Below are 121,896 nucleotides of genomic sequence, written 5' to 3'. Positions count from 1 at the left end.
TCTGAGCCGTCAGCACAGAGCCCGACATGGGGCTTGAACTCACAGACCAGGGGGATCATGACCGGACCTGAAGTCAGATGTTTAACCGACTGAGCTACCTAGGTGCCCCTCCTGGGGTTATTTTGAATCACTTTTGCAGAAATTTAAAATTTTTAATCATTTTTGCAGAAAGTTTAAAGTTGGGCCTTTTCTCAGCTGCTGCTAAGGTGCTCTGTCCTTCCGAGGAAGCTAAGGCTGCTTTGGGGTGAGGCCCTCACTTCATTCAGCGACTAGCACTGTGCCAGCTCAGCACAGTGGCCTCTGTCCATGGCCTCTGTCTAGGAATTCACCTGCATCTGCTCAGCCCTCATCCAGCATGATGATGAGGTGACAGTCATGGAGGATAAGATCAATGCCCTCATTCAAGCAGCAGGTATAAATGTTGAACCTTTCTGACTAAGCTTGTTTGCAAAGGCCCTGGTCAATGTCAACATCGGGTGCCTCATTGCAATGTAAGGGCTGGTGGATCTGCCCCAGCAGGAGGACCTGCTTCTTCTACCACTGCTGCTCCAGCTGAGGAGAAGAAAGTAGAAGCAAAGAAAGAAGAATCTGAGGAGTCTGATGATGACATGGGCTTTGGTCTTTTTAGTTAAACCTCCTCTGTAACCTGTTCAATAAAAAGCTCTTAAAAAAAAAAGTTGGTCCCTAGGTTATAACTGACCCAAGGATTGTCTTTAGTATGTTCTTGACATGATGAGACCAGTTATCTGCTTTTAGAATTTTATAGAAGCTGGTGGCATGTATTTCTCCTGCCCTGGCTCCCTTTTCCTAGCGCTGGAAAAACATCATGCATAATTCACAAGAGTCTTTTGGGCTAAAACAAAAATTCTCTTCCTTTGTTCCAAAGTTGGTTAATGGATTTTTGTGGCTAAAATTTTTAAACCTACAAAATAGGATTCAGATTTGGAAGGGGCTCAAGGCAGAGTGAGCTTTTTATTTTTATTTCTGGTTATGTGCAGCTCAGGACTATAACACCATGGTGCTGGAATTCAGATTTTATGGAAAAATGATGGGTGCTTGACAAGATTCTATATTGAGGGGCACCTGGGTGGCTCAGTCGGTTAAGTGTCTGACTCTTGATTTCAGCTCAGTTCTTGATCTCAGGGGCATGAGTTCAAGTTCTGCATTGGGGTCTGTGTTGGGCATGAAGCCTACTTAAAATTTTTTCTAAAAAATGAAGAATCTATATTGTGGACGTTGACTAGCCTTTTTTTTAAGAAGGGATAACATGAGTGGGGTAGAGGGACTGAAGGAGAGAGAATCCTAAGCAGGCTCCACAATTAGCATAGAGCCCAATGTGGGGCTCAATCCCATGACCCTGGGATCATGACCCAAGTCAAAACCAAGAGTCAGACACTTAACCAACTGAGCCACCCACGTGCCTCTAGACTTATTTTTGCAATATATATGAATGCAGAATCATGTTGAACACCTGAAACTAATATGTGTCAAATATACCTTAATAAAAAAAGAATCTATATTGTATGAGATTACATGATATTTAGCACGCTTGTCTGTACCTACATCAATGCCAAGCCAGAACACAGAATGGAGATGTTACTTCTTACACCTACAATGGTACAATCAGCTCATGAGATTGACATATGTTGACTTTGCTAATGATTGCATGTTCAGATTTTTGGCTTCTCAGGACCCTTCAGGATAATATACCAGTTACATGTTTCTTGTACTCTTATTCTGGGACATATATCAATTTTTGGGCTTCTGTCCTCTAGCAACTCTATCCCATAATATGCAACCCCCAGAAATTTTTTCAAATGTGACTTTCAAATTGAATTGTTGTTATAGTTGGTCTAATAGTACTATCATGTAGATTTGCATCATATCTTAGAAATTTCCTCATTTTACACTAAATGGATTTTAGCATTTTCTGCTTTTTCATAATTGGGTTCTCCAAAAATGTTGCTGGGCAGAAATTTCATTCTGAGCTTCTGTGGAACAGAAGAGAAATTAAAGATTTACACAGTCATATGCTATAGAAGTCATCAGATTTTGCAAAAAGATTTTGAAACAAGACAGGAATGGAAGTGCAAATCTCAGTGGGTCTTAGTGTTTCATCACAAAGTTTTGTGGTAAAACCAAGATGAAACCACAAGTTTCACTGTTAGCCAGACCAGCACTGGAAGAATGATCGATTTCAAGGTTAGCCAAGGTCAGGCGGAAACTTGGCTTGTTTTATTCATATGTTCAAACCCCAGACCTACTGAATTTTGTATGATTTGGGGTTTCCAAAACAGAAAGCATTTTGGGGCCCAGTCCAAAGCTGAGGCCTACAGACTAAGGGTAAAGAAAGTTGTTCTGTCTTGGTTTGCACTTTAGCGCAATTACTAGCTAATTACTACCCAATTACTAGCTGAACCTTATTTACTTAAACTGTTCTTTGGAAGTTTAAAAAACCAAAGTATGTATTTTCTCCCTATCTTCTGTCTAATAAGAATACCAGGATTCTTCTCCCAGAGTCTCCAGATGTTTCTACAGGCCACAAGAAGATTTATTTCTTGAAAGATTTCATGGCTGCACTTACCAGCACTCATAGACTGCATTCTATTCTTCAGCTCAATATTTGGATAATTCTCTAGGGGTAAAAATAGCAAGGTTGCCTACTCTTAAAGAGTCTGGCCCAACCCAATAATTTGAAAAAAATCATGTACTTTCAGAATAAGAATTCAAAGAAAAGAACAGAAAAGAAAAGAAAAGAAAAAAAAAAAAAGTCAAGCTCAGAGCCTCAGACGTGTCCCCCATTACAGTGGGGAAAATGTGACACATGAAAGACAACCTGTGGCAGCCCAAGTTCTGATTAGGGCATCATCAGTGAGGAATATGAGGCTGGGAGTGACTCCAATTATGCCAGGACCAAATCTACTAGGAGGTGGCAAATCCATCAGGTCAATTGGACATGCTTTTGGCTTCACATTATGGAAAATCCTTCTACAAGGTTTCAGTCTTACAGGGTGTTATTTGTTGAGACTGGTTGGTGGTTCACTGATGCCATCAGGAACCTAGACTTTTTTCTTCTTTCCATTCCACATTCTTATTATGGTAACCTTAGGATCTTAAGATGGCTGCTGTGGTTCCAGACATCATTCATGTTTGTATTCCATTCAGGCAGAAGGAAAAAAGGAGCTAAGGCTTAGGGGCAAAGTGGTGAAAAGGCCCATTTTATGCAGAAAACAAGAACTTATCCAGAAGAACATATTTTCACATGTGCTGACTGGGTCATCCAGTCAACAATATCTACCTTAACTAACTGAAGACAGGTGGTCAACAATAAGAGGATACCCTGTAACTGCACAAAAGAGCAGATGTGAAATACTCTGGCTAAGGCAGAGCTCATCTACAAACCAGACCCATGGAGTAATTAGCTGTAGAGAGCCTTGCAGCTAAACTTTGGACGACTCTGAAAGAGAAGGTTCTTTGTGAAAGTTCATGGAGAAGTCCAGGGAAGGTAGTATCAGATGATCATAAAGGGATTGTGTAAACTACAATAACTGGACATGGGATGGTTAAAATGTAATGTTATGAGCTATTATTGACCATTAAAGTTTCCAGAATGATCAAACCAGCTAAACCCACATCTTTCAGGGTCTTAAGGAAGACTTGCTTCCTTCCTTCCTTCCCCCACCCGCTTCTCTTTCTTTCCATTTTTCTTTTTTTCTATTCATATTTTTAAGTTTTTAATCATGAAAAATCTCAGCATACAGAAAAAGAGAAAGAATAATACCTCACAACTCCCCCATTAAGTTTCAATAAATTATTTACATGTTTTGCCTTATCTTTCATTCTATATACAAAACCATTAAATACATGTTAATAGGTATATACACACATGTATATATATATATAAATTCCTATATACACATATACATATACACATACACATATCTATCTATCTATCTATCTATCTATCTATCTATCTAGATATCTATCTCTGAGCTATTTAAGTAGGTTGTAGACACTTTACCCCTAAATACTTTTTAAAAATTTATTATTATTATTATTTTTTAATGTTTATTTATTTTTGAGAGAGAGACAGAGCATGAGCAGGGGAGGGGCAGAGAGAAAGGGAGACACAGAATCTGAATCAGGCTCCAGGCTCCGAGGTGTCAGCACAGAGCCTGGTGCCAAGCTCGAACTCACGAACCGTGAGATCATGACCTGAGCTGAAATCAAGAGTCAGACACTTAACCAACTGAGCCACCCAGGCACCCCTGTACATCACTTTCTAAACCACCTTGTTTTAAGGATGAGGTTTTTAAGCTGTCTGAAGGACAAGCAAAATTGTTTTGTTTTCATTCTTCTTGAATTTTCCTTTGTTACATGTATTTTTCCCTGGTTACCTCACTGTGTCTGCTTTTGCTACTGTTGATTTTATCACACCTCCACTGTCACAGGCAGCATGTTTTCAGCCTGCTGGGCTAAAAGTGGTGGAAAAGGTTTCCTCACTGGCACTGACTCTCTCTGGTTTCTTTTTAGGGCCAATATACTCTTGTTTTAATTATTCTATTTCTCCTGACATTCAAAATCTCCTCTCTTTTTAATTAGCTTAAACCAACCTCAGGCCTTTATTGATGGGAGAGAGTTTTCAAAAGCAATATGCAGAGGGTTTGCTTGCCAGAAAGGTTAGCCAGCAAGCACCTACCTCTTGTACAAGGCCATATGTTCTCTAAGGAATAGGAGTTCATTAACAGACTTTGTTGTCTGAGAGTTTCTTTTTTATTCTTTCCTCTCTTTCAGACTTAGAAGGATGTCTAAAGTGTTTATTATTAGCCTAAACTGAGAGCAAGTGAATGTTCTTATCATTCAAAAACAAATACACCTGTCTGGCAACAGGAACTCTGCCTGGCTTTATGAACCAGGAAAATCAACACTGTATTCTGAGCTCAGCCAGTAAATCTAAGGGGCCTGTAAAGTCATGTTGGAGAAGGGGTTCTTTGTGGAAGGATCTAAACTTCCACAAGCTCAAGAATTCTCACTGGAAGACCAGACTTGCTAGTCATTTGTCTGCACAGACTCTGTATCCTACTTATGTGTCCTATACTACTAAATATAAAATAAAAGAACTCTGAAGGTTGGGAACACACTGAAAAATTGGTAGGGAAGAAATCTAAGGGATAAAGAACCAATATCCTGTGACTGCTGTCAGATTGGCACTTCTTCCTGATATCTCCTAAGGGCCCCCTTCACTACTTTCCTTTTTGCTAAAAATGAAGCTAGTTTAGTTCCAAAAGTTAGCCATTGTCCTGATTTCCCTCTCCTAGAATTAAAAATGAAATTTAAAAGCAACTTTACTTTTCAAAAGGAAAAGGGTGTCTTGACACTGCCCAAATGCACAAAGCTAAAACACCCAATATTCATTTAGTTATTTGACTACTCTTTGAGTAACTGTGGATTTTAAGGACAAATAAAGGTGCAGTATATGAGAACTTGCTCTCCAGAAACTTATGATCTAATGGGGATATAAGATGCATCACACCCACACCAGATCCACACTCTCTAATCCTTAGCATCAAGGATGTTTTCATATTGGAGACAGTTTCAGTGTCCTGCTGGCCCTGACCCTTTCCCTCTGTAATTTTAAGCCTTCTTAGATTGGACTCAATGGAATTAAAACAAAACGAAACAGCTTTAGAGTCACCTGAACAGGTGCAGGTAGTGCTGTCTCCTTTTACCTTAGCTGTTTGGATATAATTAGATGGTTTATCTCTGAGGGGAGAGATTTCTACATCAAATGTAGGAGTTTGAGTGAGTTGTAAAGGATAATATTTTTGACGAAATAAAAATGTTCAGGATCTGTTTCAAGAAATGATCCCAAATTAGGGAGCAATTGAACACATAGCTATTACTACTAATGAATGTGTTCAACCAAATTTAGAAGTCGTATTTGTCATACTTTCAAACCCAAGATAGCCTGTGAGACAATGTATGTTTTGAAATGAGCAGAATGGTGTTCAAATTCTGCTCCACCATTTTCTATCTGTATAGCTTTAGACAAATAACTTAAAAGTCTAAGCCTCTACTTTTACCTCTGCAAAATGGTTATTACCAACATTCACTCTTCACAACGGTGTGAAGATTGAGACAATATGTGCAAAAGCTTTTAACTCGGTGCCTGCCCCCCGTCCCCACCCCGCCAGTGCTAATTCTGTCCTTGTCTTTTCCTACACTTCTCTTTGGAGGATTATGCCTGTATTTTATTTTAGTTCATCCTTTTTTATTTTTTTTTCCTGTTCTTGGCTTTTCTCATTGTTTTTGTTCTTATTTTTTCTGGCTGATCTTGTCTTTTTGGTTTCCCTCTCTCTCCTCTCTGTGGATGTTTGTTTTGCCTGTGTTTATTTTTCCATCGTGAACTTTCCTTGAGTTCCTTTCTCATTTGCCTTTTTGCAGGCGTCTTTTGTTTTACCTGGGGCTCTAGCCCTTTGCACATTGATGTCAACACTGACTGCTGATTTTGGACTTTGCTGAGGAAAGGGGGGTGGAAGGTGTGGGAAAACCGCTCTTATGGGGCCTAGAGAAAGGATATTGGGATGTTGAAGCAGTTAGTTACTTGGCTATACATATTTTGCAGACATACACTTCAGTTCCTGGCCAGAAGTCTGACGCTTTTTCCCGCAGATCTTCAGAATTTTTGAATCTGCCCTGATTTCACTCCCTTTCTCTTTCCTCCCTGTTTCTCTACCCAGTTGCAGAGCTCAGCTTTCCCCTCCCCAACTTCCTGCTGTCTTGCTTTCTCTGAAACATGTTTTACCTATTACTGCTCCTCTCCAACATTTCACTTATGTGGAACACTCACTTGGAAGGGGAGTTGTTTTTGGAGAGGAGGAGGTCATTATTGATGATAGCAATAAGAGTAAGAGTTGCATATGAGGCACCAATGCTCATACAAGGCCAAAAACAAGACAGCAGGAACTCATGACCCTGTTCCATTGGGCACAGATTCTAATAGAATCCAGAGAGTCCAAAGGATAGAAACAAGCTAAGGGAGTGGTGGGTGGTGACAGGAAGGAGAAGCCAGAGAATATTTCTTGCATCTTAATTTCCACATTTATTCATCACCTATGCTGGGCCAACCAGTGTGCTAGGCTCTGGGTATCATTTGATGAACAATATACAGAAAAGTTTTGTCTTTAGTAGTGTTTGATAGTTCTAGTTGTGTTCTAAAGAGTTAGACTCTCCCCAAAATTCCTATCTAGTATTTTAAATTTGGACATAATTTTCTACCTTGAGAAACACCATGGAAGGGAGCCTGTGGCTCCAGTGGCAGCAATAGATCTGGCAGTGCTTGGGGGCAATGGTTGGTGGCACACCACGATTACCCATTACATGTCCTTAAATATTTTTATTATGGAGTTTTAAGCAAATGTGGAGAGAATAGCAGAATGAATGTTTATGACCTACCACTCAGCTTTAATAATTATCAACATTTTTTGGATCTTGTTATAATTCTTCCCTCCTCTACTATTTTCCTGAAATAGTTTCATGCAAATTCCAGACATCATGTCATTTCACCTTTATCTTAGTCTGCATCTCAAGCAGGCAAGACTTTTTTTTTTACATAGCCATGATGCTATTATCACATGTAACAAAACCAATAATAATGACATAATTTCCTCTACTATTCATTCCACATGCAAAATTTTCCCCAGTTATCTCAAAGATGCTTTTTTATGGTTGGTTTGTGTGCATGAAGATCAAAGCAAAGCCCACACATTACATTTAGTCATTCTGCCTTTTAAATCTCTTACTCTATAATAGGCTCCCTCCATTTCCCCCCATATCATTGCTTTTTGTAGAAATTTGATGTAATGGATGCTGTGGTGTGCTGCCTAGATCCCTTCCTCATGACCAGAGCACTCATCCCTGTAACTTCCAGACCCACAGCATGTATCTAATGACTACAGTATGGAGGTTCTTCAAACAATTAAAAATAGAACTACCCTATGATCTAGCAACTGCACTACTAAGAATTTATCCAAAGGATACAAAAATACTGATTCCAAGGGGCACATGCACCCCAATGTTTATAGCAGCACTATCAATAATAGCCAAATTATGGAAAGGGCCCAAATGTCCACTGACTGATGAATGGATAAAGAACATGTGGTATATATGTGTACACACACACACACACACACACACACACACACACACACACACTGGAATACTATTCAGCAATGAAAAAGAATGAAATCTTGACATTTGCAACAACATGGATGGAACTAGAGTGTATTATGCTAAATGAAATGAGTCAATGAGAGAAAGACAAATACCATATGATTTCACTCATATGTAGAATTTAAGAAACAAAACAGATGAACAGAGGGAAAGGGAAGCAAAAATAAGACAAATACAGAGAGGGAGGCAAACCATAAGAGACTCTTAAATACAGAGAACAAACAGGGTTGCTGGAGGGGAAGTGGGTAGGGGGATAGGTTGAATGGGTGATGGGCATTAAGGAGGTCACTTGTTGGGATGAGCGCTGGGTGTCATGAAAGAAATGAATCACTGAGTTCTACTCCTGAAGCCAAGACTACACTGTATGTAAATGAACTTGAATTTAAATAAATGAATAAATAAAAATTGTTTAGAGAGTAGAAAGGCCTGACTCTCTTGCTTCAGTTTAGGGCAACTCTGAAGGACTATCTCAACTCCAGAGCTTCCTGTGGGACTAAGACCTCAGTTGTGACTATATCACAGATCAATTTCTTCCTCTGCCTGAACTTTTTCCCCTCACTCCCTTCAGGTATGTTCCTGAGGCTACTCCCAGTAAAATGCCTTGCACGAATCACCATGTCAGAGTCTATTTCCTAGGAAACCTAACCTAGACAGTTGATACTATGAACACTCTAATCAAGCAGAGTGTAAAATGGGATTTTAGAACTGGATCACCTGCCTATCAGCTGGCAATACAAACACCATTACTGGTGGTAGATGAATACTGATAACATTCATATGGTGTAGAGTCATAATTTGTAAACAAGAATTTCATACTCCACTCTTTAATCATCAACACCCTTTCCCCTTCCTGCCCTCTAACTTCTCAAGGTATAATTATTGGCATGGCCTCAATCTCTCTTTTTATTGAAAAAATTTTTTTTCTTTTAGTAAGCTCTTTATTTTGAGATAAATTTAGATTTATATACAATTATAGGAAATAATTCTGAGAGGTCCCATATACCTTTTACCCAGTTTCTTTCGATGGTAGCATCCTGCAAAACTATAGTACCAGAATGCAATCAAGGTACAGAACATTTCCATTACCAACAGGATTTATCATGCTTTCCTTTAAAAACCACACTCTCTTTCCTTCAGTGCTCCCCTGCCTGGCAACCACCAATCTGTTCTTCATCTCTATAATTTTTCATTTCAAGAATGTTGCATGAACGGAACCATACAGTATGTAAACTTCTGAGATTACTTTTTTTTCACTTAGCAAAATTCTCTGGAGAGTCATTCAGGTTGTTCTATCAATAATTTATTCTTTTTTTAATAGTTTGTTCTTTTTAAAATTGCTAAATAATATTCCATACTATGGATTTACAACCATTTGTTTAACCATTCATCCATTGAAGGATATCTACATTATTTCTGGGTTTTGGCTATTATGAATACAGCTGCTATCAACTTTTGTATATAGGTTTTGTGTTAGCATAAGTTTTTATTTCTCTGCAATAAATGCTCAGGAGTGTAATTGCTGGGTAGTATGATAGTTTTATGTTTAGTTTTTAGAATAAACTGCCGAACTGCTTTCTAGAGTGGCTATACCATTTTACATTCTTACCAGCAATGAATGCATGGATGATCCAGTTTTTCCACATTTTTGCCAGCTCTTGTGGTTGTCACCTTTTGTTTCTTTTTTCTTTTACTTTTCCAGCTTTTTTGAGTTATAATTAACAACTTAAAATGTATATATTTAAGGTGTACAACACGATGATTTAATATATATATCCATTGAGAAATAATTATGCCAAGAAAGTTAATTCACGCATCTGTCACCTCACATAGTTATTATTTGTGTGTGTGGTGAGAACACTTAAGATTTACTTTCTTAGCAGATTTCAAGTATACAGTACAGTATTATTTTTTTTAAATACGCTTTTTCACTTTTTAAATGCTTATTTATTTTTGAGAGAGAGAGCGTGCGAGTGAGCACGATTGGGGGAGGGGCAGAGAGAGAGGGAGACACAGAATCCAAAACAGGCTTCAGGCTCTGAGCTGTCAGCACAGACAGAGCCTGATGTGGGGCTCGAGCTCACAAACCATGAGATCATGACCTGAGCTGAAGTTGGAAGCTTACCCAACTGAGACACCCAGTGCCCCTACAGTACAGTGCTATTAGCTATAACCCTCATTCTGTACAGTAGATCTCACTTCATCTTATAACTGAAAGTTTGTACCCTTTGACCAACATCACCTCATTTCTCCCCACCCCCAGCCCCTGGCAACCACCTTCCTACTTTCTGGTTCCAAGAGATAGAGTTTTTTTTTGTATTCCCATATATAAGTGAGAACCTACGGTATTTGTATTTTTGTGTCTGGCTTATTTTACTTAGCTAATTGTCCTACAGTTTCATTCATGTTGATGCAAATGGCAGGATTGTTTTCTTTGTTGTGGCTGAATAATATTCCTGTGTGTGTGTGTGTGTGTGTGTGTGTGTGTGTGTGTGTGTAAAACATTTTCATTATCCATTCATCTGTTGATAGACTGTTAGGTTTTTTCCTATGTCTTGAATATTGTGAATAATGCTATGATAAACATGGGGATACAGATATCTCTTCGAGATACTGATTTCATTTCCTTTGGGTATATACCCAAAAGTAGAATTACTGAAACATTATGAAAATTTTTAATTTTTAAAGAAACCTCCATACTGTTTTCCAGAGTGACTGCACCAATTTACATTCCCACCAACAGTATACAAAGATTCCCTTTTCTCCACATTCTTACCAACACTTTTTATCCTTTCATAAGAGCCATCCTAACAGGCATAAATATCTCATTGTGGTTTTGATTTGCACTTCCCTGATGATTAGTGATGTTGGACACTAATCTCATGTACCTTTTATTGAAATTTGATGTCAGTTTGCTAAGTTGATAAATTATTCAGGTATGTTAAATGAAAGGAAAGGGGGAAGGTCTACGGTCCTCCTTTTAGTATCCCACTTCCTCTGTATGGTAATGCATATCTGACATCTGAAGATAATGCTTTAATCTTTATTGTTCCATAAAAAGAATGACTGTAGGGATGGGAATTCATAGCGGGAAGGGAAACACCTTGGCAAGCTAGGGTGGCAGCTTTTTGGTAGGGATGGTGTTGAATGTAGTAACTATCAATTAACTCAGTGGGCTGCAGCTTACTAAATTTACACACAGGCCTGGCTGAAAGGCTTACGTTCAAAAGCATTAAAAAAGTGTTCACCTAAAATAAAAGACATTATTTGTCGATGACATCTGATCTTTCTCACACACTGGATCACAGTCAATGTTGTAAGGTTCTTTTGATTGCCAGTAACAGAAAATAACTGGGAGTAGCTTAGCCAAAAAAGGAAAGGGGAAAAAAACACAGAGATAGACTATGAAATCCAAAAAGAAGTTGATCATTAAATAAGGTTATATGGAAAGGAAGTGACCAGAAGTTAGAAATCTGTCAGAACCCACGCCACTATTCTCACTTGCAGTGTCTCTCTGCTTACCATTCTCAAGAGCGATTGTGATTGGCTATGTCCGGTCAGGTGTCCATTCCTCATTCAACCATGTATGGTCAAGGGGACAGGCCATTTACTACAAATTTGTGGGGAGGGCCAGTTCTCACCAAAGGGGACTTGAGTTATGGCCTGGAAAGATAGCCCCCAAATCAGGCAACATCTAATAAGTATGAGAAATAGATAAAAGATGTGTGTATGTGATTTTACACATGTACATGCAAATATACAAATACATATATTTATATGTATGATTTAAACATAAAATTCATATTAAACAGTGAACACTAACATTAAAAAGAATCTGTAGATCAAATATTAAAATGATAAGATATGGAAGCTTCATGAAGGCAGGGACCTTGCTATTATATTTACTTCTTTATGCCCAAGCCTGGAAATATATCTGGCTCATGCTAGGTATTTGGTAAACATTTGTTGAATTTATCAATCTTCATTAATAATGATAAAAATAAAATGATACTTAGTATCATTAAAATTGGGACAGTGAGGGGGCTCCTGGGTGGCTCAGTCAGTTAAGCATCCAACTTTGGCTCAGGTCATGATCTCATAGTTTGTGGGTTCGAGCCCTGCATCGGGTTCTGTGCTGATAGCTCAAAGCCTGGAGCCTACTTCAGATTCTGTGTCTCCCTCTCTCTCTGCCCCTCCCCTGCTTGCATTCTGTCTCTCTCAAAAAATAAATAAAACATTAAAGAAAATTAAAAGTGAGACAGTGAGCCCTGTGAGTTTCTTAATAAGATGCAATTTGAAGCACACAGCTCTACCTATAAAACATTCTTGCTAAAAACTTGAACCTTGGTCTAAGCAAGGCTTTAGAACTAATTTACAGTTTATAAGAAGAGGGGAGAGAGGAACAGGTTAAATGGTATCACAGGGAATAAGATAAATCCAGAATATGGGACATTATACAGGACAATTGACCTGGTTTCTGTAATAAGCCAATGACACAGGGGAGAAAAAGGGAGATATTTGAGACATAATAAGTAAATATAATATGTGGACCTTGTTTAGATCATGATTCAAACACAGTAAATGAATGATAAAAAGAGATTTTTGAGACAATTGTGGAAATGTGATCATAGACTGGATATTAAATGATACCAAAAAACTATTGTTAATTTTGTTAATTATAAGAATAGCCTTATGGTTACATAAGAAAGTGTCCATATTTTTTTAGATAACTAAAAAATGGGTAGAATGATATGTCATCTTAGATTTTATTAAAAATGCTTCATCAAAGAAAAGCAAAAAGGAATAGATGATATAATGGCAAATGTTTACAATTCTTGAGTGTGGGGGATATGCATACGGAGGGTTATTGTCTATTTTGTTTTCAATGCATTTGAAATTTTACATTAGAAAAGAAACTGAATAGAGCATACTTTCAGCTTTTTCTAAAAATATTGGGTATGTTTGAGTTTTGTCATTAGAATGTCTAAATTTACATAGAGAAACACTTCTTGTTGGACAAGATGAAATGGCAGAAAGTACACTAGCTTAGAAGTCAGACAAGTCAGTGGTTTGATTATTATCTGCACTGCAAGCTCCTGAGGAAGGAGAAACATGGCTGAGCACAGATGGCAAGAGCATAGATAAGGCTGGTTTATAACATGTATGTGCATGTTTTTTGGGGTGGGGATGGTGTTGGGGTGCTTGAGGCTGGCTGTGTCAAGTTTAGAGCAAGCATATACTTTCTCTGTTTGCCTTTTTGTCTTGTTTTTGCCGTAATTATGTCATCAGTCACAATGACTGCCTTGTCAACAAATTATCTCAAAGAAAATTGTTGGAAAGTTGTCACTCTTGGAGATTATGCCCTGGAAGCAAGTCTACTTCCCTTCCTCTCTCCCTAGTAAGACAGAGTGCAGTCTGAATAGAAGCTGGTGAGGTAGGTAGAGATGAGATCATGCAGAGCATTGTAGATGGCTCTAAGGAGTTTGGTCCTGATCCCAAGAGCAACAGGGAGACATCTGAAGATTTTTAAACAGGATATGCATTGTGACATGATTGGTTTTGTATTCTGAAATGATGCCTCTGGCTAAAGTATGAAGAACAGATTGGTAGGGGCCAGAGTAGATGTATAAAAAACAGAGTGGGTGCTTGGAGGCCAGGGCTGTTGTCCATGTGAGAGTGGGTTGGGGGGGTAGTGGTGTTGGAGATGAAGGGGAGCAGATGTTTTGAGGGACACTGAAGAGGTAAAATGGGCAGGACTTGGTGATATATCGAAATAGTAGAGTAAGAAGATGCTGTCACTCTTGATAGGTTTCTGAGTGGTAGAACTGGATGGATGGTGGACTGATTCACTTGGGGATTTCTGGAAGCAGACCAAATTTTGAGGAGTGAAGGAAATAATGATTTTGCTTTTGGGCACATTGAGTTTGAATTTAAGGTGCCTTTGAGACATATAAGAAGTGATGTCAAGAATGTAGTTCAATACGACAGGGATGCCCACTCTCACCGCTGTTGTTTACAATAGTGCTGGAAGTTCTAGCATCAGCAATCAGACAGCAAAAGGAAATCAAAGGCATAAAAATTGGCAAAGATGAAGTCAAGCTTTCGCTTTTTGCAGATGACATGATATTATATATGGAAAATCTGATAGACTCCACCAAAAGTCTGCTAGAACTGATACATGAATTCAGCAAAGTTGCAGGATACAAAATCAATGTACAGAAATCAGCTGCATTCTTATACACTAACAATGAAGCAACAGAAAGACAAATAAAGAAACTGATCCCATTCACAATTGCACCAAGAAGCATAAAATACCTAGGAATAAATCTAACCAAAGATGTAAAAGATCTGTATGCTGAAAACTATAGAAAGCTTATGAAGGTAATTGAAGAAGATTTAAAGAAATGGAAAGACATTCCCTGCTCATGGATTGGAAGAATAAATATTGTCAAAATGTCAATACTACCCAAAGCTATCTACACATTCAATGCAATCCCAATCAAAATTGCACCAGCATTCTTCTCAAAACTAGAACAAGCAATCCTAAAATTCATATGGAACCACAAAAGGCCCCGAATAGCCAAAGTAATTTTGAAGAAGAAGACCAAAGCAGGAGGCATCACAATCCCAGACTTTAGCCTCTACTACAAAGCTGTCATCATCAAGACAGCATGGTACTGGCACAAAAACAGACACATAGACCAATGGAATAGAATAGAATCCCCAGAACTAGACCCACAAACGTATGGCCAACTCATCTTTGACAAAGCAGGAAAGAACATCCAATGGAAAAAAGACAGTCTCTTTAACAAATGGTGCTGGGAGAACTGGACAGCAACATGCAGAAGGTTGAAACTAGACCACTTTCTCACACCATTTACAAAAATAAACTCAAAATGGATAAAGGACCTGAATGTGAGACAGGAAACCATCAAAACCTTAGAGGAGAAAGCAGGAAAAGACCTCTCTGACCTCAGCCGTAGCAATCTCTTACTCGACACATCCCCAAAGGCAAGGGAATTAAAAGCAAAAGTGAACTACTGGGACCTTATGAAGATAAAAAGCTTCTGCACAGCAAAGGAAACAACCAACAAAACTAAAAGGCAACCAACGGAATGGGAAAAGATATTTGCAAATGACATATCGGACAAAGGGCTAGTATCCAAAATCTATAAAGAGCTCACCAAACTCCACACCCGAAAAACAAATAACCCAGTGAAGAAATGGGCAGAAAACATGAATAGACACTTCTCTAAAGAAGACATCCGGATGGCCAACAGGCACATGAAAAGATGTTCAACGTCGCTCCTTATCAGGGAAATACAAATCAAAACCACACTCAGGTATCACCTCACGCCAGTGAGAGTGGCCAAAATGAACAAATCGGGAGACTATAGATGCTGGAGAGGATGTGGAGAAACGGGAACCCTCTTGCACTGTTGGTGGGAATGCAAATTGGTGCAGCCGCTCTGGAAAGCAGTGTGGAGGTTCCTCAGAAAATTAAAAATAGACCTACCCTATGACCCAGCAATAGCACTGCTAGGAATTTATCCAAGGGATACAGGAGTACTGATGCATAGGGGCACTTGTACCCCAATGTTTATAGCAGCACTCTCAACAATAGCCAAATTATGGAAAGAGCCTAAATGTCCATCAATTGATGAATGGATAAAGAAATTGTGGTTTATATACACAATGGAATACTATGTGGCAATGAGAAAAAATGAAATATGGCCTTTTGTAGCAACGTGGATGGAACTGGAGAGTGTGATGCTAAGTGAAATAAGCCATACAGAGAAAGACAGATACCATATGGTTTCACTCTTATGTGGATCCTGAGAAACGTAACAGAAACCCATGGGGGAGGGGAAGGAAAAAAAAAAAAAGAGGTTAGAGTGGGAGAGAGTCAAAGCATAAGAGACTGTTAAAAACTGAGAACAAACTGAGGGTTGATGGGGGGTGGGAGGGAGGGGAGGGTGGGTGATGGGTATTGAGGAGGGCACCTTTTGGGATGAGCACTGGGTGTTGTATGGAAACCAATTTGACAATAAATTTCATATATTAAAAAAATATATATATAAAAAAATAAGAATGCAGTTCAATATTAAAGTCTGGAGCTCTGATGAGACACCAGTGTACATCTATAAGTTTGATAGAGAAAGGAGCTTACCCTTTGGACTTTTCTATATAATTGTGTTACTGCTACAGCATATACAAAGATTTAACACCTATAATATCTGTGAGAAGCAAGGACTCATATAAACCAAAGTTTTGTTTTGTTTCACAAACGAGCAGGTTTATTTTTACAGGAAAGCATTTACCTTTCCCCTGCTTTTAATTTTTTTATTGCATATACTGAGTGATTCTGGCTAAGACTTCTGAGCCAAGCATGCCTTAGTTTTCTCCTCTTATTACCATTTCTCTTTTTCATGATGTGTATTTGCCAATTACTAGTTAGGTCAACTTTCCATTGAAGGATTCCATAGAAATCTGGAATTGCAATGTAGCAATTTCTAAGCAGGGACACACCTCTCCACCTCATTAGAAAAAAAAAAACTGTTAGAGAACTGTTAATATTATCTGAAGAGTCAGATCCCAAATATATTTTATATGTAGAACAGAATGAGAAAAGCTGGAGGGGAGGGAGTGGTGGTGGTGGAGGGGCTATTTCTAATCCTATTTTAAGCAAAGTTGAAAAATGCTGTTTCTGTAAATAATTTGGTTTTTCAAAGGGCTATAGTCCTTCAGAGCCTTTGGTAAAGTCAGACATATGCTGAGATCAATTGTCCAATTTGGGGTTAGTTTTGCTTAGCTTTCCATAGAATGTTTTGAGTAATCATATATATACATACATATATATATATGTATATATACACATATATATTTAATGCTACATAATATATATGTATATATATGTATATATGTATATACATATATATTTAATGCTACATAATGCTATTTAATGCTATGTGTGTGTGTGTGTGTGTGTGTGTGTATATAAATGTTTGTTTATTTATTTATTTATTTAGAGAGTAAAAGAGAGAGAGAGAGAGAGAGTGCATGCACAAGTACACGAATCAGGGAAGGGCAGAGAGAGAAGGAGAGAGAGAAACCCAAGAAGGCTGGGCATTGTCAGCATGGAGCCTGACTAGGGGCCCCATCCCATGAACCATGAAATCATGACCTGAGCTGAAATAGTCAACGACTGAGCCACTCAGGTGCCCTGAGTAATGCTATATTTTTAACTAGGAAAGGAAAACAAGTTGATGGGGCACTAATGGGTCCTTGGACACCCCTTGGAGAGTTTGTCACCCTTCCCTTGCTGCACCTATTTACTCATTTCTAGGTTTTCCTAATTGTTTCTTAATTTTGTAGACAAGTCTATGGTTTAGTGAGTAGATAAAAATTATCAAAACAATACCTTTGATTTATCTAATTCCTTTCTCTTGATTGATATCCCATGTGTGATTTCACTAGAATTTATGTGATATTTCTGTCAGTGAGTTAGAGAAGGATAGGTGCTATTATTCCCTTTTTTGATAGGGTAATATTTACCCTATTATACCTTATTTTGATAGGGTAAAATATCAGTGACCCACAGAGTTAGCATCTGAACCAGGGCTGGAACACAGGTGTTTTGATTTCTATTCTAACAAGAGAAAAAAAAAAAGAAGGAAGATAAAGGAAAAAAGGAGGGGACAGGAGAAAAGGCAGGATGTAAAATGGAAAATAAGTTTATTTATTCCTTCAAGAAAAGTCTTTTCCATATGGAAAGAGCACAAATGTCATGAATGGATACAGAATACGTGGCATATATATACAATGGATGCAAATACGTGGCAAATTTTTGGCAAATACGTGCCAAAAATACGTGGCAAAGAATGAAATCTTGCCATTTGCAATGTGGTGGAGCTAGAGAGTATTATGCTAAGTGAAATAAATCAGTCAGAGAAAGGCAAATACCATATGATTTCATGCATATGTGGAATTTAAGAAAACAAACAGATGAACATAGAGGGAAAAAAAGAAGATAGAAGCAAACCAGGAAACAGACTCTTAACTATAGAGAAGAAACTGAGGGCTCCTGGAGGAGAGGTAAGCAGGGAGATGGGTTAAATGGGTGACGGGTATTAAGGAGGGCACTTGTGACGAGCACTGGGTGTTTACGTAAGTGATGAATCACTACATTCTATACCTGAAACTAATATTATACAGTATGTTAACTAACTGGAATTTAAATAAACGTTTGGAGAAAGAAAAAAATAAACATATGTAGAAGCATTAAAAAAAAAAATAAAGTCTTCCAAATTAGAAAAACACAAAGGAGAGGAGTGATGAAGAGCTGGGACATACCCTGTAGGAATATTATAAATGGTGTTAGGGCGCAAAATCTAAGGTGTATCATGGGTGTTAAAGGCAGAACTTGTAGTCCAATTGCTAGCTCTCAAATTATTAACTATATATATTTCCTAACTTTTTATCTGGGCCTCTGAGTCCTCTTCTATACAATACAGATAACAATACACACCTTGAGTGGTTACTACAAAGATCGGTCATAAATTTGTTATACCACATGGCATACAGCAGCAACTAAATAATGAATAGCCATCACCATCACCATTGTCATCATCATATGAGAATGCAAACCAAGGCTCAAAAATGCTGTTAACTAATTTTCCTAAAATCTCACAGAGAATTAATTGGGATTAAAGCCTAGAGTTTGTTTGCTTGTTTGTTTGCTTGTTTTGTTTGTTTTGAACTAAACATCCTTATATAAAAAGGTACAGAGAAAAATCTGAAAAAACAGAAAAGTTTTAAAATTTATTATTATTTATTTTTAAGAAAAAACATTTTTTAAAGACTTCAATGTTCCCATTCCCGAGAATACAATGATGTATGATTCATGGTTACATGAGAGGAGCTAAAACCCAAGGTGGGGGGATGAACTCATAAATGTTATAATACAGAGGAAGAATTAAAGGAGGGCCATGGAAGATGTATTGCAGAAAATGAATTATAACACAAAGTAATTTTTGTCAGTGGTCTCAGTTTCTCAATCCAAATATCTAATATCTTCCCATTTGTTTATTCTGAAGTGGATTTGTTTGTCATGTATTATATATTACTTCTCATTCACACACTTTTGTGTCTTTACACTATTTTGCCCACATTTTGACATAAGATTCCTTGATTTTCTCAAATGTGTATCCTTTCTTAGTCACATTTTGCCCATTGAAGTTGTTGTAAACTCCCATTTTCAATTTTATGCTCCCAGAATTACTAGTTTGGAGCAGGGGAGAACTGCAGGAGATCTTCGAATCTTGATTCCTGGCCTCTCTCCTTGTATCACCTTCACAAACCTTGATGGAGCACCATGTCGTATTCCTGGACTTCCAAACACTGTCCATTTCCCCCATCACAACCCAGGGATAACCAGTGGGCTAGATGCTATACCATATGCTTACTTAGTTTTTAAAATATATCATTTCAGAAGATCTTGTTACAGAATTAAAAAATAGTAACCAGGCAGGGGTAGGGGAGGGAAAAGATGGTCAAATCTACAAATGTTCAGTTACAAGATAAATGAGTATTAGGGATGTAATTACAACATGATGACTATTGCTAACACTGCTGTATGATATACAGGAAAGTTGTTAAGAGAGTAAATCCTAATAGCTCTGATCACAAGGAGACAATTATTTTTCTTTTATCCTTTCTTGTCTTTTTACTGTATCTATATAAGAAGACACATGTTAGCAGAACTTATTATGGTAATCATTTCATGGTATATGTAAACCATACCATCACGTTGTACTCCTTTGACCTACACAGTGGTATACGTTCATTATTTCTCAATAAATATGGAAAAGAAAGTGGAATTGGGTTTGAGTGAAGGAAAGGTATGGTAACTGATGTGACTCATTTAATAAAATGTAATTAACTGTTTTTATCTTAACGCATCATGCTTTGTGTTGGTGCATGTGCACACGTGCGTGCGCGCGCGCGTGTGTATGTGTGTGTGAGAATTATCAAGAAACAAACCACTACTACTTCCTTACATTTCAGATGTGAGGGCTAACCTATTCTTGTGGTCAGTTTTGAAGAGGGAACTTTGCTTACATATGTATTTATTCAAAAAGCATTTATTGAATACCTTCTATAGTCAAGTCACCTTCAGATACCTGGGAGATACAGAGGTGCCTGGCTCCCAGGGTGGTGGCAGGGTTCAAATAAATTAATAAGATAATATGTTCATATGAAACCTGCTTTAAAAACAAACATTTTAGTGTTGTTACAAAGAACAAAACAAAATCAATTCATCTTTTCCTATTGCTTGTTTGGCACAGAGGTGAAATCATTTCAATGTTGCACCTTTGTAACCCTGGGCTTATGGAACCGCGGTAAATCTGGCTTGGACTTGGTTCACATTCGTAGATCTCAGAAACTGTGGGGACTGTGGTAGTGGCAGCACCATTCATCTTGTCCTTTGTAAGCCCCCAGAGTTATAATCTTCACTCCAATTTGTGTAGAAGAGGAATCTGAGACCAGTTTTGCCTTTTGAGTCATGTAGACCTTGAGTGACTTAGATTTTCATCCTCACTAATTTCTTTTGCAAAATGTCCTTGCATAGCAGGTGTGGGCAGAGAAACTATGGTAGACTCCCTCCTCTTGCAAAGCAAAGTGGAGTGTTACCGTCACAACAAATGCAGCTTTTCTTTTCCTCTAGTTTTCATAAATGCCCAGGTGCATAAACAAATGTCCTAGGACTATCTGTGGCTTGCTCAAGATTGTAATAATTTTTATATTTTCTATGTTGAGGTCTTTTTTTCTCCTTTCCTAAATTCTGTTATCTGGCCTACCAAGGAAACATGCTTATTCTCAAAATATGGATAAAGAAAAATAAGGCTCTACATAGTGAAATCAGTGACAACTCAAATTGTTTGGCCTTTGTTCACAAGATAAGAATTGTATATCTTGGTTATGGTCTATTAGTTGCTCTGAAATCTTTGGTACAAATTAGTAATGACCTTAGTTGTATTTGGGATTGAAAACAGCAGAGAGTAATACACATTTTATTCTATAGAGTAGTTCCAGCTGGTGCTGACTGGAGCCACCTGACTCTTAAATAGTGTTTATTGCAGAGGTCATTTTACATCATTGCTTTATTGTCCAAGGTTAATTGCCAATTTGCTTTTAAATATTATGCAAAAGCATTGGCTGAGATGTAGAAAACTTAGAGAATTTGACTGTCTTAGGAATGAATAATGTCTTGTGAAGTCACACACGTGAAAGAGAATTCTAAAGTTCACCTTGACCATTCTTCTTCCTTCTTCCTAACTGTATCCTATTTTTAAAAATTCCTGGAAACCACTCTATGTTAAAAAAGAAATAAAAATGTAAAAGCAAACATGCTGAGAAAGTATTCACAAAACATATGATAGACAAAAGATTGCTAATTTTATTATATAAATTTATAAGAAAATCATAGAATAGATTAGGTGAATGAAGAAAGGGTCTGAACAGTCTACAAAAGAGGGTTTACCTAACAAACATGGAAAATTGGTCAGTCTCACAAGTGTCACAGGTATATGATAACAGATGCTTTTTTTCCCCTGGCCAAATTAGCTTTGGGAAGATTATAATACTGGTGAGAGTGTGGTGAAATAGGCACTGTCTTACATAATTTCTGAGTGCACAAATTGATAAGACTGTTTTGCAAAGTGGGAAAACTGTATGAAGATTCTTAAAAATACTGCTACGCTTCGTTTTCAGTGATTACACCCCTAGGAATCTATTCTACAGATATAATGTCACATAAAACATATAATGCATAAATACGCTAATCTAAAGTGAAACATAAGAACCGCAACAGACATATTCAGCAATAGGAAAAGAGTCAGTAAATTCTGTTTACTGTTGACCATTGAACACTAGGGGTTTGCACTAGGCTGGTTCACTTATACACAGATTGTTTTTACAGTACAGTGCTGTAAATGTATTTTCTCTTCCTCATGGTTTTCTTGATAACGATATGAATATGGTTTTCTTTTCTCTAATTTACTTTATTGTAAGAATACAGTATAAAATATGCATAACATACAAAATATGTATTAACTGAGTGTTTATGTTATCAATCAACAGGAGGCAGTTCAGTTTTGGGGGAGTGAAAAGTTATACGTGGATTTTTAGCTGCATGGTAGTTGGCACCCTTAACCCTTCAAGGGTCAACTGTATTTAATATTATGTCCTAACTGAATAATATTGTAATGTTAAATTGCAAGGTCAAAAGGACAAATATTGCATGATTCCACGTATATGAGGTACCCAGATAGTCAAATTTATAGAGACAAAGAGCAGAATGGTGGTTGCCGGGGGTGGTGAATGGGGTAGGAAATAGGGAGTTGTTGTTTAATGGGTATGGTGTTTCAGTTTGGGAGGATGAAAAGTTCTGGAGACAGAGTGATGATAGTTGCACAGCCATGTGACTGTACTTACTATCACTGAAATGTATACCTAAAAATGGTTAAAATGGTAAATTTTATGTTATGTATATTTTATCACAATAAAATTGCAAGTTTCTTATAATAGTATGAGGAATGCTTCTTATATGAGTTCAGTTTAAAAAAGCAATATACATGCTCTGCAAAAGACACTGTCAAGAGAATGAGAAGACAAGCCATAGACTAAAAGAAAATATTTGTAAAAGACACGTGTGATAGAGGACTGTTATCCAAAATATATGAAGAGCTCTTAAAACTCATCAATAAGAGGGGTGCCTGGGTAGCTCAGTTGGTTAAGCATCCAACTTTGGCTCAGGTCATGATCTCATGATTCATGAGTTCGAACCCTGCATTGGGTTCTGTGTTGACAACTCAGAGACTTTGGATTCTTGTCTCCCTCTCTCTCTGCCCCTCCTCCGCTCACTCTCTCTCTCTGTCTCTCTCTCAACAATAAATAAACATTAAAAAAATTTTTTTAAAAACCCTCAAGAATAAGAAAAAAACCACTTGGTTAAAAAAATGGGCCAAAGATCTGAACAGACACCTCACAAAAGAAGAGATACAGATGGCAAATAAGCATATGAAAAAATGCTGAACGTCATATGTCATTAGAGAATTGCAAAGTAAAACAGCAACAAAGTACAACTGCATACTTATTAACATGGCCCAAATCTAAAACACTGACAACACCAAATGCTGGTGAGGATGAGGAGCAACAGGAGCTCTTATAATTTGCTGGTGGGAGTGCAAAGTGGTATAGCCACTTTGGAAGACAGTTAGCAGTTTCTTACAAAACGAAACAGACTCTTACTATATGATCCAGCAATTGAACTTCTTGGTATTCTCCCAAAGGAAACGAAAACTTATATGTACACAAAAATCTGCACTCGGTTGTTTATAGTAATTTTTTTTATGATTGTCCAAACTTAGTCCAATTTCATTCTTTTGCATATGGATATCTGGTTTTCCTAGCATCATTTGTTGAAGAGACTATCCTTTCCTCATTGGGTTTTCTTGGCTCATTTGTCAAAGTATTAGTTGACTGTATATGTCTGGGTTTATTTTTGGGCTCTTGGTTCTGTTCCATTGGTCAATGTGTCTGTTTTTATGCCAGTACCATATCGGTTTGATTACGACATCTGGGTAGTACAGTTTGAAATCAGGAAGTGTGATGCTTTCAGCTTTGTTCTTTCTCAAGGTTGCTTTGGCTATTTGGGGTCTTTTGTGGTTCCATACAAATTTTAGAATTTTTTTCTATTTAATTTAATTGTTTTTTTCTATTCCACAGTTTGCCTTTTCATACTTTTGATTTTCAAAAGCTGTGAAGAAACTTTTTAGTTTGATGCAGTCCTAGGAAGCCCTCATACTTTTATCAGCTTCACCTCTAGGAATTCTACCAGTTTTTAATTTTTTTAATTTTTAATTTTTTAATTTAAATTCAAGTTAGTTAACATATAGTATAATAATGATTTCAGGAGTAGAATTTAGTGATTTATCACTTACATATAACACCAAGGGCTCATCCCAACAAGTGACCTCCTTAACGCCCATTACCCATTTTGTCCATTCCCCCACCTAACACCCCTCCAGCAACCCTCAGTTTGTTCTCTCTGTATTTAAGAGTGTCTTATGGTTTGCCTCCCTCTCTGTTTTTATCTTATTTTTGCTTCCCTTCCCCTCTGTTCATCTATTTTGTTTATTAAATTCTATATATGAGTGAAATCATATATTTGTCTTTCTCTGACTGACTTATTTCACTTAGCATAATACACAGTAGTTCCAACCACGTTTTTGCAAATAGCAAGATTTCATTATTTTTCACTGCCGAGTACTATTCTGTTGTATATATATAACACATCTTATTTATCCATTTGTCAGTCAACAGACATTTGGGCTCTTTCTGTAATTTGGCTATTGTCAATAGTGCTGCTATAAACATTGGGGTGCATGTGCCCCTTCGAATCACCATTTTTGTATCCTTTGGATAAATACCTAGTAGGGCAATTGCTGGATCACAGGGTAGTTCTATTTTTAGTTTTTTAAGGAACCTCCATATTGTTTTCCAGAGTGGCTGTACAAGTTTGCATTCCCACCAGCAGTGCAAAAGGGTTCCCCTTTCTCTGCAACCTCACTAACATCTGTTGTTTCCTGAGTTGTTAATTTTAGCCATTCTGACAGGTGTGAGGTGATATTCATTGTGGTTTTGATTTGTATTTCCCTGATGATGAGTGATGTTGAGCATTTTTTCACATGTCTGTTAGCCATCTGGATGTCTTCTTTGGAGAAGTGTCTATTCATGTCTTTTGCCCATTTCTTCACTGGATTATTTGTTTTTTGGGTGTTGAGTTTGATAAGTTCTTTATAGATTTTGGATTCTAACCCTTTATCTGATATGTCATTTGCATCATTTGCAAATATCGTCTCCCATTCCATCAGTTGCCTTTCAGTTTTGCTGATTCTACCAGTTTCTTAGAGTGAAGAGGCAAGATAAACCTTCATGTTTCTGCTAGTGGGAGGGGAAAAGCAACCCTTTTGAAACACATCTAGTGTATTCTCCTTAACAAAGGCATACTTAGCAACAGAAAAGATTACCAGAGCTTTATCTGAAGTTGGGGAAGGAAAATTACCCAACTCCAGCCTCTTCTAGCCTTTCTGTCTCACCTATGGGAAAAAACAAGATCTCAGCCCAGAAATACAGGCTCACTGAAAAACTGAGACAATCATGGGATTACAGTATGCTCCCCCTTCATTATAGTTGGAGACTTCAAGTCCTTTCTTTCAGTAATTGGTAGATCATGCAGGCAGAAAACCAGTAAGGATATAGTTGAACTGAATAGCACCACCAATTATCTTGATCTAATATTGACACTTATAAAGTACTTCATCCAAAAAAAAAAAAAAAGCAGAATACACATTCTTTTCAAGTTCACACGGAACATTCATCAAAATAGACCATATTCTAGACCAGAAAACACACCTGAACAAACTTAGAATACAAATCCTATAAAGTATGTTAGTGTGTTCCTCAGACCACAATAGAATTAAACTAGAAAAAAAAAAAAAACAAAAAACAAAACAGAGAGTCACCTGGACGGCTCAGTCAGTTAAACCTTGGATTCTTGATCTCAGCTCAGGTCTTGCTCTCAGGGTCATGAGTTCAAGCCCTGTGTTGGGCTCTGTGCTGGTCATGAAGCCTACTTAAAAAAAAATTAAAAAATAAAATGAAAAAACCAGAAAGCTAGAAAATTCCAATATATTTGGAAAATAAGCCACACACTACTAAATAACCTGTGTATCAGGGAGGCTGGGTGGCTCAGTCAGTTAAGCATCCAACTTCGGAGCAGGTCATGATCTTGCGGTTTGTGGGTTCAAGCCCTGCGTTGGACTGTCTGCTGACAGCCCAAAGCCTGGAGCCTGCTTCAGATTCTGTGTCTGCCTCTCTCTCTGCCCCTCCCCCACTCATGCTCTGTCTCTCTCTCTCTCTCTCTCTTTCAAAAAATGAATAAACATTAAAAAAAAATAATAACCCATGTTTCAAAGAAGAAGTCTTGAGAAAGTAGAAGCTTTATTTTTTTGTCTTTCACATTTAGGTTTACAATCCACCTAAAATCAACTTTATGTGTGATGTGAGGCAGGGATCAAGTTTTACTCTTTTTAATATGAGTATCTGTCAAGCACACACAAGACAAGGTAAGGCCAATTCCTAACTGATTTAGTCATAAAGATACAATGAGCCACTTCTGGATTGGGGTAGTTTTTTACTGTACAGACAGTGAAAGCATAAAAGCTTCCTATGATCTTTGTCCCCACACCAAGGACAATACCAAAACAAAAGGGGCTAGATGATGGCAATTAGGTTTGTGGGATACCCCCTTATGGAGGAGCCAACTCTAAACTGCATGGCTAAGTGGTTTTATATTCTGCTGCATTATTCTTAGAGGGATGGAGGAGAATGTCATCAGAACCCAGGAGGCAGTGAGAAATTGTTTCACAACAGCCTTTCAGGAGAAGCAAATGGGACGTGGCTTTGGAGTAGCTCTTCACAGGCCTTCTATCCTCTCATGCCCTGGAAGGATCACAAAGTATTCTACCAAGACTCTAATTAGATGTGGTTCAAGCATTTTCCTGCATGGCCTATGTAAATACATAAAAGTTACCAGGGTGTAGCTATTTCTCTACAATTTCTAACTGATCCGGGATTTCATTTTAGTTTCAGTTTAGCTTAGTTTAGTTTTTAAGTAGTCCCCATGCCCAGCATGGAGCTCATTGCGGGGCTTGAACTCACAATCCGGAGATCAAGACCTGAACTGAGATCAAGAGTCAGACACTTCACTGGGTTGTTTTTCGGGTGTGGAGTTTGGTGAGTTCTTTATAGATTTTGGATACTAGCCCTTTGTCCGATATGTCATTTGCAAATATCTTGTCCCATTCCGTTGGTTGCCTTTTAGTTTTGTTGGTTGTTTCCTTTGCTGTGCAGAAGCTTTTTATCTTCATAAGGTCCCAGTAGTTCATTTTTGCTTTTAATTCCCTTGCCTTTGGGGATGTGTCGAGTAGGAGATTGCTACGGCTGAGGTCAGAGAGGTCTTTTCCTGCTTTCTCCTCTAGGGTTTTGATGGTTTCCTGTCTCACATTCAGGTCCTTTATCCATTTTGAGTTTATTTTTGTGAATGGTGTGAGAAAGTGGTCTAGTTTCAACCTTCTGCATGTTGCTGTCCAGTTCTCCCAGCACCATTTGTTAAAGAGACTGTCTTTTTTCCATTGGATATTCTTTCCTGCTTTGTCAAAGATTAGTTGGCCATATTTTTGTGGGTCTAGTTCTGGGGATTCTATTCTATTCCATTGGTCTATGTATCTGTTTTTGTGCCATGGGCCACCAGTTTTCTTAAGTGCATGGGCAGATTTTTTTTAATGTTTATTTTTGAGAGAGAGGGAGAGAGAGCGTGAGAGAGAGAGAGAGCATGGGGGAAGGGCAGAGAGCAAGGGGAACAGAGGATCTGAAGTGGGCTCTGTGCTCGCAGCAGAGATGCGGGGCTCAAAGACCCTAACCATGAGATCATGACCTGAGCCAAAGTCGGATGCTTAACCAACTGAACCACCCAGTGCCCCTGGACAAACCTTTTATTAGCAAAAGAGAACTTCCAGTACTTGTTAAGGAATATAACCTGAAACTCTGCTGCCTAACACTTATCAAATATCTGTTGAATAAAATAGTGTTTATGGGGTATTGCCTGGAGAGTGTGCAAGCCATCTATTCCTCTATGTCTTAGGTCAGGTTGCCTGGGAAACTGACTCAGAGGGATGTTTACTGAGGAATATCCAGGATCAACATGGTGAGGGAGTAGGAAACAGGAATAAGAAGAGAAGCTTAACTGTGAGTAAATTTTTTTCTTCTTGAATTAATGAGATTTTCAGAGAGCTATAAAACAGGAGAGTGTGATTTTGGCCCCACTCATTCATTAGTTTATTCAACAAATATTTTTTGAGTACTTACTATGCATTTTGTGTTAGATTCTGGCAATAGTGAACAAGACAGACTCAGTCCCTGATGTGATGGAGTTTATAATCTCAAAAGAGAGAAAGAGATTTCAATTCAGTGGTTAATACCTAAGATTTTTTTAACTAGATAGGCAAATTCTAAAGTTACTAGTTAAAATATAATATGTAAGTCTAGTTAAAGTATTAAATAAGAGTCATAAGTGATGGCAGGGGGAAACTAGCCCCAATAGATATTTAAAACATATTATAAAATTATACTAATTAACACCATTGGTACTAGTAAAGAGATCAGTGGAGCAAAAGCAAGCATCAGAAATCAATCCAAATAAGGAGGCTGAAAGATGGTTTATTTGATGAATGAAATACTTTAAGGCAATTGGTTGGTTATTTGAAAAAAATAATCTCTGCGATGAATTTCACTCTTTATACCAAAATAATTTCTAAATGGATCTACTATTTAAAAATAGAAATTAAATCATAAAAGCATGAGACAAAAGCATGGAAGATTTTTTTAATGAGTTGGCATGGAGAAGGACTTTTAAAAGCAATATCTGAAATTTAGAATCCATAATGTAAAAACTTGTTAGGTCTGACTATATATTGATTAAAAATAGCTGCACTATAAAAGATAACATGAAGTCAAAAGAAAAATTGATAAATTTTTAAAATATATTTTCAAAGACTAACAATGGCAAATCTTTTCTTAGCATACAGAATCTCTTAAAAATTAATAAATACCACAAACCAATAGGTTATGTTCAGGCACATATAGAAAATAAATGCAAATGAGTTTTCAAGATATGAAAAAATGAATGAAACATGGTAAAAAAACATCAATTAATTAAATAACCATACCTAATTTGGGAGTAAAAATATCAATTACTAAGGATAGGATGAGAAGATCCAATATCCATCTAGTTGTGGAGTCCCAGAGGGCAGGAATAGAAAGAATGGGAGAGACATTCTTCAAAAGATCCTATCTAATGATTTTCCAGAAATATGAAGACATACGTTTTCAGATTCAGGTACACAATGAATCCCAATTTCTCAATAAGTAATTCACAATTGGATACTTCTTGGATCAATTGTGGAGCACTAAAGACAAAAAGTTTACAAAAGCAAGCAGAGAGAAAAAGACAACCTACTTACAAAGAGTATGACAATTACACTTAGAGCAGACTTCTCATCTCTGACATGGAAACCAGAATACAATGGAATGATATCTTCAGAGTGCTGAGAGAAAAAAACTGTCAATTTAGCTAAGCTACCATTAAGTAAATACACCGTCTGACAAAAACTGAGATTTTTTTGCCTTCAACAGATGCTAACGCACATCTAACAGGATTACATCAGGATCAAGGAAAATGTTCTCCAAAGGAAGGTATGAAATACAATAAAGAATTGTGAGCAAAGCAAAAATACTGAATAGAAATACTAGGAGTAACATGTAAGATATGAGGAGGTAATCTTAATTCAAGAGTTCCAGGTTAAATAAAGCATAGTCTTCAAGAGCACAGTTATGGAACCAGACTGCCTGGTTTGAATTCCAGTATCGTGATTTATTATCTGTGTAGCCATAGGCAAATTACTTAACCTCTTAGGTCTTTTTTTTTTTTTATTTTTTTATGTTTTTATTTTTTTTATTTTTATTTTTTTATTTTTATTTTTATTTATTTATTTTTTTTTAATATATGAAATTTACTGTCAAATTGGTTTCCATACAACACCCAGTGCTCATCCCAAAAGGTGCCCTCCTCAATACCCATCACCCACCCTGCCCTCCCTCCCACCCCCCATCAACCCTCGGTTTGTTCTCAGTTTTTTGTTTTTTGTTTTTTGTTTTTTTTATTGATTTATTTTTTTAACGTTTGTTTATTTATTTATTTTTTATTTTTTTTAATATATGAAATTTACTGTCAAATTGGTTTCCATACAACACCCAGTGCTCATCCCAAAAGGTGCCCTCCTCAATACCCATCACCCACCCTCCCCTCCCTCCCACCCCCCATCAACCCTCAGTTTGTTCTCAGTTTTTTTTTTGTTTTGTTTTGTTTTGTTTTTATTTTTATTGATTTATTTTTTTAACGTTTGTTTATTTTTTTTTATTTTTTTATTTTTTTATTTTTTTTAATATATGAAATTTACTGTCAAATTGGTTTCCATACAACACCCAGTGCTCATCCCAAAAGGTGCCCTCCTCAATACCCATCACCCACCCTGCCCTCCCTCCCACCCCCCATCAACCCTCAGTTTGTTCTCAGTTTTTAACAGTCTCTTATGCTTTGGCTCTCTCCCACTCTAACCTCTTTTTTTTTTTTTTTTTTTTTTCTTCCCCTCCCCCATGGGTTTCTGTTACGTTTCTCAGGATCCACATAAGAGTGAAACCATATGGTATCTGTCTTTCTCTGTATGGCTTATTTCACTTAGCATCACACTCTCCAGTTCCATCCACGTTGCTACAAAAGGCCATATTTCATTTTTTCTCATTGCCACGTAGTATTCCATTGTGTATATAAACCACAATTTCTTTATCCATTCATCAGTTGATGGACATTTAGGCTCTTTCCATAATTTGGCTATTGTTGAGAGTGCCGCTATAAACATTGGGGTACAGGTGCCCCTATGCATCAGTACTCCTGTATCCCTTGGATAAATTCCTAGCAGTGCTATTGCTGGGTCATAGGGTAGGTCTATTTTTAATTTTCTGAGGAACCTCCACACTGCTTTCCAGAGCGGCTGCACCAATTTGCATTCCCACCAACAGTGCAAGAGGGTTCCTGTTTCTCCACATCCTCTCCAGCATCTATAGTCTCCTGATTTCTTCATTTTGGCCACTCTGACTGGCGTGAGGTGGTATCTGAGTGTGGTTTTGATTTGTATTTCCCTGATAAGGAGCGACGTTGAACATCTTTTCATGTGCCTGTTGGCCATCCGGATGTCTTCTTTAGAGAAGTGTCTATTCATGTTTTCTGCCCATTTCTTCACTGGGTTATTTGTTTTTCGGGTGTGGAGTTTGATGAGCTCTTTATAGATTTTGGATACTAGCCCTTTGTCCGATGTGTCATTTGCAAATATCTTTTCCCATTCCGTTGGTTGCCTTTTAGTTTTGTTGGTTGTTTCCTTTGCTGTGCAGAAGCTTTTTATCTTCATAAGGTCCCAGTAATTCACTTTTGCTTTTAATTCCCTTGCCTTTGGGGATGTGCCGAGTAAGAGATTGCTACGGCTGAGGTCAGAGAGGTCTTTTCCTGCTTTCTCCTCTAAGGTTTTGATGGTTTCCTGTCTCACATTCAGGTCCTTTATCCATTTTGAGTTTATTTTTGTGAATGGTGTGAGAAAGTGGTCTAGTTTCAACCTTCTGCATGTTGCTGTCCAGTTCTCCCAGCACCATTTGTTAAAGAGACTGTCTTTTTTCCATTGGATGTTCTTTCCTGCTTTGTCAAAGATGAGTTGGCCATACGTTTGTGGGTCTAGTTCTGGGGTTTCTATTCTATTCCATTGGTCTATGTGTCTGTTTTTATGCCAGTACCATGCTGTCTTGATGATGACAGCTTTGTAGTAGAGGCTAAAGTCTGGGATTGTGATGCCTCCTGCTTTGGTCTTCTTCTTCAAAATTACTTTGGCTATTCGGGGCCTTTTGTGGTTCCATATGAATTTTAGGATTGCTTGTTCTAGTTTCGAGAAGAATGCTGGTGCAATTTTGATTGGGATTGCACTGAATGTGTAGATAGCTTTGGGTAGTATTGACATTTTGACAATATTTATTCTTCCAATCCATGAGCAGGGAATGTCTTTCCATTTCTTTATATCTTCTTCAATTACCTGCATAAGCTTTCTATAGTTTTCAGCATACAGATCTTTTACATCTTTGGTTAGATTTATTCCTAGGTATTTTATGCTTCTTGGTGCAATTGTGAATGGGATCAGTTTCTTCATTTGTCTTTCTGTTGCTTCATTGTTAGTGTATAAGAATGCAACTGATTTCTGCACATTGATTTTGTATCCTGCAACTTTGCTGAATTCATGTATCAGTTCTAGCAGACTTTTGGTGGAGTCTATCGGATTTTCCATGTATAATATCATGTCATCTGCAAAAAGCGAAAGCTTGACTTCATCTTTGCCAATTTTGATGCCTTTGATTTCCTTTTGTTGTCTGATTGCTGATGCTAGAACTTCCAGCACTATATTAAACAACAGCGGTGACAGTGGGCATCCCTGTCGTGTTCCTGATCTCAGGGAAAAAGCTCTCAGTTTTTCCCCGTTGAGGATGATGTTAGCTGTGGGCTTTTCATAAATGGCCTTTATGATCTTTAAGTATGTTCCTTCTATCCCGACTTTCTCAAGGGTTTTTATTAAGAAAGGGTGCTGGATTTTGTCAAAGGCCTTTTCTGCATCGATTGACAGGATCATATGGTTCTTCTCCTTTTTTTTGTTAATGTGATGTATCACGTTGATCGATTTGCGAATGTTGAACCAGCCCTGCATCCCAGGAATGAATCCCACTTGATCATGGTGAATAATTCTTTTTATATGCTGTTGAATTCGATTTGCTAGTATCTTATTAAGAATTTTTGCATCCATATTCATCAGGGATATTGGCCTGTAGTTCTCTTTTTTTACTGGGTCTCTGTCTGGTTTAGGAATCAAAGTAATACTGGCTTCATAGAATGAGTCTGGAAGTTTTCCTTCCCTTTCTATTTCTTGGAATAGCTTGAGAAGGATAGGTATTATCTCTGCTTTAAATGTCTGGTAGAACTCCCCTGGGAAGCCATCTGGTCCTGGACTCTTATTTGTTGGGAGATTTTTGATAACCGATTCAATTTCTTCGCTGGTTATGGGTCTGTTCAAGCTTTCTATTTCCTCCTGATTGAGTTTTGGAAGAGTGTGGGTGTTTAGAAATTTGTCCATTTCTTCCAGGTTGTCCAATTTGCTGGCATATAATTTTTCATAGTATTCCCTGATAATTGTTTGTATCTCTGAGGGATTGGTTGTAATCATTCCATTTTCATTCATGATTTTATCTATTTGGGTCATCTCCCTTTTCTTTTTGAGAAGCCTGGCTAGAGGTTTGTCAATTTTGTTTATTTTTTCAAAAAACCAACTCTTGGTTTCGTTGATCTGCTCTACAGTTTTTTTAGATTCTATATTATTTATTTCTGCTCTGATCTTTATTATTTCTCTTCTTCTGCTGGGTTTAGGCTGCCTTTGCTGTTCTGCTTCTATTTCCTTTAGGTGTGCTGTTAGATTTTGTATTTGGGATTTTTCTTGTTTCTTGAGATAGGCCTGGATTGCAATGTATTTTCCTCTCAGGACTGCCTTCGCTGCATCCCAAAGCATTTGGATTGTTGTATTTTCATTTTCGTTTGTTTCCATATTTTTTTTAATTTCTTCTCTAATTGCCTGGTTGACCCACTCATTCGTTAGTAGGGTGTTCTTTAACCTCCATGCTTTTGGAGGTTTTCCAGACTTTTTCCTGTGGTTGATTTCAAGCTTCATAGCATTGTGGTCTGAAAGTATGCATGGTATAATTTCAATTCTTGTAAACTTATGAAGGGCTGTTTTGTGACCCAGTATATGATCTATCTTGGAGAATGTTCCATGTGCACTCGAGAAGAAAGTATATTCTGTTGCTTTGGGATGCAGAGTTCTAAATATATCTGTCAAGTCCATCTGATCCAATGTATCATTCAGGGCCCTTGTTTCTTTATTGACTGTGTGTCTAGATGATCTATCCATTTCTGTAAGTGGGGTGTTAAAGTCCCCTGCAATGACCACATTCTTATCAATAAGGTTGCTTATGTTTATGAGTAATTGTTTTATATATCTGGGGGCTCGGGTATTTGGCGCATAGACATTTATAATAGTTAGCTCTTCCTGGTGGATAGACCCTGTGATTATTATATAATGCCCTTCTTCATCTCTTGTTACAGCCTTTAATTTAAAGTCTAGTTTGTCTGATATAAGTATGGCTACTCCAGCTTTCTTTTGGCTTCCAGGAGCATGATAAATAGTTCTCCATCCCCTCACTCTCAATCTAAAGGTGTCCTCAGATCTAAAATGAGTCTCTTGTAGACAGCAAATAGATGGGTCTTGTTTTTTTATCCATTCTGATACCCTATGTCTTTTAGTTGGCGCATTTAATCCATTTACATTCAGTGTTATTATAGAAAGATATGGGTTTAGAGTCATTGTGATGTCTGTATGTTTTATGCTTGTAGTGATGTCTCTGGTACTTTGTCTCACAGGATCCCCCTTAGGATCTCTTGTAGGGCTGGTTTCGTGGTGACAAATTCCTTCAGTTTTTGTTTGTTTGGGAAGACCTTTATCTCTCCTTCTATTCTAAATGACAGACTTGCTGGATAAAGGATTCTCGGCTGCATATTTTTTCTGTTTAGCACACTGTAGATATCGTGCCAAGCCTTTCTGGCCTGCCAAGTTTCAAAGGAGAGATCAGTCATGAGTCTTATAGGTCTCCCTTTATATGTGAGGGCACGTTTATCCCTTGCTGCTTTCAGAATTTTCTCTTTATCCTTGTATTTTGCCAGTTTCACTATGATATGTCGTGCAGAAGATCGATTCAAGTTACGTCTGAAGGGAGTTCTCTGTGCCTCTTGGATTTCAATGCCTTTTTCCTTCCCCAGTTCAGGGAAGTTCTCAGCTATAATTTGTTCAAGTACCCCTTCAGCACCTTTTCCTCTCTCTTCCTCCTCTGGGATACCAATTATGCGTATATTATTTTTTTTTAGTGTATCACTTAGTTCTCTAATTTTCCCCTCAAACTCCTGGATTTTTTTTATCTCTCTTTCTTTCAGCTTCCTCTTTCTCCATAACTTTATCTTCTAGTTCACCTATTCTCTCCTCTGCCTCTTCAAGCCGAGCTATCGTGGTTTCCATTTTGTTTTGCATTTCGTTTAAAGCGTTTTTCAGCTCCTCGTGACTGTTCCTTAGTCCCTCGATCTTTGTGGCAAGAGATTCTCTGCTGTCCTGTATACTGTTTTCAAGCCCAGCGATTAATTTTATGACTATTATTCTAAATTCACTTTCTGTTATATTATTTAAATCCTTTTTGATCAGTTCATTAGCTGTTGTTATTTCCTGGAGATTCTTCTGAGGGGAATTCTTCCGTTTGGTCATTTTGGAGAGTCCCTGGCGTGGTGAGGACCTGCAGGGCACTTCCCCTGTGCTGTGGTGTATAACTGGAGTTAGTGGGCGGGGCCGCAGTCCGACCCGATGTCTGCCCCCAGCCCACTGCTGGGGCCACAGTCAGACTGGTGTGTGCCTTCTCTTCCCCTCTCCTAGGGGCGGGATTCACTGTGGGGTGGCGTGTCCCGTCTGGGCTACTTGCACACTGCCAGGCTTGTGTTGCTGGGGATCTGGCGTATTAGCTGGGGTGGGTAGGCAAGGTGCACGGGGGCTGGAGGGGCAGGCTTAGCTCGCTTCTCCTTAGGTGATCCACTTCAGGAGGAGCCCTGTGGCAGCGGGAGGGAGTCAGATCCGCTGCCGGAGGTTTGGCTCCGCAGAAGCACCGAGTTGGGTGTTTGTGCGGAGCGAGCAAGTTCCCTGGCAGGAACTGGTTCCCTTTGGGATTTTGGCTGGGGGATGGGCGGGGGAGATGGCGCTGGCGCCTTTGTTCCCCGCCAAGCTGAGCTCTGCCGTCCGGGGGCTCAGCAGCTCTCCTTCCCTTTGTCCTCCAGCCTTCCCGCTTTCCGAGCAGAGCTGTTAACTTATGACCTCCCAGACGCTAAGTCGCGCTGGCTGTCGGAACACAGTCTGTCCGGCCCCTCCGCTTTTGCCAGCCAGACTCGGGGGCTCTGCTTGGCCGGCGAGCCGCCCCTCCGCCCCGGCTCCCTCCCGCCAGTCCGTGGAGCGCGCACCGCCTCGCCGCCCTTCCTACCCTCTTCCGTGGGCCTCTAGTCTGCGCTTGACTCCGGAGACTCCCTTCTGCTAATCCTCTGGCGGTTTTCTGGGTTCTTTAGGCAGGTGTAGGTGGAATCTAAGTGATCAGCAGGACGCGCTGTGAGCCCCGCGTCCTCCTACGCCGCCATCTTCCGGAACCAAGCTATATACATTTTCAACCTCTTAGGTCTTAAATGACTTGTAAGTAAAGTGCTCACAACAGTTCCTAATAAACAGCAGCCACTGAATAAACATTACTCTTATGATTATAAAGGTTCTGAGATTGTTTAGAGAAAAACTGGCACACTGATTACCTTTAGATATTAACAAATACGTGAGTTCAAATTTTAAGGATTAGTAAAAGTATAGAAATCAAGGTTATACTTTTCTCATCACCGTGAGAGGGGAAAAACCCTTAGTTAACTCAAAATGAGACAGTAAAAGCAATGAAAAATAAGCTTAGAAAAATAGAACATTTAAGATTCTCCTATTGATAATGCAGATGACAGTTGGTTTTCTCCCACTTGCCAGTGATTCCTCGTAATTAGGATATTGTTAAGGCTAGACATAAAACAAAGAAGGCTTCTTGATGGTTTTATTCCTTAACCATATTTGTCCTAGAAGCTGCCTCTATTGATGAAAATTGCAAATAGAGACTTTAGCCAAGCATACAGTGATCACCCTTACCTAAACCAAACATGCTGTCACCTACAAATTCAAAAGGTGGCCCTTTAAAACCTAATGGCCCTTGATATCCTGACTGCAGCTCAAGGAGGAACATATGCTTTATTAAAACAGAGTGTTATGTATACACTCCAGATTACCACAAAAATGTGACAGGGTTACTAAAAGACATGAATAATCAAACTGGCACTTTAAACAATCCCTCTCTTTCCTTTAGGGATTGGTTAAATTCCTGGACTGGAGGAAGATTTTGGTCAACTATCAAAGGTCTTTTATTCAGACTTCTCTTTCTAATAATAATAAAAAGATTATTATTTTGTTGTCTTTTCAAAAAAATTTTTAATGTTTATTTACTTATTTTGAGAGGGCGCAAGTGGGGGTGGGGCAGAGAGGGAGAGAGAGAGAGAATCCCAAGCAGGCTCCATGCTGCCATGCAGGGCTGACGTGGGGCTGACGTGGGACTCGAGCCCACAGACCATAAGATCATGACCTGAGCTGAAACTGATAGTCGTATGCTTAACTGACTAAGCCACCCAGGCACCCCATATTTTGTTGTCTTTTCCTATGTCTTTCTACCTGGTGTTGAGACTCTCACTGACATAACTTCAAGTTGACAGAGGATCCTTTGTACTCAAGGAGATTCATTTATGTTGTCTACTTTGGATTAGGCTGCCTCTGCCTTTGGTAATTCCTATATGTAAGTTACCCAACAGACTAATGTTGACCCCTAGATAGGGACAGCTCTACGCCCCTATTGAGCAAGAAGAAGTTACAGAAGATAAGACTGTGTACCCTCAGCAACCTTAAAGATTTAAGGGTCAAAATTGTTCAGGGGGGAATGATGGGGAGAGCAAAAGCAAAAGGAAATGTAAAATTAAATTTCCTTACAACTGGCAGCCCATTGACAAATATTTGAGACAGGCAGAGTAAGTCATTCCTCCAGGAACTCCCAACTGTCTTAACGTTAATGCTTTGCTAGAGGAGAAAACAACCTTAGCTTGACAATAGCCAGGCCTCTAGGATCCTGTAAGTCTTCTTTAACATATGAAAATCTTTTGGAAATTTGCTTTGTTTCTACCCCTCCCAACTTAAAAGTACATAATCAATCCCAGTGCAGCTCTTTCTACCCACAGGTCCTATCCCTGTGCTTTTATAAAACCATCTTTTTTGTACCAAAAACATCTCAAGAATTCTTTCTTGACCGTTTGCTCCTGGACCCCACATCAAATTATATCAGTAGTACATGCCTCTTGTGTTACTATTTTATTTTTTTTAAGTTGATTTTTATTCTGAGAGAGAGAGAGAGAGAGGCAGAGAGAGAGAGAGGCAGAGAGAAAGGGAGAGGGAGAATCCCAAGCAGGCTCCGCATTGTCAGTGCAGAACCCGATACGGAGCTCAATCTCACCAACTGTGAGATCATGACCTGAGATGAAACCGAATCAGACACTCAACTGACTGAACCACCCAGGCGTCCCTCACATTTAGGCCTTTAGTCCATTGACTAATTGAATTTATTTTCGTGTATGGTGTGAGAAAACTGTCCAGATTCATTCTTTTGCATATGGCTGTCCAGTTTTCCCAACACCCTTTGTTGAAGAGACATTTTCCCATTGGATATTCCTTCCTGCATTATCAAAGATTAATTGACCACATAATTGTAGGTTCATTTCTGGGTTTTCTATTCTGTTCTATTGATCTGATCTATGTGTCTATTTTTGTACCAGTATCACACTGTTTTGATTACTACAGGTTTGTAATACAACTTGGAACTCTGGAATTGTGATGACTCCAGCTTTGGTTTTCTTTTTCAGTGTTGCTTTGGCTTTTTGGGGTCTTTTGTGGTTCTATACACATTTTAGGATTATTTGTTCTAGCTCTGTAAAAAATGCTGTGGGGTATTTCAATAGGGAATGCATTAAATATGTAGATTTCTTTGGATGGTATGGAAATTTTAATAATATTTGTTCTTCCAATCCATGAGCATAGAATGTCTTTCCATTTCTTTGTGTTGTCTTCAATTTCTTTAGTGTTTTATAGTTTTCAGACTATAAATCTTTCAACTCTTTAATTAGGTTTATTCTTAGGTATCCTATTGTTTTTGGTGTAATTATAAATAGGAGTATTTCCTTACTTTCTCTTTCTGCTGCTTCATTATTGGCATATAGAAATGCAACAGATTTCTGTATCTTGATTTTATATCCTGCGACTTTACTGAATTCCTTTATCAGTTCTAGCAGTTTTTGGTGAAGTATTTTGGGTCTTCTACATATAGTATCATATCATCTGCAAATAGTGAAAGTTTTACTTTTCCTTTCTGAATTGGATGCCTTTTATTTCTTTTTGTTTTCTAATTGTTGCGGCTAGGACTTCCAGTACTATGTTGAATAAAAGTGGTGAGAGTGGACATCCCTGTCTTGTTCCTGATCATAGAGGAAAAGCTGTCAGTTTTTCCCCACTGAAGATATTAGCTGTGGGTTTTTCATATATGATCTTTATTATGTTGAGGTATGTTCCCTCTAAACCTACTTTGTTGAGGGTTTTTGTCATGAACTGATATTGAACATTGTCAAATGCTTTTTCTGCATCCTTTGAAAGGATCATACGGTTCTTATCCTTTCTTTTTTTAATGTGATGTGTCACAATGATTGATTTGCAAATACTGAACCACACTTGCAACCCAGGAATAAACTCCACTTGATTGTGATGAATGATTTTTTAATGTATTGTTGGATTTGGTTTGCTAGTATTTTATTGAGAATTTTTGCATCTATGTTCATCAGGGATATTGGCCTGTAGTTCTCTTTTTTGTGGTATCTTTATCTGGTTTTTGTATCAGGGTGATGCTGGCCTCATAAGATGAATTTGAGAATTTTCCTTCTTTTTCTATTTTTTGGAATAGTTTGAGAAGAATAGGAATTAACTTTTCTTTAAATGTTTGGTACAATTCACCTGTGAAGCCATCTGGTCCTGGACTTTTGTTTTTTAGGAGTGTTTTGATTACTGATTCAATTTTTCTGCTGGTTATCCATCTGTTCAAGTTTTCTATTTCTTCCTGTTTCAGTTTTAGTAATTTATATGTTTCTAGGAATTTATCCATTTCTTCTAGGTTGTTAAAATTTTTGGCATATAGTTTTTCATAATACAGAATGCACATTTCTCAAGCACTGAGAAGCCTCTGAAAAATTGAACATCAAGGAATCTCAATGAACTTTAAAGAATCCATAGTCTACCAATCATATTTTCTGACCATAATGTACTTCAGTTAGAAGTCAAGTACAAAAAATAACCAGCCCTGTTGGTAGGGGTATAGATTGGTCCAACCACTTTGAAAAACTATTTGGCCACATCAGTTAAAGCTGAATATACACATAGCTATGGCCCAACAATTCTTTTCCTCTAATAGAAATACATACATACATTCATTACTAAGTGAAAGAAGGTAACCTAAAAATGCTATAGATTGTAATGATTCCAACTACATGAAATTCTGAAAAAGGCAAAACTATGGAGACAGTAAAGAGATCAGTGGTTGCCAGGAGTTAGGGGGCAGGGAGGGAAGAATAGGTGGAGCACATAGGATTTTCAGAGTAGTGAAACTATTCTGTATATTATAACAGAATATGGAATGTATTGGATACATATGTGGCTATCCACAAATGTGGATACATTTGTCCAAATCCATTGAATGTATAATGTCAAGAGTGAATCCTAATGAAAACAATGGACTCTGGGCAATAATGATGTGTCAGCGTACTTTCGTTGATTGTAATGAATATACCACTCTGGTAGGGGAGGTTGATGGTGGAGGGAGTCTGTACTAGTTGGGAGGGTATGGGGTAGCTTTCTCTACCTTCCTTACAATTTCGCTAGACCCTAAAACTGCTCTAAAAATAAAGTCTATTTTTAAAGCATAAAAAAAGAAATACATACATACATTCAAAAAAAAAAACTGTACTAGAATGTTCACAGCAGCACTATTCACAACAGCCCTAAACTAGAAACTACTCAAATGTCCATCAGTTGTAGAATGGATAAAAAAATCATGGTATATTCTTACAATGAGGTATTCTGCAGCAAGGACTATTAACAAACTACAGTTAAATGCAACAATATGGATGATCTCACAAATATAAGGTTGAATGAAAGAAGACAAAACAACCTACATATTGTATGATTTTATTTACATTAAATACAAAAGCAGGCAGATCTATGCTGTTAGAAGTTAGGATAGCGTTTATTCTTGGGGAAGGGGTAGCAATGGGAAGGGAGCATAAGGGTGGCTTCCAGGATACTGACAAAATTCTGTTTCTTGATTTTGGGGTTGGTGACATGGCTGTATTTAGTTTGTAAAAATTTACTGAGCTGTGCATTTATAACATGTACTTTGTGTATGCATATTATTCTTCAATGAAAAGTTAAAATTAAACCCATATGACTTCCTTATATTTAGAAATTAGAAGTATTTACTAAGTAACTTATGAATAAGAGTATAGTCAAAATGGAAATTTATACATGCCTAGAACAACCATAAGGAAAATACTAAACCAAAATTAATTAAATATAGCCAAAGCAGAGGGAAATGTCTATTTTTGAATGTTTATATTATCAAGGAGAGAAGGCTGAAAATTTAATAAGCTAAGCATCCAACTTAAGATAGCAAAAGATCAGCAGAGCAAGCCCAAAGAAAATAGAAGGAAAGAAAAATAAGAGCAGACAATAATGAAATAGAAAAAATAAAGATAAAATAGAGAGGATCAACAAAGCCAGAAGTTGGTTCTTTGGAAAGACTAACACAGTAGAAAAATCTTTGGCAGGACTGATGATGAGGAAAAAGAGAAGATGAATAAATAAACAGTATTAATAATGAAACAGATATCTAGTACACATTCCACAGAAATCAAAAAGATAATAAAAGAAAGCTCAGAATGTCTTTAAGACAATAATTGAAATTTGCTAAGAAAGTAGAACTTAAGTGCTCTCACACACACACAGAAAAAGATATATGAGGTGATGGGTATGTTAAATTTTTTTCATTTTATTGAGAAATAATTGACATACATCACTGTGTAAGTTTAAGGTAGATTGCATGATGGTTTTATTGACATATATTCTGAAATGATTACCACACTAGAGTTAGTTAACATCCATTCTCTCATATAGATACAATAAAACAAATGAAAATTTTTTCTATTTGTGATAAGAACTCCTAGGATCTTTGTACCTTTTGAATGCCTTCCTCCAATTCCCTCTCTCTGTTCTCCATCTCTGGTAACCACAAATCTGATCTCTTTTTCTATGAGTTTGATGGGGTTTTTTGGGTTTTGTTTTTAGATTCCACATATAAATGAAATAATACAGTAATTTGTCTTTCTTTGTCTGACTTATTTCACTTAGCATAATGCCTTCAAGATCCATCCATATTGTCACAAATTATAGGATTTCCTCATTTTTCCTGGATGAATAATATTCCAGTGTGTGTGTGTGTGTGTGTGTGTGTGTGTGTGTGTGTGTGTATTACAACTTCTTTATCTATTAACCCATTGATGGACACGTAGGTTGTTTCCATGCCATAGCTATTATAAATAATGCTGCTATGAACATAGGGGTGGATATTTTTTTCAAGTTAGTGTTTTTTGTTTCCTTTGGATATATTTCCAGAAGTGGCACTGCTGGGTCATTTGGAAGTTCTATTTTTAATTTTTTGAGGATACTTCATACTGTTTTCCATAGTGGCTGCACTGATTTAAAATCCCACCAACACAAGGTTTCCTTTTCTACACATCCACGCCAGCATTTATCTCTTGTCTTTTTGATGATAGCCGTTCAAATAGGCATGAGGTGATATCTCATTGTGGTTTTAATTTACATTTCCCTTATGATAGTGATGTGCAGCAATTTTTCATGTACTTGTTAGCCATTCATATATCTTCTTTGGAAAAATGTCTATTCAGGTTGTTTGCACATTTTCAAGGGAAACAGAAGCAAAAATGAACTATTTGGACCATATCAAAATAAAAACCTTCTGCACAGCAAAGGAAACAATCAATAAAACTAAAAGATGACCTGTTGAATGGGAAAAGATATTTGCTAATGACTTAGCTGATAAAGGGTTAGTATTGAAAATATATAAAGAACTTATAAATCTCAACACCCAAAAACCAAATACAGGCAGATGACATGAACAGACATTTCTCCAAAGAAGACATATGGATGGCCAACAAACACATAAAAAGATTCTCAACATCACTGATCATCAGAGAAATGCAAAACAAAACTACAATGAGATATCACCCCACACCTGTCAGAATGGCTAAAATAAAAAACATAAGAAACAACAGGTGTTTGCAAGGATGTGGAGAAAAATGGACCATAGCATACTATTGGTGGGAATGCAATTGTTAGTAGTGCAGGTACTATGGAAAACAATAAAGAAGCTCCTCAAAAAGTTAAAAATAGAACTACCCTACGATCTAATAATTGTACTACTGAGTATTTACCCAAAATATACAAAAACAGTAATTCAAAGAGATACATGCACCCAATGTTTATAGCAGCATTATTTACAATAGCCAAATTATGGAAATAGCCCAAGTGTCCATCAACTGATGAATGGACAAAGAATATGTGGTGTATATATATGTACAATGGAATATTACTCAGCCATAAAAAGAATGAAATCTTGCCATTTACAATGATGTGGATGGAGTTAGAGTGTATTATGCTAAGTGAAATAAGTCAGTCAGAGAAAGATAAATACCATATGATTTCATTCATATGCAGAATTTAAGAAACAAAACAAAGAAAAAAAGAGAGACAAACCAAGAAACAGACTCTTAACTATATAGGTTGTTTGCTCATTTTAATTGGACTATCTGTTTTGTTTTGTTTTGCTATTGAGTTGTATGAATTCTTTATATATTTTGGATATTAACTCCTTAGGAGATATATGATTTGCAAATATTTCTAATGGATACGCTAATTAATTTGATGGTGAGAATCCTTTCACAATATATACATATATCAAATGTTGTACACTTCAAATTTACTTTGTCGATTATGCCTCAATAAAGCTGAAAAAGAAAAGAAAAGGGAAAAAACAAAAGAATACTGACATTTGTTTTTTGTTTAAAATTTTTTTGTAATGTTTATTTATTTTTGAGAGAGAGAGAGAGAGAGAGAGTGAGGGTGGGAGGAGCAGTGAGAGAGGGAGACACAGAAACCAAAGAGGCTTCAAGCTCTGAGCTGTCAGCACAGAGCCTGACACGGGGCTCTAACTCACTAAACAGGAGATCATCACCTGAGCCGAAGTCAGAGGTTCATCTGACTGAGCCACTGAGGCACCCCAAGAATACTGCCATTTGAATCACTTGCTATGTCAAAGAAATACAGATATATTGTTTATAAGAGACACATCTAAAATAAAGACACACAAAGCAAAAGGATGGAAAAACATATTGGGCAAAAGCCACAAGAAAACTAGTGTGGCTATATTATTATCAGGTAGAATGGACTTTAAGACAAAAAATATTTTTAGAGATGGAAAGGGTGACAGTCTAGTGAATAATGATTTTATACATATATGTACTGAATAAACTAGGCTCAATATACATGAAACAAATGCACAGGAAGAAATGGATGCACAAATCTATCATTCCTGGGGGGATTTCAAGCAATTGTGCTTAGTGTTGTTAGAACAAACAGACAAAAAGCAGCGAAGATACAGAAAAAGTGGCAGCACAACTAATATGCTTAACATAATGTACAGATGTAGAGGTCTGTATCCAACAATAAGAGAATACCTATTTTATCAATTACTTTGGCAATATTTTCAAAAATTATTATGTACTAGGTCATTAAGAAAGCCTCAATAGGGGCACCTGGGTGGATCAGTTGGTTGGGACTCTCTTGATTTTGGCTCAGGTCATGATCTCACAGTTGGTGGAATTGAGCCTGGAAGTGGGCTCCCCACTGTCAGCACTTGGAATTCTCTTTTTCCCTCTTTCTGCCCCTCCCCAACTCACACTTGTGTCCCTGCATTCTCTCTCAAAATAAATAAAACATTTAAAAAAATAAAAAAAGAAAGCTTCAATAAGTTTCAAAGACTAATTATCATATATACAATAATCTTTCAACACAATGCAATTAAACTAGAAATTAATTACAAAAACATAAAAAAATTTAAGTTCCTGAATATTTTAAAATCTATAAAATATTTTACTAAATAACTCATTTTTTTAAAGTAGAAATTTAAAGAATACCTGGAAGCAAATAATAACTACTACATAGAAAACCTGTGGGATGCAAGAAAAATTGTGCTTCTAGGCAAGTTAGCAAAGCCTACAAATTAATGAGACAAGTATCAATTTTAAGATATTGGTAAAAGAATAAATATATATACATAAATGAAAATAAAATAGAAATGAAATAGAAATGAAAGATTCAATATAGGCCAACAAAGCCAAAGTTGATTTTTCAAAACAACTAACAACACAAGCAAACTGCTGACAAGATTTATCAAGAGCAAAAGGGAGAAAATACAATTTTATGAGTGAAAGGAGAACATAACTAAGACAAAGTAGAGATTAACAAACAAGAAAACACTACTAACAACTCTATGCCAACAATTTTGTAAATAGAGGTGAGGACAAAACGCCAGGAAAAAAAGTTTAACAGAAGAAATAAAAGGTTTGAATAGTCTTATACTATTACAGTAATTGAAGTAATTGTAACAATAGTTAAAATCTTCCCATAGAGAAAGCACTGATATTTTTATGGAAAAGTTTTGTTAAATTTTTAAAAAACAGATAAAATATGAAAATTATTTGGGACAATAGAAAAATAGAGAATATTACCCAATCTGTTCTAACAAGGCCAGTATAACAAACAAAATAAAACCAGGAAACGTATTATGAGAAAGAAAAACTACAGGCCCATTTCACTAACGAATATCAATACAATAATCTTAAAATATTCACGAATTGAAAAAATATATTAAAAAGATAATAAACTATAATGAAGTCGGATTTATCCCAGATTTGCAAGGATGCTTTAATAAATGTGGGAAATTTATGCATTTATTTCAAAGGTTGCATAAAAATCATTCATAATAAGAAATAAACACTTCATAATAGAAATGGAAGGGAGGCTCTTTATTCTCATAAAAATATTTACCAAATGCCTAGCACAAACATCATCCTAAATAGGGGGACATTAGAAATAGTCCCTTTAAAATCAGAAATGAGAGAAATATGCACATCACTAACACTTGTATTCAATATTGTATTGCAGGTCCAAGTCAGTGTAACAAGACAAGAAGAGTATAGGAGGCATAAAGACTGGTAGTATGTGGCAAAAGGGACTTTCTGGGACTTCCAAGTGCAGACCTTAAGAAAACTATTTCCACGGCCTGTCTCTAGCAGTCCAACCCCCATGTTAAATGTCTAGCTCCCCTGCTAAACAGACCCCATGGACAGATGATGTACAGAGGTCATATGGGTAGAGAGAGGTTCTGAAATGAAAGGATTTGAAAAATCTAGCCAACAAGAATCAAAACCCCACAAATATGACCCCAGTTGATGTTCTTGTCAGCCTCCAGCCATTTGAGCTACCCTAGCTGAGGTTCCAGATGTATGAGTAAAGGAGCCATCTTGGACATTCCAGCCCCAGCAAACATCGGGCAGAGATGAGATAAGCTGTCTCTGCTATATCCTGTCCAAATACTAACCCACCATCTCATGAGCAAGATAAAATGGTTATGGTTTTAAGCCACTAAATTTTGAGGTACTTATTTAATGATAGTCATTTTACACACCAGGAGTCTAACTCTATACACTGTTTTCTTAAGCTCCATGACATAAAGGATGTTTATATCCTTTATGAAGTATATATATATGTGGTACATATTTGAGGGAGAAACACTTGAGGCCTTTTATCTGAACTCTTGCTATAGACATATTTTCACTGGTTGGCAATTTGTATTTAATATGGATTATGTGGCAGATAGATGCCAAGGTGATCTCCAGTGATTCCTACCTCCTTGTCTTCATGACTGTGTAATCCCCTTAAGTGTAGGCAGGACACACACACATATAAAGATGACTGGATGTCACTCCCATGATTAGGTTATGTAATATTGTAAAGATGAGGAGATAACACTCCTGTGATTATATTACATTATATAAGCCTCTGTCTTAGTAGACTGGAACTACAGATTTTTGCTGGATGAATAAACAGCCATATTGAAAAAGCCCTTATGTCGAAGGGCTATGGGTAGCCAGCCTCTAGGATCAAAGGAGACCTCCAGTCAAATGCTAGCGAAAAGCTAAGCCCCCAGTCATGCAGTCACAAGGAAATAAAGTCTGCCAACAACCTGAATTCTTGCCCAGTGGATTCAAGTGGATTCTTGCCCAGTCAAGTCTCCAAATGGAAATGCAGCCTGGTCAATGCTTTGATTGCAGCATTGTGAGACTCTGAGCCAAGGATCCAGTTAAGCTGTGCCTGAGCTCCTGATCCATGGAAACTGTGAGATAATAAATGTGTGGTGTTTTAAGGCAGTGAATTTGTGGTCATTTGTCACATTGCAGTAGAACACAAATTCAGGAAAGTTTGTGTTGGGGGAGTATTATGAAGCATCACTTATGTATCCAGAAAAGAAGGGCATTACTAGACAAATAAAAGAGGTTACATAAATTCCACACATTACTTCATTCACAGGGTATAGCTGGTGGTCATCAATATGCCTCGTGATTTTGATTTAGAATTGAAAAAAAGTAAAAATAAGTGATTCATTGCAGGATTTTAAACTTTGGAATGTAGTTCTAGTGAGAGTTGGTATAATGGTAATTGTGAGTTTTGTTTGCTTGTGGTTTTGTTTTTTATATTTTGCATGGTGCTTGGTGTATGTGTGGTTGAATAAGGCACTTCCATTTACCTTTCCTAGGGTTTTTGATGGTTTAGTTCTTTCTGATTTTCCCTGTCTCTATGCTCCCCAAACCAAGGATTGTAATATTTTAGTGCATGATGTATTAGATGCAGAAGTCCATACCTTTCTGGTTTCCACAAGAAACCACTAATACTAAGTGTTTTATGACTTTTTTTGGAGTGGTGTGAGGGGTAGTGCCCTTTTACCAAAGGTTTGGAGACAACAAAAGTGGGGAGTCATGATGTGCAATGCTCTTGCTGGATCTTCCCCTCTCTTCTCAGTCTCTCCTAGTCTGCTTTGTGAGCAGTTGAGTATTTCCTCTCCTCAAGCAGGGAAGTTCTGTCCTCCTTCAGGTGCACTCAAGGTTTTAGCCTCTATCTGAATTAATTAATCAAGATATTTATTCCAATTAAATATTTTGTATGTGGCATACTCTGCCACTTGTCTACCCAATACCTATTTACTTGTTTTCCTTACTAACAGAACCCAGATAAAGTATTGATTCTCCCAAGCTTTTCTTAGAGCCAATAAGATGTATATAGGCTGTATGGGGCGTTGGGAAAAACTGTGATTTCCTGATATAAAGGAACAGACTCAGCTGGCAGTGGTGGCCTTTTGTCCTTTCTCCTTCTTCCTGGCTAAACAGACAACACTGATTCATAGGGCTGCAGTCATCTGGTAACCTTGGAGGTGAATAGCAGAGCAGGAAAATAGCAGGGCTACCTTGAGACTTTGTTGAGCTGCTTTACTTGCCCTGTTTATCAATCTCAGGACCTACTGTCATAGAAGAGAACAAAATCTCATATTTAATTAAGTCACTATTTATCGGATATCTATTACATTATCCTGGCTAATACAGCGCTCTTCCCAAAAGGAATTCTGGTGAGTAGTTTATTTTCCTTTCCACTTGTATTTTTATCTTTTATGAAGGGTTATTTTGAACAACTCAAATAAAACTGGATCTTTATGTTCCCTCCTTAAGGTCTCCCTCAGCATGGTGATTTATCTCAAAGTAACATGAATCTGACTTCAGAAAGCAGTATGGTGTTCATTGAAGCCTCTTGAGCACAGGGAAAATTGCCACATATAGCTCACAGCAAAACTTCCCCCAAACCCTTTTTTGTACAGCTTTCTCTCTAAAGGAACACACTAAGCTACACTTCTCCCTACCCCTTTTTGCTAACTCCTCCTCAAAACTGTGTCCACCTCTTTCATCCTCTTTACTAGCCTTTGAGTTGAATGTTTTCTTTAGGAGAAGCTTCATATCAGCACTTTAATAAATCAATCTGTCCCCATCTTTCTTCCTTAATTTTGTAGTTGTACCTATTAGCCCTGGAAACACATTGAAGAATCCATGTGCAGTCACAGACTTGTCCTCAGAAGGCAACCAAGGGAGAGAGCCGTGAATAGGGACACTTGAGTATTTTCCCCGCATGTATTAGCCAGGATTCTCCAGAAAAATAGAACCAACAGGATTGAATAGTTGGTTGGTTGATTGGTTGGTTGATTGGTTGGTTGGTTAGTTGGTTAATTGTTTTTGAGGAATTGGATCCTATGATTATGGAGGATTTTAAGTCCCAAGATTTACACTTGGCACTTTGGAATCCCTGGATTGCTGATGGTGCAGTTCTAGTCTGAAGGCTGGTGGCTTGAGACCCAAGAAATCCAGTGTTTCAGCTTGAGTCCACAGGCAGAAAAAAAAACAGTGTTCTAGCTCTCAGGCAGTCAGTCAGAAGGAGTTCCTCTTTATTGAGGGAGGGCCAGCTTTTTTATTTTATCCAAACCCTCAACTGATTTGATGATGCCCACCCATATTGGGAAGAGCAATCTGCTTTAGTTACTCTACTAATTCAAATGTTAATGTCATCCAAGAAACACCCTCACAGACACCTCCAGAATAATGTTTGACCAAATGTCTGGGCACCCTGTGTCCCAGTCACATAAAATTAACCGTCATACCCCATCACACTTGTTATCTCTCACACAGCTCTCCACTGTATGTGCCAACTCTCTAGGCTCATTTCTTTTCACTTCCCTTCTCTCCTCCCTTCCTCTTTTCACCCCAGGCTCTTGGTTCTATGTCCTAGAGTAGACTCTTGCCTCTCCACCTTCCTCCCCTTCAAACCTCTGTTTCTCCTTTAAGAATTGGCTCACATGTCACTTCCTTTGTAGTGTTCTTTGATTCCCCCAATTAAACATAATTGCTCTTTCTTTTCTGCATGCCTAGTATTTTGTGTGACTCTCGGCCATGTACTTATCTCAGATGACTTGTGTTCTATTCATGTCTGTGTCTGACATGTCTGTGTCCTGTAAGTGCTCTCCAAAGAGTTGATTGAAGTGGTAGGAGAGGATCAGTGATGTCATGTTTCCACAGAAATGGTAGCAATAATGAAAATTTGGCATGTGAGTAACTGGTTTCACTCTAATAACAAAGATATTTTAGTTGAAAATAAGTTTTAAAAGTTTTTTTAAATTTTTAAATATTTATTTATTTTTGAGAGAGAGAGAGAATGAACATGAGCAGGAAAGGGGCAGAGATAGAGGGGGGCAGAGGATCTGAAGTGGGGTCTGCACTGACAGCAGTGAGCCTGATGTGGGGCTCGAACCCATGAACCATGAGATCATGACCTGAGCCGAAGTCAGACGGTTAACCAACTGAGCTACCCAGTTGCCCCAGTTGAAAATAAGTTTTGAAATGGAAATGTGGATGATAATAATACAAATAGCTAATCATAAAAGCCCTATTGTGTCCTGGGCAATGCATTAAATGCTTTACATATGCCACCTTATTTAATCATCATATCAACACTATGAAGTAAATCCTAATAACTCTATTTTACAAATGAGGAAACTGAGGCAGAGTGGGGTAAAGTAACTTGGTAAGGTCACAAAACTAGTTGCTGTGGAGCTGCAGTTTGAACCCAAGCATAAATATGTAACACCCACATGTGCACTGGGGAAAGGCAGAGGTGTGTAGAGTTCCCAGCAGGAAAGCTGTACACCTATGTACTCTGTTATGTGCATTCTTTGTTCTCCCCACCCCCACTCCTGATAGCATTCCTTGTACTCTTGCCCACCGACAACAATGTGTTTTTTTGCTCCTTTTCTCCTGTTTTCCCTCCTTAAAAAATGTTATTAATTATTATAATGAAAACCTTTCTGGAAAAGCAACACCAGGCACCACATGCATTCCAAGCCTGGTTTTTGTTACCAGATTTGCTCTCCACACATGATTCTCACCATGAGCGTGAAGTTATGGTGCCCTTATTGTGACATGATGTAGTTGGCTCTGCTTTGTGGTTGGTGCTGCCAACCTCTGGATTAAATAATAAAGAGCCAATTGTATATTTCAGGGCTATTATACCATTTAATCAGGATTAAAAAAACTGAATAGAGTAATGGAATCTGTAAATGTATTTATAATTAATGCTATTTTCATTTCACTGAAGTAAAAACACATTATGTGGATTATGAAGGGAGGAATATCCTAATTTTTTCTTTTCTAGAAATGAGCAATTTTACATCTAGAGTCTCCCTCCTCAATACCCCTTAAAAATTATTACAACTTCCTACTGGAAAAAGTGGGATTGGTCAGTTCTAATATATTTTTATAGTAGAAACTTAAAATTAACTAAATATTAGGATACTTCCTACATTATCATGTACAAGCAAATGTAGTGTCTTTAAGTTTCATACATTGCAATCTAAGAAAAGGTACTGAAATGAAGTAAATATTCTTATAATTTAATTCCCTTCTCAAGAATTTTCTTGCAGGTATCTTGTGAAATTTGCTACTGTAGGGACAAATATCTACTTTGGAGGAAATGAATCATCAGCATCTAAGTAGCTACTCCATAAATCACGGCGTTTTCAGAGCAAAGTCTCAGTTCTTTCACAACTTTTTTGATAAGCAAATGAGATTAAAAATGACTTTATATTTCACAAAGTTCTTTTTGATGGGAGAGCACACAAATCAGGCATTTAAATGTCAGAATTTTTCAAGAGGATTCTTTGCTACCAGACCTGCCTGTACGCTGCAATCTTTGGGGCCAAGGAGCTGAACTTTCTGAGAGAGTTTTGCTTTGAGGAAAGAGAACGGGCTTTAGCAGCAAGCCACTTCTTATGAAACAGCCTGGGGAAGGCTTCCAGAGAAAATATGAGAAATCTGCTATGTATTTAGAAATGCACTTTCCCAGATATGGAAGAGACATTACTTGCAAACTTAAACTATTTTAGAAGTCATCGTCCTACATGTAATTAGGACATTTCAGGAGTCCTTACCCTGGTTAGCATAGAGAATAACTCTAATTCAGAAAAGTCTGATATTCCAACCAGAAAAAAAAGATATCCCTTTTGTTTTTTAATTCTTTTTGGTAACTTAACTCATCAATTCAGACTATTTTGAGAGAGAAGAATTACAGCTATAGAATTGGAATAAAACTTTCTGGGGCCAAATTCAGACTGACCTTGGGCAAGTCATTTACCACTTTGGGTCTAGAGTTTTCTTCCCCTCTGCTGCATTTTAGTAAGCTGGACTGGATCCCAGATTTGCTGGTCTGGTAGAAAAGGACTATGTGTCCTTGGCTGAAGATGTAAGAGGTGATGTGGTAATTTATGTGTTTTATTTTTAGTTATTAAAGACTTTTTTTCTTTTTTCTTCCTATCTTCCTTCATTTCTTTCTTTCTTCCTTCCTTCCATCCTTCCCTTTCTTTCTTTCTTTCTTTCTCTCTCTCTCTCTTTCTTTCTTTCTTTCTTTCTTTCTTTCTTTCTCTTTCCTTCTTTCTTTTTTCCTTTCCTTTCCTTTCCTTTCCTTTCCTTTCCTTTCCTTTCCTTCTTTCTTTTGAAAGAGAAAGAGAGCACGAGTGGGGGGAAGGGCAGAGGGAGAAGGACAGAGAGGATCTTAAACAGGCTCCATGCACAGCGTGGGGCTCAATTTTACAATAGTGAGATCATGACCTGAGCTAAAATCAAGAGTCAGACATTTAACTGACTGAGCCACCCAGACACCTCAAGACTCGCTTTCTTTTTTCTTTTTTTTTTTTAATTTTTTTTTAACGTTTTATTTATTTTTGAGACAGAGAGAGACAGAGCATGAACGGGGCAGGAGCAGAGAGAGAGGGAGACACAGAATCGGAAGCAGGCTCCAGGCTCTGAGCCATCAGCCCAGAGCCCGACGCGGGGCTCGAACTCACGGACCGCGAGATCGTGACCTGAGCTGAAGTCGGACGCTTAACCGACTGAGCCGAAGTCGGACGCTTAACCGACTGAGCCACCCAGGCGCCCCAAGACTCGCTTTCTTAACCAGAGAGTTGGATGGTGATATGTGTTTGTCAAGAATTTGGTCAATGAATGAGCAACAATGATAGACACGCAAATTATTGCTTCTATATGGCTTTCTTCTCTCAAAGGATCATAGGGACAAACTTGCCTATAATTATATTTTGCTTAGGTATGGCACTTTTAATTAGATGATATCAAAGTATTTTGCAAATGTTAATTAAAATTTGCATCTTCCCTGTGATGTGAATGTGATTGTTTTCCTGATATATGGAGCAGCAGACTGAGACATAGAATACTTTAAAGGCTGCCCAAGATTACCCTGATGAACAGTACATCAAGAACCAAAGAGACTGTTCATAAGTTACATGCTGTAACTTGCAACACTATATAGTTACTTGGTAGAGGTTAAGTAATTAAGAAACTTTTCCAAGAAGGCCATTTGGCCTTGGTGCCACTGACTAAGTTTTCAGAAGCATCAGAATGCTTTTCTCCTAGGCAGAAATGGAGGCAACCCTGTCTAAGTGAGGGTGGGAATGTTACCAGGAGACTAACTTGTTTTGTCTTCTCCTCAGAAGTTGCAGGCTTCATTTCCACCTGCTATGCTAGGCAGGTTCTATGACATTGGGTGGAGTTTGTAAAAGCAGGGTTTTTGAGGAATGGGGATACTCCCCAAGGTATTACTGTGGATACTACTGGGGATTTCAGGGTTTAAGTAGAGCAAGCTAAGGGTTGGATAAATGGTCTCTCACTTTTCATAAAAACACAAAAATTCTGAATCACCCCAGAGACTTCTATAATAATCTCTGAGTGTGTTATAGGATTATTGAGCCCTATCTTTACAGGTTCTTAACATGGAAAGATTTTCCTCTTATGAGTGTTCACTTGGTGGTCATGTGGAGAAGTGGCTGATAGACAAAAAAAATAGTAGTTATGGTGGAATGTGTTTTTTCCTTCTTCTTCTCTCATTGCCTCACTCCTGGACCACTGCCTCCTCACTTATTTTGTCATATTTACTGGTTTCTTCTTCAGTCTGTCCTGTGAAAACTAACTGCAAGATTAGTTTAAAGCACTGCTTTTTTTCTTTTTTTAAATCTTTAAAATGTTTTTATTTATTTTTGGCAGAGAGAGACAGAGAGAGACAGAGTACGAGCTGAGAAGGGGCAGAGAGAGAGGGAGACACAGAATTCAAAGAAGGTTCCAGGCTCTGAACTGTCAGCACAGAGCCCGACATGGAACTTGAATTTGTGAATGAGCCGAAGTCGGATGCTTAACCGACTGAGCCACTCAGGTGCCCCAAAGCACTGCTTTCATGGCAAATCTCTTCTTAGAAATCTCTCATGGCCTTTCCTTGCACAACAACGTCAACAAAAACAGCAATAAGTATAAGCCGTGTCCTTAGTTATGAGTAGACATTGTGCTAAGGTGTTACATACCTTATTTTTATTTCATTACAAATATTTCTGTATAACTTGAAGACCTGTTCAAAATTGGATCCTACCCTCCTTTTTCAATTGCATTTTCTAACATGTACTCTCTGCTCCGGTGGTACTGTGTCTCATTTCTGTGCCCATACCCACCCCCATCCCTGCTTTAAATGCCATTATCATTATCCTTGGCTCATTGTTTCCCTCTCATTCAATGGGTTCACTTTCCTCTGCCCATTCAATTCGTTTTTCAAGGAGCAGCTTGAGTCCCACTTCAGGGCTTCTACCAACAATTCTATTTTCCTTCTACATACTAGTCACTATTGTTGAATCTATTATTATCACTCAATTACTTGCCAATCTATTTTCTGATAGACTATCAGGGCATATTGAGTACCAATGTGCAAGATGTTCCTTGATCCCTCCATTTTCTCTTGGATCATCATCTTCTTCTAGATTTGACTTCTATATCAGGTAGGATAGGTTAAGTTCTCCTTCAGTAGTGAAGCCTCAAATCTTAATGGTTTCTAGCAACAAAGATTTATTTGTTACCTATAATATGCATCTGTTGTAGGTTGGCTGGAGGCTCTGCTCCATGCCTCCTTATTCAGGGATGCAGGCTGATTGAGGGGCAACATCTGGAACATTGCCTAATGCAAGGACAGGGCAAAAAAGATGTGGCTAATAATACACTAGCTCTTAAATCCAAACCCATGTCTCTTCTCGCTTTTTTATGGTCAAAACAAGTTAAATGGCTATGACTAACTTCAAGGAGTACAGGGAAGTACAATTCTATCATGTACCTGTCAGAAAGGAAACCAGAATATTTGCCAGAAACTCTGATGACTAATACAACATCCTTTTTTGTATAGACAAGATCAGTGGTTTTCAAATTTTTTACTATATCCCATTATGAAAACTACCTTTTATATCATCACTGAATATACAATACATATATGCATGTACTTAACTGAGACAAAGTACTCTGAGATAGAGTACCATTTTCTCTGGTATTTTTTCTTCCATTCCATTTAGCTTCATTTTTAAAAATGGGTATTACCCACTAAATTGGTTTTATGATCCTCTGATGAATTGTGACCCAGGATTTGAAAAATACTTGTCTAGAAGCCATAGGCCCAGCACTGTTAACCCTTTCTCACTGCCAATCCCACTTTTTTTCTAACTGAAAATCCCATTCCATATATTCACCTTCTCTATAGCAATATGCTTGCTGTTAAGTACTGCTGGTGAAAAATCATATGAAGACTCACTGGAGGTTGGAGACACTGCATTTGTAGAAGTCCGATCACCACAATTGTGTAATTGTCCTGCAGCTTTTTGTGTGTCCTACCCCATCACCGTCTTCTCTCTGCAAATGAGTCAATATGCACACACAATTAAGGTCATTTAGGGACATGCTCCTTCAATGTCTCACCTCATGTTTATAACCTTGTCAATCAATATCTGCTTTCTCTCTCTTTCTTTCATTTGGTCTCAGAGAGGGTGGTGTTACTTTATGAAGGTACTCTTATTGATTATTTGAGTGTTCATCTGCTTTCTCCAGGAGCAGGTCTATGTCATTAGGCTTGCATTCTAATCATCCTACCTATTTCGCTTATTTCTGGTTGCTGGATTGCCTTAGGTAAGGTGTTTCTTTTTTCTTCTTGGGGTCATTATTTATCTCTTGGGCTTATACACCTGGTTGCCATTCTTAAATGCAGGAAGTACAAGGCAAGTGGATCTTTGGCCCAGCAACCAGTCCCTCCTAGGTACCTGGAGAAGGTCATCTGCTCTCTACCTTTCTAGCTTGGAATTAAGGGAAGATTAGCCTTGCCATTGGCTCTCTCCTGGATTTTGGGAGTCAGGAAGATCAGCATACTTACATGTGGGGTTAAGGTAGGCTATCCCAAGAGCCATAGTTTGCTAAATGACAAGCTCTTCCCAGTATCCACTGCCTCTGGTCTTCACCCCTGAGTCTGGTTCACAGGTAAAGAAGCCCCACATCACGTCACTCCCCTGAAGACTGAATGGCTACCGCTTCACTTATACTCAGTTACTTGTCTGAAGGTCCCAGCACATTGTGACTCAAGAGAGACAGATGCCTTGTGGGAATGGACAGGAAGGAGCTGCCTTAGAGATGCCCTTTCCTGGGATCCCGATTAGTTGTCTCCCTAATTACCTCCTTATTGATATCTTTCATTTGCTACCAACTTTCTCAAAAAATAAACTACACCTGTTTTCTCCCTTTCTTATCTTACATTTTCTTTAGAATCTACTGCAATAAAAGGGAGAATAAAACCTCCCTGAAACTGCTTTGGCAAAGGCAACCATTGACCTATTAATTGCCACATGCTTTGCAATCTTCATGGTTCTGAGGTCTTTTTTTTAACCTCTCAGCTGCACTGACTCTGGCTGACCACTCCCACTCCTTTTTTGATTCTCTTTGGCTTTTGTGACAAAACTCTCTTCCAGTTCTTCTCTTATTTCTCTGATTCTTCTTAGTCTCCTCTTCTGCATTTCCTAACTCTCCTATGTTCTTGTTTTTGGTGTCACCCATAATTGTGTTCTGTCCTTTCTCACCCTACTTGCTCTCCCCTGGGTAAATCGATCCAATCTTTTAACTTCTGTATTTAGCCACCTGTATGTGAGTGATTCACAAATTCAGGTCTCTGGTCCAGATCTCTTCTGGAATCTAGATCTATTTTCACAGCTTCCAATAGTACATTTCTACCCAAACATTCCACAGGCATTCTGAACTCAGCAGTCCAAAATGGAAAGTAATCTTTTTCAGAAGTAGTAGCTCCGGAGTTTTTAAATGAAGACCAAAGGGCCAAATATGGCCTGCTGACTATTTTTATATCACCCAAGGACAATGAATGGTTTTTACATTTTTAAATGGTTGGAAAATCAAAATAGTAATATTTCAGAAAACATGGAAATTATATAAAATTTATAGTTCAGTGTTTATAAGGAAAGTTTTTTTGTAAAACAGTGTTACCCATTTGTTTATGTCATTGTTTATGTTTGGTTATAGCTTTCCACTACAATGGCAGAGATGAGTAGTTGCAGCAGAGATCATATGGTTCACGATGCCTAAAATAATTTAGTATTTGGCTCTTTGCAGAAAAAGGTCTGCTAACCCCTGGTGCAGCTAAATGGACCTAGCTTCAAATCTCAGCTCTACCACTTATTCTCCATATCACCTGGGCAAATTACTTTACTTCTCTCGATCTTAGTTTTCTTATCTAAAAATGAAAATAATCATATTTACTGCTCAAGGCTTTTTGTAGATTCAATGAGATAAAGCATGTAAGACACTTGGCACAGTGCTTGACATATATCACCTCATATTTGTTAACTATTGTTGTTTCTCACCGAACTCACTCTTTCTCTTGTTTTTTCTCTATATGATAGCTACATGGTCCACCAGTCACCTAAGCCAGAAATTTGAGAGTCATTGTAGGCCATACGTACTATTTGTTGTTGATTTTACCTCCACAAAATCTAAGATGTCCATTCTTTTTTCTTCACAGCTACTGCTACTGCCTTAGTTCACACTCTAATCTTCTCTTGCCTGGATTGTCCTTAACTTGTCTGCCTGACTCGGATCATGTCCTCATTTCTCTGTTTTCTATACTACAATGTATTTTAAAATGAAAATCTTACTGTGTTACTCTTCATCTTAAAGCCATGCAAGGATTCCCCCAATGTCTGCATGATAAAGCCTAAGCTCCTTTCATCCTCCTCCAAGGTTAGTTCTTTGCTCAGGCTTAATTTTTACCATGCCTACTTTGGACATCATACACCAGCTTCACTATGGCTTGAAATTGTCAAAGCCACCTGGAATTCCCTTCTCCATCCTGTCAATCCAGGCAGCTCCTACTTCACTTTCAACATTGAACCCAACCATTACTGCCACTGTGAAGTAAGTTTTCTTTAGTTCTAACCTCTCCCTATTCTTGTGCAGAATTGAGCACTCCCTTCTTTGAGTTCCCATGGACCCTTATGTTCTTCAGTCACAGCATGTAATTGTGATTCTAGATTATAAACTCCTTGATAGCAAGATACCTGTTCAGGTCCCAGAATCTAGCACAGTGTTTGACACATTGTGGAAACTTACAAACATTTATCAAAAGAAAGAATGAACAGAGTCCTACAGAAAAAATACACACGTACGTAATTTCTCAAATGACTATCTACTTGTCTTTTCCCTCTGTGATTTTCACAAGATCAAAGTGATTCTTAAAGTGTGGTATCCCTACACCAGTATCACCTGGAAATTTGTGAGAAATGCAGGTGCTTAGGCCTCATCCCACACTACCTGAATCAGAAACTCTGGAGGTAGGGCCCAGTAAACTGTGCCAATAAGCCCTTGAGGTAATTTGGATGGATGCTATAGTTGGAGAACCCCTATCCTAGACTAGTTTTGCTCAGACTGTGACTGTGTACCACCTGTATTGGAATTGTCTAGGCTGATTGCTGAAGCTAAAGATGGCAGGCCCCATCCCAGAGTCTCTGGGCGCATGAAATAGCTATGGTTTCAACACTGGCTGCACATTAGAAGTACCTGGGCAAGACTTAAGAAAAAAATAACCAGTGCTCTGACTTTATTCCCAGAGATTCAGATTCTTTGGGTTTGGTGGAGGATCCAGCAGTTTTTGTGGGTTTTTTTTTCCCCAAAGCTTCCTAAGTGATGGAAGTGTACAGCCAGGGTAGAGCATGGACTATGAGCATGGACTCTGGGGTCTGATGATTCACCTTCTAGTCCTAGCAGTGTGACTTTAGGTAAGTTAACTCTGTTTCACTCTCTTGTCTGTTAACAAGGATTAAGTGAGATAATATGTATAGAGTGCTTATCACAAGGTCTGGCCCACAGTAAGCTGTTAATAGATGTTAATTACATTTTCTTTAGTGAATATAAGCCCTTATAGTTTTTTATGTACACCAACATTTAGGAACCATGGAGCTAGAGGATATCCTTAGTCCCCGAAACTGACTGAGTGCTGGTGGAATTACTTTTCTCTTCAGATGGTTTGATTAGGAACAATGTAAATCCCTCAGTTTTCTGGTGGGCTATCTCATCCAGATAATCAGTTCTGACTAATCCTGATGGTGGTGAAAAAGTGTAGGTATACCTGCAGAGACCTGCAATGTTGGAAGTACTTTGAAAGTGTCTATCATGATCTCTTGCTCAGAAGTGTTGCATAGGTGTATCTCTTCTTCCTAACTAGATTCTAATTCTTGTGGGCAGGAACTGAATCTTATATTTTGTTCTCATATCACAGTGCCCAGTAGAGTGTTAGATATACAGGAGACCTTCAACTTGACTGAAACACAGGCTCAAAATATGCCAATTTCAGTCCTGCCTAGTGTGATCCTGATTAGGTTTTCTAAATTCCTTGAGTCTTGATTTCCTCATCTGGGAAAGGGAGAGAGTTAGTTATTTCAGTTTACTTTCCAGGGCTGCTATGAAAAAAAAATGTCTATGGAGCACCTCAGAATTTCTAGAGTGACTTCAATTTTCAAGTATTCAAAGAAAATAGACACAAAGTTTCATCACAGCTTGTGTTTCATCACAATACATGTTGGAGCTTCAAGTACTTATTTGAGGTTGCTGTATCACCAGGTATCTTAGTACAACCTTCCTTCATTGTGGTATCTCATTGTGAATGATTTTAACATGAATTGTATAAATGCCCACTTACAAAAAGTATTAAGTTTTAAGATACTACTGCTTTTTAAGCCTACCTTTTTTTAAATTTTCTTCCTTGTAAAATTCCAAAAGTCATCTATTTTTTAAGATTTGATTGGCACCTTTCAAAAGAAAAATGATTATTATAGAAGCACAAAGGGCCACTATATAAATCTCATATACTTTATGGACTAAGAGTATGTTACACAGACGAAGATTATGATTTTCATTCATGATGAAATAAATAAATCTTGTTTCCAGGAAATTGGTGGTGTTGTTTCAGTAATTAGGGCTTTGTAATGATGTCATCTACATGATTTTTATCATTGAATCCCATTAAAAATGATTGTCACCTTTGAAGGTTTTGGATTAGAAATCAGTACACCAGAGAATATTCCCTTTGACCTGATGTTAAAACAGAACTTTTAAGAATCAAAACCAAACTGGAGGTACTCTCAAACTTACCTCTCTTCACTACAATTATGCTCTGTACCTTTCTTTATCCTTACTTAAATCACAGAGCATTGTTCTTAAGTTTTTATATATAGTTACTATAGCGCTTTGGGCAGCTGGTTTTTATTTTAGTTAGAATTAGTCACACTGTTCTCTGGCCTTGGAATTTGTAAGAGTTTTGGATGGCGAGACTGTTCTTGGAAGCTAAGGCCTGTGTAATTTTGTTAGTTTTTTTGGCTTGCTGAATTCACTGCTGTGGTTCTTGACAGATGAAGGGTGTGTGTGAATTGGCTGTAATTTCTTTGCTGTATCAGGCAAAACTATGCACTGGGTGACTTTTAATAAACCAGTTTTACTTACTTTCTCAGTGTTGGAACATTTATGACTCCTAGAAAGAAATTGGGTAGGCATGAGTGCTCTCAGATTGTTTTATCACTGTAAGATTTCCCCAAATACCTCTAACTGTAATTAGAAATGTAATTGGGTTCATGAGCATTTGTGGGATGATTCTGGTGTATCTGTTTGAGTGTTAGAGCTTAGATTACCTATTTAAGAAATTACCTTTTATATCATAATTTATTCTTCACATAAGTCAATTGGGAATCAATTTTCCACCATTGAAATTTCCAGTCACATCAGTACATCTTTGTATTTCAAAGTTGGTTTCATTTTTTGTATTTGATCAAACTCTAATGGTAAGTTTTGCAATTCAACCTGCAGAGCTAGGTGGTGGAAACATTTAGTAATGATGTTCCAGCTGATTTGTTGTCCCATCTAAAAATTTCAGTAGAATCCTTTCGTTTGCCAGACATTTGTTGAGTCTCTGCCATGTGCTAACGCCTGGATACCGTGGGAATACAGAGGTGGACAACAGTCTTTTCTCTCAGGAGCTCACAGTCAAAAGGGTGTCAGGTGATAAAAAAAAAAAATCCAACACAAGGGCTGTGCTGGAGATGATGCCTAAAGCAAATTTCCACTATTTTTTCCTTGTCAGAGAAAGTCAGGGATGGCCTTTCTCCATCTACAGCCTCTCTTGAAAACTAGTGAAGACTCTATGATTCAGAGCACAGACTGGCTGTAGGTTTCTAGTTGGTTCTTTAGGAAACAAAAGAAAACAAGAAGCTTTTGCACACGAGGTGGTGCTGCTGCTCTGTAGCAAGAACAGGGCATCACTCTTAGAGGCAGGTAAGAGTCTCCTATCATTTTTGGCTTGTGCTGAAAAGCTGAGTTTTTAGGCTTTACCCTCTTAGGCCTTCTAGAGCTTTTAATTCCTAGGTACATTTACTTTCTAAATAAAAATATCTATTTCATTTCTGAAGTGCTATTCCTCCCCCATCTTAAAGGGAATGCTTTTTCTTTCACTAAAAGTTATCGAGGCTTTCCTGGAGCATTCTTGAGAAATATGGTATTTACTACCTACATGCTCTGGGTTTTTTGTTTTGTTTTGTGATTTTTGGTTGGCCTGACAAACTTTTGTAATGGCTTTGGCTATAGAAGGACTTTTTTTGAAAGGGTGGAATGGAGGCAGGAGAGGGAGGCCCTAAAGTACTGAATTGCATTAGAGTTTTTTACAATTGCTGCAGTATTTCTGGTAAGAAAAGTTATTAGGTGTTTATGGATGTTTCAAAAGACCAAGGGAAAAAAAGCAGATTCCATTTTAAAATATCCACTTGGGGACCCTTAACACTCAGAACAGAACCTAGGTTGGGAATGCTAAGGGGTGTGATCAGCGTAAACCAGCAGTTGTTTCTAACATGGGGGTGTTAGCTGGATGCAGTCCAAGAGGAAAGGGGTTGCCAGAGCATTCCATGGGGAGGATAGGTTGGCTTGGCCAGGTGGATCGGGAATACAGGCTTTCCTCCTACTGAGTCACACCCAACTTCTTAAACAGGGAAAACCCAGCTCAGTTAATGGAGAGCTCTTTACTTGTCTGCCTCCTCCAGGAGGTGTGGAGGGAAGCAAGCTTATGGGAAGAGGTAAAAACTCATAAGGGCCACAAAGAAGAAGTATTTTAGGCTAATAATTTTGGGTTACCGTTTTAGATTAAAATGATTGTCCTTCCTGGGACATTTGGGTGGCTCAGCTGGTTAAGCACCGGACTTCGGCTCAGGTCATGATCTCACAGTTGTGAGTTCGAGCCCTGCAGTTGGGCTCTGTGCTGACAGCTCAGGGTCTGGAGCCTGCTTTGGTTTCTGCATCTCCCTCTCTTTCTGCCCCTCCCCTGCATGTGTGCTTGCTCTCTTTCTCTCAAAAATAAACAAACATTAAGAAAATGATTGTCCTCATTGGAGATGAGGTTGCTTTGAATTAGTTTTTGCAGGGTAGGTGAGGGAGTGGCTTTAACTTGGTCCACTCTCCCATCCGATCCACTTTGGAATCCACAGGCCACATTTGGCCATACATTCCTTTAACATTCAAGTTTTGGAATATTCTGGGGGAAAGTCTATAAGATATGTTATGAAAATTATGCCAGATATTCTTTCAAAATATTGTTTTGAATAAGTGTTATGAATAATGAGATCCAATGTTCACATCTTTCTAATCTCTTTGGTGTGAAAGTGATAAAAACGGTGTCTTGCCACATAACACCTCATTATACCGTTTGTTCCTAAATTGATTATACACATATATACACATATATATGGCATTATACTGTGTTATGTAAAGTACAGGTAACAATATATGCATATTATATGGGACAATTATATAATATACTATGTATGTGTGATGTATACAACACTAACATGGGTAATGAATACATTAATGTATGTGGGTGCTTTTTATTGTATATTGTGGGATGCAGCAAGCAATAAAAAGACTACTACTTGGTAAACTTCAGGCTGTATAAATCAGTAATTATGTGTTCTAAAGTTCAAATCAAATTAAATGTTAATTTGGAACTCATTCTCTGTAAAACTTTTCTAGTCACTATTTCCAATATCTGTAAGTTCAGGACAAAATTATGAAATATTAAATGAGTCAGCCAATACCCAACTTATAAATGGATTGTGTTCCAAAAGTTTCTTTTAAATATTTATAAATCAGGGGTGCCTGGGTGGCTCAGTTGGTTGGGCAGCCGACTTCGGCTCAGGCCATGATCTCACACCTTGTGGGTTTGAGCCCCACGTTGAACTCTCGCTGACAGCTCAGAGCCTGGGCCCTGCTTCAGATTCTGTGTCTCCCTCTCTCTCTCTGCCCCTTCCCCGCTCATGTTCTGTCTCTCTCTCAAAAATAAACATTTTAATATTTGTAAATCAGAACACATTCCTATTAAAAAGATCATATATGATGGTTAGTTTCTCTACGTGCCCAACAAAAGCTCAATTAAACTATAATGACTTTTATAATAACTCCAACTTGATTTCTGGGGTTTGAAGATAAGGGGCCATGAGAGGAGATAAGAAGGAAGTAGAGATGAGAAGGAAGTAGAGTTTTTCTGCTTTTATGAGACGGAGCCAACTCTAGGCAAACCATTTAAAATTAAAAAAAATGTATTTTTGGCCAGTGCCAACTTCCCTTTCTGCCCCTTTCTTGCAAGAATCCAGGACCTTCATGCTATCATAAATGCTTCCCATCTTGTGGCTCCCCACTGAAGTCTAACATACTATATCAGTGATGTGGAAAATATGGTCTTTGTATCATTACACAGAATCACTTGAGATGCTTGTTAAAAACAGATTTCTGGATCCTACTCTAGATCTACTGTGAATTGGAATATCCAATGATGGGGACTGGGAATCTATCTGGATTTATAACAAACTCCTTGAACCACATTTAGATTGGGCACCTCTGAAATGAAATATCTTATTTCATGAGAAGAGCCAAAAGTATAAAATATAATGTAGTCTTTAAAAAGAAGGAATTTCCATCATTCGCCACAACATGGATGAACCTGGGACAGGGACAGGGACAGGGACAGGGACAGGGGAAATGGAGAAATGTTGATCAGAGGGTACAAAATTGCAGTTATGTAGGCTGAATGAGTCTAGAGATCTAATGTAAAGTACAATGACTATAGTTAAGAATGTTGTATTGTAACTGGAAATTTGCTAAGAGAGATTTCATGTGCTCTCACCATACACACATAAAATGGTAACTATATGAGAGTGATATGTTAATTAGCTTGACTGTAGTAATCATTTTACTATGTATATGTACATCAAAACATCATGTTGTGTAACTTAAATATATGCAATTTTTTATTAAAAATAAATAAAAATCAGAAGAAGGAAAAGGAGGAGGAGGAGGCGGAGGAAGGGTGGTGAGGAGGAGGAAAGGGGGAGGGAGGAGGAGAAGAGGAGGAGGAAGCAAACAATAACCAATAGTATAAAACAGTGTTTCTCAAACTTAGGCATGCATCAGAATCACTTGGTGGGCTTGTTAAAACACAGATCACTGGGCCCTCACCCCCAGGGTTTCTGATTCAGTAGGTCTGGGATAGACTCTAGAATTTTCATTTCTTTTAAAAATTTTTTACATGCTTATTTATTTATTTAATGTTTATTTATTTTTGAGAGAGAGAGAGTGAGCATGAGCAAGGGAGGGAGGGCAGAGAGAGGAAGACAGAATCCGAACAAGCTCCAGGGTCTAACCTGTCAGCACAGAGCCTGATGTGGGACTCAAACTCACAAACCGTGAAATCATGACATAAGCCAAAGTCGGACGTTTAACCAACTAAGCCGCCCAGGTGCCCTGAGAATTTTCATTTCTAGTAAGTCCCTAGGTGACCTTCATGCTGCTGGTTTGAGAGACACACTTTGAAAACCATTGATTTATTATATAGACTCTATGGAATTCAGAGATATTTGCATTACATTTTTTTTTAAGTTTGTTTATTTATTTTGAGAGAGAGAGAAAGAAGGCAAGCAGGGAAGGGGCAGAGAGAGAGAGGGAGAGAGAATCCCAAGCAGGCTCTGAACTGTCAGCAGAGAGCCTGATAATGAGCTCTATCTTATGAACTGTGAAATCATGACCTGAGAGGAGATCAAAAGTCAAGAGTCGGAAGCTTAACTGAATGAACCACCCAGGTGCCCCCAGAAATATTTGCATTAAAAAAAAAGGCTGCTTACAAACCAGACCTATAAATACGGAGAACAAACTGACATTGCCCGAGGGGAGTGGGAGGAGGGTGGGTAAAATAAGAGAAGGGGAGTGGGAGATTCAGGCTTCCAGTGATGGAATGAATAAATCATGGGAATACAAGGCACCGCCGAGGGAATATAGTCAATGATATTGTAATAGCACTGCATGGTGACAGTTGTGGTGAGCATAGTATAATGCATAGAAAAGTTGAATGACTAAGTTGTACAGCTGAAACTAATGTAACATTTTGTGTCAGCTATACACAAATTTAAAAAACAAAGTTGTGATCAATAGTTTTAAGGAAACTGATTAAAAAATAAAAAAATAAAGAGGCTGCTTACTAATCCAAATGGATCTCAGATGGTGGAGCACTGCAAAATGAAAATGAAAAGGATGTAGAGGGTTAGAACTTCTGGATGGAGGCTGTGGCGTGTGTGTGTGTGTGTGTGTGTGTGTGTGTGTGTGTGTGTGTGTTGGGGTGAGATGAGTGAGCATCTTGAGATCTAACTAGGAATGTGACTGGATTTTTCCCCCTAAATCAGACCCTGATTTTCACAGCTTGTTCTCTCTAATCAAATTTTAGATCGCTCCTAGTAGTTCCAATAGCAGTGACAAGAGGATAAGCTGGGTGAGGAGAGGTAGGGCACGGAATCTATGCCTCTCCTGGAATTGTTCATTTCTGGAAATCTATTGTTAGCCATTTATTTAAACTTGCCCACATTGGAATTTTACTTTGGCCACCAGAGGGCTCTCCTAACATTGTATAAACTGACACATCCTGCCCTAGCAGAAGAAAAGGAAGTGATCCGTTAACCTGAAGAGACTGGAAATTTTGACAAAATTTCAAATTAGGGAGTTTCTACACTATTTTGATTATTAGGTTTTACCTGAAATTATAACAAGATTTTAAAGTCACTAAGTGTTACACAGAAAAGGGCAATAATATAAAAACAATAAATAAACACAGGCTTGGAAGTTTGAGTCTTCACTATGGATTTGGCTAATAAAATTTGTAGTGTGATAACTGCCAGATGTGTAGGGCAGGGATTTGAAAATTAGTGAGTTTTTTAAAGAGATGCAGTATGCTAGACTCAGGAATTTGTTTTGTTTTGTTTTTCTTTCTGGACTGAGAAGCCTGTATTCAGAATTAATATTTCATAGGTAAAATGTTTTTTCTATTGTGGATGGGGATACAAAGTGCAAGTCCAAATGTCTCTATACATTGGTTTTATAGCTTAGCCTTTATTAGTCTTGACAAAATGAGGGGACTTTCAAGACAAATCAAGTTGTTTAAATAAACAATAATATTGTTTATGGATTTGTTATTTGTGGGATCTTAGAGGCACAGTGAGCACCACACTGAGAAAAGATTATGTATTTCTTGATCCTAAAAAATGAAGTAAAATACAGTAATTTGGTTTAGTAAAGAATGAAATCAAGGCTGGTTTCATGAGTGTGTTACCTGTGCTGTTACACAGGGCCCTGTGCTTAGAAGGATCTCATGTTTGGTTTAACACTCTCTGTCATTATCTTGAAATCTTAATAATATTTGAACAAAGAACTGACATTTTCACTTTGCACTGGACCCTGGAAACTATGTGGCTGGTACTGAATGGAATAGATGATTGTTTTCTCCTGTTTTTTTGTTTGTTTGTTTTCTCCTCCTTCTCCTTCTCCTTCTCCTTCTCCTTCTCCTTCTCCTTCTCCTTCTTCAGAAAAGTAGTCTTCTCTTTGGTTGCATTCTAGAATTACCTGGGAAATTTCTGAAAATCCCAACAGGCTATCCCCAGATTGATTAGATCACAATCTTCATGGATGAGTTTCAGGCATTGGTATTTATTTATTTTTTATTTAAAAAATTGTAATGTATATTATTTATTTTTGAGAGAGAGAGAGAGAGAGAGAGCAAGTGGGAGAGGGGCAGAGAGAGAGGGAAACACAGAATTTGAAGCAGGCTCCAGGGTCTGAGCTGTCAGCACAGAACCCGACTCAGGGCTTGAACCCATGAACCGTGAGTCCAACTGAGCCACCCAGGTGCCCCTCAGGCATTGGTATTTAAAAACATTCCTCAGTTTCTTCAACAAATGGAGTTGGGAAAACTGGACAGCAGCATGCAAAAGAAAGAAATTGGACCACTTTCTGATATCATACACAAAGTTAAATTCAAAATGGATTAAATGTGAGAACTGAAACCATAAAAATACTGAAGAGAACATAGGCAGTAACTTCTTGACATCGGCCATAGTAACTTTTTTCTACATATGACTACTGAGACAAGGGAAACAAGCAAAAATAAACTACTGGGGCTACATCAAAATAAAAAGCTTCTGCACAGTGACGGAAACAGTCAATAAAACAAAAAGGCAGCCTACAGAATGGGAGAATGATATATCAAATAAGGAGGTAGTATCCAAAATATATAAAGAGCTTATAAAACTCAACACCCAAAAAATAAATAATCCTATTAAAGATGGGCAGAAGACATGAGCAGACATTTCTATAAAGAAGACGTTTAGATGGCCAACAGACACATGAAAAGATGTTCATCATCACTTACCATTTGGGAAATGCAAATCACAATTATAATAAGATATCACCTCACACCTGTCAGAAAGGTTAAAATCAGAAATATAAGACAGAACAGGTATTGGTGAATATGTGGAGAAGGGGAACTCTCTTGCACTATTGGGAATGCAAACTGATGCAGCCACTGTGGAAAACAGTGTGGAGGTTCCTCAAAAAGTTAAAAATAGAAACACCCTATGATTCAGCAATCACACTACTAGGTATTTACCCAAAGAATACAAAAACACAAATTCAAAGGAATACATGCACCACTATGTTTATAGCAGCATTATTTACAATAGTCAAGATATGGAAGTAGCCCAAGTGTCCATTGATAGATGAATGAAGAAGATGTGACACACACACACACACACACACACACACACACACACACACACACACACGGAGATCATCCAGCCATAAAAAAGAATGAAATCTTGCCATTTGCAACAACATGGATGGAGGGAGAGAGTATTATGCTAAGCGAAATAAGTCAGAGAAAGACAAATACAATATGATTTCACTTATATGTGGAATTTAAGAAACAAAACAAATGAGCAAAGGAGGAAAGAGAGAGAGAGACAAACCAAGAAACAGACTCTCAGTTATAGAGAACATCAGTTCTCTCAGTTACCAGAAGGGAGGTGGGGGGATGGGTTACATACATGATGGGGATTAAGAAGTATACTTGTGATGAGCACACCGGATGTAACTGTTGAATTACTATATTGTACATCTGAAACTAATATAACACTGTTAACTAACTAGAATTAAAATAAAAACTTATAAGACAATTCCTTGGGTGATTCCATTGTGCAGCCCAGGTTGTGAACACTGTAAGTTTGGAGCCTAATTTTCAGAACCATCCTTCCATACCAATCTTTCCTTCTTGGATTGATCTTGTGGTTTCATGGCTTGTAAGATTTTAGACTTCTCACATAGGCTTTATATGTTAGAAGAACAAATGTGCATGAAATTCAAGTCCTTTATATGATGTGCTTCATTTTTATTACTCTTACTTAAAAGATTGTGGAGCTACAAAGAAAACCATCTTTCTTAAACACAGGTCTAATCAACTTTGTATTCCCTTTAAATAGAAAATTAATGTACTCTGTTAAGAAAAATCTCAGGTATTTAGTGAGATTAAAATTGAAGAGGGAAATACATACTTTCCTCTCCTTTGCTAATGGCTGAATATTCACTAAGCACCTTGCCCTGGCTGGGCCTGCATCAGGTTTCATTAAATGCCTCTTTTCTATCTGAAGTTGGGGGACACTAATTGTTTTTTCATTATGAGTCACCTGTGGGCTTTTGCAATAATCTAGAAGTGTCTGGTCCCAATCCTTCTGGATTACAGGAATTGAAGGTCCCAATTAGAGACCTGGGGTCCTGCAAGGGCAAATCCTTTTAACCTCAATTCACTGGGGGCCTTCTCTGAACACAGCTGTTTTGCTGCCTTTAACCTTCTTGTTCGTTGCAAAACAGCATACAAGGAATTGTTTTCTCCTTAGCAGATCTTCCTAAAGTTATGTCTATATCTGCATACAGGTAATTTAGGGATCAATTACAACCCCAGATATTTTACTATAAGAGTTATATTAAATCCTTCCACTTGTTTAGCTTTGAATTGAGCGTTGAATACTTAATGACAAAATATTTAAATGTTTAACGAAAATATTAGTAAGCTGAAACCCAAAGGGAGATGAAAAACAAAATAATCCTTTGTCTCTCAGGGCTCAGAGATTCAGACCCATAGGGAGATAGCATTTTACTGCTATAATTTAATGGCCAAATTAGAAATAAGAAATGATGGTGAAGCTAGAGTTTAGGATAAGGTATTTTGATATTAAACAGTTTCTCTTTAGCAAATGGTCACTGGCAAGAGTAATCTAAATAATTTATGCATATAACTTCAAATTTTGGAAAGTAAATTTATTTTTTACATATGTCATTTTCTGAATTGAGGTGTGCATTTTTCTGAGTTTTTTTTTTTTCTGAGAGACAGAGAAAGTGAGCAGGGGAGGTGCATCACCCCTGGGCATCAGGGCACACCCCTGATGTGGGGCTCGAATTCACCAACTGTGAGATCATGACCTGAGCAGAAACCAAGAGTCGGATGCTTAACCAGCTGAGCCACCCAGGTGCCCCGAGGTGTGCATTTCTTTAGGTTCATAAAAATATCACTTAATAAGCACGCACTCAATATCATATATGATGCCAGATGCCTTAGATATTTTATCTCTAAACCTCAGAACAACCATGCAGTGTAGGAATTATTTTTTCATTTTTGAGATGAGGAGACTGAGCATTGGAGAGGCTAAATGACTTTCCCTAGGTCACATAGCCTATTAATGTCAGAACTAGAACTCTCAACTACCTCTTTCCACTATACCACACAATCTCTAGAAATTGTAGGCACAGGATTTTTTTAATTGTAGTAAAATATACTTAACATAAAATTTGCCATTTAAATCACTTCAAGTATAACAGCTGAATGGCATTTAAGTACATTCACATTGTTGTGCAACCATCACCACTGTCCATCTCAAGAATTTTTTATTTATTCCATACTGAAATTCTGTACCCTTTAACAATAACTCCATATTTCTTCCTCCCATTAGCCCCTGGTAACCTATATTATACTTTCTGTCTCCATGAACTTGGCTACTCTACATGCTTCATATAAATTAAATCATACAATATTCTTTTGTGTCTTATTTCACTTCGCATGTTTTCAAGATTCATCCATGCTACAGCATATATCAGAATTTTATCCCTTTCTTAATATTCCATTATAAATATACACTATATTTTATTAATTTAATTGTTTATCTGTTCATCCATTGATGGACACCTGGATTGTTTCCACTTTTGACTACTATGAATAATGGTGCTATGAACACTGGTGTTCAAATATCTGTTTGAGATCCTGCTTTCAATTCTTTTAGGAACTTTTAGAAGTGGAATTTCTGGATCATATGGTAATTCTATACTTAACTTTGGGGGGAAACCACCATATTATCTTAAAACCTTAGAATTTTACATTAGGAAATTTGATCTTAAAAATACTCTATGTGGAATGCTGAGGTGCAACTCAACTACTGACTGAATCCACAGGAACAGATGTATCTCCTTGATTTTGGGGCTCTGATTTATGCACAGAGTTAAGGGAGCCTGAGTCATTTGACAAGGAAGAGATTGTTTTCCCCCCACTGTGGTCTCTTTGCCAACATGTGGCCATCCATATCTGTTTGGCTCTTGCACTGGATATTCCAAACAGAAAGGAAGTTCTTTTGAAAGTATGTGCTTGCAGACTTCAAGCAGTATTACAAAGCAATCATCAAGACAGTATGGTACTGGCACAAAAGCAGACACTCAGATCAATGGAACAGAATAGAGAACCCAGAAATGGACCCACAAATGTATGGCCAACTAATCTTTGAGAAAGCAGGAAAGAATATCCAACGGAATAAAGGCAGTTTCTTCAGCAAGTGCTGTTGGGAAAACTAGACAGCGACATGCAGAAAAATGAACCTGGACCACTTTCTTACACCATACACAAAAATAAACTCAAAATGATGAAAGATCTAAATGTAAGACAGGAAGCCACCAGAATCCTCAAAGAGAAAGCAGGCAAAAACCTCTTTGATCTTGGCTGCAGCAACTTCTTACTCAACACATGTCCAGAGGCAAGAGACACAAAAGCAAAAATGAACTATTGGGACCTCATCAAAATAAAAAGCTCTGCACAGTGAAGGAAACATTCAGCAAAACTAAAAGGCAACCAACAGAATGGGAGAAGATATTTGCAAACGACATATCAGATAAAGGGTTAGTATCCAAAATCTATAAAGAACTTATCAAACTCAACACCCAAAAAAACAAATAATCCAGTGAAGAAATGGGCAAAAGACATGAATAGACACTTCTCCAAAGAAGACATCCAGATGGCCAACAGACACATGACAAGATGCTCAACGTTGCTCCTCATCAGGGAAACACAAATCAAACCACAGTGAGATATCACCTCACACCTGTCAGAATGGCTAACATTAACAACTCAAGCAACAAAAGATGTTGGCGAGGATGCAGAGAAAGAGGATCTCTTTTGCACTGCTGGTGGGAATGCAAACTGGTACAGCCACTCTGGAAAACAGTATGAAGGTTCCTCAAAAAATTAAAAATAAAACTACCCTACGACCCAGCAATTGCACTACTAGGTATTTATCCATGGGATACAGGTATGTTGTTTAGAAGGGCCACATGCACCTCAATGTTTATAGCAGCACTATTGACAATAGCCAAAGTATGAAAAGAGCCCAAATGTCCATCGATGGATGAATGGATAAAGAAGATGTGATGTATGTGTGTATATATATACACGTATACACACACACACACACACATATATACATGTATACACACACACACACATATATACACACATATATATAAGTGTGTGTGTGTGTATATACGTGTATATATATACACACACATACACAATGGAGTATTACTCGGCAATCAAAAAGAATGAAATCTTGCCTTTGCAACTACGTGGATGGTACTAGACGGTATTATGCTAAGCGAAATTAGTCAGAGAAAGACAAATATCATATGACTTCACTCATATGAAGACTTTAAGACACAGAACAGATGAACACAAGGGAAGGGAAGCAAAAATAATATAAAAACAGGGAGGGGGACAAAACATAAGAGATTCTTAAATATAAAGAACAAACAGAGGTTTACTGGAGGGGTTGTGGGAGGGGGGTGGGCTAAATGGGTAAAGGGAATTAAGGAATCTACTCCTGAAATCATTGTTGCACTATATGCTAACTAACTTGGATGTAAATTAAAAAAACAAAATAAATAATAATGAAAAATTAAAATAAATAAATAAAGCAATCATTAAAAAAAAGAAAGTATGTGCTTGTAGGGGAGGGTTTTTTTTTCTTAATAAATTAAACCCAAACATCTCTCTTTCTGGACTCTGAATGGAGCAAGGCCTAATCTCTGATCATCTTATTGTTCAAATTATAGACATACAGAGCCACCTTGTGACTGTGGATATTGACTAATCCCATTTATGAACCTGTTGTCATGTTTTCACACCATAATAATGCTAATATATGCAGCTGATGCTAGGCTTCCTTACCTGTGGGGCCAGACCAAGTAAGAACTACAGGGAAAAGAATGAAAACAGTATTCAGTAGGGTGGATGTTGGTAAACTAGTGATTACTTAATAATAGATTTCACTGTGCCTCTAGTGCCTTCTGTATTAATAGATATTAATGACATCTTTGAATTTGCTTTGGCAATAATCATTGTGTGCCCATGTTCAGCAAATATGTATTGCATGTCTGCTCTGTCCTACTATAAGGAGTAAAGGAACAAAGAACTAAAGGCTACATCAATGATTAGCCATATGCTCCATCCCAGACTTTCTTCCCCATTTATACAACTATAGATCTGGAAGAGGATCATAGAATTTATCCAGCCCAATCTCTCCCTTCCTCAACTCCACTTCCTCCATGTCTTATAGATGAGGAAGATGAGGCCCTCAAAGATGGAGCTATTGTAAACACAGTTAGAGATATGGGTTTGAATCCCTATATATGAATGTGTATCTCTGGGTAACTTTCTTAAAGCTTTCTTAATTTCAATTTATCTGTACAGGAGAGTTCAAATACTCCCTTTGTTCTGAAATATTCTACTTGGCTTTTGTGATACCATACCGTTCAGATTTTCTTTTTTCTTTTATTTCCTGGTTATTCATTGTTTCATTTCATAGTCCCTTTTCCTCTGCTTGTCTCTTAAATACTGGAATACTTAGAACTCTGCTTTGGGCCCTCCTCTCTTATTACTCTAAAGTCTTTTCTTAAGCAATCTCATCCATCACCATCTATAGGCTGGTTACCCCTAAATATGTATCTTCTGCCCAGAAATTTCTTCTGATCTCCAAACCAATACACTCATTTGTCTGCTTGATATCCCTCCAGGGATCCCATAGGCACTTTAAACTCCACATGACCAAAACTGAGCCAAGGATCTTCCCCCATATCTGCTCCTTCTCCAGTATTTGTTATCATAAGTTTTCTAAGTCAGAAACTGACTTAGAAAATAATTTGTATCCAACTAATTTTCAAGTCCTGTTGCTTTTTCCTCCTGACTATATCTGGTATCCATTGACATCTCTGTCCCTACCACCACTTTATTGCCACCATCCTTATTTAGATTCTCATCATTTCTTACCTAGAACTACCACTGTCTCCTAAATGATCTTCCTGTTTCAAATAGCACTGCCCTCCAATCCATTCTTTATACAGCACTCAAAGTGATCTATCACTCAAACATATATGGTCTATCATTCAGACACATCTCAGAGGAACGCCTCTATTTAAAGCCCTCCAATGACCTCCAGTTGTCCTCAGACAAAAGGTAAACCTGTAAACCTGTGTAGCAGGGTGGAACATTTATTATCCTAACAACTGGAACTAGAGTTTTTCTTAGTAGGAAAAAAGTGGTCTTTGTTAAGAAAAATACTTGAGCAAACTACTGGGGATGCTCTGAGAGAAGATTTAATGAATGACATGACATGCCAGAAGTCAAGGTAACAAAATAATTGTCAGTCAAAATAAATGAAAGTATGAAGTTGGTGAAAGTCCTAATAGTGAAGTGGCTGAGAACTTTGGGGAATCAGAATTTTAGTATTTACTTTATAAGTTTATTCATTTATTTTGAGAGAGAGAAAGCGTGCCTGTAAGTAGGGGAGGGGCAGAGAGAGAGAGGGAGAGAATTCCAAGCAGGCTCTGCACTGTTAGTGCTGAGCTTGATGCAGAGCTCAAACCCACCAATGTGAAATCATGACCTGAGCCTAAGTCAGCCACTTAACTGACTGAGCCACCCAGGTGCCCCTCTAATATTTACTTTAATTTTTACAAGGCAATGTTATAGCCCTCTTATACATTCTGTAAAATCTTCTGCTTACACAAATTACCTGAGTGAGTCAGTGATTGTGTGTATGTGTATGTCAGCATGCGCGTGCTTGTGTGTGTGTGTGTGTGTGTGCGTGTGCGTGTGCGTGTGCGTGTGTGTGCAAAGGAAAGGAAAGGGCTGGTCCCATGTCTTGGTCAACATTGTGCAGGAATAGGACCAGTACTTGCTCATGGCAGTGATAATCCTTTAATTGAATTAAGCAGAAATTCATAGTAATATAAACCTACTAGGAATTTGATGAAATCCTAGAGAAGGCTTTGGATTTTCCAAACTCCTGTGGAATGGGGTTTTAGATATGGGCTTATCTAGATCTTTGTTGAGTTGACAGTGAGTTACACTAGATTCTATTATCTTCATTATCTCTCCACTGCCTTTTACCCCCAGGTCTCTCATTCGTCTTACTCCTGCACTTTAGACTGTAGGCTAAAAAACTTTTTTTTTTTCCTGTTTATGTATCTTAAGAGAAAGAGAGCACAGGGGAGGGGCAGAGAGGGAGGAAGAGAGAGAATCCCAAGCAGGCTCTGTGTTGTCAGCACAGAGGCTGACATGGGGCTTGAACCCACGAACTGTGAGATCATAACCTGAGCCCAAATCAAGAGCTGGATGCTTAACCAACAGAGCCACCCAGGTGCCCCCATGCTTAACTTCTTCCATTTACTCAAACTTGATATAAATAATCTCTAATTTCCTTGTCTTTGCAATGGAACACTGCTCTCCTCATTTTTAACTGGGTTAACTCTATTTTTCCTTCAGATTGCAGAGAATATTGAGGGCAGTGAAACTATTCTGAATCCTTCTGCAATGGTGATACATGTCATAATACATTCATCAAAACTCATAAAATACACAACACTATATGATGTAAAACAAGGACTTTAGTTAATAATAGTATATCAATTTAGGTTCATCAATTGTAACAAATGTACCATACTGATGTAAAATGTTAATGATAGAAGAAACTGAAACTGGGGGTGGCAGTGGGGACAAAGACAGATACATGGGCACTCTTATACTTTCTGTTCAATTTTTCTGTAAACTTAAAATGGCTCTAAGAAATAAAATATATTCATTTTCTTAAATAGCTAACAAAACAAAAACAACCACACACACACACACACACACACACACACACACACGGAGCACATGCAAGATCCAGCACAGGAAAATGGAGAAACCAATATACCTGGAAACTTTTATTTTAAGCTTTTCCCACTGTAAGACTTTGACATTGATCATGATAATCTGGAAGATACTAAAGAGACAGGTGGTACCAAAGGATCTCCATACCCCTTGCCCACTCTGTGAAGACACAAAACACCTTTGTATCCAAAAATCCTGAGGGGAAGTATTTCAGACCAAAAGCTGCCAGTGTCTGGGAGGGTCATTTAGAGGGAAGGGCCAAGTAGGTGGCTGAAGTCAGGTGGTTGAGAATTAAATATGTGGGTTTGAACCTGCATCCACTGAAGTATATGAAGATGTAATGATAAAGGAGTGAGACAGTCCCTGAGATTTTAACCATAGTTGGTGATAAGGAGATGATGAGAAAAGACTGTCAAATCCCTGAAGGCCATTCTGCACTTCCCAGTGAGTGATATTCATGTTTAGAGCCTGAGAATTCTGAAAGGGTTGTGGTAACTAAAATCCACTTTTCTCTTAGAATTTGTTCTCATTCAGAAGTACTTTAAAAATACTTTTGGCTCGGGGCGCCTGGGTGGCTCGGTTAGTTGGGCATCTGACTTCGCATCAGGTCATGATCTCTCGGTTTGTGAATTTGAGTCCCACATCGGGCTCTGTGCTGACAGCTCAGAGCCTGGAGCCTGCTTTGGATTCTGTGTCTCCCTCTCTTTCTGCCCCTCTTGTCCCCCCTCTGAAAAATAAATAAACATTAAAAAATTTTTTAAAAGTATTAAGTTAAAAAATACATTTGGTTTTAATAATTGATTTTGTAAGTTTGCACATATATATTATCCCTTATGTAGCGCCTAGAGAAAAATGAGCTATTTTTAATGGTTTATTAATAACTGATTAACTCTTCAACTCTCAAAAAAAAACCCCGCTTACCTGTGAATAAAAGATACACATCAAACATGTTAATATGATTACCTATTGGCAGAGAGGGGAATGGGAATAAAATGTCTAAATAAATAAAACCAGAGATTATCTTGCACAGGCAAATAATAATGGTGTGTCCTGAACAGAAGATGATTCTCTTAACCCTCTGCAATGGTATAAAAAAATGTAACAGTAATTCTTGTTTGGGAAGAACAGTGGCATATCACATTCTCTAAATTATATTAGGGTGGACCAAAGACCGAAGAAGACTGAATTAGATGGTCTTTCCAACTATAAACATGTTGAAAGTGGTTTGATACAGTGAAAATAATGCCAGATTGGAAGTCAGAAGTAAGTTCAGGCTACTTCAACAGCACAGGCAGAGATGGAAGCCTGGATTAGGCAAGTGATAGTAGGTGGGTGCAAGAGAATCATTAAAATAGGAGGTATTTTTGGGGTGTGAATGGTGAAGAAGAGGAAGAAATCAAGAATGACTATACAATTTTTGCTTTGGAAGAGGAAGAAAACAAGAATGACTATACAATTTATGCTTTGACTAGGAAGGTAGGGAACACAGGAAGAGAGGGAGATCTGGGAGCTGCATAAGATGAATTCAGTTGAGTAAACTGAAGCTGAGGTGGGTAGAGGTCAGGGAAATTCAACTAGCAGAAGCTGCTGAATGGGGTTAGTATGACTGATCAAGGGCCCTATGTCTTGGGGCACTCTGACATCCTTTGTATCAATTAGGCCCAGGCCTTGCCTCCCATGGGCTGCTCTAAGGCAGTGACTGAGCATGGTAGGAATACTGAACATGGAGATTTACAATTTTCCTCCTTTAATCAGCAATGTTGCCTTGAGGACTCTCCATCAGTCTTGCTGAAATTTCTTAGAGTTGCACAGCAATGGGCTCTTCCACTCAACTTCCCTTCCTTCCTTTTCCCCTCACAAAGAGGTACATACTCTGCTGCTTTCCCAGTATCACTGGCTTCTTCTCTATTTTCCCTCATTAGTATTTCTCCCAATTCATCCCTTGTTCCTCGAATCCTGTTTTGACATCTGCTTCTCAGACAACCTATACTAACACAAGTGTTATTGGGACATCCACTTGGAGACATCTAGCTGACAGATACAAATATAGGTTGAGAGCTTTAGAATGGTTATATCAATTCAAGTGCAAGTAATAGAAAAACCAGCCCAAACTGGCTTAAATGATAAGAAAAGTCCTTGCTAGGATGGTTTCTGGTTGTGCTGTGGTCAGGGATCTGGCTCCATTCCTTCAAGAACTCTTGCTTCTTCCCAACTACATGTAGACTTGGTCCTCAAGTGACTGTATCAATCAAAAACCTACTCTTTTTCCAGGCTCAGCTCAAATATTTCATACTCTGTGGAGGCTTACTCACTCAACCAAGTTGGAAGGTATTTCTCTTGTTTTCAAATTTGGATGTCTTAGTTCAAGTTGCTATAACAAAAATACTATGGGCTTGGGTGGTTTAAACAACAAACATTTATTTTTCACTCATCAACCCTCTTTTGTCTCTTCTTATAATGGCACCAACCCCATTCATAAGGGCTCTACCCTGATGATCTAATTACCTTGCAAAGGCCCCCAATGCAATCACATCTCCAAATACCATCATATTGGTGAGCAGGACTTCAACATATGAATTTTGGGGGAAACAAATATTTTATTCAACACTTGAATCTATTTGTGGCACTACTTTATTCTGCTTGTCAAGGCTGTTTATATGGCTGCTTCCTCTAGACCAGGAGGAAAAGTAAAGGCCATATTATATTAACCTTTATCCCTATTAGTGCTTTGCATATAGTTGATATTAGTAAGTATTTATCTGATTAAATCCACTGTCATTTCTTTAGACAGAGAAATGGAAATAGAATCTGTGTTTGAATTTATTTAACATTTCAAAATAATTTGGAAAAGTAGTACATAGAAAAATTTGAAGTTCATACATGGCATTTAGTCTCATTAGATTGTACAACACTGCATGTATGTTGATGAACTTCAGGAAGATATAAAGAGGATGTAGTCAGATGGGTTGGGTATAAGACTTGAAATGTGGGAATAATGTATACAGCTAATACATTTGGGAATGATGCATATAGCTAATGAGTTCCAAGTTATGATTTCCAACAGATGGACAGGATTTAAGAGTCCATCTGGATTGTATCCTGAAGATTTTGACCAAATATGTTGCCTCAGCCAAAAAAACCAAACTAAGAAAAGTAAAAATAAATAAAATCATAAATTCAGAGGAGAAAAATAGTAACACATACTCATACTCAAAATTAGAAAGAAAACAGGAAATGTTGTCCTACCCATGTATAGACTCCTATCTGTTTAAATCTTGAATGGTGAATCTCAAAGTAGAAAGACTGTAAAGGCTGTAAGATGATTGAGAGAATAAAAGAACTGCTGAGTGAAGACAGGCTGAGAATAAAGATCTTGAGTGTAGAAATATAATCTGAGAAAATATATTCAAGCAAAAGTCACTGTTTAAGATGTATATGGAGAATTCCTATGAAACTCAAAAATTCAAAAATTTAGGGGTATACTACAGTATTTGACAAAGGAATTTTATTTTTTTTCCGGACAGAATAACATCTTTATTTTTTTTAATATGAAATTTATTGTCAAACTGGTTTCCATACAACACCCAGGGCTCATCCCAAAACGTGCCCTCCTTAATACCCATCACCCACCCCCATCAACCCTCAGGTTGTTGTCAGTTTTTAAGAGTCTCTTATGCTTTGGCTCTCTCCATCTTTAAACTTTTTTTTTTCCTTCCCCTCCCTCATGGTCTTCTGTTAAGTTTCTCAGGATCCACATAAGAGTGAAAACATATGGTATCTGTCTTTCTCTGTATGACTTATTTCACTTAGCATAACACTCTCCAGTTCCATCCACGTTGCTACAAAAGGCCATATTTCATTCTTTCTCATTGCCACATAGTATTCCATTGTGTATATAAACCACAATTTCTTTATCCATTCATCAGTTGATGGACATTTAGGCTCTTTCCATAATTTGGCTATTGTTGAAAGTGCTGCTATAAACATTGGGGTACAAGTGCCCCTATGCACCAGCACTCCTGTATCCCTTGGGTAAATTCCTAGCAGTGCTATTGCTGGGTCATAGGGTAGATCTATTTTTAATTTTTTGAGGAACCTCCATACTGTTTTCCAGAGCAGCTGCACCAGTTTGCATTCCCACCAACAGTGCAAGAGGGTTCCCATTTCTCCACATCCTCTCCAGCATCTATAGTCTCCTGATTTGTTCATTTTAGCCACTCTGAATGGCATGAGGTGGTATCTCAGTGTGATTTTGATTTGTATTTCCCTGATGACGAGCGATGTTGAGCATCTTTTCATGTGTCTGTTGGCCATCTGGATGTCTTCTTTAGAGAAGTGTCTATTCATGTTTTCTGCCCATTTCTTCACTGGATTATTTGTTTTTCGGGTTATAGATTTTGGATACTAGCCCTTTGTCTGATATGTCATTTGCAAATATCTTTTCCATTTCGTTGGTTGCCTTTTAGTTTTGTTGATTGTTTCCTGATAAAGGAATTTTAAAACAAATAAGAAGTAACAACTTTTTCCAACAGGCAGTTATTAAACTCAATACTCCAAGAGGTGATATGGACTAAGAGTTGAATTCAGGGCTATTTGGGTGCTTGGGTGGCTCAATCTTGATTTCAGCTCAGGTCACAATCTCATAGTTGTGAGATCAAGCCCTTCATCAGGCTCCATGCTGAGTGTGGAAGCTACTTGAGATTTCTCTCTCCCCTTCACTCTCCCCATCTTTTCCCTCCCAAAATAAATAAATAAATAAATATTTTTTTAAAAAAATTCAGGGTTATTCAATTCATACCAAGTTTAAAACTTGGGCTGGTTTAGAAATACAAATAAGTATTTTGAAATTAATTTTAGAGGGAAGCATCATGCCCTTCTGCCAAATACCTTTTATGCCATGAACAATCCCATTGATTAAGATGAGTATTTCTCAGGGATTGGTAGCTACATGCTCCTCTTGGTGAACTATGAATGGATACAAATATATGAGTCCTTTGGCTTTCAGTCTTATGTGTCTAAGGAACTATTTACCTGTAACCTACTGCTATGGACTGAATTGCATCCCCACCCTCAAATTCATGTGTTAAAACCTAACCCCACTGTGACTGTATCTGGAGATAGGGCCATTAGTAAAGTAATTAAGGTTAAAGGAGGTCATAAGGGTAGGACCCTAATCCATTAGGTCTGGTGTCCTTGTAAGAAGAGGAAGAGACACCAGAGTATCATGTGAAGACACATGAAGAAGGCACTGTCTGCAAGCTGAGGAGTGAGACCTCCCCTGTTGGTAGCTTGCTTTTGGACTTCCAGTCTCCAGAACTGTAAGAAAATAACTTTCCAGTTTTTAAGCCACCCAGTCTGTGGTATTTTGTTATAGCAGTCTGAGCAGACTAATACACTCACTAATGAATCACTAAAATTAAGTGAAATTATAAAATTTGGAGTCCATAAACAAAGGATATTATATTACCAGGGATATACACTGGCATTATATTTATATATATATATATATATATATATATATATATATATATATATGTATATGTATGTATGTGTGTGTGTGTGTATATATATATATATAGTGAACACATACTGACTGCTTAGTATGTGGTAGGCACTGTGTACATACAATTACTCCTTTAATCTTTAAAATTATGTAAGTTTGGTGCTATTAACTCTATTTTGCAGATTATGAAAAATCTGCAAATTATGAAAAATTGGGGGAGACCCCCCCCTCAATGAGTATTTTGCCTAAAGTCACAGAACACAAAACTGGATTTCAAACTGATATCGGCCTATGCTTCTAATCACTGAATATTGTATAGAAACAGTGCTGTTCAATAGAAATATGATGTGAACCATATATGTAATTTAAATTTCTAGGAGGTGCATTTTATATTTAAAAATTTTTAAGTTTTATTTAAATTCCAGTTAGTTCACATACAGTGTAATATTAGTTTCAGGTGTATAATACTGGTTCAGCACTTCCATACCAATACTTGGTGCTCATCACAAATGCATTCCTTAATCCTCATCACCTATTTAACCCATCCTCTCCCTGCCCCACTTCCCCTCCGGTAACCATTAGTTTGTTCTCTATGGTTAAGAGTCTGTTTCTTGGTTTGCCTCTCTCTTCCCCCTTCCCCACCCTCCGCTTTGCTCATTTGTTTTATTTCTTAAATTATACATATGAGTGAAATACTATGGTATTTGTCTTTCTCAGACTGACTTATTTCACTTAGCATGATACTCTCTATCTCTATCCATGTTGTTGCAAATGGCCAGATTTCATTCTTTTTTATGGCTGAGTAATATTCCTGTGTGTGTGTGTGTGTGTGTGTGTGTGTCTGTGTGTGTGTGTGTGTGTGTGTGTGTCTGCGTGTGTGTGTGTGTGTGTGTGTGTGTGTGTGTGTGTGTGTGTATCACATCCTCTTTATCCATTCAATGGACACTTGGGCTATTCCCATAATTTAGCTATTGTAGATAATGCTGCTATAAACATAAGGGTGCATGTATCCCTTTGCATTAGTATTTTTGTATTCTTTGGGTAAATACTGAGTAGTGTGATTGCTGGATCATAGAGTAGTTCTATTTTTAACTTTTTGAGGAACCTCCATACTGTTTTCCAGAGTGGCTGCACCAATTTGTATTTTCACCAACAGTGCAAGAGGATTCCCCTTTCTCCACATCTTTGCCAATACTTGTTGTATTTTGTGTTGTTGATTTTAGCCATTCTGACAGGTGAAGTAATATCTCATTGCAGTTTTGATTTGAATTTCCCTGATGATCAGTGATGTTGAGCACCTTTTCATGTGTCTGTTTGCCATCTGGATGTCTTCTTTGGAAAAATGTCTATTCATGTCTTCTGCCCATTTTTTAATTGGATTATTCATTTTTGGGATGTGGTTTTCTAAGTGCTGTATAGATTCTGGATACTAATACTTTATCTGACATGTCATTTGTAAATATCTTCTTCAAGAGCCATATCTTAAAAACTAATGAGAAATAGGTAAAAATTAATTTTAATATCTTTCATTTTTATTAAAAATTCCTAAATGTTTATTTATTTTTAAGAGAGAGAGATACAGAGTGTGAGCAGGGGAGGGGCAGAGAGAGAGAGACACAGAATCTGAAGCAGGCTCCAAGCTCTGGGTTGTCAGCACAGAGCCCCACATGGGACTCGAGCTTAGGAACAGTGAGATCATGACCTAAGCCAAAGTCGGACGATTAATTGACTGAGACACCCAGGTGCCCATTAATATCTTTCATTTAACCCAATATATCCAAGATATCATCATTTCAGTATGTATTTAATATAAACAAGTATTAATATTTTAATTATTTCTTTAGAACTAAGTCTTCAAAAGCCAGTGTGTATTTTATTTAATTTTTTTAATGTTTACTTATTCTAGAGAGACAGAGAGTGTGTGTGTGTGTGAGCGAGGGAGGGGCAGAGAGACGGAGACACAGAATCCGAAGCAGGATCCAGGCTCTGACCTGTCAGCACAGAGCCCGACATGGGTCTCAAACTCACAAACTGTGAGATCTTGACCTGAAGTTGAACGCTTAACCAACTGTGCCACCAAGGCCCCCCAGCCAGTGTGTATTTTAAACTTTCAGCACATGTCAAGCAAAATTTCCATTTCAAGTACTCAATAGTTATATGTGGCCAGTGGCTACTGTATTGGAGGGCACATGTATTGGAGTGCAGCATGTATGTAAGGCAGTATAGCTTAGTAACAAGCCTGGACAAGATACTGCAAAGCTCCTACTTTTTATATGCATACATAGTTGGAATTCTTCCAATTTTCAGAAGGAAGCTTTATAATTACAGTACATCACTAATATTGTCTTAAGTTGTGGTTTTAAAGTACTCCTATTGGTGTGTTAAATGAAAATATTTACAGAATTGCTATTATTTTTTTCTTGTAAATTTACCTGTGGTTGACACTTTGTTAATATCAAGTTCCTTTTTCCTTAGAAAGTGAGAATATGTAGAATAAGAGGACTTCCTGGCCTTTTTTCCACCTAAATAGGTTATATAGTTAGAAAAAAAGAAAAATAAAACCACGGGGTAGATGAATCATTGGCCTCATCGCCACTAACACTGTTTATGGGCTTTTTTTTGTAACAAGTAAGATACAATCGTAAAACATGGTTGAGGTAGCTTCTGTGACCATGAAATAGAGTAATGCTAACCAGTTTACATAAATCAATTATGTTGAATGCAGAACTGTTGGCCCTATTAATGACCTTACTGTATGGGTGTGGTTTGGAAGTGTTTCTGAGGGTTTTCCCTCCTCTCACATTAGACTAACTCCAGTGTTGCAGAGAAGTGGTTATTTTTAAACCAAGTAAAAAAGAGCTTTATCATGTTATCATGGCTACATCTCCTTAAGACAGAAAAAAAAAATGATTTTAGATGATCCCCTTCTGTTTCACTATATACACATTTATTGTCTCTAGATTCCAAGGATAAGTGGATAAATGTGATGGTTCACATCTGCCCTGTAACAAGTTAGAATCGGTTCTCTAAGGCAAATATTTCTATTCCTTTGCTTTAGCTTTACCAAATGATCTGAGCTGAAGCAATCTTTTAAAATGGCTGTGATGCACTCAGTGTTTTCGAAAGCAAAGCATTGTAATCACTCAGATCCTTCATCTTTATTACAATGTGTCCAGTGGCTCTTCTTGTAGAATTAATGCATGGAGCTTCCATTAAGTGTTTTCTGAATCCACTTATAGATGGGCCAATCTATTCTCTCTACTAAGTATTCATATATAAGATTTGAAAAATATTCAGAAACATTGCCAATCAGGGAGGAAAAACCTGCACAAATGTCAGCTTTGATAAGAAAGAGGTGCTCTTTAGAGGGTTCTTAGGAGATTCAGGGGGGTTCCCAAGGGACGGTAGAATAAATATACTATCCGGAAAAACAGTTCAAGTTTGGAGCTCTTATAGTAGCCCTCCAAAATCTACAAATGGTTGTCAGCTTAGAAAATTAATGGGGAAAAATGGTTAAGAAAATAAACTCATTGGACTAATAAAAAAATACACAGCAATCAGCTGTGTATTAGTCAAGAAGCATGGGTCCAAATGAAAGAAGCCCAATACAAACCAGTTTAAATGCAAAAAAGACTCATCTGTTCACATAACTGAGGAACATTTGAAGAACATCTGACTTTGGGCATACCTGGATCCAGGGTCTCAAATGATGCTTTCATGATTCTCCTTCCTTATCTGTCTCTCCTTTCAGCCTCATTGTTCTTTTCTATTTTATAGGGCATTTCTCCCTATGACAGAAATATGGCCTCTGGCAATGCAGATGTCATTGCTGGTGTCATTGCTCTACACTTTCAGCTCTAAAGGGAAAGAGAAAACTATCGGCCTCCAATTTGGAAAATTTCATGAATATTGATTGCTCTGTGTTGGATAACTTGCCAAACTGGCCATTCAGACCAGTCACTATTCCCTGGGGTTAACCTGGCCTGGCTCACAGGCTCACCCTTCCCTGGTGGTGATGGGGAGTGGAGGTAAGATACTGATTAGCAACCCTGTCACATCCACACAGAATGGGGGAGAGGTGGTGCTTCAAATTGGAATAGTGCAAAGATAAAAATAGTTATGTGTTTTCCAAAGCTATTGAAGAAAACATAAGTAGTTAAGGTTCTAAGAACTCTAGAAAAGTGCTTTTTCAAATTTGGAGATTTTGTTACAGAAGATTCCAATTCAGTCAGTAGGTTTGGGGTGGGAGTCTGAGATTCTGTATTTCTAAGCAAGCTTCAGGGACCACCCTTAAAGTAGTACTGTAGAAGACATTTGTAAATTGGGTATAGTTTTACAGCATCTGGTCAGCAGAAAACTGAAGAAGATTACCTATATGAGGTTGAATTTTGAAAGTTTTGGATTTAATTATTTGAATTATTCTTTATCAGCACCATCATACAAATTTTGATGTTCTTTTGGACCATACTGTTCTTTGGTGTAAGTGCTCTCAACTAGAAGGAGAGCAATGATTAGCACAATTACCTTGAACATAGTTTTGAGAAATACTTATGTAAGATACATCTGGGATATGCTGTTGTCCTTAAGACATAATATAATATGAGAAAGAGAAAGGTATGGGGTTAGGGCTGGGATGGTGGTCTGTGATGGGGTGACACACTCACGGGGAAAAGGTTAGACTGAATAACACACCTTTCTGTGGGCAGTAGGAAGAAGTCCAGGTGGACAGAGTATGGCTTCTTGGTGCTCAGCATTAGAGAGAATTGGCAGCTAGTAATAGGGTTCCACCTCCAGGATTGGGACTTAGGGATAGTACTCAAGTGATGTGGATAGGATAGGAAATGAATACACAGACTAGCATGAGTGAAGTAAAGACTGAGGTAAAGTACAGAGGCTAGGAATGTGGGCAGATTATCAAGATAAGTATTTAAGGCACTAGAACCAGAGAGAAGGCAAGGGCTTGGTTTTGGAAGCACGGTTAAACTCAAGGTATCAAATCTGAGGTATAAGATGGAAAACAGGCTGCCTTGATGTCGATTCCCTTAGTGCTGAACAAGAGCTCTTCAGAGCCCATGCTGGAGGGAGCAGAAGTCAGGGGACTTGAGACAATGGAAGGAGTAAAGCCACAGGTCCCCCACTAAAAGGCCCCAGGTACAAAGGATGAATGTATTGACAGAAAATCAGACAAGTTAATTCAGTTGGAGAAAGTTCCTTGGCTTTTATGTGTAGCTCTTTACTGTGATTTTATAATTATTGATTAATGCATCAGCTGAGAAATGTGTTCTCTCCACTAGAGTAGTAGTGATACTAGGTAAACAGATTTGTAACCCAAGTCTGTATGATTGCCCAGAGATTCTGCAAACAGGAGGAGTAGACAGTCTATTGAATCTGACATACTTAATTTGAACTGTAGTATTTTCTCTTGGCCTGCTAGTTAGCTGCAAAAGAAGTTCCGTAAGATACAAATTGAAAGGCTTACTAAATTTTAACTTCTTTGGATTTATTTCTTACAAGAATAAGGCTTTGGATCAAAGGAAGAAATCTGATTGGCAATCTATCTAGAATATAATCCAAAAACCAGAAATGATAGATATTTGTCTTCAAAATTCAGTAATTTCTATACCAAAAATTTATAGAGCAAAGAAATTCTCTAAGAGTATATAGGAAAGTGTGAGGACTTTAAACTTTAAAGGGATACTTGTTTTCTTTTCCAATTCCACCTTCAAAATACCTGCCAATGCTTTCACTCTGCACGTATTCACCCTTTCTCTCCAATTAGTCAATAGTGAGTGTAGCAGTAAGCTCCCTTTGGAAGTCCTTGGAACTTTCTCTGAGATGGGGAAGGTCCCCAGGACTTCTCTCAAATTCCAACATGACATAATGAGGGGGAAAAGGAACCAGAAATAAATGTGTAAAATGCATCTTGGGGTGCCTGGGTGGCTCAGTTAGTTAAGCATCCAACTTCAGCTCAGGTCATGATCTCGTGGTCTGTGAGTTCGAGCCCCACATCAGACTGTGCTGACAGCTCAGAACCTGGAGCCTGCTTTGAATTCTGTGTCACCCTCTCTCTCTGCCCATCCCCTACTCTCACTCTCTCTCTAAAAAAGAAATAAACATTAAAAAATTTTAAAAATTTAAACTATAACAAATAGTCATGCAGCTGTGATATCCTTGGATAACTGCTAAACCCCTTTTATAGAAGGGGGAGAACAAAAGAATCTATGCAGAAGGCAATAGCAGTCACAGAAGTTTAAGAAGTAACTCAGAGACAACATGTATATTTTGTGGCAGAGGTTCAAGAGTAAGAAACTACATTTTAAAGAATTCTGGGGGCGCCTGGGTGGCGCAGTCGGTTAAGCGTCCGACTTCAGCCAGGTCACGATCTCGCGGTCCGTGAGTTCGAGCCCCGCGTCGGGCTCTGGGCTGATGGCTCGGAGCCTGGAGCCTGTTTCCGATTCTGTGTCTCCCTCTCTCTCTGCCCCTCCCCCGTTCATGCTCTGTCTCTCTCTGTCCCAAAAATAAATAAAAAACGTTGAAAAAAAAAAAAATTAAAAAATAAAGAATTCTGAAAAACATTGATTAGGGAATGCCTTATTAACAAGTAGATATAAATTAAAAACCAGAATGTCCCTGGTGATTCATAGTGACTCAGCTAAGGTAATTTGGTAATCCTAACACAGGATATGTTTTGAAGGCCTCTTCAGGTGTGGGGGGGGGGGGGGTGTGTGGAGATGAAAGAGGAAATCAATTTAATGTTTTTCATTGAGAGAATTAAAATTATGCAAAATTATTTTTTTTTTGCAGTTTGATTCATCAAATGAATAAGCACATGTCTATTTGACACTCTATCACTCCCACCTGAAAGCACAAACATGCTGAAGCCTTCTTAATTGACTCCAGAAAGCTGATGGTATCCTTTTTACTTTTTATAATAACTTTAGAAAATGTGCAAAAATAGTGCAAAGATTTCATATATATGCTTCACCCAGTTTTCCCTAATGTTAACTATTTACTTAACCACTGTACAATGGAAAAACCAGGCTTAACTTTGGCACACTGTTATTAACTAAATTATGGGCTCTGATAATAGTCACTTCTAGTAGCACTTGAATTTCCTGCTTTACATTTCCTGTTATCCCCTAACTCTTAAGTAAAATTTTATTCAGAAGTTGTGGCTTCACATTAGCTATGCTTCAGGGATTTTAGTGGGGAGTCTGTCCTACATGGATGGAGGTGAAAAAGGGAGAACAGAATCTTCTTCGTTGAAGCCAGAGAAGTTACAGTGAAAGGATCATAGGCAGAGACAGCTGTGCCTACTGGCGAGGTAGTTTCATATATCAGCAAGAGTGTGGTATCAAGACAAGGTGGTCATAGAAGAAAAACATAAAAACACTTGTAACACAATATGTGGAACTTTCTTCAACCAAGGTAGCTTACTTCAACCAAGCCAACTGAGTCCACTGTAATTTCCACTGTATTTAGTGGAAGTGTGACCTGTGATCCTGTGACCTTATTTTGTAGTTACATGTTCTTAAAGCCTAGAAGTTTGGGAGAGACCTATTAAAGTTTATCTTGCCAGTTTTGACCCATCATTCCAGTTTAGTGGGATCATCTTGAATTTTGTTTCTATCATCCGTCATATTAATTATTATTTTTAGTTATAATTCTGTACCTTTAAAAAACATGACGCTTTTTTTAACCTTCATCTAAGTCCAGAATAAAAATGTTGACTTAAGATGGTGACTTGTAAGGGCACCTGGGTGGCTCAGTCGGTTAAGCCTCCAACTCTTGGTTTCAGCTCAGGTCATGATCTCGCAGTTTCGTGAGTTCAAGCCCCACATCAGGCTCTGTGCTGGCAACACGGAGCCTGCTTGGGATTCTCTTTCTCCCTCTCTATCTGCCCCTCCCCTACCCATGCTGTCTTTCTCTCAAAAATAAATAAACCTTAAAAAATTGTTTTAAAATAAATTATAAATAAATAAATAAATAAATAAATAAATAAATAAATAAATAAGGTAACTTGTGGCACTGCACTGTGGTCTTCTCTGAAGCTAGAGAACTAATGGCTCAATTTACGGTTTCTAAAATCTACCCTTTTTCCTCTTTCTGAGCTAAGGAGATTATCTTCCCATTCCAGGATTCTGGCATTTCTCCCATTGTCCATTGATTCTCTAAGATTTCTGGACTCAGACACTACCTCAATACTTTCTTTCCAGGTCCAAGAATATAATTCATTGGGGCACCTTACTGGCTCAGTTGGTACAGCATGCAACTCTTGATCTCTGGATTGAAAGTTCAAGTCTCACATGGGGTGTAGAGAGTACTTAAAAAAAAATAGTAAAATCTTAGAAAATATAATGTAATTCATTAAGGTTTAAAAATCTGAAGTTGGGGCGCCTGGGTGGCGCAGTCGGTTAAGCGTCCGACTTCAGCCAGGTCACGATCTCGCGGTCCGTGAGTTCGAGCCCGCGTCGGGCTCTGGGCTGATGGCTCGGAGCCTGGAGCCTGTTTCCGATTCTGTGTGTCTCTCTCTCTCTGCCCCTCCCCTGTTCATGCTCTGTCTCTCTCTGTCCCAAAAATAAATAAAAAACGTTGAAAAAAAAAATTAAAAAAAAAAAATCTGAAGTTGTTTAATGTGGCTAAGTTTCCCTTTCTGATCTCTACCTATCAGATAGTCATTTACCAATAATTATTTAAACTGTCAAAAGATTAAGAGATTTTTATTGTGAGTGGAAAGAGGCAAATGCCTTGCACATATTATGTACTCAATATATGCTGAATGAATGGACAGATGATTACAGGATGATTGAATGAATGAATGGATTTCTGGCCAGTTTGCTAATCTGTAACAGTGATACCATTGGGGTGTTGAAAGTAAAAATACTTCTTCATGAGAAAAAGTGCTTCTTCATGAGAGAGAATAATAAATTACTAGTTAAGATGCTATAAATCAATCAAAAACCAATGTTAACTAACTAGAATTTAAATAAAAATTTAAAAAGAAAAAAAAAAACCAAGCTGCTTCCTTTAGCTAATAGGAATACTATTTTAGCTGATTATAAATTAGTATCTAAGTAGAAAATGTGTCAAAAGACCTGACTTTCAACTTTTAAATTAGTAGAACGAGGTTAAGACTTTTTTTTTTTTTTTTTGGTCTGTAAACCTATGTAATTTTATTGCTTTTTTTAACATCACAGTGGTTTATATAACTTCATTTAGGTCACAAAATCTTTCAAGATTTGAGAGTTCATAATTGAAAACAAAATAAAAGTATGCTTGGAAGAAAAGACTGGAGATGACTAGACAAAATCTCTAAGGTCACTTTCTTTTTTTTTTTTTTTTTCAATATATGAAGGTTATTGTCACATTGGTTTCCATACAACACCCAGTGCTCATCCCAAAAGGTGCCCTCCTCAATACCCATCACCCACCCACCCTCCCCTCCCTCCCACCCCCCATCAACCCTCAGTTTGTTCTCAGTTTTTAAGAGTCTCTTATGCTTTGGCTCTCTTCCACTCTAACCTCTTTTTTTTCCCCTTCCCCTCCCCCATGGGTTTCTGTTACGTTTCTCAGGATCCACATAAGAGTGAAACCATATGGTATCTGTCTTTCTCTGTATGACTTATTTCACTTAGCATCACACTCTCCAGTTCCATCCATGTTGCTACAAAGGGCCATATTTCATTCTTTCTCATTGCCACATAGTACTCCATTGTGTATATAAACCATAATTTTTTTATCCATTCATCAGTTGATGGACATTTAGGCTCTTTCCATAATTTGGCTATTGTTGAAAGTGCTGCTATAAACATTGGGGTACAAGTGCCCCTATGCATCAGTACTCCTGTATCCCTTGGGTAAATTCCTAGCAGTGCTATTGCTGGGTCATAGGGTAGGTCTATTTTTAATTTTCTGAGGAACCTCCACACTGTTTTCCAGAGTGGCTGTACCAGTTTGCATTCCCACCAACAGTGCAAGAGGGTTCCCATTTCTCCACATCCTCTCCAGCATCTATAGTCTCCTGATTTGTTCATTTTGGCCACTCTGACTGGCGTGAGGTGATATCTGAGTGTGGTTTTGATTTGTATTTCCCTGATGAGGAGTGACGTTGAGCATCTTTTCATGTGCCTGTTGGCCATCCGGATGTCTCCTTTAGAGAAGTGTCTATTCATGTTTTCTGCCCATTTCTTCACTGGATTATTTGTTTTTCGGGTGTGGAGTTTGGTGACATCTTTATAGATTTTGGATACTAGCCTCTAAGTCACTTTCAATGAAACATTTTACATCTTTTTAAAATCAGCTTTGGGGCGCCTGGGTGGCTCAGTCGGTTGAGCGTCCGACTTCGGCCCAGGTCATGATCTCACGTCCGTGAGTTCGAGCCCTGCGTCGGGCTCTGTGCTGACAGTGCAGAGCCTGGAGCCTGTTTCAGATTCTGTGTCTCCCTCTCTCTCTCTGACCCACCCCCATTCATGCTCTGTCTGTCTCTGTCTCAAAAATAAATAAACGTTAAAAAAAAATAAAAAATAAATAAATAAAATAAATAAATAAAATAAAATCAGCTTTATTGAGGTATAATTTACATACAACAAAATTCACTGATCTGAAAGTGTAAATTTCAGTAAGTTCTAAGAGGACCTTTTTCTTTTTAACTGGAAAGAAAATCACTAATTAGTAGATGGAGAATTCTGATTTCTGTTATCCTTTTTTTAAAAAAAATATGAAACAATATTATTTGAATCCTTTGAATTTAGCTTCAACATTAATGTCACTATCATTACCAGGGCTATTTACTCCATTTTTTGAGATCTCTAACAGAATTTTCCAGACCACATCATTTTCATTTCTATACAAATTATTTGAGCTATTTCACTTTTTAAAAAAGACCATCGTGCTATCACTACATGCACATTACATTAGGAAGGTAGGTTTTTGCTTTCGTCTTCTAGGTTGCTAATCTCTACAACAAAACATTTTTATTTAGTTATTATTATTCACTTAGTTTTAACTTAACTTTTGAATAGGCAATGATTCACATGGTTAAGCAAATTAAAATATACAAAGTATACAGTGAAAAGCCTCTCTTCCACCTCTGTCCCCATCTGCTCAGTTGCTCCTCCAGACTTGAACTTGAAACTACTGTTTATAGTTTCTTGTGTATTATTCCAGGGTTTATGTATTCAGATATAAGTAAATATAAACTTATAGGTCTCATTTCCCACATTTTGAAGAACTTGTACCTTTAACATTCACCATCTTCCCTAGCAATCAGTGGGCCATTCCTTCTTTTATTTTTCTTTTAGGAAAAAAAGGCCATTTTTATAGAACTTCAGATTATTCACACTAAAGTTTCCTAAAATTAAACATAAAGATTCTAGGTATCCTTTAGTTATTTTCATTCATCCATTTGATTCATTCATTCTGCAAAAATCTATTGATTTGTTTGCTGTGTCAAAGATCCTGCACTCAGTTCTTAGAGGATTACAAAGATTATGGATCTTGCCCTGGAAGAACATGTAGTATAGTAATAGATATAAGACATGAAGCTAAATTAACTATGATAGATGCATAAAATGGCACAGCAGTTCAAAGAAAGGAGAGATTAGTTAAATCCTATGGATCAAGGAAGACCCTCCCATTTTCCTGGGAGGAAAATGACCTTTGAGCTGAGCCATGAAACTTGGATCTAGGTACCTATGGAGATGGGATGATGAAAAAGGAAAACATTCTATGATATATCTCAGCAGTCTTGTTTGGAGAGTGACAGAAACTCAAAGTAGCTTAAAAAAGAAAGAAAAAGTAGGAGGGTACTATATTCACTCCTGTAACCAAAACCAGAATAGACAAGACTGGAGCTACCTTTAGTGTCAATAGCATACAAAGACTTTATCAGCATTAGCCTTTTCTGTCTCTCCTTCCTCCATTCTGCCTCTTCTCCTAACAGGCTCCTTCTTGTAACAGGTGACATGATTGTCAATAACTTTGGCATCATATTCTTAACTGCTTTCAACCAAGAGTAAAGAGAGAGTTACTTCTCTGCTTCCAACTCAGAAATTTTGGAAAGACTGGCCCAGTTTGCTGATTATACTCTGCTGTGAGTTGGGAAGGCAGGTACTATGTTTGCCAGCCCCGCTGGAAACATCAAATTGGGAAGAGCAGTTCCTAAGAGTGCTGCTATCAGAAGGTAGGAAGGAGTGCAGGGGAGGCACAAAGTATGGAGGTCTACTTACGCCTGCAGAATGAACAAAAGCAAGAAGGCAGCAAATTGCAGGCCACGATGTGAATATGGTGAGAAGCTCAGAAGTGAGGCATTTGTTGTGAAAAATTTAGGAGGTACTCTCAGATGCCACCCCTAAACCTGTAGAACTCTGAGGGGGTACGGTGGGGGAGAGGGGGGAGAGGGAGGAAAGGGGAGGGGGAGAGGGAGAAGGAGAGGGAGGGAGGGGGGAGGGGGGGAAGAGAGAGAGAAGGACCTCCTTAAATGTTACACCTTAGGCAACTTGCTTGCTTCAACATAATTTTGGCCCTGTTTAGAAGGAAGGGATGCTCAACACTGTTGAAGATCAACAGGCTGAGTAGTTGAGGACCCAGTAGAGTGACCTTTGAGGGGACAGTTATGATGGAATAATGCCAGTAAAAGCCAGATTGCAAGAAGTTAAGAAGTATCTAGTGAAGAAATGGAGGCAAAGAATGTAGACTACTCTTTCCTCTCTTACAAAGTTTGGTGGTAGAACGAATGATAGAGAAGGAATTGCAATTTAAAGGGAAAGCTGGAGGCCCAACAAGTTTATTTTACTTTACTCTATTTTTAATATTGGTTCTATTTGACCCAAGAAGCAGTCATCTACTTCCATGGAATGACTTGAAGGATTCCTGGCTCTCTGCCAACCAAAAATAATTTTGTACTAGCTTACTAGTGATGTCTGAATTGTTACCATTAGTGATTTGGGTTTATTGAATTAAAGGATTATCTCCTAGCAGTTAGTAAGTACCCTCCTAGGCCCCCATCTGTAGGTAATTCATTAAGCTTTTAGCAGCTATTTGTATGTCAATGTGAATTGGCTTATCTGATTTTTTGGTAACCACTGAGAATAGATTTTGATCAAGGGAGGGTAGAGAGCACTGAGGGTTTCTGACGGTTTGGGATGTGACACCTGTAAGGAGGCAAAGTGAAAAATCCTCAAAAGGAAAGGTGGGGTTCTAAGGGATAACCTGTCTATCTCACAGTCCTACCCAAGGCCAGCTCTATATCTGTAATCTGAAACTCACTTTCCCTCTATCAATGAAACACCTTTAAAAACAGCTTTTGAGTAAAACTTTGTAAAAACTTTCTGGGGAAATACATATTGTCCTGGATAAAAGAAAACCTGGAGTCAGAAAGCCTGTTCTGAAAGACATGAAGGAAGGTAGGAAGGTAGGAAGGAAGGTAGGAAGGAAGGAAGGAAGGAAGGAAGGAAGGAAGGAGAAAAGAAAGAAAAAAGAAACAGAAAAAGAAATACTTGGCCTGTGCAGAGGCAGAATTACCTGGAAGCAAGCGACACTAAGGTTACAAGGTACCTTACTTGCACAGACCCCTTCTCAAACGCCCTGGGAGGGATCCTAGCAATATGCTCACATGATCATGCATTTTTGGAAACGTTGCAAAATAGGTAATTTAACTATAATAGACCACTGTCTCTGTGCACTTCTATTTTCCCTTTGTCATTTCCCCTAGTGCTGGGCACCACTGGAGTAACCATTTTTCTATCTGGTAGCTAAAGTGAACTTGAGTTGGGGATACAGTTTGGGTTTAGTGGTACATATTTTACAGTTTATTGTCATTTCTGTGTATTGTTAGGCTATTGCTAGCTCCTTTGGTGCAGGGATGTCTTGTAGGAATATTCCTACTTCTGTTGTGCTGATTTATGTGTCACAACACGAATATGTAAGGCCTTTGATTACAAACTGGTTAATGAGTGTTGTCAATGCAAAGGTTACTTAAGATGGGTCACCGTTCAAGGAAACTGAAAATGTCCTCACATCTTATGTTCACATACGAAAGAAACTTCCTAGAGGCTTTCCCAAATTTGATACCAATCTAAAAAATTACATATGGCATTGCCAATAATGAGCTATGAAACTGAAACTTTTCTAAAATCTGAATAATAAAAATATTAAAAACCAACCCATACTAAAGACTAAATTATCTTTCAAGACTGTACTGTAAAATTATTGTCATATATAGAAGCAATCAAAGAACACATAGGAGAAAAAAGTAGGGAAAAAACTATTCTAGAGGTATATGTGACAATTAATAAAATGATTTTGTTATTTGGATTTTGTAATGTGTGTTGTATTTGCTCAGTTTAAAAATTTTATAGTTGTTGTGATTTCTTACGTCCAATTTTGTACTCATAATTTTATATCCTTTACCTTATAGGGCATCCTCCCCTCCAAATTATTTAAACTTCAAGGCCTACAAACTCTGGATTCTTCCCTGGTCCTGTGGCTGAGCAAGTAATGTGAGCCCCGTTTTCTTATCTGGAAGGTAGAAACCATACCTGCTGACTTCCCTCACAGGATTCTTGTGAGGAAGTGAGATGGTGCAGCTGAAGGGACTTCATTATTAGCTATGAAGAGCCACATAAATATAAGTAAAGCAGGATAAATATAAGTAAAGCAGGGTCACTGCTTCTTCCTCAAAAAAAAAAAAAAAAAAAATAGACCTTGCACTTTCCCTAAAAGGTTATCTTTTCAGTGATTATACTTACATTTGAGGTTATCCTGAATTGCAGGATAGGCTAAAATCCCTTTGGAGAACTTCATATATAATGATGAGCAGCGCCAACCAGAGTTAAAAGCCTAAGAAAGAGTGATGTTGTATTAGCACAAGTTTACCCATTATCAAGGTTGGGAAACCAACATACTGGGTCTTCCCTGCTAGGGGTGGTGAGCAGAGCTGCTTCTAAAAACAGCATTTAGCATTCAAATTCAATAATATTCCAAATGTGTAGATGACATCTATTAAAACACAATTTTTAAGGGGAGTTGTACACCTTATTTCCGTGGCCTAGCATTTAACCAGGAAAAATGGGAATAGGGAAGTTCCATTCACTGAATACCTATTATATGTGAGGGTCTGGTCTAGGTGCTTTATCGCAAACATTCACGACGTCCCTGGATATTATCAACCTCATATTGCAGAAGTAAAAGTGAAGGCTCAAAGAGTTGAGTGACTTGCCCAAATCCACAGTGATTAGCAAGGTCTCTTTGATCCCACCATTTTAGGCATCAGTCTATTGCTACATGCTATTTACAGTATAGTTTTCCTTTTCCTATTTGCTTGTCTGTTTTAAATTGATGAATCCAGCTCGTAGCATCACATTTGCCTGCAAAAATTATTTTGTAGATCAGATGTCTAGTGTATATGCATACGCTTTTAGTTTAAATGCATACTTTATCATGAATTTATGGAAAGTCAGTATATCCAATGCAATAGAATCTGCCTTAAATGGTACTTAATTTGAATGGACAAATCTTTAATAGGAATTTTAAATATCTGAAAATGTTTGAAATGCATAATAAACTAGTTACCACCAACCAGACTGTTCATGTATCAAATTAATATGCACAGTCTAAACTTAGATATTTGATTTCATGCTAAAAAACTCAGGGCTATTCTCTTCAGTCTGAAAAACATATAGTAAATCAACATTCTGAGGTTGCAGACTGAGAGTGCCAGGCTAAAATGACTTTCCAAGAGGCAGCTGTATCTATATTTTATCAGAACTCAAGATTACACACAGTTCACTTCCTTCTGTCCATTAAAATTTTAAATTCAGATGAGTTTAGCAACCAGTGGATTTTCACAGGGCTTTTGTGATTTAAGATTGTAATGAAAATTCTGTTTTTCACCCCTTAGCCTAAGCATGGAGGTGGAATACCAATCCAAGATCTTAAAATTGGACACTTTGAATTTGTTATTTTGTGTGTTTATGTTTTAATTTGTAGGTCAAGACTAAAGTGGGGGTGGGGGAAGGAGAGAGACAAAGAAAGGAGTTATTTTGTAAGAAGAAACCTTTTTCATAACAGACAAAAATATTAGGAATTATATTTTATAGGGTTCAGAGGGTGTAATAAATAGAATTTTCTAAACCTAAGGAGATGACTCTTACCTTACTGTTTGGGGAAAATGTGTGTGTGAGAAGTTAATTTTCATGTTATGAACTCCAAGCCACAGGGTTCTAAAAAAACCACACACTTAGAGGGGGTATCCTCCCAGAGAACCTGACAAGTAGGTAAGAGCTTGTAACCTGAAGTATTTAAGTGAACTCTGGGTCCAGGTTCTATTTGCCATTTTCGCTGTTCAAATGAACTCAGAACTAGCAGCGCTCCTCCACTAATTCGGGACAGGTTTTAACGAAGATACATTAATTATTTCAGTTTAAAAATATTTATTGAGCACCTACTTCTAGGCCAGCCCTGGGAATATAAAGATGAATAAAATTCAATCCCTGCCCTTAAAGAGCTTACACTCTAGCGGGAGGTGGGGCGGAGGGGTTCAAACATATAGACAAATGCACAAATACATCACAGCAGTTAAAATAGACGTTAGATAAAGTACTGTGAGACCGCTAAAGAGGAAGTAGAGAAGTCTCTGTGGGGAGCCCGCTGAATCAAGAAAGACTCCTGGGAAGTGGGATCGGCTTCCAGGATCGAACGGTTAGCCGTCGAGGTGTCGGGGGCTGCGTTAGGTCGGCAGAGGAAGTGGAAACCGCGCGAGCAGAGGCACACAGCGTGAAACTGCTTGCTGTGCTCTGGGATGGCCCTCACACCGCTTTATCTTCGAACCAGGAGAAAAGGAGGGGTGTGGGGAGGAAATCAGTTCGATCCCTGACGCTGGGGTAGGTCTAAAGAGGTTTGGGAATATAAATCCTAGCAGATAGAGAGCTGCCCGGCATGATTCTGGGGAGATTTGTAGGAGCCGAAATGGGAGCGGCCAAGTTTCTGAAAGACCGGGGCTCCGGTGGCAGCGGAGGCCTGCGGAAGTTTGTGCCGCTGCGGGCATTTGGCTCTCAGGACGCTCTGCTGTGGGTCCCCAACCCCGACGGCTGACCCGCGGATCTTCGGGGCTCGCAAAGCCCTCTCGAAGCCTCAGAGCCTGCAGATCCCACTCCCTGAGTATGGAGCCTCTCTGCGCTCCGGTCACCGCTTAGGCAACTCACGCGGCTCCGCCGAGAGCCTGCGGTGACAACTGCCGTTCCCTGGTCCGGGGACACCAGGACGCTTACCGCTGCGGGTCGCGGGCGACCCTGCCCGCGCAGCCTCCTCACACGCAAGGCGGACGCGCGCCGCAGCAACCCGCGCAGGCCCAGACCCGCGGCGCATCGTCTTGCACGAGGCTGGCGAACCGCCGTAGCGCCGTCAGAGGCTCGAGGGCGAGCGCGCGCCTTAGTTGCTGCTGTGGCGCGCATTTGTTTATCGCCTCACCTGGGTTTTTAACCCTTCGCCCCCCCGCCCCTTGATTTTGAGAGGTTTCTCTCCTCGAGCTGTTTTGGGTCAGGCAGTCTAACAATAGGAGTGGCTCCCGGCCTACACGTCTCAGAGCTCCCAGGGCGCTGGACAGAAAAGGTGGGTGTGTGGAGTTGTCACCTCACGGAGTCGCGATTCGAACCCTGGCGGAGGGAATCACCTTCCCGGTACTGGGGACGCACTATGGAATTCTCCCGGGGAAAAAAGTTCGTGCAGACCTCCTCTCTCAGGCCTGCCTTCCCTAGGGGACCCACGCACCCGCCGCCCCTGCCGCCATTTCCCAGCAGGCCTCCAGGGGGCCTCCCGGCCGCGGCCTTCCTGCCGGCCGCTCCGGGCCCCCGCGCGGGGTGGGACGCGCCTCGGCGCCCGGGCCAGTGTGCGAACAATGACCCCTTCTCCCCTCACCGCCGCCTCTTCCCCGACACCGCCCCCCTCGCACCCCCAGGCAAACCTATTAGCCATTCAGGCCGACAAAACCCCGCGGCCCCGCGCATTGTCCCGCGGAGCTCCCGGCCACCGTCATTAGCCCTGATTACGCTGAGCCGCCTGACAGCCCTGCGGGCCGCTCGGCAGACCCCCCATTCACTGCCGCCCCCGGGCCCCGCCTCACAATAGGAGCGGAAATCGTCCGCGCTCCCGCGTCCCGGCTGAATAGAGCAAAAAAGCTGCTTCTCTTCTCCTCCCGCCCCATTCACGTTCTCTTTGGATACAATATTTTTTTCCTTTTTGTTAAAATTAGGGAGAGAGAACGGGGTCAAGGAAGATTTTGATTGAGCTCTTTGCCTGTCATTTGTTTAATGTAAACAAAGAGCAAGTCCTCCCCCACCCCAGCCTCTCATCCCCTCCCTCCCGGATTTTTATAAACAAACTGGAGGAGGGAAAGGGGGCGGGGGGGGGGGTGGCGAGCGCGGCGGGTGGAAGAGGAGTGGGTCATTAAAGTGGAGGAGAGAGGAACTGCGGCATTTGGGGAGCGGGAGCCATCGCGCTTTTGGTGGAACTGGCGGGTGGTTGAAATATTTATAACCGATAAAGGGGCCTGAGTTGGTTAAATCCTCACATTGGTCAGATCCGTTGAATTGTTAGAATGCAGCTTCTTTCCACTCTGCTGGAGTAATTGCTTTTTGGGAAATTGTTACAGGAAATAAATTTCATGAGAAGACAGAAAGGAAACCCATCAAATGGAGATTTCTCCAAATTCGGAAACTTTCAGCATTGCTACTACCTGGAATTAAACACAAACCAACCAACCAACAAACAAACAAAACCTTTCTAGACTAGGATAAAACTGATATGGGGAGAAAAAATCTTAGAAAAAGAGAATTTTTACGATACCTGCCCATGGGAATTTTTGGACCAATTAACATAAATATCTGTGTCATGATTTGGAACAATTTCCAACACGTGATTATCAAAGAATTGACTACTCACAAGAGCAGTTAAGTGCCACCAGGTTTCAGATAAACGTTTTAAAAATAAAGTAATGTGTCACCCCTTAAGATTCTAACATGAAATTAGATAAATGAACCTACAGATTGGTGAAACAGAATAGCTACTTTATAATGTAATCCTTAGGCAACATGTTACTTTAAGCAAATTAGGTGTACTTTAAAGGCTTTCACCAAAGCAGGAAAAAAAGCCCTCCATAACTGTTTGGTTTTGTCTTTTTTGTCAAGCCGTAAATGTTATTTAAAAATTATTTGTAAAGAGAAAGCTTAGCTCTTATCAGTGTTACCCTTTTTTTTCTTGAGAATGCGGAATGGACATTTTCTTCTGCTTTTAGGCATCATTTGAACTGGTTGAGTAGGATGGGATTTTTAGAATCTCAAATGCCTCTACATCATTTACTAATTTGTCCTTTCCCTTCCTTCTTGTACCTGGAAACATCAGTTTAAGAGAGAAAATTTGCTATTTTCTCCAAATGCTGGTCTGGGCAGCTCCTTTGTTAGCGTCTGGAGGGTCTGGGAAACAAGAATGGAAGTCTCTTGATATTTCATTGAAGCGCAATACTCCTTTGCAGATTCAGGACTACAGTGAAACAAGGCAAGCACCTATAGGGCAAAATTTAAAACAGCTCTCATTCCTAGATGCCTTGCACTTGCTGTACTTGCTTGACCTTGAGAGTGAATGCCTCCTTAAATTTTGTACTCTAGGTGCTTCCATTGCCTCATAGGAGTCCTGGCCTTGCTCCTTGGCATTCAAGGAACTAGGTGGGGAGGGAGGGCATTCTAGGAAACAAGAGTGTTCAGGAAGCTCTACCATGCTAGCCTTTCTGGACCCACAGAAGGGCATTTGCTTGCCTTCCCGAAGAACGCCATCTTGATCACAAAGATATCCCCACTCCTTCCATCTAGAGCTCTTGTGCAAGAGAGTTTTGGTTGTTAACAATTCTCTGGATAAGGGCCCCAGTATACAATGACAACAATTTATAAAACCCAAATGAGGCCAAATTTGGTTAAGTGATTTAGAAACCAAAAATCAACCCTTTTTCATGTCTTTGGTTTCTCTCATATATCTTGTCATATGACTGCTTTTTGTCTTCCATGGCTTCACTTATTTTATCTTATTTGTTTGTTTGTTTGTTTATTTATTTAGGTTTGGACATTGGCACTTCTACCCAAATAAGTTAGTAGGCTTCTGAACCAGAGGACATCTGCTAAGGACAGAGAGGTAAATTGAAAAGAGTCCTGTGTGTGTGTGTGTGTGTGTGTGTGTGTGTGTCAGGAGGAGCTCAAGGAGAGAAGTTCAGCTTAAGTGATTTAAAGATCAATGTCAAATTTTATAATATGCAACCCATTTCACTAGGAAAAAAAGCTTAAGAGACTCTGGATAACATTTACTTTTTTAGTGCAAGGACATTGTTTAGTTTTCTTTTTTTGGTATGTGTGTGTGCCTGCACAAGTTAAATCTAAGAATATTTGATAGTTTTAATCGAGGCCATTGAAGGACAAGGAAGCTCTAGATGACTTATTTCATGTTTGATACAGAGATCAGATTTTTAAAATGCCATCCTCTGCAGCCTCTATTTCACCTCAATATGTGACATAACATCCTTTCCTTCATCTAAGTATCCTTTTTTGTGGCAAATAATGTTTGATAAAAACCTTCTCTGCAGCAAGATGTTCATTTAGTTATTAAAACTTCTCCTATCTTTTGTCTTATTTTAATATGAGTTTAATCCTAAATGTAGTATATATCCACTTTAGCATGATCGGGGGGTGCCTATTTTGTATGGGAGAGGGCCTAAAAGGAGATGGAAAACCTTTCTAATTGCAGAGCCTGTGTCAGAATAGTCTTGCATTTTTATAAAATAGGACTCACGACTGAGTCCCAGAGTTTAGCTTCTTAAATTATTCCTGAAAGCCACTAACATTTCATAAAAGTGAGTGTCAGGTGGACAAGCCATAGTAAACCGTGCTTGGGGATGTGTGGAGTTGCCTTATAGGGGATGCTCATGTTGCCAACTTCTGGGTTTAAATATATGCTACATATGCACATGTACATATATACATACAAATATACAATTTGTTGGGCAGGTGGTTATGAATCTACCATGGGCCACTTAAAAAATATACCAGGAGACGTCAGAGAAAGCAAAAGGTATAGAGAAGACTCTCCGGAGACTATTTGTACAAGGGCCCCCTGCTTACCTGGTGAAATGTTTTGTTTTGTTTTGTTTTGTTTTTTTAAGAATCTGAGAGCAGCTCACTTAATTAAGAAAGGTTGATCACCAGGTTTTTATTGTTTGGCTTCTTCACACAGAACCCATCTGTTCGAAACCCTGCGCCTTTAGAAACAGCAAGTTCCCAAGATACAGAGAAACCTACCACGGTAGTCTCTTAAATAAGTAAATAAACAGCATATATATGTTTTGTTTTGTTTTTTTAAAACTTCAAAGCAAAAGTTATACATATATAACAGCGTCCTTTCGACGTGAAATACCCACGGGAGATTCAGGACAGGCGCTCAGCGGTGCAGTTTGGGTTCCGGAGGCATCTCTGCAGTAAAATTCTTGGGAAAAAGCAAAGCAAGGAGAACGTGGCGCTGGGTTGAGCCTCACCGCGGGCCCCTTTAATAGCGGCCGGAGGGCGCCAGTGGAGCCAGGCCGGGCGGAAACGCGCAACCCGAGCCCCGCGGGTCCCTGGCCACCTGGTTTCGGAAGCGCTGGGTTTGCGTGGTCTCTCATCCTCCCTTACTATTTCATTTTGTGTTGTTTTAATAGTGGATTCTGTTTCCGAGTGTGCTGGATGGGCAGCTCAGATGTCGCACTCGCTGTCGCTGGACGTGATGGAGATGGCCGAAGTGGCGGCCTTGCTGGAGAGGCTGGCGGCCGGGCTGGCTGCGGCGCCCAGCACCTCGGGCGTGCCCTCTTCCTCAGCCCTTAGAGCCCGCCCGGAGCCCTGCGACATGACCTGCTGCTGGAGTCTATGGGAAGGAAAGGGACACCAGTCACAGCGCGTAACATAGCCTCCCCTTGCGCCCCCTGCGCCCCCCTCCCCCGCTTTGCATCCCTTAAGTCCAGAGGCTAGCGGATCTCCCACAGACCCCGGCAGTTAAAGTAGGAAAAGTGAGGCAACGGAAGCCAGGAAGGATTCCACAGCTGGCCGCCTCTCCAAGTAGCCCAGCAGTTGTCCCATCCTTCTTCTGAATCCTTTCTGGGCTCCCCATCTGAGATGCTGGGCTCACAGGTTCGTTCGCGGTTGTTGGCCGCCTTTGTGAGATTTACAATACTGTCAAGATAAATGAGGTGTGGGTGACAAAGGCATATCGGGCTCCGGGATAGGGAACCCATTTCCCATCGTGCGTCTCCTCCAGGCGCACGCTCCTGTCAGTGCCCTACAGTAAGCCGGTCGGACCAAAGCTAAAGGCAAAAAGGGCTGTCTGAGGATTGCATGGAGCATTTGGTCCTGGGAGATGAGGCTGGGTTCTTGGACAAAATGTTTGGCTAATTTAGAGCCACACGCTGAGGAAGCGACAAACCTCAACTGACTATAGTTTGCTATTTTGAGGAAGAGTCGTCCACGCGGAAAGAGAACTCATCTTTCATCCAGAAGTCTATCGAAAATTATTTTCAAAGCATTAGAGGACGCATCTGGGCTTTTAAAACGACAACACTGACCTGCCACATTGCTAATAAGTCAGGCTTCGCTTAATAGGAGCCTGGGCCCAGGCTGACAAGAATTTGCTTTGGGGCTTGGGGTTCCCTAAATGTTGCTGGAATTTTAATGTTTACACATTTTAATGTTTAATCTTTCCTCTTTTCAATGCAGCCTTGGTTTTATGACTGGAACCAGTGGCTGGGGCGACCCCCTAAGTTCCAAGAATGAGGGAGAGAATGGAGAACCAAGAGCCCGGAAGGAACTCCCCCCGCCCCCCGCCCCCCTTACCCGCCCAGGATCCCAGAACGCAGTGGGCTCATAACTGAAGACAGACTGAGCTCTCAACTCCTTCGGATCCAAGTCGCTGGGCCCTGGGAAAGGGCCCCTGGGGCGCCTTCGCCCGACCCACCAGGGTGAGCGCAAGGAGCGTAGGCCTCTAGGTACCGACCTGTTCTTGGCTGCAGCCGCCCGGTCCCTTTGTCGGCGGTTTTTGAACCAGTTGCCCACCTGCGTAGGGGTCAGTCCGGTTGCCTGGGCGAGCTCACGCTTTTTGCTGGGGTTAGGGTATGGGTCCTGCAGATACCATTCCCGTAGCAGATGCCTCGTGCGCTCCTTGAAGCAGTGTGTCTTCTGTTCGCCGTCCCAAATGGTGCGCGGCAGCGGGAACTTCTTCCTCACGCGGTACTTGTCCACCGGCCCCAGGGGCCGTCCACGCAGCTTCTCAGCCTCCTGGTAATGCGCTTCGAGCCACAGCGCCTGCAGCTTGGCGTGCGACTCCTTGGTGAACTTGTGGTTTTCCAGGATATGATAGAGCTCGCGGTAGTTGCCGCCGTGAAAGGCCACGATGGCTCGCGCGCGCAGCACCGATTCATTCTTGTTGAGGGCCTCACAGGCCGCAGGGGCCACGGGCAGCGACCAGAGGAAGCGACCCAGGCGCTCTACGTCGCCGCTCTCCTCCAGAGTCTCGCATACCCCGGCCACTTGCTGGGGACTGAAATTCAAGATGGGCAACTGGAACATCGAGGCAGCGCCGACTGCAGCGGGGGCGCGGAGAGCGGAACCGGACACGCAGCAGATGTCGGCGGGCCTGGCGGGGTGCGCCAGGCTCTCCTCGGTGAAGCGGCTTAGGGCAGCCGGGACGCACGACCCGGGCAGCGCGGCGGCGCAACGGCTGGGAGCGAGCGAGCAGGAGGGATTGGAGGAGGTGCCGGCCCCGCCGCCCGGGTTCGGCTCGGCTCCGTTAGGGCACGCAGGCCGGCGAACTGGCGCCGCTACTGGAATGGGCGGATTGGCGGCGCGGGCGCCATGGAGACCCCCTGTCAGTCACTGGCTCTCTCTGCCAATCAAGACTGCGACCAGCGCGCCCGGGTCATTTCAGCACCTCCCCGCTCTCGACAGCGCCCGCCGTTTACCCGTGGACTTTTCCTCAGTATTTTGCAGAATCTGGAGGAGGAAAACACTGGAGAGTGGCTGGGAGAAAGGGGAAGGCAAGAACAACAGCCTTTCAATACCCTCATCCAGGCTTGTTCCTCCACCCCCGCCCCCCACCCTTGCCAAAAGAGGCAGTGGTGCTACAGGAATCCACTTTGGAGTGATGCGCTGCCTGGGTCAAGAGGTCTCCAGAGGACAATGAGGACTGGGCCAAATCGAAATCCTCCAAGAATTCGCCAAGTTTAATTGTAATGAAACAGAAAACTTTGGGGGGGAGCGCACGAATGGGGAGGGAGGGAAGTAGATCACCCCATTTCCCCCCAGCATCCATCCCCGCATGCATTTTCCCCTTTTCCAGCTGCAAAGCAGCCGAGTGGGAAGCGAATCTGAAGCAGAAGGAACGGGACCAGGGATCTGTTAAGAGGTCAGTTTGGGCTATCCCCACCATCTTCAAAAGCCTCCTGAAATCATTTTAAATACGAGCTAGAACAACTGTCACACCTGATAACACAGGTGTTGACCATGAAGTCAAACACTCAAGAAAGGGAGTTGCACCTCCCCAAAAGTTTATACTTTTCAGCACTAACCCCCCTCCCCAGTTTAATGGACTTCAACAAATGTGCAGCCTAGCCACATCTAGAGTGAGAAGTCACGGGTAGGTCAGGACAGCAACTTAAAAGCTTATTTCAAAGATCTTTTTTAAAAATATTGATTTGCTCTTCTTGCAGGCTGATTTTGCCCTACCCTGTGTTAGAACATTTAACTCGAGCTGAGCTGGGAATAGAAACTGTAACCTTGGCCTTTTTGCCCCAAAGGAATTCAGTACAAGTAGAGAAAGGGGAATCACAGAAATGGGGGTGGTGGTGGAGCAGAAAACCCTTTCTAAGCTGCTGAGCACTGACCCCTCCTGCAGAGAGGAAGGGCCTTCTAGGCAGCTCTGCCTTAGGGCCAGCAGATTGAATTGGCAACTTTTATTGATTCCCAATTGACATCCACATCATACCATTTTCTGAGGTCTCTGTCAAAAGAAACCATGATCTCACCTGGGCCTTTGATAGGGGCTTGTTTAGTGTGAAGAAAATAATTGGGAGAGGGGAGTCCTTCGAAAATGCCTGGAAAACTATCGTTGGGTCCATCCCTAAAGGAATCAGATGGGAATATTCACCTCCGAACTGGACTGGACCCGGCTGTCTTTTCTTTAGTATCAAGTACAATTTGTATGCGGCTTGTACAGCTCTGGTAAATCAGAAGGCAGATAGATAGCACAGATGGTTGGAGGTGTCAGGTCAGATTATGCTACGCCTGAGTGCAGGGCAAAGCTCGTTCTGACGGAAAACCCTGATATTATTTTCACAGATCTTCACAGTTCACTCGAAAAAAATAGCCTAGGTTGGGGGGGGGGGGGGAGGAAGCCCTGCAACCATTTACATCATTTCTGTGAGATTGCTAGCCGCCTCGATGCAGAGGCTTTCTTTTCTAAGAGTTCATTTTCTTGAAATGCGACAGGGCAGGGGCAAAATGCAGAGGGCGGTGAGTATAATGTCAAAGCACAAATCTTCCCTAGCTTGGGGCGATTTCCAAATTCGCAGAAGAAACAACTTTTAGTGGAAACATCGAACACAAATGCCCAAAATACGCAGTATAGAAAACCCGGGCCTTGGGGATCGGGCAAGGGTGAAGCGGAACCCAGGAAGGCGGTGGTTCCCGGCACCTTCCCGGCCAGGGAAGGAAAGAATCGCCTCGCTCCAGTTTGCGGAAGTTTCTTATTTTTCCTTCTCGGGGTGTCTCCCCTGCCGGCTCCGCTTAGCAGAATGGCTTCACGCTCACCTTCCACGCGGAAGAAGCCGAAAGTCTGGGACACCCTACAGCCCCGAACCCAGAGAGGACCCCAACACATGCACTTAGCCGCTGGAGGTGAGAAGTTGCCGGTACCCCCAGGGGACCTGCCTCCCCCGCCCTTTTGCTGAACAGTTTGAAAACTGCGAATTCGGGGGGAAACTGGCTTCTTATCCTTAGTTTTCTTGAGCAAGTTGTGTTAATTTTCCAAGTCTACCTTCCCTCTCCAGGAAATGGGAATATCCCGTTTCTTGGACAACGGTTCTGCAAATACTGGGGGAGAGGGCGCGTTGGCTTCCGTGCGTTTGGGGCTCTCAGGCAACCGGGACCAAAATCTTTGGTTGCGCTGGAGCGGAGGGAAAAGGGCGCTGGCCAGAGGTTGCAAAGTCCCAGTTCCTCCAAGACTCCCTGTCTGGACGCTAGGCGTTTGGGGTATGAGAAGTGTCTAGAGGCCGGGGTCTACTGTCAGAAGAGCCTATCTTCGCCATCCCAGGGGATTTGGTTTAATTTTATTAACTCAAACGAATAAACTACCTCTGGGAAAGTTGGGATCACGTATTCATTCATCACAAACAGAAGAAATACATACTCCCCCACACACCCCAATCCCTGATAATGAAAAAAGCTCCGCCGGGTTCCTTAAAAATAATCCCGTTGTGGACAAGGCGGTGACCCCCCCCCCCCCCGCCCCTTAAATCGCCAGGTGAAAGTTGTACCTTAGGGTTGACTGCTTAATTTTACGGAAAGATAGATTTTTACCAGTTTTGAAACTTTGCACCAACCATCCGGGCAACCTCCTGCTTGCCACCCTCAACTTTATTTTTCTTTTGCGTTTGACCAGGAAACCTAGAAAGCTCAGCGGCCGCCCCTGGCGTCGGGCCTATCTGGGCAGCTTTGCAACTTTCTGTGGTTGGTTTGCATCTAGTAGATTTGGGAGGCCTTGGGCAGATGCTAGGTTCTCGCTGGGAATCCAAAAATTCTATTCCGCTTTCTGAAGACTCAGTTTTACTTCACAAGGGAAAAAATATGGAGAAAAAAGCTTGTAGAAGACAATGCCCCTGGGCAGATTCTGTGTTTAATTATTCAGTGCGGCAGCAGCAAAGTACTCACCCCGCACCACCCCCGGAGGTTGTGAGGTTCATACCAGAGATCTTCAGAGTTCGTCTGGGATTTCTTGTGCTCATCGATCTCACCCCTCGTTTTGCTCTTTCTGATTTTCTAGAGTAGAGACACACGTGGAGCCCCCGTTACACCTTGCTGAATGGTTTGCCAGCTGAGAGCGCTGCTTAGAGGTCAATACAGTCTTATCTCTTGTTTTGTTTTGTCTGTTGTCCTGGTTTGTCTTTGACTTTTTCCTAAATCAAACACATGTAAAATAAGTGATATATTTTCGTTTTCTTTCCTACATAATTTCACATAGTCAGGGATTTGAAGAATGTAGTCATTGAGGCATCTGAATTCCTTGATAAAGACATTTGTGCTGCATGTGAGAGTCATAGACTGAAAGACAATGAGGTCCTAGCCTTTTGTGTAAGTTCATTTTGACTTTTGGGGGAGAGATCTTGGTTTCCCTTTCCTTGGCCTCAAAACTGTGTGTTGCTGGTGGGTGAGAATAACATAAAAAAGGATCTGGGAAATTTATCCATGGTTTATTTTTAAGATCTAGAAAGTTTAAAAAACATTTTACTGTCTTTGAATTTACAGTATTAAATTCACTTTCAAACATTTATTCATATATTTAGTATTGTGATTTTCAGATGATACAATATGCATAATATAGAAATGTTTGTTTCTGTATTTGGTTGTCTAAATCTTTAGATTTTAGAATTAATTCAATATCCTACTTTTAAAGTGCTTACTGTCCTAATAAGATCCCAAGGTAGATTGTACTATTTCATGCATTCTTCCCCTGCCAGTATGCACCTTGTAACAAAGAACAGAGATGCCTCTTTATTGTGTATTCTTGAGAACAAACACCATTTAAGAAATATTTTGTAGATTTCCTGGCACTGTGAGATTGACTGGCAAAATTATTACAATTCAATAATTTAAGAGATTGAAATATATTTGTTGTTATTTGCAAAATTATTCACCAATTATTTTTTAAATGACGTAAAATTGCATATGTTGTCAAGTGGAGGAAATTTGTATAAGTTTAAATGTGGGAAAATGTACCATTTGAAAGTGATTATTAATTAGCAGTGATGTGTTTTTTTTTTTTAAATGTTAGGCTGACTATACAACTCTGTTTCGACTTCTAGTTTGTGGTTAATCCTAGGCATTTGTATTTAAACCAAAGAGTATATTTCAAGGCCTATTTCTTGTTTAAACTATGCTCTTAAATTCACTTTTCTCTTTCTTCTGCTTCTGTGGCATAAGTCTAAATCTGCATGGGACTAACTATACCACAGCATAGCTTGCTTAAGACTATATATCAATGGGCTCTTGTATGAAGGATTAATGCTTTAAAATGTAACCCGCATGTCACTAATAAACACTTTATTATCAGTAATGAAAATTAGTTGAATGAGTGAAAGAACGATTAATTCATACTTCTCTACCGGAACTTTATTTTTTTCCACCAGCAAATTATTTTTGGCCATTTTCAAATCCCGGATCTAAAACATACATAGAAACTTTAAAATTTAATGAAGTGAAAGAATGCAAGTTTGTTTATGCCCTTTGGGATGAGCCAAACATTATTCATGTAAACTGTATGTGTGGCACATACATGTATTGATTACATGTATTATATGAGTAAATAATCATTTCCTTCTAATACTGTAAAATCAAATACAGGTATTAGCCTCTAATAAAAACCAAATTCTCCTAGTAATCCAGTTGGTTAGCAGAAAATAGTTTTAAAATACATATATACATACATAAAAATATTGTGTTGTAAAAATACATTTACATGGCATCTTACCTTTCAAAACAGCAAATCTCAACAAAGAGCAATATTACTCCCACTTTCAGGGGACATTTAGCAATGCCTGAAGATATTTTTGGTTGTCACAACTGGCATCTAATGCCAGTGGAGGCCAGAGACCCTACTAAACATCTTACGATGAACAGAACATTCCCCCACAACAAAACGTCAATAGTGCACTGTTGGGAAACCCTGCTTCAAAGGGTCTCAAAATAATCAACAAGGCACAGACATATAAAGCCTGCTAAAATTCTGTTTATTCTGGAGTTGAAGCACTTTCAAAGGAATCAGTGCCCTTTTAATTTCACCTTAGGCCTAGTCCACACCATTGAAATCTGTCCCTAAGAGCCTATTGTAATTTTATTTCTTCTTAAAATTTACTGTAAATAATACTTATGGTGACTGAATACTTATACACTTAGAAATGTCTCTGGGAAAGGTGGAGTTTTCCTTCTATCATGTTGGAATTTATATTTTTTAATTGATGGGACAGGCAACAATTGTTGAAAAGTTACTGCTCAACCCTTCTCTATTTTGCAAATGAAAAAACTATGAAGATCAAAGAGGTTAAACAGTTGCCCATATTACAGAGCTATTAGTGGCAGAGGTAGGTCTAAAACACAGATTCAAACCTCTGTCCATTATATACCTTGCTTTCCTTACCCATGGAAGATGGTATAATTCCAGTTGAGTTTGAGCACAGAGGATCTGAACTGCTCTCTGTAAAGTCTTATGCTACTTCCTGTTGCTGTGACTTTTCAGAGGTTGTCTCAGAGAGATTTAAACCATTCTGGGTCTTGTCAAGTGTTATACCCTTGCAGGCCCTAAAAAGGCCCTGAATCTCAAATGTGACTCGAGGACTTCTTTGAGGGGGTGGGAATGTTGGCATCAGGGTTAACTGAAGACCTTTCTCTGAGTCATCACGCTGTATACTACAGGAAAATGGGACTAAATACAGCCTCTTGGGGAGGAGAGATTTGAGTTGAGGTGCTATAAGGCTTGGTTTAAGTAAAAAAAAAAAATCTGAACTCTTTTGTCAGGTTTTTCAAAAGAATAACAGTGATGCTCACTAGCATTTCTATAATTAACAAGCTGTCAACATTTCTATTACAATCACAGAAGTCTATTACAGACCACAGAATTGTGATAAATGTTTCTTTAGGTCTGAAACGTTAGCCTTCATCTTCTTTTCAGCCTAAGGGCAATTTTTGAAACCAATTTTGTTTCAATCATTTTGGATCAGTTGTGTGGTAATTTTGGAAGTGCAGATGCTCTAGGCCCACCTATTGAAATAAAGATTTTTAAATGGAAACACAGAGAGGAGTCTGCTTAAGCCCCAGTGGGGACCAGCTGCAAAGCTCTGGTAGGAAATTACATAGACAGACAGTGGGAATAGATTTAGAAAAAAATCTAGGGATGTGTGCATGTTTCCTCTAACAGCAGGTTTTCTTTTCTTTTTTTTTTTTTCAGATATTTCACAAACTATGGAATTTTAATTCTCCTCTTTTTCTGTTTTGTATTCTATCTGTTATTACTTTCTCTATTATTCCTGGGTTTTGGTGAAATTAGTGTAAGATAATTTCTCATTACACCTATTAAAATCTAGGCTGAACTGACTTTTTGGAATATTAATATTTAATTTTTACCCTTCATTTAGTTAAATTTCCTTCTGACCTCCTCTCATCTCCTTTGTGCTTATTACCTACTTTTTATCCTTGTCTGTCCTTTTTGTGGACTCTGAAAGTTCATATTTTCCAATGATTGTAGTTCTTTATCATAATAATTTGTATTTATTTTCTCTTTTTTTCCGACTGTTCTGACTCTATGACTCCTTCCTTCTGCTTCCCATTCTCCATTGCCAAATACCTCCTCACTAAATTAAGCCTTGTTAAAGTTGTGAGAGACAAAGTGCTCACTCCTGAAAGTAGATGGGGAATGGGAGTGGTTCTCAGAGAAGGGGGGATACTGTGACTACAATGATGTTTCAGGGAAGTGATGCTTCTCAAGCTAAAATTTGTGGAAGCAGGTAAAATAGTAGAAACAGCAAGGACTCTAAATAATTTAAATTTATAGCATTGGACTAACCCCATGATTTTAGGCCCCACTTTCCTTATTGGATTATGCATGACTGACTATTCCTTGCATAGTGCCTGGCTTATAGTAAATTCACAACAAGTATTAGTTCCCCTCTTGTGGAAAACCATCCACATAATCTTCTAGCTTGACCCTCTATATTTAGTGATGGCTCACTTTCCATCTTGTCCTTGGTCTCATAATCCCTTGGTATTCTGCTTAGGTTTCTTGAAACTTTCCAAGCAATAAATTATTTTGAAGTAGTCCTTCCTGTTCTGTGGATTACTGTTGTCCCAATAAGTTAGTCTAAAGAAGTCAGTAAATAGTTTACATGAAATTCCCCAAATGCTTACTGTATTGGTCTTCAGTACTGCTGTAACAAAAAGCCACAAACTTGGTGGCTTTAAACAACAGAAATGTATTCTCTCACAGTTCTGGAGGCCACAAGTCTGAGTGAAGGTGCAATGCTCCTTCCAGAGGCTCTAGGGAAGAATGAGTTTCTTGTCTCTTCCATCTTCTGATAGCTTGCTGGCACTTCTCTCTTTGTAGCTGTATTTCACCAATCTTTGCCTCCTTCTTCACACCACATCCTCTCTTCTCTCCATTCCTTTTCTCCCCCCCCCCCCAACCTAAAAAAAATCCAGTGTAGGTAACATACAGTTATATTAGTTTCAAGTGTATAATATAGTGATAAAACAATTCTATACATTACTCAGTGCTCATCCTGATAAATGTACTCTTTCTTTTTAATTTTTAAAAAATACTTATTTTTGAAAGAGAGACAGAATGTGAACAGGGGATGGGCAGAGAGAGAGGGAGACATAGAATCAGAAGTAGGCTCCAGGCTCTCAGTTGTCAGCACAGAGCCTGACGAGGGGCTCAAATTCACCAACTGTAAGATCATGACCTGAGTCAAAGTCGGTCACTTAACTGACTGAGCCACCCAGGTACCCCAATGATAAATACACTCTTATTCCCCTTTACCTATTTCACCCATCACCCCACCTACCTCCCCTCTGGCAACCGTTAGGTTGTTCTCTATAGTTAAGAGTGTGTTTTTTGGTTTGTCTTTTCTTCTTTATTTGTTTCTTAAATTCCACATATGAATGAAATCATATGGTATTTGTCTTTCTCTGACTGACTTATCTCAGTTATAATACTCTCTAGCTCCATTCATGTTGTTGCAAATGGCAAAATTTCAGTCTTTTTTATGGCTGAATAATATTCCATTGTATACATATACCACATCTTCTTTATCCATTCATCTATCAATGGACACGGGCTGCTTCCATAATTTGGCTGTTGTAAATAACACTACATCTTCCTCTCCTCTCTTGCTCTTGCTCTCAGTCTCTGTGAAAACTCTTTCTACTTGTATTTTATAAATGCATGTGATTGCCTTTAGGGCCTACCTGTTTAATCCAGGATAAACTCCTCAAGATCCCTAACGTCCTCATATCTTTTGCCATATAAGGTGATAGTCACAGATTCTAGGGGTTAGGAAGTGAATATATCTTTGGGTTTTTTTTCCCCTCAGCCTACCACACCCACTTATATGACAAATGTTCTAGTCTTAAATGTTTCTTGGAAGTAAATTAAGAGAATAGAACATTAAAAGTAGTCAATCTGTACAAGTAGGAAAATAACAAATTATATACTTTTCACCTCATCATTATTCAAAGTCAAGATTGGCATGATCCCAAACAAAAGACAATGTTCATTAATTTCTTCATTTTCATATTAAGCTTTCTTTTAAACCTTCCCTTGGGACATTAACTGAATTAAACAATTAAAGTAGTAGATTTATCTTTTGGGGTAAGATAAAAGATAAAGTTCCATCCCTCTCTGCAGGTGTTTAGTGTAAAATGAAAACATGTCATGGTATTATGCTGATGTACAATTCACAGATATGAGAAGAAATTTGCAATTTATTTGTATTTTTCTTTACTTCAATTAGTTGAAATAATGATTTGGAAGTTCTGTGGTCATTTTTAGTTCATCAATGGCTATCTATCTTTTCCCTGCTCTCTTTAATTGTTACATGTGACTCTACTACTGTTTATAAACAAGACACTTAATATTTCCCCCATAAAGATGCTCTGTTTTTCCTACCATGACATTAATTTTCCCATTCTTCTTCCCATCCTAATAGGATCAGACTTTTTTTTTTTTTTTTTTTTTTAAATTTTATTCATCTTTGGGACAGAGAGAGACAGAGCATGAACGGGGGAGGGGCAGAGAGAGAGGGAGACACAGAATTGGAAGCAGGCTCCAGGCTCTGAGCCATCAGCCCAGAGCCCGACGCGGGGCTCGAACCCACGGACCGCGAGATCGTGACCTGAGCTGAAGTCGGACGCTTAACTGACTGAGCCACCCAGGTGCCCCAGGATCAGACTTTTAAAGTATTTCCACTTCCCCACTTTCCTCCTCCTCTATTACCCCAATCCCAAAGTTTTCTGAAATGGTACAGTACCTAGAGTTTTCCTTGAAGTGTGCCCCTCTGTGTTAAGAATATTTACAGGCACACAGTTCTAGACAGTCTATTCTTATTAAGAACACACAGACACTTACCTTTCTCTCCATTCTTCTCTCTGCTTTGTTTATTTATTGACATTTAGATTCTTTTCTCATGTATTTTCCTTATCTGGAGTGCTTGTTGTTTTTTTTCCCCAGAAATAGCTTTTTTGTTTTTCTTATTATAAAAGCAATACATACTTACTGCAATAAATATCCATATACTAAGGTTATATGGAGTCAAAAGCAAAAGTTTTTTTATAATGTTATTATTCCAGAGATAATCACTATTCATGCTAAGTGCATACTTTTATGGACCTTTTTTTCTACATACAGAGATACACATTTTTTTTCTTCTGACAGAAATGTCACATTATCCACACTATTTTATAACCTTCTTTTTTATGATAATATTTTGTGAATATTTTTCCTGATAATAAATACATGTTATCCCTTTGAATGGCTGCACTGAATTCCGCAACATACATACCATAACTTATTGAACCAGTCCCTACTGATGTTTGTTTAAATTGGTTCCAGTTTCTCACAATTATAAACAATGAGGCAATGAGCATCTTTATGCATTGTCCAATTTTTTCCCTTCAAATTCTTTTTTTTTTCCTGCAGCAAAAGCAGTTCTTTTTAAACATTTAAAAAATCATTTTAATTTTTTCATCATGATAAATGTACTCTTTAATCCCCATCCCCCACGCCTCTCTTCTAGTAACTACCAGTTTCTTCTCTATAGTTAAGTGTTTGTTTCTTGATTTGTCTCTGTCTTTTCTTTGCTCATTGGTTTTGTTTCTTAAGTGTCATATGTCAGTGGTATTTGTCTTTCTCTGACTTAATAATAAATTAATGGATTAATTAATGGGTTAATTAATTAATTGATTGATTAAATAAATAATTAAAAATTAGCTCCATCCAAATAATTGAAAAGATTTAATTCTTTTTTATGGCCGAATAATATTCCATTGTATATACATACCACATCTTTATCCATTCATCTATCAATGGACACTTGGGCTGCTTCCATAGTTTGGCTGTTGTAAATAATGCTGCAATAAACATGGTGCATGCACCCCTTTGAATTAGTGTTTTTGTATTTTTGGGTAAATACCCACTAGTGTGATCCTGAATTGTAGGGTAGTTCTATTTTTAATTTTTTGAGGAACCTCCATATAGTTTTCCACAATGGTACACCAATTTGCATTCCCACCACCAGTATAAGAGGGTTCCCCTTTCTCCACATCCTTGCCCACACTGGCTGTTTCTTGTGTTTTTGATTTTAGCCATTCTGACAGGTGTGAGATGATATCTCATTGCAGTTTTGATTTGCATTTCCTTGATGATCAGTGATGTTGAGCATCTTTTCATGTGTCTGTTAGCCATCTGTATGTCTCCTTTGGAGAAATGTCTGTTCATGTCTTCTGCCCATTTTTTAATTGGGTTATTTGTCTTTTGAGTATTGAGTTGTATCAGTTGTATATATTTTGATACAAACCCTTTATCTGATATGTAATTTTCAAATATCTTCTCCCATTCAGTAAGTTGTTTTCCTTCAAATTCCAGAAGTGAAATGAACAGGTTAAAGGGTTTACACATTTGGAAAATTGATACGTATTGCCAAATTGTCATCCTAAAGGATTTTTACTTCTACTCATTTACTTCTACTCAGGGCATTCTCCCCCCATGCCCTGGCTATTATTATTCTTTAAAATCTTTGTCAGCTTGATAGGTGAAAAAATAGTTTCTCATTTTTAAACATAGGCATTTCTTTGGTTATTAATAAGATTATATTTGTATTTTTCCTTTGAAAACTTCTCAATTATATTTGTTGATTGGAATATTTTAAACTTTTATTCATTTGTAATATTTCTCCAAATATTAAAGATCTGTTTTTACTTATTGTATGTTGCAAATACTTTTCTTACTTTTTCACTTGCCTTTTAGCTTTATGGTGTTGTTCTCCTTGTAAGTTTATAATTTTTACATAGATATATTAAATCTGGCTCAATTTTGGATGCCATGCTTAGTATAGCCTCCCTTTCAAGTTATAGAAATAATCTGTATAGTCTTCTATTCTGCCTACATTAAAACATTTTTAAGGTTTTTAATCTATCTGGGTTTACTTTGGGGTCTTAGATAAATTTGGAATCTAACAAGTGTTCCCCCTTCAAATCATTTTCTAATTCTCCTGCCATTATTTATTGATTGATGTATTATTTTCCTATGGATTGGAAGTGCTACCATTATCACTTACTATATATATATATATATATATATATATATATATATATATATATATTCTTCTTATTCTTTTATTCTCTTTCATTTATATGTCTCTTTATTCCTATGATTTAACTACTATTAAAATATATTTTAATATTTGAAAGGACAAATTATTCTTCAGCATTTTTTAAAGAAAATTCTTTGGCTGTTCAATGAATATTTTCTTCCAGATGGAAGGTCATTTTCGTCTTTTTCATACCCCTAGAGAGTCCAATGAGAGTTTTTGTGGAATTGTGTTTATTTGCAAACTGGCCCCATGCATAGAAGGCAGGAAGAGACCAATGAAAGAGGCAAACTACTCCAGATTGGTAGGTGGCAGATTTAATAAGCAAAGGAACTTACTTACAAGGGTTGCCTTGGGCAGCCACAAGACCAGTAGATCTCTGTCCCTGTTCACTACAACTTAGAGATCTTGGGGCGCCTGGGTGGCTCAGTCGGTTGAGTGTCCGACTTCAGCTCAGGTCATGATCTTGTGGTTCACAAGTTCGAGCCCTACATTGAGCTCTGTGCTTACAGCTGGGAGTATGGAGCTTGCTTCGGATTCAGTGTCTCCCTCTCTCTCTGACCCTACCCAACTCTGTCTCTGTCTCTCTCTCTCAAAAATAAATAAAACTTCTTTAAAAATTAAAAAAAAAGAAGTTTATATAGATATCTTAATCAGGTTTAATCATGTATTCAGTCCAGAGGGTCTCAACCATATCTTAACCTCTCAAGACTATGTCCTTGAAAATGGCTCCCACTGTGGAAATGGTAGACAGAACTTACATTCCAAGGACAGGGAATGGGGTGAGGAGGCTCCAGTTGACTGGGTCCAGCTCTCAGGTCAATGAGCAGGCATGTCCTATTAATGGCCTTCTCTAATATTTCATCCCTCTTCCACATTATGCCCTGAGCAGTCAGTAAGGGATTTCACTAGCATAGAGATGGCTCATTTGGTGGCTATCTGGCCATTCTGGTGGGACATCCCATTGTAAGTTCCAGTAGATGATGCCTTTCCAGGTGTGATAGGGCTTTGGTGTTCTTAGTAGCATAGCATGTTGATCCACAGTGAGAGTGGGGCAATGGCTATTTCCCACAACTTCCATTTATGGTATTGAGTGTCTCAGCAGGGGTCCCCAGTCTGGCATATGGGGCAATAGGCCCTACTGGTTGATTATTCAAAAGTATTAAAGCCTGGGACAGTACTTTAGTCCATCTGGCCCAAGTGATTTTACCTGTTAGTAATTTAATCTGCTGCTTTAATATTGTATTTCTCCTTTCTATAAATTCTGCTGCTTGTGGATTGTAGGGGAGATGGAACCTCCATTCAGTGTGATGTTCTTTGCTCAGTTTTGCATTTTATGACGTACCAAATGTGACCCCCAATCACTGTCTATTCAATAAGGATATCTGTACATGGTACTTGGCTTCTCTAATGCCGTAATGCAGCCTGGTTTGTGCAGCAATAGGGGGTAGCTTGGGTTAGGCCAGATGCAGTAACAATATAAACCAAGGCATATTTAGGGGCGCCTGGGTGGCTCAGTCGGTTAAACGTCCGACTTCGGCTCAGGTCATGATCTCGTGGTCCATGAGTTTGAGCCCCGCGTCGGGCTCTGTGCTGACCGCTCAGAGCCTGGAGCCTGTTTCAGATTCTGTGTCTCCCTCTCTCTCTGACCCTCCCCCATTCATGCTCTGTCTCTCTCTGTCTCAAAAATAAATAAACGTTAAAAAAAATTTAAACCAAGGCATATTTAGACCTCTCATTCTCAATATAATCTGCCAATCCCTCATAGGTTGAGAGCTCTGGTGGGTGGCCCCATACAACTTTGGCAATTGCTTCAGGCATTTAGAACATACAGGACATGTTGTTACAGCATTAATCAAGTCACTGTATTTCAAGGGCAATCCAGCATCCTTGTCAATATGCCCTCCCAGCTGGGTGCTATGGTGGCCACTCTATGCACCAAGTCTGCATAACTACTGAAGGGTCAGTTGCTAGGGCCCATACCCAAGCCTGATTCCTGATTGCCAGCAGGTGTCAGTGCCTTATGAGCTGGGACATGGAAGACAGTGAGGACTGCCTCAGGCTCTTGCAGGTGAATCCAAATGTGTTTCTACATATCTTCATCACACAAAGACTTATTAAGGATCATCTACCCCTCAGCTTGCCATTGTCCAAGCCATAGGGTTAATTTCTAGCTATCATTGCAGAGGGTTAATGGCCAGGGTTCACAAGTCAAGCTTATGACTCTGACTGTAGCCCAGCGAACATCACACATTGAACATCAAACTTCTCTGAGCTCAGCACATTGGCTGGTTTGGTTGGTTCCTTTTTCTAGGCATCTATATACCAGTGGGAATTTCCCTTACTCTCTCTACAGGTTGCAGGTGTCATCACAAAAATAGGAGCAGGAGCATTTGGCAGATCTACATACTTTACATGAGTTGGTAACACCTGCATTTATAGACAGTGTGCTGGAAAACAGGGTACTCTTCTGCAGCAAATAGGCATGCCACTTAGTCACAGTAGGAGTTTGAGGTATGGCAGAGGTGGGTCACTTGACCATATTCTCCATCCACTGCTTGATAGGAAGGGAAGTTCTTACTATGTTATGCTATTCCTTTGTGAGAGACTCTACCAGGAAGAGTACTGTGTATACTGCCAGGAGCTATTGTTCTTTGGGGGGTATATTGGGTTTCTGCCCACTTCCAGAGCTGGGACCAAAATCCTAAAGGTATTCTCTTCTATTTTCTCTGCCACAGTGTCCAACCTATACCTTCTGGAGTCATAGACACATCTCACTCAAATGGTACGTCTGTGTGGGAGGTGCCCAGAACTTTAATCTGCTTCACTAGTATTTTTGCCTTTTTAAAGCTGGTTTGTTGTTCTGATACCCAGTCCTACATGTTCCCTTTTTTCACCAGATGGTATAAGACACAGAGATTCTGTACCAAGTGGGGAATAAAAGTCCTTCAAACCCCAAAATCCCTATAAAAGCTTGCACCTCTTTCATATTCTTAGGGGTTGGATAGGTTTGCACCTCATCAATCACAGCTTCTGGGATAACATGCATCTTACCTGATCAAACAACTCACAGAAACTTTACAGCAGTGTCTGGTCCTGGAATTTTCTGTGGGTTCACTGCCCATCCTCTCCCTCACAGATGTTCCAGCAAAGTCTGAAGAGTATCCTACAGCAGAAGCAAGGCTTTAATACATGTTAACATTGTATTCTCAATATAATGAGCCCACTTTAGTGATATGAGGAAGAAGAAAAAGGCTGGGTCTCAGGCTATCATCTCATAACATAATGTGGGGCTGTGCAGGTAGCTCTGGGAAGGTACTTGAAAGGTCTATTATTACCCTTCCCACATGAAAGTAAATTGATCTTAGTTATCAGAAACCTGTACTTGTCAGAGTCTCCTGTAAATCTCTTTGATGATGAAACACTTTTGCATGGACACTTCTATTAATAATATGTATTTATATGGAATAACTTAAAGTTTAGCATCACTTCTTTTTATTTATTTTTTTAATTTATTTTTTTAATTTACATCCAAATTAGTTAGCATATAGTGCAACAATGATTTCAAGAGTAGATTCCTTAATGCCTCTTACCCATTTAGCCCATCCCCCCTCCCACAACCCCTCCAGTAACCCTCTGTTATTCTCCATATTTAAGAGTCCTTATGTTTTGTCCCCCACCCTGTTTTTATATTATTTTTGCTTCCCTTCCCTTGTTTTCATCTGTTCTGTGTCTTAAAGTCCTCATATGAGTGAAGTCATATGATAGTTGTCTTTCTCTGACTAATTTCGCTCAGCATAATACCTTCTAGTTCTATCCACGTAGTTGCAATAGCATCACTTCTTTTTTTTACAATGCTTTCCATGTAATTTAACTTAACAAATAAGCCTGATTAGTCTAATATCTCTTTTTTATAAGGAGAGAGAACACATCTTTTGAGATATTCTAGGGCCCCTTTGCAAAATCCCAAAGTTAGCTCAAGGTCAATAAAACTTTATTTAAAATTTGATTTGGGGGAAGTTTGTCAAAACTATGAAAAAGTTTAAAATTCTTTTTCTTTAAGCTTATTTATTTTGAGAGAAACAGAGATAGCACAAGTGGGGGAGGGGCAGAGAGAGAGGGAAAAAGAGAATCCCAAGCAGGCTCCATACTGCTAGTGCAGAGCCCCATGGGGGCTTGAACTCACAAATCTGTGAGATCATGACCTGAGCCAAAACCAAGAGTCAGACACTCAACCAACTGAGCCACCAGGTGCCCCATCAAAAAGTTAAAAATTCTTGATTAAATAGGATCATAGGTCACTGTGATATAATACTTAGTTATCCATTTAACCAAAGTGACAAAGACTTCAA

General features: G+C 38.9%; 2 protein-coding genes, 1 long non-coding RNA gene and 1 pseudogene across 9 annotated transcripts; 2 read left to right on the top strand and 2 right to left on the bottom strand.

Moving 5' to 3' along the window:
• Positions 1-306: 306 nt before the first annotated feature.
• On the top strand, positions 307-646 carry LOC132668489 (large ribosomal subunit protein P1 pseudogene; annotated as a pseudogene).
• A 24,668-nt stretch (positions 647-25,314) lies between these two features.
• Positions 25,315-99,900, bottom strand: LOC132675959 (uncharacterized). 6 transcript variants are annotated; one of them, XR_013556094.1, is made up of 7 exons: positions 99,821-99,900; positions 96,609-96,699; positions 60,178-60,243; positions 55,701-55,798; positions 54,982-55,079; positions 25,818-25,924; positions 25,315-25,391 (listed from the first exon to the last, which is right to left on the bottom strand). XR_013556094.1 is itself a non-coding variant. In XM_078448179.2 (7 exons), exons 1-3 carry the CDS (start codon positions 99,309-99,311, stop codon positions 60,215-60,217), a joined length of 369 nt encoding a protein of 122 aa, XP_078304305.1. In that variant the 5' UTR covers positions 99,312-99,387; the 3' UTR covers positions 25,315-25,391; positions 25,818-25,924; positions 54,982-55,079; positions 55,639-55,798; positions 60,178-60,214. The 6 variants fall into 6 exon arrangements, 5 of the variants coding, with proteins under 5 accessions (XP_078304305.1, XP_078304304.1, XP_078304308.1 ...); XM_078448179.2 differs by lacking the exon at positions 99,821-99,900 and adding an exon at positions 99,063-99,387 and having other exon boundaries at positions 55,639-55,798; XM_078448178.2 differs by lacking the exon at positions 99,821-99,900 and adding an exon at positions 99,063-99,387.
• On the top strand, positions 98,583-103,220 carry LOC132669944 (uncharacterized). Of its 2 annotated transcripts, none has more exons than XR_009606301.2 (3): positions 98,583-98,741; positions 101,962-102,036; positions 103,129-103,220. It is a non-coding gene; the product is annotated as an uncharacterized LOC132669944 (long non-coding RNA). The 2 variants fall into 2 exon arrangements; XR_009606300.1 differs by lacking the exon at positions 98,583-98,741 and adding an exon at positions 99,399-99,468.
• On the bottom strand, positions 103,080-105,621 carry SIX6 (SIX homeobox 6). Its single transcript, XM_060619971.2, has 2 exons — positions 104,914-105,621; positions 103,080-103,791 (listed from the first exon to the last, which is right to left on the bottom strand). The coding sequence occupies exons 1-2, from the start codon at positions 105,483-105,485 to the stop codon at positions 103,623-103,625; spliced, it is 741 nt and encodes a 246-aa protein (XP_060475954.2). The 5' UTR covers positions 105,486-105,621; the 3' UTR covers positions 103,080-103,622.
• Between the last annotated feature and the right edge of the window lie 16,275 nt (positions 105,622-121,896).

This window comes from Panthera onca, chromosome B3 (assembly GCF_046562875.1).
Source record: "Panthera onca isolate mPanOnc1 chromosome B3, mPanOnc1 haplotype 2, whole genome shotgun sequence".
Lineage (NCBI taxonomy): Eukaryota > Metazoa > Chordata > Mammalia > Carnivora > Felidae > Panthera > Panthera onca.
The sequence above is the reverse complement of the archived record's forward strand: the minus strand, read 5'-3'. Positions and strand labels throughout refer to the sequence as shown.

Bases quoted from the DNA above. Each gene is read 5' to 3' on its own strand.
- LOC132675959 (XM_078448179.2), bottom strand. From the start codon at position 99,311: ATGCGCGCCACAGCAGCAACTAAGGCGCGCGCTCGCCCTCGAGCCTCT. The intron at 96,700-99,062 runs GTGAGTTGCCTA...ACTCTTTCTTAG, and splicing joins CAGGCTCTCGGCGGAGCCGC to GCTTTTAACTCTGGTTGGCG. The intron at 60,244-96,608 runs GTAAGTATAATC...TTCTTTTGAAAG, and splicing joins AATTCAGGATAACCTCAAAT to GTGCCAATCAAATCTTAAAA.
- SIX6 (XM_060619971.2), bottom strand. From the start codon at position 105,485: ATGTTCCAGTTGCCCATCTTGAATTTCAGTCCCCAGCAAGTGGCCGGG. The intron at 103,792-104,913 runs GTCGGTACCTAG...TCCTTCCCATAG, and splicing joins GCGGCTGCAGCCAAGAACAG to ACTCCAGCAGCAGGTCATGT.